The sequence below is a fragment of the Thalia democratica genome, chromosome 6, assembly GCF_965202585.1.
Source record: "Thalia democratica chromosome 6, ktThaDemo2.hap1.1, whole genome shotgun sequence".
Classification (NCBI taxonomy): Eukaryota; Metazoa; Chordata; class Thaliacea; order Salpida; family Salpidae; genus Thalia; species Thalia democratica.
Window position 1 is genome coordinate 22,318,922 of NC_139170.1, and position 121,790 is coordinate 22,440,711.

Below are 121,790 nucleotides of genomic sequence, written 5' to 3' on the forward strand. Positions count from 1 at the left end.
ATCTTTATCTAAGCTTATTATAAAACTATTTCGCAAATATTACAGCCAACAACTTAAAATCTTATAATAAATACAGGGTTTCCACTCTTATGGTTAAAAAATCTTCCCTGAGTGACTAGAAACTTCCCTGAGTAACCTTAAACTTCCCTGAGTAACCTTAAACTTCCCTGAGTTTTTTTTTTCAAATCCTTAATTTTTTTATTATTTATTAAAAAATTACAATGTTAATTCTAAGAATATTGAAGAACTAGCCGCAAGGCTTAAAAACTTCTAAATAAGCACTTTAAAATAAATAATATTAACTGTTTTGAACAAAATTTAGAAACTGGATTAACTAAATCTCATTCTAGATCTAGAAAAAAAATCCCTGAGATTTTTTTAAATCTTAAAGTTTCCCTGAAATTTCAAAAAAAATCAAAACTGCCCTGAGTTTTCCTGAAACTCCCTGAGATTTTTTAGAACTTGAAAATTCCCTGAATTCCTTGAGTGTGTGGCAACTCTATAAACAGTTGTTTTAAGAGTTATTAGATCAAAATTTAAATGTACACTAATTTGCAAAATAAATTTTAACTTAAAATCTTATTATAAACAGTTGTTTTAAGAGTTATTAGATCTAAATTTAAGTGTACACTTAAATACAATACGGATGTACCCTCTGATATACCAATTAAATTATCTTATAAAAACTTTTAAAGTTTCCTTTAGAATTTGGTTACAAAAGTGTAAAAAAGGATTAAAAGTTATTAAGAAAATAACAACTAAAACACGATTTAAATATAATTTATTTAGAATTTATTTATTTTTAAAAAAGTATGATTTAGTTTAAAATGTCCTGAGTTTTTATGATACAAGACACAACTTTCAACTATAAATAGTATGATTTACCACCTTTTTGACAAAGAAGGCAAAAATAAGAGGGGCAAAGTCTAAAATGAATTTTATTTATTATTAAATTTGGTAGTGCTTAAACTTAAAACACAAAAGTTAAGTAATAAAGACTACTTAAGATTATATTTCTTAAAAAGCAGTGTTTTTATGCTTATATTTTTGAACAAGGTTGCCACTACCTCAGACTTTTAAGAATAGTTTTTTTTTATTAAAACTGAATACATTATTTTCTAAGCTTGAATTGAAGGTAAAAACTTTGATAACGTTGTTTCTTTTTTTTTTGGAAAACAAAAATTCCAATTTTTTAAGTGTTGGGAGACTTTTTGTAGCTCTACCCATAAAGTCAGTTCAATTCAAGATAGTCTTATTTGTGATGACTCAAGCTAGTGTTATTTTTTGAAATAGTGGTAACCCTGTAAAAATTCTTTTTTTTTTTTAAAGACTTTAATCTTTAAAAATAAGGCATTGTAGCCTTTAAAAAATATTTAATATCAAGTAAAAAACTCATGCATAAAAAAAAACTATACTGAATTTTCACATTTGTACAAGTACATTATACCATATAATTTACACTTAAAAAAACTAATAAAACTTTTATGCTTCCTTTAAATTAATATATAAATTTAGCTATAAAGCATATTTTCAAATTCATATTTAATTTTAGCTACAAAGCTCTACTAACAGTTGAAAAATATGTTGCTTTCAGTTTAGTAATAATAATTTATAATTGTACTAAACAACGGAAATTTAATTATCTTTTTCCCTACTGATAAATATGACTTCGTCTTCTTTTCGTCTGTAAATTTCCTCCTGTAACAAATGTATAACGCAATACAGTTTTGATGATAAATCCTTTAGCATGTTTGAGACAAAATCATAAACAAACAAGAGCAGTATTTTTTTACTTTATACTGGCCACTGGTTTTTGAGAAATTTCTTCCAGGTTTTTGAAAGTACACGTCTTAAAACTATTTTTAGTTAAAATTAAGTTTAAAGTAAAAAATTATGTTAAATAGTATGACAACATGGGAAAGATACTGTAGAGCTGGTTGGTATACATGTTTTTAATAATAATTTTTTTTTTGATGCCAATTATTTTTCTTTATTAGAAATTTTTTGTCAAATTAAAATTTTACTACTTTTAATATGTTAAAATTGCTTAAAATTCCAAGTTTTTTAGTGATTTTTGTTAAAATTTCAATTTTTTTCAAATTTCTAAAACTCCAGGTTTTTCCAGGATTTCAGGTTTAGCAGTCACCCTATATGTAATTTAGGTATATGATAAGTTAACACTATATTTATTAAGAACATACGTATTGTAATACTTTTAAACTTACATTTAGGATATTTTTACAATTTACAAAGCGACTTTCATCTTTTTCCTTGACATTCTGTATTAGTAATTCTTCAAGCGACTGCAATATACATTTCTAATTAAAAAAATTAACAACTTAAATAAAATATATTTTATCCCTAATATGCTCTTGTTAAAATATTTCAGAGGTATTTTTAAAATGTTTCACTGTGAAAAATATCAGTTGAAACAATTTTAGAAAAACAACAAGACACAATTTGTTAATAGTGAGAAAAATTAAAAATTAAAAAGAAAACACAAATGAACCTATAATGTTATGACAAATGCGCTACATACTGATATGTATTGCTATTGTAGTCTTTTTTCGATTTTAACAAACAATTTTTAATGTGCAACTTTAACTTATTTTATTCCTGTTAAAGTGATTACTTACAAACAAATGCATTTGTAGCTTTTCTAAAAAATACTCATTAAAATAGTCATTGTTTTGAAAACGATTATTTTATAAGAGTTATCTATATTATGTACTGTTTACGCATCTGGTTTAAAGACTGTACAGTGTACGTACATACCTCAATTTACGTGTGTATTTATTTTGCTATTGATCAAACATTTAACTTACATATAAATATTTAATGTTATCGCAAGTGAACAGTAGGATATTTACTGAAGGATATAAGTTATTTTTATTTAACACTAAATAGTTTGTTATGGTTGTAAATTTTCATTCTTTCTAACAAATTATATCTTATAGTTTAAAGCCTATAAGTTTTTTTTCTAAATAAAGGTTTAATATGAGTATCTAAAAGTTTTTATTTTATTGACATATTTCTTCTTCTTAAATACCAATTACTTTTTAAATACTTCATATTTTTGAAGTAACTAATAAAACGTAACATAATTTTTTAAAACAGTTTTTATCGAATAACTAAATCATATACAGTGGTTATTCACTTATCCGGACTTGTTAGGCAAGATTTTTCTGTAAACAAGTCCGGATAAGCATTTTTCCGGATAAGTATAAAAAATTGTTTTCTTCATAAAATAGTAAAACTGCTGTATATTATGCAATGCATAATAAATTATAAAAGCGTTATAGTAAAAATAAAAAGTAATTATGAGTAAAAGATAACAAAACTATACAAAGTAAAAGCTAAATTTTAGGTTGAACTATTTTTTTTATCTAAGGAAGAAAAACATTAGACTTACTAACCCTCTGAAACGATATACGTTTTTTGAGGGTCAATCAAAACACAGAAACATATGTTGGTACAATAAAGGAAGATTGCTGTTTAATTTGTTTTTACTTATATATATAAGTTTTTAATGATTTTTTTTAATTTTCGAGAAAATTTGTCATGAAAGTTACTTATTCCATACGTTTGTATAGGAAGCTTTTTACAAAACTGGTTATAGCTTTTTTTTATACAATATTCTATAGAAACTAATCTATAGTATACATTTTTATGTTTAAATTAAGAGCCAAAGTCATTTTTGTAAAAAATGTTGGACACCCCCCTTATTTTGTGCCTGACCCCAAAATATCATTTAAATATTATTTTATTTTAGAATTAACTTTCTAAAAAGAGTTTTGTAACCTATAAAAAGCATTGAAGTACATGAATTTATATTAAAGTATATCTATCTAATTTCCTTTGTTATTTTCTAACTTTTTAGCTTCTATAATGCAATATATAATTAAATTTACAAATTAAAAACACACTTGATAAAAAATTGTAAGTTGAAGTGTTGCAATTTAATTATCAAAAAGCTATTGTATTTTAAATAAAACCTATAACTATTCTGAAAATAAGTAAACTCGACGTAAAAGTTTAAAATATAACTTACGCTAGCAACTAAGTTTTCATTCAGCTGCAAATTTTCCTCATTCTTTTCAACTTGTATAATTAATTGTGGTCTTGAAGGAAATATCTTGAACAAAGTTTTGTTTAGATTGTTTAGCATTTAGTTATCATAAATAACAACTTTACTTGATAATTAGGTACTAGGCTGGAAAAGGAACTTTAAAAAATAAAGCTACAACAATAACCAGTTTACGAAAACATGGTATACAGTAAAAATATACAACTATATCAAAACTCTTTAATCGATAGTTCAAAATACTTAAAGCATATAAGAAACTAAATTATTTTTGTTACATGCTAAAAAACTTAAAAACTAGTTACTTGACTCATAATCATTGTGTCAAAATCAATTTTATTTTAGACGGATACTTCTCAGGTACACAACTTCTGTTGAGTACTCATTTGAATGCTATAAGTGCGTATCATGAAGAAGATTACTGTACATACATAAAATATTTCCATACTCAACTCTCAGTTTATAATATTTTTACTTGACTACCTCTTCTTTAAAAGTTAAAAAAAAAACGTTTTAACTTCTTTTTTATTGGTCAGTAGCTCATGTTTTTTAAACTTTTTTTGTATGATTTACTCAATATTGTAAAATAAAAACTAAAACTGTTATTAGCTGTATGTAGTACTACTGCATGGTATCTTGGTTATATTAGAGAAAGATAACAATAAAAAAGTTTAACCTTTTAATTCCTTAATAGATTGCTTCTATTTATTTCAGTCTAACAAAATCAAATGTTTTTCAAATACTTAATTTGTTGATAATAATAAAAAAAAATGTTTGTTTTTTAAAGAAGCTAGTTGTAACTAAGTACAATTTAAATTACTATTAATGTTATAAATTTAAAATCAACCCTTATGTTAAACTTGAGTTTATCTCACGGCACACAAAAGTCCAGGCTTCTGCTCTGCTGACTTTGATTGTTTTAAAATTAAGTATTATCTTAGCTTAAATGTAAACTATATCATGTAAAAGTATTTTGCTTTGAAATAAAGATAATTTTTTGATAAATAAGCATTTTAAGCTGTTTAACTAGCAATTCGAATTATTTTATTTTAAGTTAAACTTTGTAGTTCAGTTATATATGAAAAATAAAAGCTTACTTAATATTGAAACTTGTTCTGAATATTATCTTAGCAATATTCTTTAGAAAACATTGAATGTCATACATTGTCTGTATTTTACAAATCTCAAACCAGTTAATCATTATTTGATCATTTGTTTTAGCATTGTTTTCTTATAACTTTTTCAAAACTAAAATTAACACCTAATCGAAACATTTCGTTTCATACTTTAGTTGTTGAGAATAGTCGAAAAAATTAAAGTTTTAATTAATTGTACGTTTAATTTAAACGACTAATGGCTGTTTTGGTTACACAAATCTAACAACTATTGAACGCTTTTCGAAACCAACTGACTGATTACTTTTCACCTATTTTTTTAGGAATGTTTTGTTTATAAATAAATATTCAGATCTTTTTTAAATTACGGCATTTTTTAAATGTAAGTGTAAACAAAAGGGGTGAAGAGTAACTAAGGCTACTCACAATAAAAAGACAAAAACCACACAAATCTTTGACTATATTTTATATAAGTAAAAGAAATCCAAATTACTTACTATAGCTAAAATAATTATTTTGCTGAGGAGTGCCTGCAAAAGTTTAAAAGTTTCAAGAAATCATTATTTATAAAGCTTTTTAGACACTTTTTGCGAAGTTAAAATTTATTTAAAATATCATACATAGTTCACTAAAAAATATTTTAAGTTTATAAAAATAGAAACCTCATTAAAAGCAGCAATCAAGTTCAGCGGAATACGAAAATTGAATTCCTTTTCATTTCCTTCCTCCGATAAGCGAGCGTATACTTTCCGTGTCACACAGTCCGCAATATTACTTTCCACGTCAACTACATTTTCTGACGACATTAAACTATCCCTGTGTTGCTCGTTTCTTTTTGGTATGTTGTTATGTTCCAAGCTGTAAAAGTCGTACTTAAATCATAAGGGCTGGAATACTGAAAGTATTAAAAGTTGTTAAACTTATGGATATCGAGTTGTAAAAACTAGGTTGTGATGAAATTAAAAATTATTAAATTTTTATTTTAATATCATGAAAAAAAATGCGGGAAGATTTAAACTATAAATAGTGCTAATGTTAAGTTCACTGTTCTGTTTTAAAAATTAGAAGATAAATACATAAATTCTAATTTTTATCACAACGCTTTTTGCGTAAAAAGTGTGTTTTCAAAAGAAATGTTACTGTATATTAGAAACTAATAACATGTCGTGATATAGATAACCTTTTAATATATATTTTTAATTTTTTATGTTCATAACATTACTACTTTGGTTTTTACCTTTTATTTGTACACATTTTAATTTTTTTAAACTATTAGTTAACCTTATAGTTGATTTATTTCATAAACTTTTTTCATTTTAGCTTAGAAATACTTAAAAGAACTTTAAGACTACATTATAACCTGATCATTACGTAGAAATAAAAAAACAACTTAACTATACAATCCTATGTATTAAAAGGTTAGTTTTATAAAAGGTAAAAAACATTAAAAGTTTACATGGACTTATCAAAGTAAAATATAATAAATAAACTGGATACATAACTGTATTGATAAAACGTTAAATATAAAACTCCTTCTATTTTAAGAAATCATACATTTTTGCAGCTAATATAACACGTAATTTTTAATATGGTCTATGGTAATATTAAATTATACTGTGAATATAATTAGCGGCTAACACTTCAGGAAAGTGGTGTTATAAAATCAAATTAAAATAAATTTCTATAAATTCAACAACAATAAAATAACACTTACTGTAAAGTTGAAACAGCTGGTTGGTTAAGTAAAGTTAAGTTTTTTCGAGCTGCTGTTAATAATAAACCTTTTTTGTTTGAATCTTTAGTTTTATCAGTTTTTGAATGACTTGTTTGAAGAGGAATAGGCAGGCAAACAGAAGCTGATTGATGTCCACCCTATTAGATTTATTAAATCTGATTTTAATTTATAAAATAAAAATTTAACCTTATCAAAAATAAATGTTATATTTAATCGAATTTTACTTCTTTACACATATTCAGAGTTGCCACAGATTAAGCTGGGAAAAATTTACCGAGTTCTGAATTGAATTATTAATACAAATCAGTTGAAAAATACAGAACCTTATGTGAAACCTAGACTTGAAATTATGTTAAGTTTTCAATCTTATTTTTATACAGGTTAAAACAACCGTTATTTTGAGTGAGCGCCTTTCTTCAAATATTGGTCAGGGACAAAGTACATGAGTGCATTTAAAATTATTTCTATCTTAACTTTTAAAGAGCCATTCAGAAAATATTTTTCAGAAAGCCAAGAATTCTTAAAAAATGTTGGTTTTGACTCTAACAAAACTAAAATTTAATACATAAATAACAAATTTACCTAATTTTAAAAACTGAAATGAAAAGTAAAACAACAATGACTAGTCTGAGTTTTAAAACCTTATACATAAAGTATTAGTTTTCTGTACAATTATTTCTAATTTGACACAATGAAATAAAAAACAAACTCACTCTCTACCACATAGTAAAAACACACATGAGATAATAAAATATTTTAAGGGCATAGGGACAATTTAAAAAAAAAAAAAAAAAAAATTTTAACTAAAAAAAACTGTTTTTTTGTTTATTTTTTATATAAAATTTTTAATTTTTAAAAAATCATTTTCCACCGAATTTTTTAAATATATCAAGGAACATTTCCTGATAATTTGAGGTAGTTATCTCAAAAAACGTAGGAGAAGACAGATTTTTAGTGATTTCTAGTTATTTGCCGTTTTAGTTTGCGCCTCCCATAAGGATCGGATTGTTGCCTCCGACTTTGACCGGCTATATCTCAAAAAATATTTTGAATTATTTTAATCTGTAAAAATCATTTTGTAGCTTAGTAAAAACTATATAAAATAAGATCAAAAACCAAAAAAGGGTGTTTACCCTCCCCTATGCCTTTAATTCATTCCAAAAACTCAATTAAACCCTGAAAAATATGAAATCCAAAAGCAAAGGGTTTGAGAAAATAATATTTGTAAAATGGATTATTAGTAATGATAAACTTTTTTATTTCAAATTTCCTGACTTTTTTTTTGAAAACCCTCATTTTTTTCTGAATATGTCTTTTTATGTTCGTTTTTTTATTTTTACTATCACAGTTACCCCTAACCCTTACCCATAACTTTTTATTCTTCTTTTTTTTTTTTTTCTTAATCTTTATCAGTAATTTTTATTATTTTTTATTTTTACTGTCACTGTTACCCCTTACCCTTGGTAAATATATATTTTTTCTTTTTTTAAGTGTTTTTTATATTTTACGTTTTACTCTCGTGCAAAAATGACCCTTTGTGCAAAAGTTTCCTTTCGTGCATATTTGACCGTTCCTCTGTTCAATACATTTATAGAAAATACTTGCAGTTTTATAAGGATATTTTACTCATTTTTAAGAGATTAAGGCATTAAGAAAAGTTGTAATTTTGTAAATTTTTAGAAAATTTTTTCAATTTTAGTCTGACTTTCGAGGATTTTTAATTTGAAGGCTTTAAAAAATAAGGAATTTTGTAAGTTTTTTTTTAAAGACAAAATCTGACGTTTTTTTTTTTTAACTTTTCTAAATTAATTATTCTATATGTAAAAGTTGTTTTAAAGTCCAAATTTATATATTGATTTTTGTTGAAAACTCCACTTTTTATTTTAATTCATCAGACTACAGTTTTTTTTTTTGTACCTTAATTGTCAAATTCTAGGCCCTCCAGGATTTCAGACAATGTTGCTTTTTTCTATACAGTGCAGATCGCAAGCATTTTTTACGAAAACTTTTTTTTCTTATAAAAAGCTGCCGAACCCTGAGCTATTATGTTATTTATTTTTAAGGTTAAAATATACATTAGTTACATTTTATTTTACTAAGATATTGTAGTGACGAGCGCTGTTTAAAGGTTTTTTTATAAAAAATTATTAGACATACAATGTGTTGTGTTAAAATGTTCTCTTAAATTCTTTTAAACAGAATTAAACTAAAACCTTTTTTGCTTTAAACACCTAGTTTACAAAAAGATTATTAAGTGCTGTTAGTATAAAAAAAATTAAAATACCGCTAAAAGTTTTAAAAACTGACTTTTAGTTTTTGTTGAAAGGTTGAAACTGTTAGTTAGTTTTGTTTTACTTAGAAAAAAACACTACATTCATTTTTATGAAATTTTTTTAAATCTCAAACTATATTTAGAATAACTAAAGTTTAAACTAACGACGTTTAAAAAACTAAACTATATTTTAGATGCGTTTAGAGTGCATGTGACAACTACAATTGGTACTTTTGAAACAAAAATTAGCTACTACAGAATAACAAGTCTAAGGTACGGTTTTAACTTCCAATAAGAAAGTTAACGTAAGGTTTGATCATACCGATTCGATCATTTCGGTAGACTGATACCGGTTTTGCCCTGATTAGGACTCGTCAGTCAGTCACAACCTGTAAACTTGCGAACAAAAATCTACAAACGGATTATACATGCAAGCATGAAGCAACCGTTTGCTCGTATTGATCAGCGACGTCAGCATTGTCTTTTGCCGTGCATGGTATGATGAAAACTTATGTTAACTTAAGCTTAAGTCTCACGACATACGAAAGTCCAAGCTTCGGCTCTGTAGGATTTCGCCAATGTTTTCGTTCATCGATTCCAACAAAAAAAAAAAAAATTAAAAACTTTTATAAAAGGCTAGTAGTCTCTAAGTCTAAGATAAACTCTACTTCGAAGTCTTCAAAAATGGAATCATTTATACTAAAATAAATGACGATTATTCGCCTTTCAAAATAACTAAACCGAACGCGCTTTTTTGAACTCCTTCTAACATAAAACTTTTTATTCTAAAGGTTGTCTATTGATGATATAAAAGACTAGATATTGTCTAACACAATACATAAAAATAAGTTCTAATAAAATTTAAACAAAGTATGGATAAAATGTATATCATTTAATTTCTGATAATACAAAATTATTTGTACTTGAAAATTAATTTATAAAACTTTTTAAAGTACAAATAACTTTTGACATCTAATTTTTTCATTTTAATCTTGAAAATTAATTTATAAAACTGTTTAAAGATTAAAATGAAAAAATTAGATGTCAAAAGTAAATACTTTACATAAGAATAATTATATAGCAATACCTTCCGCTGTATAATTCCTGAATTAAAAAGTTCTTCAATAGGGAGGGTTAAATTAACTTTTGGCATAGTACTGTCACTAGGCTTTAACTCTTTACTATTTTTATTGCTTTCTTTGTTTTCCAACGAACTTTTCTCTATTCTTATTGATTGCATATCATTACCAATAACATTTGTACTTGTATGCTGAGTGGTCTGCAGATTTTTGTGCTTTTGTTTGACATGAGACTGCCTTGCGGCAGGGGTGCGAAACATTTGTGTGCAATGTGAGCATTTGTACGGCTTTGCTCCTGTATGTAGCCTCATGTGTACCTAAAGAATTAAAGTTTTGCTGTTTACTTTAATATATATATATATATATAAAAGTAGTTTGTTTATTAGAAAAATACGATTTTAAAATACTATTCCATATGTTTAATACAGCTAAACGTTTTAATCATCAGCTAGTTCAATTTAAAACAACAAGCACTTTACTAAACAAAGATGCAAAAGTTATATAAAAAACCAAAAAACAGTATGACGTAATACTGTGCATTACAAAAATTCAGTACAAAAATTGATCTTTCCATCTAACTAATCAAACAACTAAAAATTCACAAAAACCACATTGTTACCAAAAAAACACCTTTACGTTTTTTAGAGTAAAATATAATAATTGCAATTATATGTATTATATTAACTAAATCATTAAATTTATTAAATCAATTTCATTACTAAATGTTATCATACATATTAATGAGAGATAACATTTAGTAATGAAATTGATTTAACAAAGTTAATTTGTATTGTTAATAGTGTAATTAACATTATAATTATTAACATAATTACGATATTAGTAAATAATATAATACATATAATTGCAATTATTATATTTTACTCTAAAAAACGTAAAGGTGTTTTTTTTTTGAAGCCTATAAACTGAAAGGAAACTGGAGTTTAACAAATTATTATGTAATTTCATTGGCAGCGAAACGCTGTCAGTCTTATAAAATATTTACGTAAAAATATTGTTTTGATTTTACTGCGAGCTTTCTTATTTAGATGTCTAAGACTTAATGCTTTATTACGTTTATCTGATGAAAAAAGCAAAACTGCTTTGCAGATAAAAATCAAATAAATTAGCCTACTTTTAGAGTATTGAGTGTAGCATATTCACATGAGCAAATGTGGCACAAAAACTTTTTTTCTTTTGAATGTGATCGTTCATGAGATTTTAAAGTAGACTTTAATCGAAACCTAAAATGAAAACAGTTGTAAACAATAAGTAGAAACAACTTTCAACTTTATAAAAATATAAAATAAACTTTATAATATACTAATATATTTTTTTACTAGAAGTATTGTTTTGTCATAAAAACATAAGACTATTTTAAATGTTTAAAGTGCACCAATATTTGATAAATCTAAATATCATTTGAAACTAAGATACGGTAATTATTTAGTATAAAATTTTTTGGTACTAAGTTTTGTTAGAACAGTTAAATTTCAAGCTGGACTGCATCAACTTTATAAATATTGTTAGATTTAAAGAGTATGAAAAAATAAGAATAAAACCTTAACTGAGCTTCTCATCACATTAAAAAAAATTATTTGCTAGATGCAATTTAAATAAAAAATAAAAAAAAATACGACTTTTTGGTAAATACATTTAAAGTTAAGTTAATAGATAGACTTTAAAACGTTCTCTTTTATTTACTCTTAAAACACTACATAACTCATATAACTGACTTTAAATTAGTGATCTACCTCATAAGTATTTTTCAATAGGAATTATTTTTTCTATTGTTTATGATATGATTAAAGCTTGTTTCTTTTCAGGGAAATGTTTGTCATAAAAAACTGTGATTACTTTTTTAAATCACAGACATCTTTTTCTCAAAAAACATTGATTCCATGCTCTTTTCAATTAATTGTTTTAGACCTTTTTTAAACTAAGATACAACGATAGGCCCGCAACAGGAAATTTGATAATAAAAATTGGATTTTTTATTTAAAAACTTGTTGCAAGACAGCAAAGATTCTAGCGCATTTAGAGCTTCAAACTAAACTATAATTTCTGCCTACAACAAAAGTTATGTCAGTTGGCGCAAGGCGATTTAAATAGTTTTAGCCTAGTTCAAATTTTATTGACTTTGAAATATAAAATTAACCGTCAAACAAAAAAAATACGTTGACATATTTTTTTTTCATATTTTAAAAAAGGTAGATTGAGGTTTTGTTTAATAAATCGTATTAATATCAATCTTAATAAAAATAAAAGGGAATTGTATTTTTTGCATACTTTTGTTGATTTTTTACTAAAATTTCATAGTTTAAGATACTTGAGCACGAGCTATGTATATTTATGTATGAATTGTAAAATTCACTGATTCAGTGATTCAAAGAAAGTAAATATATCATTTTCTTTTATTGCAAAAAATTATTTTAATTTTTTTTTACAGCTTTAGCTGAGTTATTCTTCGAAAACACCCTATAGTACTTATGTTTTAAATTTTCTTTTAATAGTTTCAGTAGAATGTGTTTTCTTTTTGGTCATCTAATAAACATTTTCATACTGTTACAAAAAGAAAATAATCAATATATAAGTTCAATTCGCTGAACTTGAATTTTTAATAAAACTATTATCTTAATATAAAAATCTTAGAGCAAAAACATATCAGAGAGATACTACTTGAAATCTGAAACATATTGTTCTATTAAGAATTTCTCTTTTTTATTTAAAGTATGAAGTAGATATAACATTGATATATTAAAATCTAGTATTCATAAATATTTACAATATTGACTTTCTACAAATGTTCATTCCTTATTTCAACTTAAAAGGGATTTGGGTCCACTGTGGATCCGATAGGTCACTAAACAAAATATAAAACTATACTTAATTGAAGTATTTTCAAGCATTTTTATCTTGAATATCAGACTAAAAATGATTTGTGTACCCTCTTGACTATCTAAAATTTTATTATTTAGTTTTATTTGTCTATAATGCAGGGTTTCCCAAACTCATTTTTTAAATCGCCCACCCGCCAGAAATTAAAAAATATACATTGCCGTTTTTTATGAGATACATCCCCTTTACTAGTAAATTACCAATATACTTTGTAGTATACTTACTAGTTATTGTCCCTGAAAGCTAAAATATTTTCAAAGGACCGCCCACTATCAAAAACTTGCTATAATGTATAAAAAAGAGGTAGCTCGAGAATTGTGCAAATCATTAGCATATGTAGCAAATCATATTTGCTAAGTCAGCAAAAAAAAATCTTTTTTCATGTTAGTTTTAATTAGGTATATGTACAAAAGTTCTCGACAAAACTTATTTCGCAGACAATATTAATATTGTTTTTATTTATGTAAAGGCAACGTCGTTTCATGATTAATATTGTCTCCGAAATAATTTTGTCGAGACCTTATGTGCTAAAGGAATACTCTTCACATATATTTATAAAGCTCTTCACTGGCGAATTGAGCACTTTTTATTCTAATGGCACCGGCGATGGATGACTTAGAAAAGGTAACACTTGACTATAGTTTAAAGGGCATACCACTTTCACATAAAACGTTATAAACAAAATCGTATAAAGTTGTACGACGCTGCATCAAAATTCATAAATAGAATAAGATGGAAACTGTTTTTCACAATAAAGATAATTCATCTTAAGCCCTACACTAATTCTGAAATACCTGTATTTAAAAGTTCTAAATCAGCCCCATTTTGCAACGAATTAAAATAATTTGAAAAAGAACTCTTTGACATGATTAGCAACATTAATTTTAATAGATTCTTGCCCAAATTTCAACAAAATTTAAGAAAAGATCTAAAAGCTTATTTAGAAGAGATAGACTGATAATATTTGAGACAAAAGTAGAAACATGTATAGCACAAGCGCAAAATCCTACAACTAGCTAATGAAGGATTGCCTGACTTACTACATAAATAAACCACGAATCCCAAAAAGTTAATCTCTTCAAAACATTTCAACCTTAAAAAAAAATACCTAAGTTCTCTAAGGTAGACAGACGCGTTCTTTACAGGCAAAGATAATAAAAAAGACTTCCCACTCAACATTGAATGCAGAACAATGAATCCAAGCAAAAATTCACTGGGTAAAATAAGCAAGAACATACTTTAAAATATTGTGACTCAAATAAAGAAGAAAACAACAATAATCCAATGGAGAAACACATATGAAGTAACAAAATGGTTTGATCAAATAGATGAAAAATCGAGCAAATGTTTTGTCAACTTTGACATTCAAAAATTCTATCCAAGTATCAAACTGATACACCTTAAAAATGCAAAAGAATTTGCAAGAAAATTTACAGATATAAGTGAAGAGGATACAAACATTATAATCTACACATGTAATTCAGTGCTTACTTACAATGGAAAAATATGGACCAAGAAAGACCAAGACTCAACTTTTGATGTCCCTATGAGGTCATATTTCGGTGCTGACTTATGCGACCTAGTCGGCCTATACATACTTGAAAGATTGGGAAAACATAAATATCAAACCAAATAGGCCTAGATAGGGATGATGGTTTAGTAATCATCAAAAACAAAATCAGCCAGGATCTTGAGAATATAAAAAAGTAAACGATAAAGATCTTTAAATACATTGGTTTCAGCAATCACAATAGATATTGGAATGACAAGATGCAACTTCTTGGACATTACCATAGACCTAGCTAACAGTTATTTTATGCCATACAGAAAAGAAAACTCTTCAATCAAATACATCAAGAATAACTCTAACCACCCGACGATAATCAGGAAAAGCCTACTTAAAATGATAGAGAAAAGATTAAACAGGCTGTCCACAGACCCAAAAAACTTCGATAATGCAAAGCATAGCTACCAAGTTGCTCTACGCCAATCTAACTTCAAACACGAATTGAATATGTAAACAAAACCAAACCTGTAGACAAAAAAGAAACGAAAACGAACAAGAAATATTATGTTCTTTAATCCCCATACTGCAAATCAATTAAAACTTACAATGGGAAAAAGTTCTTGGATCTAATTGATAAACATTTTTAAAACGAGAGCATGAAAAAGATTTTTAACAGTAATAACTGCAAAGTATCGTACTGTTGTATGGAAAATATTAAATCATTAATAATTCGTCACAATAAGAAGGTACAAGTAGAACTAACAATAAGAAAGATCAAGAGAATAGTATGTGCAACTGCCGCAACAAAGATTCCTGCCCGTTAAATAGTAAGTGTTTGCAGGAGAATGTAGCATACCAGGCAACAATCACTACTCAGAACGAAATCGAGGAGTACATAGGATCTACTGGAAGTTTTTTCGAAAATAGATGGTACGCGCATATTAGTAACATTAGAATTGAAAAAAAACAAAAGAAAAAAACAAAGGAACAGAACTTTCCAAGTACATTTGGAAATTAAAAAAACAATAACACATGCTACGAACTTAAATGGAACATTATGAATAAGATTGGAGAATTAAAGAATGTAAGTAAGATTTGTAAAACCTGCAACCTAGAAAAAATTAAGATAGCACTTGCTGACAAAAAAACGAAATTTAGATAAAAAACAAGAATTTTTTTACACCTGTCCGCACTTGAAAAAAAAATCTACTTTAAAACTTAACGTTTTTATAGCTGGTATTTTTGTTTTTGCTTGTTAATTTTTACGGTACTTTTATTTGTTAATTGCCATTTTTGATTTGTGTTGTTATAAGCTTTAACTAATGTTCTAAAACTGTATAAAACATATCAATACTTGTAAGTATATATAAAAACAAATTATACAGTAATCTTCCTTTATTCTACCAACATATGTTTCTGTGTGTCAACGAATCAACACACTTCAACTGGGTTTAGGAAAGATACTTGTAAGTATAAATATTGTTATTTAAAAATTTTATTTTTGTTAATTTAATAATTTTTTGATCACTATAACAATAACTTTATAAATTTGATTTTAGTAATTGTTTTGCAATATTTATTAAGTTATCCATCGTCTTATTTTTTATTTTGCAGGCATAAAGATCCCTGTTGAGTTTAACAACGTTGCCTTTGTATAAAAAATATTATTATTATTTCAATCTTAATCATTAAAACTTCTTTTTTTTTTATATGTTTGGGTAAGGTGGATTAGAGATAAGGGTAAAAAAAAGCTTTAAAAAATAGCTGACTCATCAGATATGCAAATCACATGGTTGCCACTGATCAAGCTGAGAAAAATTTCCTGACTATTTACCAAAATTTTCCTGACTTTTCTAAATCAAAATCTTTAATAAAACTTATTCTAAAATACATAATCTAACACTTGAAACTATATAAAGCTTTCAATCTAATTTTAATACAGGTTAAAAACAACAGTTTTTTGCTGAATTCTGTCATCAAACTTCCAGTACGTCACTTGAACCACCTGTGTATGATTGATGTTTGTAATAAACAGCTCTATCAGCAAAATACTTGTATTATTACCTTATAAACAAAGCTTGTCTGAAAAATGACACAACTTTTTTAGCATTTCCTAGCATAAATGTATCTAGATAAACAAACTACATATAAGTAACTGCTTAGTTATAAAGAACTCAATTATTTACTTAAACAAAAAACACTTTGATTCTAAAATTATGCTAGATAAACTTTTGTGTATATATCACAGTTTCACTATGGAAGTGTCCTTGCTACAGATCATCAATACTAAAAAGCTTACAAAATCTTCTTGTTCAAGTAGGGTACTTGTTCAATATGTTAATAGAAAATTTTTGCAGTTTTATAAAGGATATTTTACTAGTTTATACCAGATGAAGGCATTTAAAATAAAATTAAATATTTTTGTAAATTTCTAGGAAAATTTTGGATTTCTTTCTGACTTTAAAAGACTGTTTATTAACTTTTACCATTTGAAGGCTTTGGGAAACAAGGAATTTTGTAAATTTAAACTGACAAATCTGACTTTTTTTTAATTTTATCAAATTTCCTGACTTTTTTCACTTTTTTAAATTTTTCCTGACTTTTCCTGATTTCCTGACTTTTCCTGAATTCCTGACTTTTCCTGACCGAGTGGCAACCCTGAAATCATTTGCTACATTATGCTAATAATTTGCACATTTCTCAAGCTACGCTAAAAAGTAGTTTTCTTTTATATTTTTACATTTTTCACACAAAATTTTAATGTAGAAGGTAAAAACCTTTAGACAAGAAAATTAAATATAAAAATTACAAGCTAATGGTTTGTTAATCAGGGTGGCCATTGGTTTTTCCTAAATTTTTTCAGGGTTTTTTAAAGTACACGCTTTTTAGGCCATTTTTAGTTAAAGGTAAAAAACTGTGTTAAACAGTATAACATAAAAAGATACTTTAAAGCTACTTTAAATGTGTTTGTAATAAAAAAACTTGATGGTGACAAAAATTTTATATCGATATGATAGCTTTTTTTGTGTCAAATCTAAACTTTACAACTTAACATGTAAAAATTGTTTAAAATTCCAGTTTTTTTAGCCTAAATTGACAAATTCCAGGTTTTTCCAGAATTCCAGGCTTAGTGGCCACCTTGGTTAATACAGATCTAAGCGAAGCAAGTTCGCTGGAATACAAAAAAGAAACAACTTGCACAGTACTTTTACTTATTAAACTAACTGACACATTTAAAATTGTATTATCTTTTTTATATAATATATACTTACAAAATATACAATAGTATATATGGAGGGACAGCGAAGTGTTTTAAAAGCCTAGAATTCATAACTGTTAAATGATGTTAGCATATTAAAAACATCAAAACAGGTAACAAACTTTTTCCCGCAAATTTTACAAGCAAAAGGTTTTTCGCCAGTGTGAGTCCTTATATGGCGTTTTAAATCGCATGGTTTTTGAAAGCTCTTGTTGCAGTAAGGACAAGCGTTTTTGTGAATGGGAAAACTGCTTGGTTCTTCTAAATCTTTCTGCTTACCTCTAGTACCTGGTTTCATAGCGTGGGAGACCTAAGAACAAATGCTATCTATCAAAACAAAATATACTTACAAAAAAAGCGAATTACTTAATTTATTAGATGTTAATAAAATATTTACAGTATTGCTTTCAGCTACAGCAGACAGTAAAGCCTTTTCTGAAACAGACATTGTTTTAGTAGGGCGTGTCTTGCTCAAAAGTTCGTGTTGATATTCAGAAATTACGTAAAACCCAGACCTGTTAAAAATAAAAAAGACATTAGTTTTTTTTTTCTATTTTCAAGATAAAATTATGAGTTATTTTAATCAATGTAATCAAATACATTGTTTAAAAATACGTATGTGGGTTTTATTAATATCCACAAGCCATCTTTTTTTTAATTCTAGATATTTTTCAGATAATTTAAAATTACTTAAATTACTATATTCTTAAAGTAGCTTATAATAGACATATATCAAAAGTAAAATAAATAACTTTTTTAATCATCCGAGTTTAAACTGCTTACTTTAAAGCTACGCCGGAAAATCATACAACAATAAACTTTACATGTTTACCACGATAGCATAATTTAATCTATAAATTAGAAAGATGAATAAAAACAAAATTTAGTGGCGGAAAGTGTAAAAAAAATTGTAATTTATTAAAAGACGATAATAATTTGTTTTGTCAACGCTTTTTCTTGCGTCTTTTTAGTTTAGTAAACGGGTACAAGTTATTACTAAAATAGTAAATAAGTCTGCAGGTACAAAAAAATTCTTTGCTATCAATATAAAATATAGAATTTTTTACATGCAACTCTTTTATACTCATATCTATTTACGCAAAAGTAAACTAGTTGCTTTTCAAGGACACAACGCCGGGTTTAGTCCTTTTCTCGCGTGCTAAAGTTAAAAAAATATTATTGCCATAAATCTAAAAATACGTAGTTTATCTCTTTAGTTGTACACAATATTTATTAATAGCTTATGTAGACATTGAAAATCTTATTGTATTTACTTTACTGAGTCTATAAAACAATTGGCATGTGCAATAGTACTTTGTAGAGCATCAAAAAAAGCACCTTAGTGTACATATCTCAACTAAACTTGAGCTTATTACTGAGCCTTTCTTTTATCAAAACTTTAGCTAGGTTTAAAAGTTACAATCAGAACCATTTTAAAAATTAAGAGACTATGTTTAAAGTATATAAGCCACCTTTTGCGTTTGAAATGCTTAGCTTGAACATCTTTCTCAGTTGTGCTACATGAACTGCTGAGCTCATCTGATTTTTCCTTGTTGCTTATCATTTTATTGATTGTATTAGAATTTACAACTGTTTTATCTAATGATTCTTCCATGCCTTCATTGCTATACAGATTTTTAAATTAATTATTCAGGTTATTAGCTACGGTTATTGTTACAAACCAAAACATATATTTATAAACTAAAATTAAATTGCTAAGTTTATGAAGTTGAAAGCTAAATATTTTTTAGTTATTTTGTAACTTTAGAAACAAGAAAAACACATTTTTTAAGAGATATAAGTTAGTTTTAGTTTAAAAAATAAGCTAAATAAATCAGTTAAAACTTAAATACTATATTTTTGACAAAACATAAGTAATTAAACAGATTATTTTTAATTTGAAAAACTTAAGTAGCGACAATTTTTTTATAAATTAGAACCTTGGTTTACTTTGATGGACAACGCTGTGCTCCATCACAGCTTTAAGACTATCAAAATACACAGTACAATAGGAGCATGAGTAAACTTTGTCGACACTTGCCTCGCTATCTATCAACTGATGGGAATTAAGGTGGGAATCCAGTGATTTAGCGGACTCAAGCACATGGCAACATTCAGTACATGGGAATTTTTCTTCGAGATTGCTTGCAACCAACGCTTCGTTGTTTTTGTGCAAATCTAAAGCTGAAGAATCCTGATATTTGAACTCACATCCCTAAATAATACGACAATTTAGATGTTAAAAATGTTTAAAAAAAATTAGGTTGTCCTTTTAGCATTATATTAACAAATAAAAGTACTCAATAAAGTTTTAGCCCAAAAACTTGAAGTCTTTTTTTTTTGTAAATACTCCATGTTTTTAAAATGTCTACATAAATGTTATTAAAATCCATTTGACAGGGTTACCATATGTTTTGGCAAATTTTCTCCAGGTTTTTAAAAGTTCTTCAAGGTTTTTAAAATTATATATTTTTGGGTCTATATTCAGTTTTAAGCTAAGTTTAAGGTATGATGTATAAGGTATGGATAAGGTATGTGTTAGGTAGTATAAAAACTTTGAAAAGAAACTCTAAAGCTACTTTAAATGTGTTTTTTAACAAAAAAATTAGATGATGACAGAACTTTTTTATCTATATGATACAATTTTTGAGGCAAATCGAACATTTACTATTTAACATGTTAAAATTGTTTAAAATTTCAGGTTTTTTTTTGTGATTTTTTGTTTAAAATTTCAGGTTTTTATTCAAAATTTCTCAAATTCCAGGTTTCAAGGTTTTTTGGCAACCCTGATTTTATTTTATTGAAGAGAAAATGATACAATAAGAAACAACCTTGCATTTCAAGCACTCGTATGATGTATTTTCTTCAGAACTGTTGATAGAATAAAATATATTAAAATTCTATTTGTCATAAAACAACTTTTTTACTAAATTAATTTTGCTTGATCAAAAACAAAAAATTGATTTGGTAATTTAAATTTAAAAGCAAACAAGGTTGCTTACAAGGTTAATAAGGAGGTCGATAAAGGGTGGAAACAGTTAAAAAGGGATGTTGTGATATGCGCACACTTAGTTTAAGTTATCGTTTTTCATTCTTAAATAATTAAACGACTAAAACACAATTAACATTAAATAAAATAAACACTACAACAAATAAATGCTAGACTAAAACTACAAGTGATAACAAAGCAATTAAACTTAAATGAACGATAAGATAACTAGTAAGCATAATTGTTTCTAACAACTAATTCTAAATTTTATCATTTTTCAACGAACCGACTTTTGTAAACAGAACTAAAATTGTCACACACGCAACAACTCGGCTCAACCGCAACTGATGTGAAATCAAAAGTAAATTACTGTTTTATAAGCGTTCTAAAGAATGCAACCCCTTAAAATAAAATGCATATTTATATTTAAAATAATTTTTTTACGAAAACTTCAAAGCGTTTTTTTTTTTTATATTTTAGCTAAATTGTACAACTTTAAAACCTGTAAAAATAAAATATGCAATACCAACACAAAATAAGCCACTGAATGCAACAAAAACAAACTAATTTAAATACCAACGATATAAATGTCAGTATCATAGACTACCATCTCAGTATGATAGTTTTATACCAAACATTAAGCGCTAATTTTTTGTAACATTTTAAAATGCATCTTGGTAGGGGTTTGTGCTTAAGGGAGTAAATGTATATTCTGGATTTGTACGTAAACGTAATTTTGCAATTTTAGACCAACATACCTTAATTTAGAGTGACATTCTTTTAACCTTTGTCGATCGGCGCCTAGTTGGAACCAGATGAAGCTACTTAGCTTATTAGTTTGGTTTTAATGGTGTAGTCTAATTATAATAAGATTTTTTTTAAATTTTTTTTTATATGACATAGCCCCCAAAATCTATCATAAAAATTTGAGTTGTCTGAACTTGAATTTTTATGTTACAGCTACAGACCGGACATTTTTAAGACTTTATTTTTAAAGTGCTAGCTGACAGAGTCCTGGGCTAAAAAAAAAACACTTATTTAGTTATAACTTCACAACGTATTAAAAATGAACTAAACTGATTATAAATTTATTTTAGAAATTTAGAAATTGTTTAGCATTTGTACTGAAATACCCTGACATTTTGTCAATATTGCTTTAATTTTAGTTAAACTAAGGCTACAAAAATCAAATGGTTGTCTATAAAGAGGAACACAATTTAATAATCTTTTCAACATATAAATTGGTTCTCAAATTTATTTTAGAATCTCAGAAATTTTCAATAGTTTGTACCAGGGATGTAGCATGTTCAAATATATTACGAAGATGCGAAGTTAAAAAAAACAAATACAACTATAAATAATGTAAAATTCTACTGTATAAGTGCGTTTATTCATATGGGTTTTTGATTTATCTTTAAAATCAACCTGTAAGCGCTTCCTCGACTCTTAAAGAACTACTGATCTTTGACGCAAGTAATTTTACGTTTGTTAAGGTAAATTGACTGTAATCTCGAATCTAAACACTGAATTCAGAACGAGTTATCGAGATAGCTTTATGTTTAATTAAAATACTAAAAAAAAACATAGTGTCGGGTGTTGAACAACTGAAATATAGTTCAGCCTGTTTTAGGATGTTTAAAAGATTCTTATCAGTGCTAAAACAAATATTGATGAATACTTAAATTGACAAAGTAGAGTCTTAATAAGTAAATAAATTGAAAAAATGCAGGTTATTTCGCAAAAAAAATGTTGGTGCAGATTTGCAAACATGTACCAAGCTATGTCCTTGATATGTACAGACTAATGAAAGGCAAAAAAAAATAGTTCAACACGGATTTCACTGCTTATAAATAGCACATCAGTTCTTAAAAAATATTAAAGAATTAGAAGGAGCAAGAATGCACTGACAAGGCACCGTATTACAAACTAAACGTTAGCTTATTCCTTTTATATAGTCAAATCTCACATACCTTTTCATATATGTTATAAAAGTTAATTATGTCTTAAAAGGTGCTGAGGCATGAAATAAAACTAAGATTTAAATGTTTCTAAAAAAATTAATAGACTTTTCTACCCTTCGAGGTACATTATTTAGACCAGGGTTTCCAAAGTAGGGCCATATGGTCCCCTAGGTGCTATCAGCAGCAAAGGGGCAACACGGGAGCCATAAGACCACAGTTTGAAACTTACACTAGATATTCTGGAGTTAATAAAAAAGAGTGAAAATAAAGGTCTTAAGCCTATTAAAGTGTAGTTTTGAAACTTATACTAGATATTAGGGAAAAATTTAAGAAATTCAGGGGACCGCATAAGCTGTAATAGGGGGAGCCAAACGACTATAACTTGAAACTTACACTACATATTATGTAGTTGATGATAAACAACAACAACAAAAAAGGGTCTTAGGCGTATTAAATAATAGTTTTCTAAGAAATTTTGTCGGAGGGGGCCATAGTTTTTATTATTTTATTTAAAGAGGCCTTATGAAAAAAAGTTTAGGAAACCCTGATATAGAAAGTCGCTTTAAAAAGAATAACATTTTCCTTTAAATTAAAATTAAGTTTACTTATAACTCTCAGAAAAAAGTATCATTTATAATAGACATTTTTATTAATGGAGTTACTAATAGTTTCCATATGTATTGATTGAGATTTTGTTGATTCGTATTTAAAAATTAAAACTTAAAAAAATGTTTCGAATGCTGTATCTTAGGGAAATTAAACTATGTAGTAGCGTAATAGCAATTTACAATTTAATAAAAAATATAAACATAAATTTAAATTATATGTGCAATTGAAGAAATTATTTATTATATTTCATTGATTTAACACATGTTACTTATAATTAGAAACAAACAAAACACTTTAATTAACACCAAAAACCTTAAGAAGTAGTAAATTATATAAAAGTTATTACTGTATCTACTTCTGAGAGCTGACAAAGCATAATTATAAACAGCAAATGACTAATATAATCATTTTAAATTGAAAAATATATATCACCTTTTGTTTTTAATGTAATCTGTTGATTTTGTAGTACTTGATGCATTTTTAATATGAAGTGAAGAAGTGTTGTTATTTAGTAGTACACTCTCATCTTCTTCAACATACTCTAATAATTAAAATATAGTTAACTTTTATCACAAACAAAGCTTATACAAAAAGACCTTATAAATACAACAAAATACAGAAAATTTTTTACCATAATAAGATAGTGGTTCAGTCATATTGGTATTCTCTAAACCTTCATCTGAATTTATGTCGATCTGTAAAAACTTTCTGTTTCAGCTTAAAATTATACTGGGACTTGTACACCAGGGTTTACAAAGATAGTCCCCTTGGTTGTCATTACAGAAATTTAGAGGGTCATAGCATCAAAAAGAAACAAAAGGTTGGTTTTTATCTTGTTGGAGAGGGCCATAGCTTTTTTAATTTCTTTAAACAACCTTTTGAAAAAAAGTTTGGGAAACCCTGTTGTACACTGTATAGATATTAAGGTTGCAAACAAACATTGTTATTTAGATTTAAAACTTACAAATTAAAAGAAAAAAGTTACTAAAGAAGTTAAAAAAAAATGTTTTAGCCTGTATTGGTTGGAACAGCTCAAAAGTTATTACTTTTTTTCTTTATATGCTTTAATATATTATAAAATAATTTAATGATGGTTGTGTTATCTTCTAGCAACTGTAAAAATCTAAACATTTATTCTTTTTATATCAAACTTTTATTTTTTCAATTCAAGCATTTTTTTAATTTCTAATTTAATTTTGAAATTAAATTTTTCTCACCAAAATTTAATTGTTGACTAGATCCTACACACAGGTGGTATGTTGAATATACTTATTCAATGATAAATTTAATCGAGTTTAAAATTATAATGTCAGATTTTTTTTAATTTAATCTAATTAGTAAATACAGTAACCTCTCGCTTATTTACGCACATTGTGTCCACAGAAAAAGTGCGTAAAGATATGAGAGATCGTAAATATACGAGAGGTACCAAATATACTTACTATAATGGCTGTTTTTTGATATTGCTTAAAGTTAAAAGCAGACTGTGAACTTTCCCACTTTTAACAATTTGTTTACTTTATTTATAAATATGAAAATAAAATAGGAGTTGAAAAAACTGGAGTTTGACAATTTAGGATTAAAGATCATCTTAAAAGATTTCATTCAGAACATGTAAATAAAAATGTAAAGTTTTAAGAAAACGTCGAGATTAGAAAACAAAACAGTGTAAAATCAAAAACATGATCAAGAAATCTACACAAAGTGTTGAAGGTGGACAGTTAGCTTCTTACTATTTATTACAATAAGATATACAAGACACACACTTTCAAAAATACTAAAAATATTTCGATCAATTCTCTTCAGTAGAGTACAATGATAACAAATGATAAGATTTTACACACTTATATAATAACCAAGTAATCAAGTAATCAAGAGATTAATAAAAGACAAAAGCAATCAGTAAAAGTTAAAACCAAATAAGTCCATTTTCGTTATAATTGATCTACAGTAAAACTAGAAGCCATTTGTATTTTGTTAAGGAAACCTGTTTTATGTAAGCAAAAAGATTTTGACTATACTGTTTCTTTATTTTCGTAACATTTTATAAGAATTGTTTTCATTTTATTTATGTTTAGTTTTACTGTAGATCAATTATAACGAAAATGGTCTTATTTGGTTTTACAAAGTCGTCTTGTTTGAACAGCTGTGCAATGACAATGATGAGGTTTTTAATAATTATAATGCATAAAATTTATCAATGGTTATCAAAAGGAAACTGTCTATAAAGGTTTTTGGCTGTTTTAATTCAGTTATTGATTTTTTTCAGAAAAGGATAAGACCAACGATCTGAACAAAACTTAACAAGGTAAAAACTTGAACCTTGTGAAAGTTAAAAGTAAGATAAATAGTTTCAGAAACCAACTTGAACTGTATGGAAGACTTTTCAAAAATAATCTTTTTTCACAGTTTGCAAGTTTGGAAAACTTAAAACTTAAAATAAGTGAAGGTGAAGTATAAGTATTTTCATCTCATCTGGAACAGCTTTTAGGTGATATTGATAAACGTTTTACTGACGTTTTTCAATAAAACGTCCTGAAGTGGATTATGGATTCCTTCGAAGCAGATCTTTTTGAAGTAAACGTTGCTTTACAGGAAACCTACTTAGACTTACAAACTGAACTTGAACTTATAGTAAATTTTTCCAAATAACGATATGAAAGCTTTTGGACTCAACAAAAACTAAGGCAAAAGCATCCAATCATTTGGGAGGAAGTTATATTGTTGTTATAGCTTTGGCTGAACTTCTAGCTATGTTGTTAAAAAAGCTTTCAGTTTAGTTATCAACATCTAGAGCAAAAAATTTATTCTATATATTTTTAAAGAAGGTGACTTTAGGCTTTACTTGACTTATTTAGAAAAACTTGCAAGCAGTCATGAAGCTCATCTTTCACATTAGATTAGACTTCAGTAGCAGACATTATCTTCTGTAAGTTTTTTTATTTTACTTTATTTTTAAAAATATTTATTATTTAACCTGGTTTGCATTGTATTTCAGTAGTATTTTTATAACAACAAATTTATTAAGTTATTTTTTCTACAAAAGGTTTGCTTAATGCTAATGAATAAAAAATACGGTAGTTCGAACCTCTTGAGTTTACCCAAATAAACATGCAAATTTATATTTTCCTAAAGTTAATTTAAATAAAGTCGATTTCTAATTAAGTATTAATAAAACAAAAAAAAATGATACTAATAGCTTATATAGATCTATTTTTTTGATAAATGTTTATTTTATGTTTTAGTGGATTTTATGTTAATTCATAAAATTTTTGCATTATAACATATTGAAACTTACCATTTTGTAAAAAAAATTATAATGATTTTATGAGTTCAAACTTTTTGATTTCGTTCAAAATGCGAACTCAATCGGAAGTCTACTGTATTTGTTAAGTGGTTTATGTTTTAAAGTTGTTAATAGTTTTGTTTTGACTTGGTTAATTTTGTAGTTTAAATTTGTCGGTCATATTACAATAAAAGTTTTTGTAGCATAGTGATTAAAATATGTGTTTGAAAAATATTTATTTGACAGTTTTTTGTTATTACTTGTTAAATCTGTACAATTTAAAAAATCTTGATAACAATTAAAGTTTTTATTTCAAAAAATATCTTTGACTTTAAAAGAGTATAGATTTGAGGTCTCTATTTGAAATGACTTCAAATTTTTCACTTTAAAGAATCTTTAAGGCAATTATATTTTCTAGCTTGATTTATTATTGTTAAGAAATCTATATATTAAGGAATTTTAAATTATTAGTACAACAGTTTTTTGTTTTATCTTACTTCAAAATATTTTGACAATTAAAATGTGCTGTTTATTTTATTAGTTCAACCCTAGCTTTTAATTTTTCATTATTTTCCTTTATTAAATTATTATAGGCTGATAGCTAGAAAAAACAGAATTAAATAAGCCATCAAAAAGACTGCTACAGTTACAAAACAAAATTTTAACCTAATTAAAAGTTTTTTTAATTGATTACTTTCTGTTTACAGAACTAACTGTAAAACTTTTAAGTTTTATTTCTTTGAATTTAAATAAAGAAAAAAATTACTGTTAGAATTAAGGTTTAGTTTTTTAAAATTTATTCCAAGTCAAGTCAATTTTTTTAGTAAATATGGCTTGCTGAATACAAAAGTTGTCCACCACTGACCTAAAGGTTTTATTAGTTTCAAAACATTTCATATTTAAACAGAATTGATTACAGATTACACAAGGCTGATTAATTAAGTATTTTAATAGACTTTACTGGGATTATAAGAAAATAACTGTAAATATTTTTCTCAAGCCCTGTAAATTACTTTAAACACAGCACAAAAGTGCGTGCATAAGTACCAGACTAAATTACAATTCGAACACAATTTTTTAGGCTAAAAAGTGCGTACTCAAGAGAAAAATTACTTTATAAAATCATGGGGAGGGGGGGGCGGTTTTTTTTTTCAAATTTCTGAAAAGGGGGCGATTTAGTATATGAATTTGGGAAACCCTGCACTAGAGCTTATTAAATGACTATTGCAGAACAATTTCAAGTTTAAAGATTTTAAAATGTTTTAGTATGATTTGAAACTTTACAAAGCTTTCTATCTTATATTTACTCTTATCATTTAGTATAAAAATTGTAACAAATAAATCTATTCTTATTCATTTTAATAACTTCAGTTATTCTACAAAAAATTAAAAATAAGTAAATTTAATCATGGCATAATACCTCTCTTATATAATTAATTTTTCAAATTAAAACAGTTTAGAGAAAACTATAAAGAGGTAAAGTGTACACATAAACTTGTTACATTAAGTACTAAACATAGTGCTTAATTACAAAGAACTAAATTATTTACTTAAACAAAAAACATTTGATTCTAAAACTCTGCAGGAAAACTTCTGTGTATATATCACGATTTCACTATGGAAGTGTCCTTGCCACAGATCATCAATACTAAAAAGCATACAAAAACTGCTTGTTCAAGTAGGGTATCTGTTCGATGGGTAGGTGTCTAATTTGCACGAGCGGACAAAATTGCCTGGAGGACTAAATTGCACGAAGATACTTTAGCACGAAGGGTCACTTTTGCACAAGGGGACATTTTTGCACGGGTTAAATTTTTTATTTATTTTTATTATTAATTCTAATTTATTTTTGTAATCAATTTAGTTTTATTTAACAATTTTTCTTGATTTTTAATATTAACTTTTATTATTCTATTTATTTCTGTTTTTACTATCACTGTTACCCTTAACCCTTACCCTCAGTCAGTAACTTATTTTTGATTTTATATTTTTATTAATTTATCTTTTAGTTTTTTTTTTCTGTTTTTTTTTTACTCTCGTGCAAAAATGACCCTCCAAGCAAAATTTTAATTCGTGCAAAATTGACCCTAGGTGCAAAATGGTCTTCGTGCAATTTTGTGCCCTCGTGCAATTTTCTTTGGCAATTTTGACCCGTTCCCCTATTAATATATTAGTAGAAAAACTTTGCAGATTTATAAAGGTTATTTTACTAATTTTTACTAATATTTAAAGGCATTGGAAATTATGGTTGCCACTGATCAAGCTGAGAAAAAATTCCTGACTTTTCCTGACTTTTTCCTGACTTCTTACCAAAATTTTCCTGACTTTTCTAAATCAAACTCTTAAATTAAACTAATTCTAAAATACATAATCTAACATTTTAAACTATATAATGCTTTCAATTTAATTTAATACAGGTTAAAAACAACAGTTGTTTGCTGAATTCTATAATCAAACTTCCAGTACATCACTTAAACCATCTGTGTATGATTGATGTTTGTAATAAACAGCTCTATCAGCAAAATAATTGTATTATTACCTTATATACACAGCTTTTCTGAAAAAAGACACAATTTGTTAGCATTTCCTAGCATAAATGTATCTAGATAAACAAACGACATATAAGGAAATTTTACAACTAAAACCTTGAACTAATAACGAACTTTCACAACTAAAATCTTAAAACAATAACAAATTTTTACAGTTGAAACCTTAAAACAATAAAGAACACAATTTTTTAGAATTTCCTAGCTTTAATGTATCTAAATAAACGAAACGACATATAAGGAACTATTACAATTAAAACCTTAAATTAATAGGGAACTTTCACAACTCAAACCTTAAAACAATAACTAACTTTTACAGTTAAAACATTAAAACAATAAAGAACTTAATCAAATACTGTTTTTTAAATGTATGTACTAAAATTTATTTTCTAAGATTTTTTTATTAGCACTTCAACCTCTTCATCTAATGAAGATATGGTTTCCTTCATCTGAGCTGCATTCCACTTTATTTTATTGGCAATTAAAATCATTTGCCTCATTTTATTTAAATCTCTCTCATCTGCTGCCCCTACACTTGTTGAAGAGAATCTTTTCTCTAAATCAAGCCACAACTTGTGGGCTTCATTTCTAATCTTTTGACACTCATTTATTTTCACTTTCATTTAGAAAGTATTTCCTCTTATCATTTAGTATAAAATTTGTAACAAATAAATATACTCTTATTTACTTTAAAAACCTAAGTTACTCTACAAAAAATACAAATAATAAGTAAACTTAATCTTGGAATATACCTCTGTTATAACTTATTATATAAATTTAAACAACTTTGAAAAGATTATAAAGAGGTAAAGTATACACATTAACTTGTTACATAAAATACTAAACTTACTGCTTAGTTATAAAGAACTCAATTATTTACTTAAACTAAAAACACTTTGATTCTAAAACTACGCTAGATAAAATTTTGTGTATATATCACCGTTTCACTATGGAAGTGTCCTTGCTGCAGATCATCAATACTAAAAAGCTTACAAAATCTGCTTGTTCAAGTAGGGTACTTGTTCAATATGTTGATAGAAAATTTTTGCAGTTTTGAAAAGGATATTTTACTAATTTATACCAAATGAAGGCATTGGAAATAAAATTAAATATTTTTGTAAATTTCTAGGAAAATTTTGAAATTTTATCTGACTTTAAAGGACTTTTAATTAATTTTTACCTTTTGAAGGCTTTGGGAAACAAGGAATTTTGTAAATTTAAAATGACAAAATCTTACTTTTTTTTTAATTTTATCAAATTTCCTGACTTTTCCTGACTTTTGTCATTTTTTTAAATTTTTCCTGACTTTTCCTGATTTCCTGACTTTTCCTGACTGAGTGGCAACCCTGGGTTTACTTTCAAAGGTTCAACAAAAATATGCATAACTGAGTGACAAGTATGAGTATTGAAATTAAAAATATGTAACAAACTAAATATCACAACAAAATAAGCTTAATAAAACATAGTTAAATACAAATGTTTTAATAAGAGTTTTTAAATTAGTTTTGAAACTAGAATTTTACCCTATATGATTATGTCACTTTTAAACTTTAACAGAATAAAAAAATAGAAACCATAGTGTAGACAAAAAACTACAAAACTTCTCTAAAAAAAACTCATACTACTGCTAAGCTGGCGAAAAGTATTAACTTTACCTGAGTTAGCGTTGAAGAGTCATTGTTAATATGATAGAGCACATTATTTTCATCTGATGTTTGAACCAGTGACGCATAGTTATGTGAACACGGAAGTTTGTCTGTGACTAGTAATACTCTCGAGCTGTTGTTAATACTAGTAAAATTGCAATTGTGGTAATTATGATCATCGTTTATGCTTGTAACATTCGTTAAGTCAGTCATGTCATTGGTAACTAATGAAATTTTGGTGGAACTTGTAGAATTAATTTCAGAACTTTGCGTGCTAGGTTGGTTTTCAACGCTACTGACAAAACTATCTGAAAAAATGTTATTGAAAGCGATAATATAAACTAATAATGGAATTGCATAATATATGACGTAAATTTCAATACTTTAATTATGCACTCCTAAAAAAATGAAATTATTCAACTCATAAAATAATGAAAATTATTTACTTATTTTACAGCTTACTTTTATTTAAAAATTATAATATTAAACTCTTTTTCAAATTTAAAACTATACAAGTTATTTAGATCGGGGTGGGCAACGAACGGCCTGTGGATAGGATCCTGCTCGCTAAGCAAAAATCTATGGCCACGATCTACTTTTTAATTTGAAAATAATAAGCGAAAATTAATCAAAATTTATCTTTTAATAACATAATAATTAAATTCTCTTTTTATTGTATTTTCAGTACTCGGTTTTGCTGAATATATGATTATTTAATTGCAATTGTTTTTAAAGAATTTTTAATAAAGTTTATTCTACAATTTTTCAAATTAAGTTTTTTTAAACAAGTTCGGTCCGTGAAATGCTTTCACCGAGAATTCTGGCCCACCAACTACAAAATTTGCCCTTCCCCACTTTGTTAATTAATTTTACTTCATGCTAAGAATAAAAAAGTAGAGCACATCATATTTAAATTGTTACCAAGTTTTAAGAAATTTTTATACAAATACAAAATTAGTTCAAAAATATAAACTGTAAAACACTGCTAAAAACCTTCAGCTAGTTCATTTAAACTTTCATATTGTTGAAGTAAAGATTCTGCGCTTTCACCGAATATACCTCCACTGGAAAGCTCATCTCTAGCAATGTTATTATTATCCACCAACTTTGAATTTTTTCCATTTATTAATAATGTGCTATTTTTATCACTTTGAAGTTTTCCTTCATTCCCTTGAATTACATATATAACTTAACAAAAACTACTTTACTCGTCAGTAGTTTTTTTATTACAACAATATCAATAACTAACATACTAAAATACAGGGTTACCACTCGTTTTTGCAAGATTTTTCCAGGTTTTCCAAACTTCTTCCAGGTTTTTAAAAGTACACATTTTTGGGTCTATTTTTATTTTAAAGTCAAGATTAAGGTAAGAAACTATGTTAAATAGTATAAAAACATTGAAAAGACAGTGTAAAGCTACTTTAAATATGTATAATTGATAATGACAATTTTTTTTTATTTATATGATAACTTTTTTTGAGTCAAATCGCAATTTTACTACTGAACATCTGAAAATTGTAAAAACTCCAGGTTTTTTTAGTGATTTTTGTTCAAAATTTTAGGTTTTTCCAGGTTTCCAGGTAAAGTGGCAACTCTGTAAATACCTTAATCGAAACTTTGTTTTGCTTCAGTAAATTTTATTGTTATTAAAATGTACTGCTAGTTTTATAAAACAAACATAAGCTTTTTACTAATAACGTAAAAAAAGCTACAAATGTTTAAATTCACTTTACTATAAAAGTTTAAGGAAGATATTTCCACTTTAATTTTTTCAACAAAACTATTTTTATTAACCTAATAGTATATACGAGCATTATGGTGTGTACACCGGGTGTACAGGCTTCGAAAGAATAATAAAATAGCTTCATTGAAATAAAAGTTTGTTAACTTCTTCTACTATATGACTAATAAAAAGGAGTATAAGGGGTTTTTCGTAACTAAAAAAATATCATTGCAAAAAAAACACATAAAACACCTAGAAGGAATTAACCAAACAAGTGTTAATTAATGTGATATTAGCAGCAAACTGTGTAACATTGAGGTGAAAATTAACTTTACTGTTTTTTACCTGTTTATTACTTTTTGCTAGCTGAAGACAAAAACTAAAAGTATTTCAAGGAAAAGTAATGAGTCAAGAAAAAACTTAAAATTTTGTATAATTTTCTACATATTATTAACGAATATTGTTTTTCCTTTAGTTTGCAATAAATATAGAACTATCATAGTATTAAAAATTACTTATTTAGAAAGGTTAAAAAGATTGAAAATTTATTTAAAAAAAACATATGTTTTTTGTAATTATGATCCCTTTAAATGAAATCCGTTTTTTAAATAAAATATGAATGAAAAATTTAACATTTTATCTTCAAAAACTTTAACTGAGAATTACAAGTATTATATTTAAAACCATAGGTATACAAACATAGAATAATGTTAGGTAAATAAAGCTGAAGTTTAACTTAAGTTAAATAAGGTCTGCGTTAACTTTTCATTAAAAAAAAAATATTTTAACTAACTATCAACTTGATGGTTTGTTCTTCTTACACGTTGTGTACCTCGTTTGTGACTTTGTTCATGCGATGACCGATTACTTATAGTGCGGAAAGACAAGTGACAAAAGCGACATTTGTAAGGTCGCTCGTTTGTATGAATACGCATATGAACTTTTAAGCTTGAAGCCCGAGTCATCACCTTATCACAAATCTATATAAACGAATAGATACTTAATAAACTAATTTAATCAAAACTGCTCAGATGTTTTATAAAATTCAATATTTTTTTATTTAATTATCACAAAACGTTAAACTTTAATTAAGTAAAAAACGTAAAAAAAAAATTATAAATGTAATTATGAAAAAAAATTTAACTTATATTTAAATAATATAAATTAAAATAAAGTGAAAATTTAGTTTTAACTTCTTAGTATAGCTGTAACCTTTTCAATGTACTTTAAACATAACAAAATAAAAAGTTTTTACATGACACTTGTATCCTTCACCAGTGTGTACTTTCATATGGTTTTTCAACCCAGTTTTTACTGCAAAACTTTTGTCGCAATGATGACAGTTAAACGGCTTTTCATTGGTATGCGTCCTCATGTGCCTAATAAGATCTGAAGGCTTTTTAAACTGTTTAAGACAGAACCGACAAGAAAAAAACTTGGTGCCACCTATTTTCTTAACTTTACTGAGAAAGCCACTTGATGTTTGCTGGTATAACCCAGGTGACACTGTAAATAATTTAATTAACTGATTCATGTTTCATTTTAGTAAAAACAAATAATTTAACTTTCATTAATATTAGAATTTTAACATTAGTTAACATGTGAATCTTTTTTCTACTTGTATATAATAAATAATAGCCAAAAAAAAAAAGTATTGAATATTAGTGTCCTGTGCAAAATAACTAGTTTAAAATACGTTTATTTCAAACATAGTTTACAAAATTTTGAATTCTTTATAATATAATTAAAAATATTGTAGAAATTAGAGAAGTAAAAAACTGTACAAAAACACAACCATAACTCAAATATACTTTCTATCCTAGTTATATACAAGTTGTTTTCATCGATAATTATTAATCTGCACAGAATATATTGTAAATATATGTATAATATAAAATAATATAAATAGAATATATGTTATTTAGTGGTAAATAAATAGGTAGTTTAAATGATTATTTATTTTAAATTTCTTATATATTTTTAAACTGATCTTTATTAAATACTAATAATAACATAAACAGATAATAGATGAGTTTTAAAGTGAATAGCATTTGAAAGAAAGATTACTGTATTGTAATTTATAGTATTATTATTTAGTATTTATTATAATTGCTTTTTCAAACTTGTTTTACATACTATTTCCTTAACAAGGTATATGTAGTATTAATAGCAAATACTTTTAGTTTTTTAATATTTGTAATTGGCTTGTGTCAAAATTTCTGGTCTAATAAAAAGTAAGAATTTGGAACTTAATAAAATATTTAAAGTTAAAAAAGGATCGATTTCTGTTTACTGATAGATGTTACATATCAATTTATTGTAGTTATACTTCATTTTAAAATTCCCATTAAACAACTAAAAAAGTTTATAAAAATATTTTAGACAAAAAATTGTTTCAGGGTTGCCACTCGTTTTTTCAAAAATGTTTCCAGGTTTTCCGAATTTCTTCCAGGTTTTTAAAAGTACACATTTTTGGGTCTGATTTTTATTTAAAGTTAACTTTAAGGTGAAAACTGTGTAAAATAGTATAAAAACATTGAAAATATACTGTAAAGCTACTTCAAATGTGTTTTTTTAATAAAAAAACTTTTTGATAATGGCAAAAACTTTATATCTATATGATAGAGTTTTTGTGTCAAATCGAAATTTTACTACTGATCATGTTAAAATTGTTAAAAATTCCAGGTTTTTCCAGGTTTTTTTTTTTGCCTAAATTGTCAAATTCCAGGTTTTTCCAGGATTCCAGGTAAAGTGGCAACCCTGATTGTTTATACTGAAGTCAGATATTCAATGATTTTCTATTAAAATTGTTCAATACTCCAGAATACTCAGGGTTCACACTAATTTTTGTTAATCCAAATTTTTTTTTTAATTTTATCCGCTAGAAGACTATTTCAGGGTTCATGCGCGAATTTTTTTTCATTTAGCCTGACTGAGACCAATTTAGCCTGACATCTTTTCTAAGTGAAAAAAACACCCTTTAGAAGTCGTTTTAGGTATTGGTGGGTCTTGATTAGTACTATTGAAGTCTCCGACTTCAACCAGCTTTAAAAATCTTTAAAAAGCAACTCATAGCTTAGTTACAACTCAATAAAATTGACACTAAATTGTCAAAAAGGTGATTGACCCTTCCCCTATGCCCTTAACATAACAAATTCAGTGATAAGTTTTAAAATAAGTGTTATATCTAATCTATCACTAGTGTAAAAATTTAATACATATTACTAAACACAAGTGTTCAATTTAATTAAGCACTAAGTAAAAACATTATAACCAGAAGATTTATAATAAAACGACGTGCATTGTCGTGTTTTATTAAAGTTTAAAATGAAACGCTTACACGAGTATTAATATAAGTAAAAAATGTTTATTATAGTATTTTGACTAATACTTAAAATTGATACATAATTATAAATTCTAAACTCTAAATAAATACAGTGATTGTTTATGTCATATCAGATTTAAAAATCTTACACTTAAATTGAAAAAAAACCTTTAATTTTTGTTCTAGTAAAGAAAAATTAATTGTACCTAAAATTTGTACACCCACAAAACTTAATACTTATATCTTAAAGCTAGGTTTTAGTCTTATAAATATCTCTAATAACTTTAAACAAACAGTAAAATATATGAATAAACTGCTAAGAGTTTTAATCTAAAAAGTATTTGGTATAAAGCCTTTAAATTAGAAGTTAAAACAGTTCAACCAACTAAGTTATGAAATACATAGCTGATGTAAACGAATTCAAACAAAGATCTAAGTTGTTAAACTAAACTGTAATGTTTAAACTGTATTTTTTTATGAATCTTCAATTTATCACGTATAAAATCTATAAAATTAAGATTCTTAGAAATTTTTTAGAGATTCAACAAAAGGTTTTAACCATTTATTTTTAAAAATACTGACTGATTTTGTCTTTAATAACTAAATTTTATTTAGAAATAAATTCACATCTCAATTTGATCTTTAAAAATTTCTCTTTGTTTTTTATCAAAATTTTGAAGGACTTGAACTGAGAAATACTGAGATTCTCAAATTTTTAATAAAAAAACTGATTTAGCCTGACGTTTTTCAACTTTTTTCAAAAAAACTGATTTAGCCTGACGCGCACGAACCCTGCTATTTCTTTTAAAAGATGTTTTTTTTATTCTCATTATTCTTCATCAATAGAATTTAAATATTTGTGTAACTTCGCAAACTTATTAATAAAAATAATACTTTTATACCAAATGTATCTACATAAAATTCTGGTGTACACAGGACTTTTCCTTCGATTATCTACTGTACATAGCATTTTTGAGCCAGAAAACTACTGTTTATATTTCTCTTTCACTTACATTTATTAGCAGGTTAATAGTTGATACCATTATGGTTTCATCATCATAAAAGTTAACTTATATTTCATAAACTAAATTTTGCTTAAAAGTTTTGTTGTGGACATTTTATACAGTTTTTAGTGTTTATAATAAGACACTGAAAAAACTGATTGCAGGAGCAGTGTTCAAGTAGATCAACAATATAGAATATAGTAAATACTTTTCAAAGGCTTAATTTTATTTTTTGTCTCTCAAAATTTTGTAAAAAAACATCACATCATATTATATTCTAGAAATTAATCTAGCACTAGACAAAAAATAAATCTAGGGAAACCCAATGTCTTTTAGTAATTTTTAAACTTATCCAGGGAAATCCAGTGTTTTTTTCGTAATATTGCAGTTATCTAGGGAAACCAAGAAAAAACTGGAGAAGTGTGAATCCTGGATTTTTTTTTTTGGTTTGTAAACTACAGGATTTTTAATTATTTTTCGTTTTTGTTTTCAAATTTCATGATTTTACAGTATCCATAATTTTCTGCTAGTTTGAAAATTTATTTAACTCAGTGAAGTCAATAAATTAGGTTTAAGTTAGTTAACAATAGTTTATATTGGTAGAACACAAACATTTGATGAGGAATCTAGCACAAGCAACCGAAAAAAAAATCGACTTTAAAATACTTAATGCTGTAACACAATTTTTAAACTGATGTATAAGTCAGAATATTTACCATGTAATCTTTGAGTCCTAACAACATCTTTAAATGTATTTTGTCTTAATGAGTTAAGAGGTTCAACTTGTTCATCAACAATTATTTCATAACTTTGATGTTCTGGTTGCTGAACAGCGTCAAGTACAACAATAGAAGAATTTTCTTCATCCCCTTTTTTATTTAATTCCGAAAAAACACCCTATTTTAAAAAACATATTTAAAATAACTAACTACCATTTTATTTCACTAATTTATTATTACAAAAAAAATAAAATATTGATGTTAAATAAGTATTAAAAAAATTAATTATGGTCTTTAGAATTAGAATGGATTAGAAATGCAGGGTGTAACTTTTGCAAGAGTGACATTTTTTTCACAAATGTATTTATATTAATATTGTTCTTAGTTATTCATTTTATTTTTGCTCAAACCTAAACGACACTATTGAAAAAAGTTAGACTAAGTTGTATTTAAACTTGTATAAAGATAAACAGTTCTGTTGATGATTAAAATTTAAATTGTGACTTAAATATTATTTTTCAATAGTATAACAACTAGGATTAAAATTATTTTGTTTGATTATCTTTATACAAGTTTAAATACCACTTAGTCTAACTTTTTTCAATAGTGTCGTTTAGGTTTGAGCAAAAATAAAATTAAAATTTATTACTTATTATCTTTACTTGTTTAAAATATATTTCTTAAAATTTCTACTTAAGAATTTAAATAATCATAAAACTTAAAAGATCATAGTGGGGTCTAACACTTGTTTTTTTTTTGTTTACAAAATCAACATTGGCACTTATTTCAAAGCTTAAACTATATATATTATGATACTTTTTATAGAACATTAAAATTTCAATTAACTTTTAAGACATAATAAATTTTGTAAAATATTCAGATACAACTGTATGGAATCAAATATTATCAAGGCCGATTTTTACAGAATTTTAAAAATTTACTTAAACTCTATCTCCTCCTTCATTTTATAAGCAATTTAATTCAAATTTTCAGGAAATGTACTTTTCAATATTACAAATGATTTGTATGTAAGAAGCGATTTTTGAAAAAAAGTCATGAAAAATTTTATGAAAAATATTTTTTTTCTTTTTTTTGTTCATTCTTTCTATTTTTTTACAAAAATTAAAAAATCTGTTTCCTACAAGATGTTTAAAACTTATTAAAGATTATTCTGAAAAAGTTTTTTTTTTAATTGCTCGAAAACTCAAGGACGAGAAAGATTTTTAGTGAAATAGTATATTTTTGCCTTTTTAGTTTGCGCCTCCCATAAAGAACATATTGAAGGCTTAACTTTGATCGCTTATATCTCAATAGTTGCTTTGAATTTAACAAGCGGTAAAAAGTAAGAAGAAGTTTATCTAATTATGTAAAAAATAAAGACTAAATTTGAAAAAAAAAGTGAAGCTTCGTGCGAATCTGACATATAGAATACCTATACCTGATGTTAGACCTACAAGAAAGCAATTCGATATTTAAACTTATTGAAATAAATTAGAACATCATATGTACTTCAACATCCATTAGCTTCACATTTTCTTCTAATGATAGTTTTTCCAAATCCTGCTCTTTTGAAACCGTGTTGTTTAATTGAGATGTCAAATCATTCTTAATACCATTATTATGTAAAGCCTGACTCAATATATCATTTTCATGCAGTATATCTTTATTTGTAGGATTCAATTCTAGTTCAACAGGCTGTAGGATATTTATTTTGAAAATATTAGTTTAAATTAACATAAAAAATGGTCTAGTGAACTTTGAAAAAGTTATGATAAAATATCTTTAACAAATTCACTACTTTTTACCAAAGAATATCAAAATAAGAAGAAAAAATTTTAAAAAAATTAACAATAATTACTAGTATTTAGTAACTAATAACTAACTACTTCGGAACTTTAAACTGTAAAACAGTTTCACTCACATTTTACAAAACTATTTAAATTACTTACATAGCTATAAAAACAATTATCGATGCTAAAAATTAGTTATAACTATCATGAATATAGTTTTTTTTAACACAATCTATTGTTTTTACATTATATAATCAAAACGTACGTAAACCTGAAAATTACTGAGCAAGTTGTCAAAATCAGTAGCGTGTGAGCTTTCTGGTAAGTCAAGAAAAGTGCTAGAAATAGATTCCTCTTGGTAGTCAGAATGACGAAATCTTACTGGTCGTAATATTACTTCATCATGGCCGTTTGTCTGCGCTGCTTTTTTTGAGGAAGTTGAAACAAAAAATTTGTCGGTGTCATCTGAATTCATAATATAAAAATCGGGAGAAACACACCTTTGTTTGTTAATTTCATCAGAATAATTTTTGTTTATTGGATCAGTAGCTAGCAAAGATGTGAAACATGTCTTTTTAGTTTTCTCGTTACTATAATTAACTTTATTAAACGTGTTCATCACATTTTCTGAATGATGTGAGCCTTTGCTATTCTAGAAATAAAATATATTGTAAAAGCTTTTAAATAAATATATGCTCACAATAAATTATTTGCTGTACTGCTTTAATTAAGTCTTCCTACTAAATTAAAAAGTAATTTTTGCTAGAACTTTATAAAAACAAGTATTTCATGTGGTACTAACTGTATCGACTATTGTACAAGGAAAATGAGAAGACGTAATAAAAGTTGTTTGAGATATTTGGTTATTGTCAGTACTATTTTCTACAATCGTCACTGGTGGTGCATGTGGTGTTTGACTACAGTCATTATCATTGTACTGCTGATTTAAAGTAAATGAGTTGCTATCTTGTAAGAATTTTGACTTACTTTTGTCATATACCATTGCTGCTTGATACCTAATAAAATATGTGTAACAAAATTAATGAGTTTTCAAAAAATAAATTTATGTTTTTAAATTATTTCAAAAAAAATAATTTATTCAGCTAATATACGCTATACTGTAATTTTTATTTTTCTAATGTCAAAAAATCCAAAAGATAATATCAAATTTGTAGATTATAAGATAAATTAACTTTTTTTGCATCAAATAACATTTTAGTTATGGACAAGTTAAATTTAACTCAAGTAAGCTCAAATTTTAATCAATTACGTTAATTTGAAACTTTAACAGCTTTAGTATTTTAACAATTTAACAAAAAAAAATTAGTTAAAATAATGATAATATTAACAAACTTTCTAAATATAACTGTTTTTTTAAATTATTAAATTTAAAGTATAAGAAAGCAATCTAGTTTTTATGTTTCTAATTTAGTCACAAAAAATACAACATCATAGAATATAATAACTTTTATACTTAATCTACTAAAAGTAAATTTTTAACTTATTAAGTTCTCTTGTAATAACTCTTACCAAATTTAAAACTTTTAGTACAATATTTTATTTTATGTTTTTACTTAACAAAAAATTCAAAATTAGTAAAATTGTAAGAATTCGCCTTACATAAAGAATCAATTTAATCTTATATCACTATTTTGATCACTTATTCTCAAAATTTGTTTGTCGTTTTAAACTTTGTTGCGGTAAGTAGTATCTAATAGCTAAGATATAACTCTGAAAAATAGGATAACTTTTCAAAATTAAACTTGACCCCTTATGTCCTTAACTAAATGAATAAATTGCAGAACATGTGTGTAAAACTGCGCAGAAAGTTAGAAGTAAAAATTAAATAAAAATATTTATAGAAATAGTCATCCAACATTTGTACAACTTTTTGTTTAGACTTGGTCAAACTAAAAGGTGTTAATGGTTCAATCTAAAACTAGCATTAATTTATCAAATTAAATTATTTTTTTCTAAATCAGCCTATATTTCCTAAAGAGCACAGAGTGTAAACGATACAAAAAACTTTAAATGGGTGTACAGTAAAAAATATAAATGTTAGTATTTACTTTCTTTTAATATATGACTTTTTAGCTTGCAGAGAAACTACTTTTTTAAACTAAAAAAAATAAAAGTTAAACAAAAAACACATACTTAACAAAGTTCCAATCAACGCTAGGATGGAATTTTGTCATGTGGGCATTCAAGCTACCAATTTTTTTGAAAGAGCAGCTACAATGCTGACACTGGTAATTAGAATGGTCAACTTCCATATGAACTCGTCTCATATGAGTAATTAAATTACCGCGTTGCGAATAAGTCTGTTCATTATTTTTGCAATTTATATAATTTTTTAGAATTGTTTATTTGTCAATTAAATTAATGTATACATGAGACTCTTATCAAACCTTTTATAGACGATTTATTTACAATAGTAAAAATTATTTAAAGTGTACAATGAAATTAAACGTGCATACAATACTTACTACAAATAAATATATGTTTATTTGTTATTTTATTGATCAAGCATTAATGTCATGATCATTTATATCCAAACAAAATAAATTAACTCAATACATATGATTTGTTTTAAAACATAAACTAATTTTAAAGATGTTTAACAAGATGTTTACTACATAATAAAATAGTTTTAAAACTGAACTTTTATATTTATAAATTTTTATCATAACCTATTCAGAATTAGTTTTTTATACTATAAAGTTTAAAACTAATGTATGAATACAGGAAAATAAAATTGTTCGTAGTTTTTTCAATTACCTGTGGACAAAAATCGCATTTAAATGGACGCTCATTTCTATGCTTGCTTTTTTTGTGGGTTTCCAAAGCACTTTTTTGATTAAAAGCTTTATTACAAACTTCACAGATAAACGGTTTTTCACCTGTCGTATAAAAATCTCATTTAGAAATCACTAAAATATATAATAATAATTTTATGCTGAACAAAAATAGACTTTTTGATAATTCTATAAGTCTAGTTACGGTAGTCTTCCTTTTGAGTACGCAATTTGAACACAGCGTATCCAAGAATACTGGTCTAAATTAAAAATATATTTTGAACAGATTTTTGTGATAAAAGAGCATACTCAAAAGGAAGGTTTCTGTACTAAGCTGAAATATTAATAGTGAAGATACTTATGAACTTGAATAAATAGTTATTAGATTGAAGTTAGATGTTGATTCTTTAAACCAGAGTTTCCATAACTCGTCGATAAAGTTATACTTTTTGTGTTGTAAAAAAAATTGCAACCTGATAGAATGTATTTTTAGTTGAGTATTTAAACAATATCTCATTAATTTATTAAAATTATAAAACTATAATGATATTAAAACTAATATAATAAATAAGTAATTTTATACAAAGGTTTAAAAAGCTGTTCAAATTTATCGAAAAAGGGTCATCAAAATAGAATTTAAAATAATTTACAATAGAAAACTAATCTATCTTTATTTTACTTTTTTTTTGTACATAGGAAAATGGTTTTTATGCACTAGGCATGAAAAGCAAGAATAAAAGACAAACTCTATATCAAAAAAGAGCGTTCAACAATAAAAAAGTAACTACTACAGACAGATTAAAACAACCAAAAAAAAACATGGATTTTTATTTAATCTATTCCAACAAGTTTAAAAACAAACCTGAAGCATTTTATACGACATTTAGCTGATATACATTTTATGATGAAAAAAAAATTAAGTATTAAGAAATTTGCTTGAAAATATTTTTAAAATATTTTGTTTAAACTTTTTTTTATCGAGAAAATACATTTAAGTATTTTTTATTTTAGAAAAATTTAACTATTCTTCTTTAATTACAATAAAACTCAATTAACCTCATAAAACAAAATTCAAATAACAAGCTTAAGTTTTGATGAAATAAAAGAAAATGGAAGTAGATTTAACAAGGCTCTTTTTTGCCCACTTAGATATTAAAACCACCCAAGTGAGGCGTTATTGTCAATTTTTGGAAACCCTACTTTAAACTTATTCTTCTTTTAACGTTAAAAAATTGAAACTAACTTTTTTTTTATTGCATAATAAATCTTGTGATTTTCATCTTATAATTTAAACCTAATATATGTTTTCTTAAGTATTTATTAAGGGCATTGGAGGGTCAATCACCTTTTTCACAATTTAGTCTTGTTTTTTTAAGCTTAAATTAAGCTACAGGTTGCTTTTCTAAAATTTCTAAAATTCAAAATAAGTTTTAAATACAGCCGGGCTAAGTCAGAGACTTCAATAGGTTCCTTATGGGAGCCGCAAACTAAAATGACAAATAACTAGAATTCACTAAAAAAAAAATTTCTCCTACATTTTTTGATATAACAATCTTAAACTTTCAGAAAGTGTTCTTCGCATTATTTAGAAATTTCTGACAGAAGTGATTTTTTTTATAATTTAAAATTAAATTAAATAAAAAATAAACAAAAAAAAAACTACTTTGTACCTATTGTAGTCTCCAACTTTGACCAGCTATATCTTAAAATGTATTTTGATTTTAAAGTCTTTAAAAAGCAACTTGTGGCTTAGTTGAAACTCAACAAAATAAGATCAAATTAAGAAAAAAGTTATTTACCCTCCCCCCTTTGCCCTTAACTAATACATAGGTTATAAATTAACTATTTGGATTACAAATATTCAAGTTAATGATATAAAATTAAATAGTTTTATCAAAATATTAATAAGTGTTTCAATAATATTAAACTATAGAAATTGAGTACAGTTCACTTTATACAAACTTATAATTTAAATAATTCGAGTCATTTTGTTAAACATTTTACGTCAAAAATTTATTTTAAACTTTTTAAATATTTCGAAATAAAAAATATTTCTGAGCAAATGAAGTATTATTCTATTCTTAACTTTGTGATAAATTGTATCTACGTCATCCATAAACACTGTAAATTGTTTTAAATTTAAAATTTTTTTTATAAATAATTAGTACGAATTTGAGCAAAAAACTATAGCTGTTAATTAGTAAGATAATGTGACAATTCGGTTTATTTTAAATTTATCTTATTTTATATATTTTTATTTGCTATAACATAGAATTATGACTTAAGATTATAAGATTTAGGTGTTTAAAGATTGAAAGTTTAATAGGTTTTTGAAGGTGCAAAACTGATAAACAAAAACATAAAACTTAAAAAAAATTCTACTGTGCTCTATCAATGTTCTTCAAATTTTTACAGCTCTATATAGAAGAAAGCTATTTTCATTTTAATATAATTTTTTTATGGGAAACATAACTTAACTATAATTTTTTTATTTTGATAAAATAAGAGAAAAAAATATTTACCAAAATTTTAAAAATCAAAAATTAAATAACTATAATTATACATTATACTTTTAGTTTTCATATAAAAGTTATAGTTATTTTGTAAAAAAAATGTTTGAATCCCATTTAAAATGAATTATATATGTATTAAGTTACCAGTATGTATACGCAAATGACGTTGATACTGGCTTTCTTTTTGAAACTGTTTGTGGCAGAAAGTACAAGTAAAAGGTCCAGCCTTTTTACGTTTTCTTACTTGCGTTCTACTACTTTTGCGACTCAAAATAAGTGAATTTGATTGATCTTTTGCTAGATTGCTATCTTTTAGCGTTGAAACTGGAAATAAAAAAAGTGGTTTACTGTAACTTTAAATTAATCAATTTTATCGTTTTTATTTGAAAATACTCATTTTTTAATAAATTTAAGTCTTAAAAAGTAATTTCTTATTAACATCAGGGTTCGTACGCAAAACTTTGCAAAGTTAAATACTCGAATTAGATTGGAATTTTCGAAACCCTTGTTGGTCAGCACCAAACTAGGCTAATGACTAAATGAAACCAAGTAGCCTATTAGTTTGGTTTAAACAGTGTAGCTTATTAATAGAAGGAGTTTCTAGCACATATTTACTTTAACAGTTATAATTTTTTTATTAGATCTAGTCCCTAAAAATATCATAAGAAATTGAGTTGTCTGAACTTAGATTGTCATGCAATTGCTATTGGCATATTTAACATTCTACTTACAGAGTGCTAGTTCACAGAGTGCTTGGTTGCAAATGCTTAATCAAAAAGAACTTCATAATTTAATAATCTATTCAAAATAAAACAAACTGATTCTCAAACTTCTCTAAAATCTTGCATTTTTTCAATATTGACTTAAGGCCATAGGGGCATTATGGACTAAAATCGCGTTTGACTGGAGATAGGGAGTATTTTTTATAAAAAACCAATACTTATAAATATTAACAAGGACTTAACTTAATATGGTCTCTACTACTGAGTCTAATAAAAGTAGCTCTTATAAAATGATTTTGCTCATACCATTGTTTTATATTTCAAATGTTTTTGCATTAAAAAAAAAAATAAGAAAATCAAAGTCGTATGTTAATTTACTTATAAAACAGCTTGTAGATGTATAGTATATACTAAATTAAAAGTTTTAATAACAAAAAAAAAATTCTACTAGAATTATTTAATCAAAATTTAGAATATAGGTTCTATAGTGTGTTTTCGAAAAACAAGTCGGCCTATTCTTTCTAAAATGCTTCTCTCTTATGAAAAAATCGCGTACTCAAGAAGGTTTTTATAGTTTTTTTTAACTGCTAAATCTGAGGATTTTCAAAATATAATGCTAATTTTTTCTAGGCGCTCAAATTTCTTAATTTTAGAAGTTTACTAGGATGTCGATAAAACAACATTCGAAAAATACATATTTCATTTATATTTATCTTTTAACTCGAGAAAAAAAATTTAAAATTATTTAAAATATTAAATGAATTTTTCAAACAAATCTTAAAAACACCTTTTTCAAACTATGAAAACAGCAATAAAACAAATTTATGTTAAAGTAGTTTTTTTAAAGTTTTTTATTTAACCGCCGAATTTCGATTTTTAAAGGCATCGAAAAATTAACTAACCAAAAAATTCGAATCGTCTTACGAAAACTTGCATAACTTTTGTTATAGATGGATTTTTTTAGATTAGTTTGAAGTATTTGGTGCGCTAAATAATCTTGGCTTTCTACCAAAAAATTTTAAAAGAGAAATTCAAAAAAAATGTTGCTATTTCAAGTTGCGGGTCCACTGTGAGGGGTCAAGATTTTATAAGTTGATTTTATTTTGTAGAGTTTTATCTCAGCTATCAAAAATTTTTGACCGCTTAACAAAATCCAAATTAACCTTTGAGGTATAAGCGCTCAAATTCGGTGCGCTAAATAGATTCTTTGTAGAAGGCATGAACCAAAACTGAGAGAAAAGACTATTTTACTAAAAAAATATCTTCTTCATTTTTTAACCAACCATTTTCAAATTTTCCAGTAATTTTACATTACTAAGATTTAAGACTTTTTGTGCAAGATTTTTTTTTTTAATAAAATTTTATTTAAAAAAATCTAATATTTTTACTTTGTTATCAAAAATTTTTATGTGTTTAATATTTTTTAAATTCCTATCTTTAAGTCTTCAAAATAACTATAAAAAGAATGTTATCTGAAAATTTGAGGTTTTTAGCTAGAAGAAGATAGACTTTTATCAATGTTTTCAAATTCTGAGAAAATCCAAACTTAAAAGTTTGAGGTCCATACGATTTTCTCGGAAACTTTTTAAAATAATCACAATATCTCAAAAGCTAAAGCTTTTTTTTAATTGTATAAAAACTGGTTAATATTTTGCGTTGACAGTACTCTTTTTCAATGTCGGGCCCCTTAGTTTTAATGGAATAAAGCTTATAATTCTTTTTGTAATAAATTGATTCACTTTTTTCTAGCATTTGAAGAGAAAAAAACTGAAATTTTGCCAATAGTTCCAAAAAAAACTGATTTAGTCGAACGTGTATGAACCCTGTATTAACCAAATATTACAGGTGTATATACAAAATTTAAAATAACATAAGTTTTAAAAAAGTAAGAAAAATATTATCAACATCAAACTTAATACTATCAAAAATGTCAGTATAGAAATTACAAGCATTTTTTCTTAATTAATTCTTGACTGAATTTTAAATCCTTTAAGTTAATCTACTAAAAAAAAACTAGTACAAACAATTAAAAGTGTTCATAATTTCGCCATAAGATTGATTTAGATGAGTTTGTTGTAGTGCAAGTAGTTCCTTTTTATGGTGATTCATATGTTCTATCAACTGAGATCTCTTAGTGAACTCATCACCACATTCAGTGCAAATCATTGTCTATAAAAACAATGGTCAAACTGCATAAAACTTTTAAAATTATAAAGTATACTTAAATTGCATAAGTGTAAATTGAAAAAATACAATAAAAACAAATATGAAACATTGTTTGAAGAAATTTTTAGATAAAAATGCTAAGTGCTTACTAATCTTCGAGAAGAAACTGCATGTGTCTTAAAGAAACTGTATCAAAATACCTATACTTTTTATACTTCTATAAATTTATGTATTTAATAACTTTGACATTAAGTTAAAACAACAACTAACATTGAAGAAGAGTATTTGTTTAAGCTAAGATTTTTTTTATGATGTGCCAAAAAGACAAACTATATATATTTTTAATTATATTAATTTATTACTTCTTTATGCAATTTGAAAAGGTTTGTTTTAAAAGTGTGATATGGTAAAAACCTCATCTTTCATGTGAACTTGAAGGTGAGATCTAAAACTAGCTCCTCTTGTGAATTTTCTATCACAAACCGGACATTTATATCCCTTATCATTTGTATTTTCCCAATGAAAAGCTTTATGAATTTTGAAATTTTCTTCCAAATCAAAAGATTCAGAGCACTTTTCACATTTATACATCTACAAAAAGTTTTATATTATAAAAGTTTTAAATAACTACACATAATTATTTCAAACAAATATTAAATTTAAAGGCTGTTATTGACTCTTTTTAAATTTATAAAATAACTATTCACAGGGTTGCCAAATGTTTTTGGCAAATTTTCTCCAGGTTTTCAAAGTTTCTTTCAGGTTTTTAAAATTACAAGTTTTAGGGTTTCTATTTTTAGTTAAGAATTAAGTTTAAGGTAAACTGTGTTAAATAGCATAACGACATTGAAAAGATATCTTAATACTTCTTCAAATATGTTTTTAGTAAAAAAAATTGATGATAAAAAAAAATATTTGTTTCAAATCGAAGTTTTGCTACTTAACATGTAAAAGTTGTTTAAAATTTAAAGTGTTTAGTAATTTTTATTCAAAATTCTTGGTATTTTCAAAATTTCACTAATTCTAAGTTTTTTCAGGATTCCATGTTTTTTGGCAACCCTTTGTTCATAGTTTTCTAACATTACTAATAAAAGACTTAGTTTAGTTATATATTTGCTACAAACAATTTAACTTTATTTACATCAAAAACTTTAAAATTCTTAAGTTAACTAAATTAATTCTTTAAAACATCACAAACTTTTTCATTTTCATGGGCCTTCATGTGTTTTTTGTAAATAGATATCATAGAAAACTTTTCTTGGCAGATTGGACAAGTAAACGGGCCCTTTTCCTGTCCTGTATTTCTGTAAGTTTAATATAATAAACTTATTTAAACTAAGGTTTAAATTATAAACAAATATTAAAGATCGTACGATTTTAATGCCCATTTTTGCTTCTTTTTTATTGATTGCTTTCTCCTTATAGCATTTGACTTTCTTACTTTTCCAAGTTTTAACAATTCACTGCATTAAATATATAATGTGCTTTCTTTATTTTATTAGCTACATGTTTATTCTAATAGTATACAATTTAAAAGCATTGGCTAAAATTAAGTTAAGCTTAAAAAAGACTAGTTATATTTTGTATAAGTTTCAAAATTAAAACTTGGTTTTGATAGAAAATAGTGATTTTCAATAATATTTTTGTTTATAATTACTACTTTAGTTTAAAGCTCAGATTATATTAAAAAACTTGCTGATAAAAGTTAGGGTATGGGGTAGGGTATGGTAGTTATTGTTATTAAACTTTTAAGCAAATTTTTATCAAATATGCTTTTCTTTTGCTGGAATTAATTTCAAATATTGTAAAAAAAAAATGTTAATTAACACTAACTGCATAAAATTTTCTTTTTGAAACATTAAAATAAACATATTGTTAACATATTTTAGATTATAAACTGTAAAATAAATTTGATAGCAATGAAGAAGATAAAGGACAAAACAAATATACTCATCAAACGTTTTAAGGGCATAAGGGGGCGACATATTTTTTTCTTTAAATAACATTGGATCTTATATGAAAGTTTGAAGTACAAACTACAAGCAAGTTTTTATAGAATTAAAAAACCAAAAAAAAAAAGATTGTCTTTTTTTTTTTCAAAATTAAAGAAAATCCTGCATTCAATCTTTTTATAATTTAATAATACACTTTCTGTGCAAATTTTAAGAAGATTGCTTGAAAAAAGAAGAAGGAGATAGATTTTTAGTGAAATGTTCTTTGTTTGCGTTTATAGTTTGCGCCTTTTATTAGGAACCTATTGAGGTCACCAACTTTGATCGCTCATATCTCAAAAATTACTTTGACTTTTTCAAGCCGTTAAAAATGTCTGACAGCTCAGATAAAACTCTATAAAATGACATTAACTTGTAAAAATCAAGGTGGACCCCCCCCCCCTATGCCCTTAACATACTCTTTAAAATTATTCTCTTATAGTCTTTAAGAAATAATTTCATATGCAATAGACAAAAATATTTTTTATTTGAGAAAAATCGAATAATCATATTACATTAAGTACAGGGTTGCCAAATGTTTTTGGCAAATTTTTTCCAGGTTTTCTAAATTTTCTCCAGGTTTTTTTTAAATACTCATTTTTGGATCTATCTTTAGTTTTAAGTTAATTTTAAGGTAAGAAACTGTGTTAAATAGTATAAAAACATTGAAAAGATACTGTAAAGTCACTTTACATAAGTTTTTTAATATAAAAAAAAAAATTGATGATGACAAAAAAAATTATCTATATAGAATAGATTTTTTGAGTCAAATTGAAATTATATTACTTAACATGTTAAAATTGTTAAAAACTCAAGGTTTTTCCAGGTTTTTTAGCACTCATGTAAGTATTATAAGTTTTTCACCAAAAAAAATTGAACAACAACAACTTTTTGTTACAGTAATGACGTTATAACTAATTATCAAGCTTTAAACTTATAGTTAAAACTAGTAGCCATTTACTTACTTTTTTTTATTTTTCTTTAATTTTTTATATACTTTAATAAGATTATACCACAGATTTTTTTGTGTCAAAACTTTATTCCGACTAACAGCGTTTCACTGCTCTCAAATAAATTTAAAAAAAGATCTACGAAGTTTAATACTACATGTTTTATTTAAACATGTAGTATTAAACTTCGTAGAACTGTTTTTGAATTTATTTCAGAGCAATGAAACGCCGCTAGTCGGAATAAAGTTTTGACACAAAAACATATGTTGTATTATTCCAATAAGCTTAGCTTATCAGGATCTCTAGGATTTAACGCTTTTTAACGTTACATCTTAGTAAGATTATATATATTCTATAACCTATGTTTTAGGCTGACATGAGCCTCAAATCCTTCTTCATCACTTTTGCTTGTAGTAAATACACATTTCTTGTGTTTAGCTTTACTTTCAACAAATGTCTTAAAAACTGATGGAATAATGTTGCTTAAATGTAAGTCCTCTTCATCATCTTCTATATCATTTTTTCCTTTGTATAACAAAAACTCCGAGTTAAACATCAAAAATGTTTTTATATACTATTGCTATTAACAGGGATGCCAAATGTTTTAGGAAAATATTCTCCAGGTTTTCAAAAGTTCTTCCAGGTTTTTAAAACTACACCTTTTAGGATCTATATTTAGTTTAAAATTAAGTTAAAGGTAAAAAATGTGTTAAATAGTATAAATACATTGAAAAGATATCTTAAAGCTATTTTAAAAGTGTTTTTTAATAAAAACAATTTTTAATTATGAAAAAACACTTTTATCTATATAATTGATTTTTTGTGCCAAATTGAAATTTTACTACTTAACATGAAAATTTGTTTTTAGTTCCTGGTTTTTAAATGATTTTTGTTCATAATTCAAGGTTTTTAGTGATTTTTGTTCAAAATTCCAGGTTCTTTTTTCAAAAATCTCAAATTTCAAGTTTTCCAGGTTTTTTTAGCCTAAATTGTCAAGTTCCAGGTTTTTTGGCAACCCTGTATTAAACATACTATAAATACTATACTATCAAAGAAAACATTGGTAAAAGTCTACAGAGCCTAAGCCTGGACTTTTTTGCCGTGAGACATGCTTAAGTTAACATAAGGTTGGTCATCAGACCACAAGTCTTTAGACCAGGTAATCTCAAACTGGGCCAAGTTGCCTCCTCGGGGGCCATTACAGAAATTTAGGGGGTCATAGGCAGCAAAGGGGGCCATGATCAGTAGCAAACTGCCACAGAGGGGCCATGAGGTCATAATTTAAAACTTGCAAGAAAAAAAGGTCTTAAGCCTTTTCAATGGTAGTTTTGAAACTTATACTAGATATTATGAAACAATTTAGGAAACTTAGGGGGCCACAAGCCGTAAAAGGGGAGCCACAAGGCCATAGTTTAATACTTTTTCTAGAAGTAGTTAACGGTGAAGAGCAAAAATTTAAAAGAAGGTTTTAATGGCAGTTTTTTTTTTGAGAAATCTTTTTGAAGGGGGTCATAGCTTTTTTTACTTCTTCAAAGGGGACCCTTTTGAAAAAAAGTTTGGTTACCCTGCTAAAACCAAGGTTTCCTAAACCTTTTTTCATAAGGCCCCCTTTAAAGAAATAAAAAACTATAGCCTCCTCAGACAAGATTTCTCAAAAAACTGCCATTAAAAACGCCTAAGACCTTTTTTTAGCTCTTCATCATCAACTCAAGACTTGTAAACAAGCGCGTGAAAAAAAATAAGACTGAAGTATTTTTTATATCCCTTAAAGCATAACAAAACACCAATTACAACCACTACAAATATTAACATAAGAATCAAAGTTACTAATTTCATATTGAAATACAGCTTTTTACGAAAGCTTAAATACACTTAAATGTTATCTAGAAATTTTATAAACTAAAATCATTAGCATAAATTCAACTCGCTAAACATTAAAACAAGATTTATTAATAAATTCGACATTTTATAAAAATCTAAGCCAATAAAAAACCAAAAACAACTATCCATAAAAGCTTTTAACTTACCCAAGTTAATAGATCTTTGTTTTTCATGGATACCAACACCTTTTTTTTTATTAAAACAAGATTGGTTAATTCTGCTACTATTGATAATGTTACAAGCTTTTTTTAGCTTTTTATTTTTATAAATACTTTTTGGTGACTTTGAAAACGAATTCAATACTGATGTTGTAGAAAGAGATTTCGTAGACATAAAACTAGAAGAATTATAAGTACTGCACTCTTCTGTTGTTTTACTCGAAGTAGCAATATTTTCAGTGTTGTTAGTTGTACTATAAGAGTCTTTCATTATTTTATATCCATTTAAAGGAGAGTTTATGACATTGTTGTATACATAAAACTGAGTAGGAGATTGGTTTGTTATTTGATATTCATCGATTGGGTTAACGTCAGCAACAACTTCAACTGTTTGTATAGTAGAAGATGGTTCCATACTAAAAAATAGTTATTCATTTTTACAAGAACTTTTACTTTACAACTAATGCTCAAATTTAGTAGTTTGCAGAAATGGCTGAAATAGTAGTACAGCTAATATTTTTTTTTAATTAAAATATCTACAATTAAGCAAAAATAGTAGTTGTAGCATGTTAATAATAACACTAAAAGTTACCATACTCAATTTATTTCACAATATAAACTAAATCAAAAATATTTTTAACAAACACATATAATGGCTCATACAATTACAAAATGAGCAATTGTAAAAACAACCTGAAGTTAGCTAGTATTGAAAATGAATGAATTGAAAAACTGTTTTTTTATTAATGAGTTTTTATTAACTGGATCAGTTTGAGTATACTTACTTGCAAACTACACATTCTCACTAAAGTACATAAAACCCTTCCCATACTGTGAAAAACTATTTATTCATAAAAAATTGACTGGTGCATTATAAAATATCCCAGATCAGCTTGAGTATATGTCTTCACAGACTATACTTTTTCAAGTCAAATAAAAACATGAATTTATAAAAGAAGCTTGTAAATAAAATTATAAAAATCAGCAATTTCTTGTTGTGTTCGTAAAAGTGTTCAAGTGTCACCTTTTTACAACAACTGCTTTTACATATGTTACTGCAGATTACTTAAAATTTTTAACAAATTAGGGTTGCCAATAATTTGAATTTTTTTTAGGATTTCAAAATTTCTCACAAATTATAGAAGTACTTAACTAGCCTTAGAAAATAATTATTAAAATTACATAAACCAAATTACCTACAGTCTAAACTTTGTAAGTTGCTTTAAAAAAAAGTTATTTAACCAATCTTTTCCATTTGGATCAGTTACTATTTAAATATAAAACAATTTCAGCATGACATTAAAAACGTTATTCGGTAGAACTTAATCAATTAAATATATGGTATAAAGATTAAATTTTAATCAAATAAAAAACTAATCTAAATTTTGCTCAATCTTATTAGTTTTAGATACTAGAGTTAGCCTTAGTAAGCCTGAAACTTTTTATTTAAAATTAAGCTAAGATAGCCTGACTAGTTGGGGGAGTAGCAAAACTGTATAAAACTCAACAACTGTACAAAGTTTAGACAAACTAGGTTTTAATTATCTTTAACTTAACTTTTTTCAGATGTTTTTTATTGAAATTCAGTAGGTAATTTTGATCAAAATTCTAACGTTGTTTTTTTGTTTTAGTAAAATATAAATGTGCATTTTTGATAAAAGTTATGTTCTATTGACAGAACTTTCAACTTGTTCTTATTCAAAAGTAACCTTATTAGTATTTATTTTCCTATTTATACTTACCTAATGTACTGAGTATCGTTTTGGTTTACAACACCCTCCTCATTCTGTGAAAAATTATCAACTTGTAATCTACTTTCAAAGCTAGTATGATTATTGAAGTTTTTTATGTTTAGGTTCGAATTTTCTTGCATTTCTGAAACATACTGATGAGAAGAAACACCCTCATAACTGCTATCAACGTATATAATGTCTGAATCATTATTTGTATTTTCTTGAACTAATTCATTACTTTTGCTAATATTTTTTGAGTACGTAGAACTGTTGTTTTCTTCAACAACTTCATTAAAATAGTTTTCTACGGAATTCTAAAATTTACAATATGAATTGTTGTAAGAAAGTTTCTATAAAATTAAAGTAATAAAACTACCAATGTGCAAAAATGTTTATTTTAATTATAAAAATATAAGCTATTGCTTTGAAAGATTGCTTATAATTGTTAAATATATCCACAGAACTTTTAAAAAAAAATCTTGGTTAAATGACAATTCAAATTTGGACAATTCAATTTCAAACAATTTAATTTCTTCAAAGTATTATATGTTTTGGTTTCACGAAAACAAATAGAGAGATCTCAACTGCTGGAGGATAGTATATAAAGTATATAAAAAAATATATCTCAAAAAGTATGGGAAAAATACTGGGAAAAAATGTGTGTAGGTATCAATGATATCTACAAGTCATTTTTTTGTGCTAAGTTTTAATCTTTTTTAAGATAATGGAAAATCACTGAAAATGATTATATTCAAAATTTGATGTAGTCATAAACTTTGACATTTTTCGAAAAATAAAAATTGATTGCAGATATTAATAAGACCTTCAAACGTTTTTTTTTTCAAATATATGTAACTTTTTGAGAAATGGTCCTTCATTTTTTTCTAATAATTTGAATTGCCAAAATTTGAGTTGCCTGAATTTGAATAGTTGTGCACTCAAAAAACTCTGCTTAAAATAAAACATAACATAAAGGTATACACTGATATTTTATTCAAAATAAAACTCGTAGCATTAAATTAAAAGTGTCAAAATTTGAAGTTAAGTCTTTAGTGATGTTTTAACTATCTTTTCGAATACGCTGTTAACTGCTGGGCAATCAAATTTTTTTTCCAGCCAGTTGGGTTTACCTGCTTAAGCCAGTGTTTCTTTAAGTGAGCACATTAGGGTGCTTATATAAAATCTGATCTTAGAGTTTTCAGCTCAGAAAAATTTTACATTTGGGAAATGTTACAAAAACACCTTTTGTAAAATTTTAGTTGATTTGAAGAAATTTTGATGATACATTATTAGATTTATTACAATTTTTCTTGATAAGTATTTAAAAAGATAACAATAGCTTAAATCTTCAATAAGTTTGTTTAAATTTCTATATAAAATAATTTTTTAATAAAATTAAACTACTTTAAGCTATTAAAAACATTATGTTAAGTACAACAGAGTGTGCTTTTTTCATAGATTGTGTTTAAACATTGAAAAACTAAACTTAAACAGTGCATCCTTGCTAATCCCCCCATGATAGACAAAGTTTTTGGTAATTATTGCAATATTAGCCTTTGGCAGGACAGGAATAAAAATTAGTTTTTTATTACAATCTACTTCTTTTATAATATGCAATGCATATAATAAAATGGGCATAAAATTTTCTGCTAATTTAATTTATTTTTGATTTTTTCAGCAAACCAAAAACTTAAAACAGACAAAAAATCTCAAAACAGACAATAGCAGACAATCTACTTCTTTTATAATATGCAATGCATATAATAAAATTCGCATAAAATTTTCTGTTAATTTAATTTATTTGTGATTTTTTCAGCTAACTAAAAACTTTAGGGTTGCCACTCGTTTTTTCAAAAATTTTTCCAGGTTTTCTAAATTTCTTCCAGGTTTTTAAAAGTACACATTTTTGGGTCTATTTTTAGTTTTAAGCTAATTTCTATATAAGAAACTGTGTTAAAAGTATAAAAACATTGAAAAGATACTGTAAAGTTACTTTAAATGTGTTTTTTAATAAAAAATTTTTTGATGATGAAAAAAAAATCTTATTTTTATGATAGATTTGTTGTGTAATATCAAAATTTTACTATTAAAAATGTTAAAATTATTAAAAATTCCAGGATTTTCCAGGTTTTTTGATCAAAATTCCAGGGTTTTTTCAAAATTTCTCAAATTCCAGGTTTTTCCAGGTTATTTTTGCCTTAATTGTCGAATTCAGTAAAGTGGCAACCCTGAAACTTAAAACAGACAAAAATATAGAAAATTAAACTTTGATTAAATTTAAAATGAGATTAAGAAAAACAAATTACACTGTAATAATTTTAATTTTATTGGAAATCTTGCTCAAAAAGGAAAGAATGGAGGTTTGTTTAACAGTTTTTTCTCATTCCTTAGCAGGAAATTTACGGAATTGGACAAGTTGTGACATATTTTGGTGTGGCTTCTGGTTGATGACAACAGTATTTATTTAATCATCTGTTTTCTGATTGGCTTCACAATGAGAGAATGGACTTTTTGATGATTATTAAACCCCATTTTTATCTTCAATCTGCTTAGCTGCCTCTTTTTTGTTGTCTACAGAATATAGTGCAACAACTCCTTGCACGTCCATGTGCTCATACCCAGGACTGTTGCAACTTATCCAGTTTTGGATATGATCAAAAGTAAATCTGATACTTTTCTTTCAAAACTTCTAGATAAGTTTGCTGTTTGAAGCTTTCTTCAATTTTTTCATAACATAATTTAAAGTTTCAAATTTAAAACATCGATTTAGCTGAATTAAATAAATGTTCTTTTTAACTGAAACCAGTTGAATTAGCAAGGATGCACTGCAATATTTTTTAAATTAAGTAAATTTCAGTTGTAGACTTTTTCCTTATGTTTTACAAGCTAACAAAGTTTAAGATACATTATAATATCATTTTTTAATCATTTAAACTAACTATATCACCAATTTCAATACTAATATCACTTTGATCAACATTCAATTGAGAATTAAATTGATTTCCATTAACTTCATGATTTATCTTATTATGAGAAGTATTTTGGTAATGATCAGCATCTAATTGAAAAAAATTTGTGCCATGTAGAAGTTGACCACTTGAATGCTGTTTATATTTTAAAGATAAAATTGTTCTTTATATTTACATAATTATTTAATTAACTCAATAGAATTATTACATGTTTATAAACATTTAAACATTTAAATTGTTGTAATATAAAATTATCGGACTGGTGTATTTTAAATTTAACTTTATAATAAAAATAAAATAACTATTTCCGTATATTAGTAATAAATATTTATTTAAACAAAAAATAAAAAAACTATTTCAGACATTGGCATAAGGGATCAAGGCCGCTTTTTTTTCCAAAAATTAAAACTAGCTTTTATATGAAAAGTTAAAATACTAACTATGATTAACAATACATTGCATTTAAACATTTCTACTTAAACTTAGTTATAGACAGTTTTGTTAATTTTTCTAATACAAACATAAGGACTGCAACTTTTTTATTGCAATTTAAAATATTCATTTTATAACTAGAGACTAAAAGTTTTCAGAAAACATACAATAAATAGTTTAGAGACTTTTTGTGTTACAGTTATAAAGATACTAAAAGGTTAAATTAATAATAAAGAATCAACAAGATTTTTTTTTATTATTAAAAGAATTTATTCTTGTAACTGATTTAGATATTAGCAATTTAGTGTAAAAATTTAAAAACATGGTTAAGAATTGAAGAATAATAAAGATTTTTAATTAAATAGTTCTTTTTTTTCCTTTTTATTATTGATTACCAAAAGGAACATATTGTGCAAACTTAATTTGAATTTTGAATTTGAAAGTTTGTTATATCTAAGATAAAACTTAGCTAAAAAATGTAAATGCTAAAAAACTAGCTTGATCCTCTATGACCTTAAAAGGCATAGGAGGGTTAATTAATTTTTTACAAAAACTAACATTGGCTCTTATTTTTAAGTTTAGAGTATATATTATACTATTACATTTTATAGAACAAAAATAAAATTAAATAACTTTTATAAAAAAATCCGATACAACTGTACAGAAGCAAAAATTTTCAAGGCTGATTTTCTTGGAATTTTGAAAAATTTACTAAAAAATTATTTTCTCCTTCATTTTTTAAACTATTTAATTTAATTTTTAAGGATATGTATTTATCAATATTACAAACAACTTGTAGGAAGCGTATTTTTAAAATAGAAGCAATAAAAACAAATTTATGACTTTTATTTTTTTTAATTGTTTATAAAAAACAATTTTTACAAAATTTAAAAAACTGTTTCCTACAAATTCTTTAAAATTTATCAAAGATTACTCTGAAAAAGTTTCAAAACAATTGCTTAAAAACTTAAGGAGAAGATACATTTTTAGTGAAATAGTCTATTTTTGCCCTTTAAGTTTCTGCCTTCCATAAAGAACCTATTTAATGCTCTTACTAAGTTACTTTGAATTTTAACAAGCCGTAAAAAGTAACAAGTAGCTTATCTAATTATATAAAAATAAAAATAAATACTAAATTTTAAAATAAGTATTTTACCCCCTCCCCCCCTATGCCCATAATAAATGAAAAAACACATGATAAATAATTTAAAAAATAAGTTATACAAATACTGAGGTTAGTAAAATAATATAAACTTTAAAAAGGTAAAAATAAACAGAGTTACCATTCTTTGGAGGCAAAAATGTCTGTCTGAGTTACATCAAGCTAGCCTGAGTCGGAGTGAGTTTATGACATAGCCAATATACTGAATAAGAATTTACTTTCAATCAAGCTTATATATTTGAAATTACTAAAACAATAACATAAGGACTTGAAATATAAACATAGTTTTTAAGAAAAAAGTATTTGAAGTCATAAAAACTAGCTCAAATTCTAAAATAGCACCCAAATATCCTACTTTGTCCTGAATAGCCTGAGTGTGTGGTACTTATGAATACATTATTTAATTTTTTTCTATTTAGTTAAAATCTACTAATAATTTTTCAAAATAAAACAATGAAAAAAAGTTATTAAAAAAATTTTTTTTTAATTCTGGATAATTTTTTGAAAATAAATTTAAAACCTTTAATTAATTTTCATTTTACATATTTATCTAGTAAATATATCAACAAACTAAGAACTTTTTTTATACCATCTAAAAGTATACTATAAAATACAGAAGAATTAATTAAAAATTTAACTGTAAAAATTAATTTACATTATCAAGTTGATTCCATAACTGATGATCTCCAGAGGCAACAAAAACTTTTCTATCAATATCAGTTTTATTTAGTGTTCCTTCATTTGACATTTTCATACAAAAGATTCATTTATTAATAACTACTTTTTTTCAATTAAAAATTTCTGTAAATTAGATTTTTGTTTAAAAACTTTTTATTATTTATGCAACTCTACTTGTCGTAAAAAATAAATATTAAGATAGTATAAACATGATTATATATCTTAACTAACAAAAAGAGTTTTGCAAAAAAAATCAAACAACCCAAGTTTTTCAAAAAAGTTAAAACTAGCTTGAGTTAGCTTGAGTTTTTCAATAATTTTAAATAAGCCTGAGATATCCTGAGTAGCACTAGTGTGCAGCTCTTTTTTTTAGATTCTTTTTAATGAAGCAAATACACATCTGAATCATATGGACTTATAAGTCAAGCTAACATAACCCAAGTACTCCCTACCCCTAATGGAATAAGGGGAAAATTGCATAAACTTTTAGAACAATCTCACTGAAAGAAAACAGTTTGTAGATTTTGCAGGGTGTACATCAACTTGTGAAAGTAAAGAAGCAGGAGTACCACAAGGCTTGGTTTAAGGGCCCTTGTTGTTTCTGGTGTACATCAATAACTTACAAAATAATACAATACTAAAAGTCATAATTTTTCTGATGGCAAACTATTATATACAACATTTAAGAAAAACACCTATAAAAAAGATAAACATACCTAAACTCCTAATTAGAAAATGTATCAAGATGGCTAATGGACAACAGGCTTAAAATTTAAATAAAACAAGATACATGCTATTCTACTCTGGCAAAATTGATATTTGGAAAAACACAAATTTAGATACAAAAATTGGTAATTCAACTATATCAAAGGTAAATAATTATAAATGTTTGGGTGTTAAAATTGACAGTACAGTAACCTCTTGCATCTTTACGCACTTGTGACGTGGCGTTACGCACTCTCGTTTAGTTACGCATTTTAGAATTCTAACAATTTCAAAAAATAAAAACTTTAATTTTTTTAATATTGATCAAATTAGGTTTATTATACATTTCTAGCATAAAATATGTTTTTAAATGTTAACTCATATCTCTAGACTTTGTAAACTTTTGTTCCTTGACTAATTGATAAACATTTATACCTCAGTTTATCAGAAATTTTGATAACAATAAGAGGTTATATTAAAAAAAAAGTTGTAGTAACATAAACATTTTTTATTAAACATTTTTCATATATTTTATATTTTTTTGTTCAAAAGAAGAAATCCATTACAGCACCAAACGTATATTTTTGTAAAAGGCTGTAGAAACTAATTTTAATATAGACACCACACTATTTCTTAATTGTAAACATATGCTTAAGGGTATAGGGGGGTAAACACCCTTTTTTGGTTTTTGATCTTATTTTATATAGTTTTTACTAAGCTACAAGATGTTTTTTACAGATTTAAAAAATTCAAAATAGTTTTTGACATATAGACGGTCAAAGTCGGAGCCAACAATAGGTTTCTTATGGGAGGCGCAAACTAAAACGGCAAAAATAGACAATTTTACTAAAAATCTATCTTCTCCTACGTATTTTGAGTTAAACTACCTCAAACTTTTAGGAAATGTTCCTTGATAAGTTTAGAAAATTCTGTCGGAAGGAATTTTGAAAAAAACAAAAAATAAAAAATTTATATAAAAGATAACCAAAAAAAAAGTTTTTTTTTTTTGTTTTTTTGTTATAAAATTTTTATTTTTTAATTTTTATAAATTCTGTTCCGACAGAATTTTCTAAATACTGCTAGGAACATTTCCTGAAAATTTGAGGTAGTTATCTCAAAAAACGTAGGAGAAGATAGATTTTTAGTGATTTCTAGTTATTTGCCGTTTTAATTTGCGCCTCCCATAAGGATTCTATTGTTGCCTCCGACTTTGACCGGCTATATCTCAAAAAATATTTTGAATTTTTTAAATCTGTTAAAAGCATCTTGTAGCTTAGTAAAAACAATATAAAATAAGATCAAAAACCAAAAAAGGGTGTTTACCCCCCCCCCCCTATAGCCCTTAATTATAAATTGAATTTTCTAAATAGAATAGAATATAAATGTAAAGTATGAAATAAGTCACATATAAATAAAGATAAAGATAAAATCTATTTATTAAAATTAGTAAAAATTTTCTACAAGTATTATTATTTTATATAAATTTAAATCTTTTTTATGTATAGTTTTATTTTATGTTTTCATGTTTATAAATAAAGTAAACAATTGTTAAAAGTGGGAAAGTCTTCAGTCTGCTTTTAACTAGAAGCAGTATCAAAAAACAGCCATTAAAGTAGATAAATTTGGTACCTCTTGTATCTTTACGATTTCTTATATCTTTACGCACTTTTTCTGTGGACACAATATGCGTAAATAAACGAGAGGTTACTGTAATTTTAACTTGTCTAACCATATTGAAACATTAAAACAAAATTGTTGAATATAATGGGTATTTTATACAAAATACTGTACTATTTAAATCAAAATTCTTTGTATTACATTTTATTTATGTATTATTTTTTATTCACTTCCGACGACTCATGTTAGATATGGATTACTTTGTTGGGGTAGGGTAAGTAGAACTAAAATTACTAAGATCAATAAACTTATAAATAGGGCAATAAGATGCAAGCATTTTAAAAGTTGGAATGAAATTGTTAGTGGTACAAATATATTTTAAAAAATTTAGATGTCGAAAACATGTTTCAGTATGATTAAGAGTCTTTATTTACAAATTCAAAAAAGGTATATTGCCAGTTGATTTCAAGCCTTACTTTACAATTATAAACAAAATTCACAATCATTCAACAATTTTTTTTCAGTTTTTTTTTGCACAAACTGTCAAATTCCAGGTTTTTCAAGGTTTTTAGGTAAAGTGGCAACCCTGTATCTTGGATGTAAAGTCTGGGAGGAAATTCCAAAAAGGTTAAAATTATAAAAATATCTTCTAGCATTTCAATATGGACTAAAAAATGTATTACTCAAAAATCAATCCGACAAAAGTCAAATTTAACTTCCTGTTTTATATAATAGCACATAAAATGATTTCTTGGTTAATTACGCTTTTGCTCTCTGTTTTTCTTTTTAAGACTAATCAATGGCAGTTGTGTTGGCTGAGTGTGAGCAGAATTAGTTTGGTCTTGGTTTTTTTTTTTGAACATGCAGTTTTGGTTTACTAGCTTATTTTATTTTTTTACTTTTTAATGTAAGTTTTTAATTAAGTAAGATTATTGTTTTTACTTATTTTTATTTTTTTAATAACTGTCAAATTTTTTTTATATATACAAAAGTTTTGAACATGTATAGTTAAAATTTGTTTAGATTTTTTTTCTTTTAAGTGAGATATATTAATTAACTTATTTATTTTTTACTTAAGTAGTTCTTAAGTATTTTTTCTTCTTTTTTCTTTTTATTTTTAAAACATTTAGTTGTACATTTATAAGTGTGTTTTATTTATTTATATTTTCTTACATGTATCTGGTATTTATTAGTGTGAGAACTAATTATTGTAACTGTGTAATTAACATATTAAAAAAGTATAAGAAAATACTGAATATTTTTGCTTTTTTGTACTTAGAAGCATATAGATCTGTAGATATTATTAGAAGGTTATGCTCTACAGTTAATGCTAATACTCATATTTGTTTTTACATATATAAAAAGAAAAATATGTCAGTTATAGCAATTTTACCACTTCTCCCTTTTGTTTTATTATTGATCTTTTAATTGCATTTTTCAGAGTTGCTCTTGTAGAGGGCTTAAAATCTTTGGAAGGAGACGGTGTGGTGCCCATGGTAGACTATGGTTTTTATAGTTAAAATTGGCAGCAATGGGCTTAAAAACGAGTGCATACCATTTTTTTTTAGGAATTAGTTTTTTTATTTAATTTAAGTAAAAAATAAAATTTATTTATATTGAAATTAAAATTAAACTTTATTAAAGTTTTAATTAAAACTTATCAAAGTTATTTACAAAATATATGGTGTGACGCTTAATTATTAAAAGGTCTTTCTCCACACCAATCTATTGAACATAGTTGTGAGCATTAACATTTTTCTTTTTTGATTTATTTACTTCCTCCCTATGCCCCAAACATGACAAATTCAGTAATAAGTTTTCAATTAAGTGTTATATCTAATCTATTACTAGTGTAAAAATTTACTATATATTACTAAATATAAATGTTCAATTTAAGTAACCATTAAGGGCATAGAGGGGCCAACATTTTTTTTTTACTAAAAATAACATTGGATCTTATATGAAAGCTTAAAGTACAAACTACAAGCCAGTTTTTATAGAATTAAAAAATACTAAATAATTTTAAGATAAAGTAATTTTTATAAAAAGTTTCTGATACAAACATATGAACCACAAATATTTTAGCGTCAACTTTCTCGGAAATTTAAAAAATAACTAAAAATATATTTTCTCCTTCATTATTTGAGCTAGAGACCTCAAACGTTCAGAAAACGTTCATTTAATAGTGTAAAAGACTTTGAAAGTTCGAATTTCAAAAATATATAAAATAAAATAAAAATTTGATAAAATAACAAAAAAAAAAGGTCTTTTTTTTTTTAAAACTTTTATTTATCTTAATTCTTAAAAATCCTGCATTCAATCTATTGAAATTTAATAATACACTGTTTGTAAAAATTTGAAGATAATTGCTAAAAAAATGAAGGAGGGGATAGATTTTTAGTGAAATAGTATTTTTTTGCGTTTTTAGTTTGTACCTTCCATTAGAAACCCATCAACTGACATATAAAACAAGATCAACTCTAAAAACCAAGGTGAACCACCCCCGTATGATGCCCTTAGGTAAAAACATTATAACCAGAAAATTTATAATAAAACAAGTGTTTTGTTGTGTTTTATTACAACTAATTATTGTTTATGTGGGTAGGACTCAATAACCAAAAGGTTCCATTGTACACTAGGTCCTTAAACCAAACTTTTTGAGCACTTTTTTTATCGTTTAATAAACCATATATTAACATTTAAAATGAAAGGCTTACTTGAGTATTAAAATAAGTAAAAAATGTTTATTATAGTATTTTGACTAATACTTAAAATTTATACATAATTATAAATCTAAAACTCTGAATCTAAATAAATCAGGGTTGCCACTCATTTTTTCAATTTTTTTTTTTGGTTTTATAAATTTCTTCCAGGTTTTTAAAAGTACACATTTTTGGGTCTATTTTTAGTTTTAAGTTGAGTTTAATGTAAGAAACTGTGTTAAATCGTATAAAAACATTGAAAAGATACTGAAAGTTACTTTAAATGTGTTTTTTAATAGAAAAAAATGTTTGATGATGACAAAAAATCTTATTATTATGATAGATTTTTTGTATCAAAGTGAAAAATTACTACTGAAACTGTTAAAAATGTTAAAAATTCCAGGTTTTTTGTTCAAAATTCCAGGTTTTTCCAGGTTTTTTTAGGTTATTTTAGCCTAAATTGTCAAATAGTTTTTTCCATGTTTCCAGGTAAAGTGGCAACCCTGATAAATACAGTGATTGTTGATGTCATATTTAATTTTAAAAGTTAGCACTTAAATTAAAAAACTTAAACATAATCACTCATTTTAGAAAGTTTATTAATTTATTTCATTTAGTGCATCATCAGAATGATCTTGCTAAAAACTGATAAAAATATAGTGTAAAATTATTCGTTTTATTTTTAGCTTTTTAGAGACATGAAAAGTTTATTTTTAATGACGATGTTATTGAGTCAACAATCATATATCCATGAACACCTCTTCAAAAAACCCTAGTTGTGCTGAGAACTACCTTGATAGTCTTGTTGAAAAAATGAATTACAGTAACCTCTCGCCTATTTACGCACATTGTGTCCACAGAAAAAGTGCATAAAGATATGAGAGATCGTAAAGAAACGAGAGGTACCAAATATACTCACTAAAATGGCTGTTTTATAATATTGCTTCTAGTTAAAAGCAGACTGGGCACTTTCCCACTTTTAACAATTTGTTTACTTTATTTATAAATATGAAAACAACAGATATAACTATACATATATTAAAAAAAAGAATTTGAATTTCTATAAAAATAATGATACGAGTAGAAATAATTTTACTATTTTAATAATAAGTAGAAATTATCTTTTTTTATATGTGACTTTTATATTATATTCTACTTAGCAAATTCAATTTATAATTAAGAATTTCTTTACAACTATAAAATGGTGTTTATTAATATATAATGCAAAACTGCTGTATTACTTTTTGTGTTTTAAACTCATTATTTCGTTATACTTTCATTATCAAAAACAGTCATGTTTATTTCAGAATTTTGATTTAATCTCTTATTGTTTACAAAATTTCTGATATACTGAGGTATAACCAAATGTTTATCAATTAGTCAAGGAACATAAATTTACAAAGTCTAAAGATATAGAGAGGTGTGTTAGCATTCAAAAACATATTTTGAATTAAAAATATACATTAAACCTAATTTGTGCAATATTAAAAAAAAAAAAATTTTTATTTTCTGAATTTTATAGAGTTTTGAAATGCGTAACCAAACGAGAGTGCGTAACGTCATGAGGAGTGCGTAAAGATCCGAGAGGTTACTGTATACCTAAAATGTGTACTCCCATAAGAATTAGTACTTATATTTCAAAGCCAAGTTTTAGTCTTGTGAATATCTTTAATAACTTTGAATAAACAAACAGTAAAACAGATGAGTAAACTAAGAGTTCTAATCTAAAAAATATTTGGTTTTAAGTTTCTATTCTAATAATTAAAACAGCTAAACAAAATAAGCACTGAAAAACATAGCTGATGTAAACAAATTAAAACAAACAGATCAGTTGTTGTATTGAACTGTTATGTTTAAACAGTATTTTTTATAAATTATCATAATTATGAGATTTATAGTCTAGTCAAAACTAAATATCAAAGACTCTTAAATTCTTTTAGAGAATCAACATAAGGCTTTAATCAATAATTTTTACAAATACTGACTGATTTTGCCAATAATAACTTAATTTATATTTGAAATAAATTCACACCTTTATAAGATTTACTCAAGAAAAAATAAATTATTCTCAATTATTTTTTCAGAAGATATTTTGCCATTTTTTAACAAAAATAAATTAATTGGCCTGATGCACATGAACCCTATGTTGCCCAAACAGTTCTGGACTAAAGGTTAAATGGTATCCATGGTGTGGACTTCATAATCAAAAGGTTGTTTGTTCATCAGGTCCCAATACCCAACCTTTAGAGCTTTCTTTTTTGTAACTCATTCATAATATATTTATACCTTTTTAGGTTATTCAGAACAAAACATCCACTTGCATTTTATTTTGATATTCAAAACTTATTACCAGGGCCAAATAAATGGGCTTTATTACTACCTGTAAAGGTTAGTGTCTTTATTACAAAACTACATGAATAAATTTTAATTTTTAATGAGATTTTTACAACAAACGTCTAACTTATTAGATTTTTTATTAAAACGACTATAATTCTAACTGCTTCAATGATAAAATAAGCTAGTAAAAATAAAAACAAATATTTTCACTCTAAAAAATCTAAAAAATAGTTGTCAGTTAAAAACTGAACATGCACTTGAAAACCTTTTTAAATACTTTGCAACTAAATCACTTTGAACTTGTGATTTTTAATACTCTTACGTCACACCAAGATTAATATTTAAACATTTATTACTAATTTTTTTTTAATAATCTTGAAGCAACAATGTATTAATTTAAGTATAATCTTTAAGTAATAATCTTATTTTGTATATATTTTAGTTTTCTGTAACAAAGCAAAGTTATTTAGCTTAGCTACTAATTTTACCTGGTTTGATGATAATAACTATTAATACTTATGTACCCTGCTTGCTCAGTCGGTATATCGTTGGACTTTTTTTCCACAATCGTAGGTTTCGAGTTCCACGTTAGAAAGTCCTGGACAATGACGTTATACTGTATTTAAATGGTGTACAAAGTATTAACCGAGAAATTCCTTTGTACACCAGGTCACCAGGTCTTTGGACCAACTATTTAGAGTCCTTTTTTTTATTTAATAAAGAAAATTATTCTTGCTATTCACGAGCGTGATCTTGGCTTGAATGGTTTTTTTTTGTTTTTTTTTTTAACTAAACTTTAAACCAACTATATTCAAATTCTTTAATGCTAACTTGAAATTTTTTTTTTAATTCTAAAGAACGTTCCTTTGCTCTGCTTTTCACAATAATTTCCATCGAATTGTAGTTGGGTTTGACTTTTGTAGTGGAGCTCCTTTAAAAGTTTTGATTTTTTTTTATTTTTTTAATTTTACAAGTTTTTCTCCAAAAAATTTTTTTTTTCAACATACTTATTAATCTAAGTTTAAAATTGCAATTAACTTTTTTTTTCCAATTTTCCCAATTTTCCTGAACACTGAATACTTAACACACTTTTGTTTATTTTAATTAAAAATGTTTCGCTCGATTAACTTATCTTTTAATTAAGAAATTCGTTTTAACATGTACTAACCTCATAGAAAACATTAAAAATATGGTTTAGGTTCATTAAAATTTGATAAATTTCTTTTGGTTTTAGTTATATTTTTTGTCATTTTCTTGTATAGTAAAACTAAATTTTTACTAATAGTAAAAACTAAAGTTTTGTTTGTGTAATACATTTTAAAAATATAGCTTGGTTTAAATTTGTTTTTACTTTAAGTAGTTTTAGTATAACTGTAACTTAATATTTTTTGAGATTGGTTGCAACAGACTCGGGAATCAAAAGGACACTTATTATGATATACTAATGTCAGAATTCGTGACACTCAGGATCACACTTGATAAAAGGTAGTGTGATTTATGTTTAAAAATTCCCGGCAGTTGGACATAATTTCATTAAGATAACAATTAAAATCCTACTGCCAGGCATTGTAAAATAAATCACACTGCCTTTTAAAAGTTTTCAGGACCGTACTTGTTAAAATGAATTGTGTGTTTTACTTAAGTGCAAAATATTATAGCGTATTTAACTTACACTTGTATTTAATTTACAAAATTAATACGCTACGGCTACAGTGCTCAATCCTCATAACACCATTATAATTTTGATAACTCGGCTTAGGACCAGGCAGAAAAAATTATTTCTCATAGAATCAGGATAGCTCATGCCAGTTTGATATTTTTTTAACTCAGGATACTTTTAGAACTTTTTAAAAATCTTAGTTCAATTTTTTTCTTATATAGAACGAGATTTAGTTGCAGTTTCAACATTTTGATATTTAGTTACCAATTTCATTAAGAAACTTAACTTTGGAAAGTTTATTTAATTATTTTAAAACTTGTTCAAGATTTTTAAAAGATTTAACACATTCAGTTTTACTCAAGGACAGTTTACGATCGGTCATAAAAGTTTTTGATAAACAATTTTATTAAATAAATAAGTACTGTTATAGGAAGGTTTTGAAACGTATTTATATACCATTTGCAACTTATTATTAATAGATTATTTATTTTGTTTTATATTTTACTACACAAAGCTTTGTGTAATAATATATAAAACTAAATGAATAATTTATTAATAATAAGTTGCAAATGGTATATAAATTTTTTATCAAATAGAATTTTTTTTTTTTAACTTTTGGAATGGATTTTGTTGTATTCGAATATTATTTGCAACTAAATATAACTATAAAACGATAAATAAGAAAACAATAACTATTAAACTATATAAAAACAAAAAATAAAAATGTCTAGTATGGTAAACGAAGTTTTTATGATTACATAAACTAATAACTTTAATTAGCATAGTATTTTTTGCAATGTGTGTTTCTTATAACTTTATTTCTTGTTTTATTGTTTTTCTGTACTTTTTAAAACTTAAAATTATAAAATGAAGATGTTGTACAGCCTTATTTAGTTTTATTTTTGGTCCTACAGCATTTAAAATCGTGTACATAGTTTGTTTTTACTTATAGAAACCGTAGTTTATTGTTTTAAATATATTTTAAATATAAATTACTTTTGACTTTGTTTTCCTTTATGTTCAAGAAACTTATTATTAATCATTGCTTGTGTTTTTTGTAATACAAAGCTAATTTTAAGCACTTTTTTGCAAGATATTAAAAAACATACAGGAAGATAATTTTAAACTGTTTAAATTATTCTATATATGTCGTTTTTTCACTTTAATTTAAATAAACTGTAATATTGTATAAGTTTTTACTTAAATAATCGGTAGTTATAAAAAAAAACACTAAAAGTTTTATTAATATATTAAAAAGATACATATTATATTTTATTCATAAAATATTACGAATCAAGGAAAATTCTTACAAAAATTAAATGACATCAAGTTACATCTTGTTTCATTGCTAAAAAGACACTGTCCTTCAAAAGTATTGTTGATGTACTCCGAACTACTTGGGTCTCTAGGTTTATGTGAAACCGCCTCTGTAACAGGTTCGGAAGCTTGACAGAAGCCAGATTGCCAGTAGCTTCGGGGCCATCTTTATCTTTAGTTGCTACCTCGGTCTGCGACCGAGTGCAAGAGAGTTTAAGAGCTAATATTCTATTCATTTTACTTATAGTATAAGTTTAAATTTAGACTAACAAGTATCTATATGCTTTATTATACAATAAAATCAAAGACACATTCAGAAAGGTTCGGAAAGTAGGGACTTATGCTTCCTCGTTCACACCGGATGTAGAGCGTGTGATATAAAAAGATACAATATTGAAATAAAGAAAATGAAAGATAAAAGTAATATGTTTATGCCACCGAATGCGTGGACTTATGCGTCAAGTTCAATGTTCAAATTGATCCAAACTGGAAGTTGTTGTTGGAGGAGAGCTTGTCGGCTACAGTATGCGTAGGTTTATGAGTATGGCACGTTATTAACTCAGATTGAGTTGTACGCCCCGTCGACTTTGCTAAAGTAGGTATACAAATTATATATAGAACAAGGTATAAAAACTACGAATTTATGAAGTTAAGTACAAAGTAAATGTTTCAGACAAACAAACACTTGAATAAGAAGGTTTTGCCAGAGATCATCTTGCTTTTTCTAAAATGGCGGCTGTCGCTTCGGACTGGAAACTGACGTAGTGATGCTTCTTGTTAACGTCGAAGTCCAAATGTTCTACTTTCTCGTTCGCTCGGCTGTTTATATACGTCTTTCTTACAAAACAATTTCGCCTGGTCAATGGTGGTTGATTTTTTTTGCGTTTAACACGATGCGTCAACTAGCGATTCTTTAATATTTTTAAACAAATTTATATTTATAGGAACGAATTTTATGATATAACAAAAATACGAATTTAAAAAAAAATAATCTTCACGCTGATGTCAAACATTGTCTTTAGCTTTCATACATTTTAATCAACGTTCACTGTAATCAAATTAAATAATTATATTGAAAAGTACTTATTTGGTTGCAAACTAGATAATTTGAATTCCGATTTTTTTTTAAATTATTGCGATTAATATAAGTTTTTATATTTATTTAATAAAAGTTGTTTCTTTATCGGGAGATTTTAGTTAATAGTAAAATTTTTTATACAAAAAAAATGTACTTTGTTTTTTGTTTACTTATTATTTAATTTATGTTTTTTTTCAAGACCAAGTAATAAATATATTTTTCTTTGAAATTAAGGTACAAATTTTAGTGTTGAAACGTTTTAAATAGTAAATTAAAACTTATTTAGTTTTTCAAACAAATTATTAGCAAACATCAATTTTTTGCCATGTCGAAAATGTAATAGTTTCATTTTAACATCGTTTAATAAATAAATTCCTTTTAATTATTTTGGTGTTGACATATAGCTAAATACTAGCATATAAAAGTTAAAGTAAGTTATTGTATGACAAAATATTTAGAAAAAATTGTATTAAATAAAATTAGGTAATTAGTTTAAAATGACAATGCTGAAGTTTTTAAATGCGATAAAATATTGTTGGATAACGTTTAAATGACAACTATTTAACAAAAATTTTATTAAACTTGTAAAAATTATAAAATAAGAACAAAACTACTTACGCCTTTTTAATTTAATATTGTTAATAATACCGATTTTTAAATATCTTAAAAACCTATCCTTGTCTATAATATTTTTAAATAAAAATTATTTGTTTTAAAAATCCACAAACATTTATAGTTTTGGTTCTAACGTTGTTTATTTTCAAGTACTTTTTGTGCAACAAGTTAAATATATCAAATAAAAATAGAGCAAAAAATTTTTTAAAGTATTTACATTATTCTATATAAAACCTTTTTTTACTACAACTCAAATATACTATAATACTGTTTAAGGTTATACTTGAAATAATTTACAATTAGAAAAAAAAAGCAATAAAATATTTATTAGATATATTAAATAAATATATTTTTATTGTTTATTCATAAAATATTACGAACAAAAAAAAGTTCTCAGATAAAATTTAATGACACCAAATTGCATTTTGTTTCATTGTTGAAACGACACTGTCCTTCATAAGTATTTTCTTTAGTTTTCCGATGTTAATATTATTGAAAAAACAGAAAAAAATTAATTTATCTAATACACACTGAAAAATATAATTTGAAATGACATTAAGTTGAAATGATACTATCGTTGGAGTTAAATAAAGCCAAACCAAAACCAGTTATTTTTTTTACTAAGATCACGCGATATGTAACATACATAAACTATAATACTAAATGAATACAATAAGTTGGAAAATTGCATTGTCGAAATGACACTGTTATATACAGTTGAAGAGTCACCTAAGGTGCCAGCTAAAATTACATTCAGTAATATTATAAGTACGTAAGCAGGGCGAGGTAAGCTAAGCCCTGCTTATGTACTTATTTTCAAAATAGAATTGAAAATCATTGAAAATAAATCTAAAAAATTCCTGTATATCGAACCAATACCAAAGCATGCTTACCTAAAGTTAAGTATAACCCTTATTTACATGCCAAAAAATGTTAAGAAGTTCAAAACTTATTCATTTTATTAAAACATTAACAAGAGAAAATTCAACAAGTAGTCGCTTACCTGTACTTACTTTGTACACTAAAGACCCTTGTCCCCTATGTGACATTGCTGTTGAAAAAATATTACATTTAGCAGACAAAGTAAGTGCTGTTAATGTTTTTTTTAATTTAAGGTAGAAAAACATTAGAAAATACTCACTCTCCCCTCTGCAACAATAAACGTTTTCTGAAGGTCAAGCAAGTGAGTTTGAGCTCATCACATGTTATTCCACCTGCCCTATCTTTAAATTTACTAAGAAAAGAAATTACCTTTTAACTAAAAACAAAACTAAAAATGTCTATGTAATAAAAAAAAAATTTAGCTAACTGAAATAAAATCTAATCCTAACCCTTTATTGAAAAAACCTCTGGTGACATGTCATTTGGCAAACACTCACAAGGTTAAAATCTCAACACTAAAAACCACAAAGTGTGGGAAAATCATGAAGCTCAAATCCCCAAGTAAGTATTTGCCAACAATACAACAAAAAACACACTAACAATCCAATCATGTGATCACTGCCACCAGTGTGATGTACTTGTTTAATGACCTAGCACTTAAATTATTAAAATAAAGTAGCACCTAAAATTATATTCCAATTGTTTTATTTAATTTTACAATCACACTTTTATATTTATAAAGTCCATAGTTGGTTACTACATTAAAAAATTTAACACTTTTATATAAAAACCTTTAATTGCAACAAACTACAAGTCAATTATATATGTGATATTAAAGAGGGGTAATTTCCTAGGATGATTTCGCACCAGTATCAAAGCAAAAATATTTTACACTTTCTAATTTTACATTTTGATAAGACAAGTATAAAAGTGAAATAAAGGGAACAAGATTACTCAAAATTGGACAATTAACATTTTTTAATAGTTTTTATCAGTTATTTTTTTTTTAAGTTAATTTTTTAATTTTCTTTTATATAATACTTTTTATTAGTTTATTACTTTACTATCACTGCTACCCTTAACCCTTATTCTCAATCGGTAGTTTTTTTTTTAATTGTTAATTAATTTACCTTTCAGTTTTATTTTATAAAATAATTTTATTAGTTATTTTTATCTTTACTATCACTGTTACCCCTAACCCTTACCCTCGATTGGTAGCTTTTTTTAATCAAAAATTCATTTTATTTACCTTGAGGTATCAATGATTAAGGTATAGTTTAGATTTAGAGCTTTTCAACTCTATACTTATCTTATCAGAATGTTTTATTAGAAAGTGTAAAATATTTTTGCTTTGATATTGGTGCGAAATCATCCTCGGAAATTACCTAAAGAGGTTTTTCAAATTACCTTGTAAGTTTAATTTGATCAATGATTTTTTTTTGTTTTATCTGTTGTCATTTGGATCTATGTTTTTTTTATTGTAACATCATAATTTTTTGATGGAATGACTTAAATTCAAGAAGTGAATTTGTATAGATATTGGTTATGGTTAACTTTAAGTGAGCACCAATATCAAGCTGAAATTATAATACATTAGATGTCTTATTTAATCACAAGTTTAAGCTAAAAAATTTTCTTTTACAAATACATCAATAAAATATAACTTATATATCATAAACTAACAAACTTAAATATTTAATTGCTTTTGTTTTACAATATAAAGTGATTATAGCAATACAATAATTTATATTGATTATGATATTGTGAAATAAAGCTGATTAAATATTTTATTTTACAATGTATTAACTTAGTTCTTTCTATTTATTTATATAGCTTGTTTAAAACAAAGTATAGACTTTTAGCCTAAAATTATGGTTAAATTGGACATCAAATGTATTACATTTTCATTTGATATTGATGCTCATCTAAATTTAATCACAACCTAGATATCTAATACTAAGTATACAATTTTATATTGCTAAAACCTGACAAAAGTATAGTATACATTTTAGTTTAGTATAAGGATTTTTAAATATCTAGCTATAAATAGTTGCATCATAAGTAGTCAAATCTTAAAGTATGTGAAGAGGTTTAAGTTAGTATTAAGTCATTTTTCTATCCTTACTGTATCTAAATTACAGTTAAAACTTTCTTCTTCTTTTAATTTTAGAAAGTTAACAAAATATTTTTTTGGTTTTTTTTTACTCTAAAATAAATTATCTCAATTTAATTTCAATTAGTCCAAATTATAAATTTGTAAACAATGATTTTTTTTTTGAACTTCTAATTTAAATAATATTTTTTTTATCAGTTCGAATTCAATAAAGTTGATATAACTTGCCCAACTAATAGACACTATTGGAAAAAATTCAAGTTTGAAATACCTGTTTTCTACTTTGAAGGTAAATTTCTTATGAAACATAAAGCTGACGTCATATTGTTAGAAAGAAAAATAGAAGAATTCAACAACTCCTTTAATAAAAGTTGTAATGTCGAACACTGTTAGTATTATTTGTAATAATTGCTTTCTTACTTAGTTCAGTAAAATATATGCTATAATATTGGTTTTGAACAATATTTTATAATTTAAAATTACACACAAAAGCAATAATATAGCATATTATGGTGCAAGCAGGCTGTTTATAAGAATAATTCTAAAATTTTATGAGATTAAACTTTTTTAATCCCTTCTAAATAACAGGGTTGCTACACACTCAGGGAACTCAGGGAATCTCAGGGAATTTTCAAACTGTAAAAAATCTCAGGGAAACTCAGGGAATTTTGGCATTTTTCTTTTAACTCAGGGAAACTCAGGGAAGTTTTGATTTTTTCTCTAAATTTCAGGGAAGTTTTTGAAAATCTCAGGGAAATTTTTTTCTAGATCTAGAATGAGGTTTAGTTAATCCAGTTTCAATATTTTGTTCAAAAGTAGTAATTTTTTTTATTTAAGTGGTTATTTAGAATTTTTTTAGCCTTGCGGCTAGTTCTTCAATATTCTTAGTATTAACATTGTAGTTTTTTTAAGTTTTAAATTTGTATTTTTAAGATCATCTATATGCAAACAGTCTAGAACCAAGCACAGTTGAACTAAGTTCTGAATTGTTAAAATTTGTAAAATCTTCCAGGGCCCAATATTTGGCATATCTTGAGCAGCAGCGCTTTGCTAAAAATGTTCCAAATAAAGGTGATGCTTTGAGCAAGTTAGGAGAACAAAAAAGTAAACTTACAAAGCAACTCAAATGTTTGAATGAAGACTATGACAAATATACTGCAGATGCAAACAAACAGTCTGATTTAGAATCAATGAAAGAATTATTAGCAAGAGGAATAGCTGCTAAGGACAACGCAAATAAACTTGAAAATAAAATTAAAACTATTGATTTAGAAATTGCATACTTTTAAAAACAGTATTAAGATTTTTTTATTAGGTAATGTGAGATTGTTTTAAAATAAAAATTATGTTTTCAGTTATTTAAAATAGATTGTGTATGAACATCTAAATGACATAAAAAAAATGTAATTTTAGATTATTTTGTATCAGTTGTTAGGTATTAAGTTGTACTTTGATATGAGATATTTCCTTAGCTATTTCTTTAAACTTTCTTTTTGCAGGTTTTTTGACAATAATGTTAAGCTTTTAAGTTTTATTTACTGCATTCAGAACAGTTGCTAGGAAAGACATACAAGTCATAATGAAGTTATTATGTATGCATTTAAGTGAGTTCTTCATGTAAAATTATTATTATAGTATAATTAAATTTTGTCAATTAAAATTTCAAACAAATTAAACTTTATTCTTTTATGTAGAAAGTTAACTAACAAGTTTACACAAAGTTGTGCAAAAATTTAGTTTTTAATTTTTAATTGGTTTAAACCTTTTAAGATTGAGTTTTTGAAAACAGTTTTTTTCATAAATTTAATGCAGAAGGATACACATACAACCTTCCTATTATTATTAAAGAAGATAAATGAGAATGAGGTATTAATAATTTGTGTTAGAAGAGAAATTTTTTTTTTAAGATTTGAAAAATACTCAGGGAAACTCAGGGAAATTTAAGGTTACTCAGGGAAATTTTTGGTCACTCAGGGAAGATTTTTTGGCTCAAAGAGTGGCAACCCTGAAATAATCTGTTATCGTTAGATATATTTCAGTTTTTTATAAACTCAAATTTAAGCTTTATTAATTAATTATTATGTTAATCGTGTAACATAAAGGTAAAACCAGATTAAACTTGAATAGTTGTAGCTCTAACTTACTTTAAGTTTTCTGTTTGAGTTAAAACAATAATAAAACTTTCAAACAGTTTTTCTCTTATTTTTAAGAAAGTGTTGTTTACAGCAAAAAAAAAAAATATTTGAATTTAGAACCAAAAATTTCAAAAAAGATTATGGAAAATTTCTCAATCAAACAATGAGTTTTTAAAAATTCAATGTTTTCGTGAAGAAATAGGAGATGAGTGTTTTGAACAAATTTTGTTTTCTGTTCACAAAGCTTCAGGAGACACAATCAGTCACTTGCTTTCACGTCTCAATAAAATAAAAACTCTGCATAGTTTATACAATGAATTTAAGGTTAGTATTATCAGTAGATTGCATTTTTGATTTTTACCCTATGTATGATTCTGCTAATGATTATTTTTTATCATCAGTCTTAAATCAAAGTATATATGTTTGAACAGGGGCATATGTAGCATCCAGTCAATCTTATACTTTACAATTTAATACTATTTTGCAGAGTTTTATCTTTGCTATAAAATTTTATCAAATGCAAGTGATGAAAGTTGGTGACTTTCAATGTTTTTTATATTGAAGGCAAAAAAATCTTTCACAGAATGTTTGTCTTCTCCTTCATTTTTTAACTAATGCAGGGTTGACACATGGTCAGGAAAAGTCAGGAAAAAAAAAATGACAAAAGTAAGGAAAGGTCTGGAAATTTGACAAAATAAAAAAAAAAGGTCAGTTTTTGTCATTTTAAATTTACATAATTCCTTGTTCTCCAAAGCCTTCAAATGGTAAAAATTAATTTAAAATCCTTTAAAGTCAGATTAAAATTGCAAAATTTTCCTAGAAATTTCCAAAATCACCTGATTTTCCAATGCTTTCATTTGGTATAATTAATACAATATCCTTTATAAAACTGCAAAATTTTTCTGTTAACATATTGAACCCTGCTTGAACAAGCAGTTTTTATAAGCATTTTAGTATTAATGATCTGTAGCAAGGACATTTCCATAGTGAAACTCTTACTGTAACATATATACAAAAGTTTAACTGGCATAATTTTAGAAACAGAGTGTTTTTTGTTAAAGTAAAAAATTGAGGCAGCAAAATTGGAGGTAAAAATAAATGAGTGCAAAAAGAAAAGAAATGTAGCCCACAAATTGTGGCTAGATTATGGAAAAGATTCTCTTCAACAAGTGTAGGGGCAGCAGATGAGAACAATTTAAATAAAATGAGGCACATGGTTTTAATCGCCAAGAAAATAAAGCGGGAAGCCGACCAGATGAAGGAAACAATATCTTCATTAGATGAAGAGGTTGAAGTGCTAAGAAAGAAAAGGAAAAAATAAATTTTACTACATTAATAAAAATAAACAGTGTCTGAAGTTCTTCATTCTTTCAGGTATTTAATAGTAAAAGTTTGTGATTGTTTTAAGGTTTTAGCTGTGAAAGGTTGTTATTAATTTAAGGTTTAAATTGTTAAAGTTCCTTATATATCGTTTTGTTTATTTAGATACATTTATGTTATGAAATGCTAAAAAAGTGTGTCTTTTTTCAGACAATCTTTTAAGGTAATAATACAAGTATTTTGCTGGTCAAGCTGTTTATTGCAAAATCGTCAAGCTGTTTATTGCAAAATCGTCAATCATACACAGATGGTTTAAGTGATGTAATGGAAGTTAGATGATTAGGTTTAGCAAAAAAAACTGTTGTTTTAATCTGTATTAAAATTAGATTGAAAGCTTTATGTAGTTTTAAAAATTAGATTATGTATTTTATAATAAGTTTAAATTAAGAATTTGATTTAGAAAAGTCAGGAAAATTTTGGTAAAAAGTCTGGAAATTTTTCTCAGCTTGATCTGTGGCAACCCTGCTAATGTTCTAAAAATTTTGAGAATGGTCAGTTTCTAGTATTTAATTGATTTATCTAAAATTAATTGTTTAATTTTCAAAAAAAAAGTTGTTTTGAAAAAATTTTTTTTTGAACAATTTCTATTTTGAATAATTTGAAAGTTTCATCTTGTCTTGTCTACTAAACTATCTAAGGAATTTTTCCTAAGATTTAAGACCTCTAGCTGAAAAAAAAAAAAAAAAAAAAGATAGAGTGATAGTTAATGTTTAAGTTTCTTATAACATTGAAAATAAAAAGATTATGGTCTAAATGTGTGTATTGAAACCTTTTTACAAAAGTGACCAGACTTTTTCTCAGATTTTTTTTTTTCTGATAACTTAATTGTAATTTTTTTGGCATGAGTTTTTATTTTGATAAAAAAGTGTTTTTTTAAAGTATATGTTAAATAAAATCAGTTAAGTTTGAAATGAATTTGTAGTAAAACTTTTATTTGAAAGTTAATTTAATAAAACAGTTGAGTATACAAAGTATTTAAATAACTCCTAGTTTGTTGCCATGAAAAAATATTGTCTAAACTAAGTTATAAAATGAAAAAGTTAATGGCAAGCCACAAAAGAAAACAATTTTACTCTTACACAAATTATATATAAGGAAATATATAATAGAATTGGAGCAGTTTACTCACAAGCAAAAATAGCATATATATGTAAACTTTTATAATTAAAAGATTTAAATTACTTATATTGCATTTATTGTTTTCTAGCTAAAAGGCATGTCTGAGGCCACAGCTTGTCAACCTTTGCCTTAAGAAAACCTAAAGAAATGATGTTTTATTAATTGTTTTATTTTTCTAAGCTTAGAATTCCTTAAAAAATTTTAAACTCTGCAGACTTTCACCGATGTTTTTGTTAAAAAGGTTTAGGATACTTAACAAATAAATTGGTAATTATGTCCATAGGGGGAAGTAAAATGTAGTTAAAAAGTTTGAAAGCTTAAATAATTTACTATACAACACTTTAATTAAACATTTTTTTTTTGAGTTAAAGTCAGTTTAGTAAAAATTTTGTATACAAATGATTGAAAAAAATTAAAAATCAACAAATAAAACTAGTTTAACAATCATAAACATCAATTCATCAAATTATGTATGTAACAGATTCCACTTAATATATGCAACTTAGCATACAAGCAACCGCTGCATGAAGCTGCAGCCTCTAAGTCTAATGATGTTGTAATGTTTTTACTGAAACAAAATTTTATTAAAGTGGATCCTCTTAAAATTGCTGGATGGACTCCATTGATGATGGCTTGTACTAAAACAGAAAATTTTTCTATTGTAAAAATGCTGGTTGAACAAAAAGCTTCAACTGATTTATGTAATAAGGTTTGTTTGTAGATCATTTAAGATAATTTATTTAATTATTAAATGTTCTTATGGTAGAAATTTCTCAAAATCTCATGCTAAGAGGGTGCACGACTATTCAAAATGGACAATTCAAATTCTTAAAAAAAAATTGAAATAGCCACAAATAAACAAATAATGTATATTTGTCAAGTACAAAAAATATATATGTAGGTCATACTAATATCTACAAGTCGTTTTTTTCTTTTTGCAAAAAAATTAATTATATTTTTTGAGATATTGCTTGAATAAAACAAAAAACATAGTTATTTTTAGTAATTTTAAAATATCTTAAAAAGTATTTTAGATTTTGAAAAAAAAAGTGGCTTGTAGATATTATTAATACCATACATATTTTTAATTTTTTTCAAATTAATATTACTTATTGAGATATAGTCTTTTAAATATTTTTTGAAGAATTTGAATTGTCGGATTTTGAGTTGTCTGAATTTGAATTTTCATGTAACCAGCTAAGAGTGTTCTAAGTTTTTGTAATTATTATGTTAAAAAAATTGGTTTATATTTTTTGCTAATATCAAGTTTTTTTATTATTAAAAGACTGCAAAAGTAGTTGATAATGATATTAAAGCTTGAAAATTAAAAAAAAAATCTAGTTTTGATACTTTTACTTTAAATACTTTATTATGACCTCTATTTTAAAAGTACCTCACATAGAAAAAAATTAAACTATGATACCATATTTCCATGCATTATTTAGAGTTAGTATGTAATCATATTTTAGCATGTTTAACATCTTTGTTTACATTTTCAAAATTTAGTATGTAAATATTTTAGGTTAATTAAAAAAAAATTTTTTTGTTTATCTTTGTTTTTTTTTCGCATTTTATTTTAAACTTTGATTACATAGCATGTAAAGTAGTATAAAAAGGTTAAATAAGTTATTAATGAATTTTTTCTCAGTTTTAATTAATTTAATTTTGTAACTGTTAAAAATCAAAAATAATCAGGATGGTTGGAACGCGCTCCATTTAGCTTGTAGGTCGGGTGATCTTGAAACAGTAAAGTATTTGTACAACATTAATTGCTCAAGTGTCAAGGTAGCCAGCAACAATGGTAGGTCACCTTTACACACTGCAGCTCTTCACGGAAAAACGAGTGTTGTACAATTTCTGGTGGATGTTTGTAAAATTCCGTGAGTTTTATTTGTTTTACACGGTCTTGAAGTTTTCAAAAAATTTTAAAGGATATTCAAAATAAAAATAAAGCTTAAACTAAATATTTTGAAACTTTGATTTTATTTCTAGTTCTTTTGTCCGTTAAAAGTATGTGTTTACCCTAATAACATCTTGCAGAAAATATCAATTTTGTCAATAATGTTTAAAATATATTTAATTTTAAACTAAGAGTAAATTTATTTTAAATTATTTCTCACTTTAATTATTATTCTACTTAATTAATTTTTCAGCTTAACGATTAGTGATAGCTGTGGAAGTTGCCCACTTATAGATGCCTGTCGATCTGGTGACCCACAAACTATCCAAGCATGTCTTTTAAACTCGAGTTTTTCTGAAAGTGCTGTTGATAAAAGAGGATTCAATTGCTTGCACGCTGCTGCAGAGGCGGGTCAGCCAGATTCTATTAGTTTTTTGATTGAAAGTCTAAATTTTGATGTCAATAGAAAAGTCAGTTCTGTGGTTTAAAAATTTATATTTTAAACTAGTATTTATCTTTAGTAATAACTTATATACTTAATTTATTTTTGAACAATGTTTTTCGACTAATTGTTTTTAATTTATTTAAGTAAACAGTTAGTAGTGTAGCAAAATAATGAATTATTTCGGTCTCTACTTCTCTCTTCTCTTAACAAACCACGAGAGTATAAGCTATTTAAAACGGCTGTTTTCACACTTGTGTTAACAACAGCCATTGGTTTCATGTCCTCTTATTCATAACATTGTAAATAAAAGGTCGGCGATCATTAGAATTATCAATCTGAAATTGCTTAAAAAATATGTATTGTAAATACACATTTCAAAGAAAATTTGGAATATATGAATTGAAATTAAGTTTTGAATGTGGACCAACCCCTGTGGTAGATTTTTAGACATATTTGTTGTTTCTTCTAATTTTTTTACTGAAGCTTTGTTTAATACTTATTTAATTAAAAAAAATGATAATATAAAAATGCTTGCGCTATAGCAAAATCTACATTCTTAACATATCTTTAATTAAAATAAACATAAATGAAGATATTAAGTTTTAATTCAAACTTACGAACTTAACTTAATAGGTAGGTTACTTAAACATTAACAGTAAAAAACTGATAAAAACTTAGTGAAATCTTAACTTTAAAAGCTTGATTGTTTTGCTTTTTATTGAAAGCATACAAAAGCTTTTTTTAACACATAATAAGAATCAATTCGTGTGTCTATACAAAGGCAGCTTAACAATTAGTCGTAAAATATTTAGTATGTAAATGTTTTATAGTAATTCAAAATCACTGGGAGAAATAGCAACCAATTGAAGTTAGTAGGATCTATGTAGCATTAGATAGATAGAGGGTATACTTATAATTAGCTAATTAGCGTTGCACACACTAAATTCTTTACTTTAAAGATATAAAATTTTCTGTTGCTCACGCTGGATTATACATGAAATTAAAGTTTTAATAAATTAATTGAATAATTTTTTTAATGTTTGTTTTTTTTATTAATCAAAATATGTCAAGAAACACATATTTTATAATCGTTGTAGATCCTTAGAATGATAATAAAACAACAGAACGGACAGATAGAATTGAGCAAGTTTTTGATGAAAACACAAAGATAACTTTTTAACTTACTTTATTTTATATTTTCTTGTTAGTTACAATAGTAAAAGGTGTATTTTAGATAACTTTTACAAAAACATTTCAAAGTTTTTTTAGAAAATTAATGCGAAGTTGTTAATTCTGATCATAAAGATTTTGTTTTATTTAAAATAAAAACGATTGATATTATAAAATTTATTTTGAATTTTTGGAAGAATTACTAAAGATTGTTCATTTTTTACTTGTAGATAACTCTAATTTAATAGTTTATTTATTTTTGAATCAGAACGGTTAAAATATAGCTCATAAATAACTGTCGAGTGAAATATTAACCAAACTATCTTTTACAAAGCTTTCATCAATTTATTTGACATTTTCAATGCAATAACAGCTTTACAATATTATTACCATTATTATTGGAGTTTATTGTGCGAAGATGGACTCGGGCATTAAAACCTGAGCCGCTTAAACAATACACACGAAAAAAGAAACAAACAGGGTTGCCACTCGGTCAGGAAAAGTCATGAAAAATTTAAAAAAATTGACAAAAGTCAGGAAAAGTCAGGAAAAAATGGAGGGTTTAGAAAAAAAGTCAGGAAATTTGATAGAATTTAAAAAAAAGTCAGATTTTGTCAGTTTAGATTTACAAAATTCCTTGTTTTCCAAAGCCTTCAAATATTAAAAATTAATTTAAAGTCCTTTAAAGTCAGAAAAAAAATCCAAAATTTTCCTAGAAATTTACAAAAATATTTAATTTTATTTCCAATGCCTTCACCTGGTATAAATTAGTAAAATATACTTTATAAAACTGCAAAAATTTTCTATTAACATATTAAACAAGTACCCTATTTGAACAAGCAGATTTTGTAAGCTTTTTAGTATTGATGATCTGTAGCAAGGACACTTCCATAGTGAAACTGTGATATATACACAAAAGTTTATCTAGCATAATTTTAGAATCAAAGTGTTTTTTGTTTAAACAACTGAGTTCTTTATAACTAAGCAGTTAGTTTAGTATTTTATGTAACAAGTTAATGTGTATACTTTACCTCTTTATAATTTTTTCAAAGTTGTTTAAATTTGTAAATTAAGTTATAAGAGAGGTATATGCCAAGATTAAGTTTACTTATTGTTTGTATTTTTTGTAGAGTAACTTAAGTTTTTAAAGTAAATAAGAGTATATTTATTTGGTACAAATTTTATACTAAATGATAAGAGGAAATATTTTATACAACAGATATATAGTTTACTTTTTTATGTTTTTTTTTACAGTTACTCAAGTATATTCTTTTTTAATTGATTTTTAATTTAAGGATTTTATATTAAATAGTTTGGGTAGTATTTTATTAAACTAAGTGAACAATTTATATAAGTAAAACTGATTTGGAAAATTCAGGAAATTTTTGGTAAAAAGTCAGGAATTTTTTCTCAGCTTAATCAATGGTAACCATGAACAAACAAATTACATTCAATGAAAATTAAGACTAAACATAACATAGTAAAAAATTACAAACAAATAGTCCTGTATGATCAATTATAACTTAATTCGCGTGAATATTGTAAAGCCGCTATTGCATTGAAAATGTCAAATAAATTGATGAAAGCTTTGTAAAAGATAGTTTTGTTTATATTTCACTCGACGGTTATTAATGATATATATTATAGCCTTTTATTTGATATTCAAAACTGTACAACTGTCCGAAATAGTAGTAAATTAGCTTTTGTTCTGACCCCGGTTACGTCTTACTTGATATATTAATTAATTTATTTTTTGATTAACATTGATTTATTAAATGTTTTTTAAAGTAAAAAAAAAGTTATAACTGGAAATTATCTTTAAAAGTTTTTAGTGTATCAAGTGTAGTTGTCATAATTAAATTAATCAAAAAAGTTTGGTGTTTTAGTGTAAAGTATGTATCAAAACAATTGCAAATTGCTTTTTATTTTTAGGTTGAAGAAGTTAGGTCTTTATTCTACCAACAAACAGCTTTACATGTAGCTTATATGAACGGTCAACTCAAATGTGTTGAAACGTTGCTTCAGTTAGGAGCTCTATCAGATATAACTGATTGTAACGGACGATTGGCCAATGAACTAATGCCTAAACGAAGATTTTTACCTTAAAATTTATAATGTCTTAAGTATTAATATTTTAAGTGATTAACTCCGTGTCTTTTACAACTCTTGTTTGTTTTTATATCAATTTAAAAAAAATAACAAAAAAATCAGTTGCGTGTCAGATTTGTCTTTTAAACTTCTATTTTGAATTTATATTGTAAAATGTAAATTTAAAGAAATTTTTTTTATTACAGTAATCTTCCTCTTGAATAAGCACTTTGAACACAGACAAAAGGTACGAACAATAGAGGAACTGCGTACTTAAGTAGTACCAGTCAAAATAGAAATTTAAAGTTTAAACACAATATTTTTGGCTTGTTAATGTATAACAATACGAATATTACATGTAGTCCTAGTCTGGTGTGGGGAAAATTGTAGTCCTAATTTTAGTAAAATTTAGGCAATATTAGCAAAACGTCAGTTTATGTCATTTCAAATACTTGAAAACTTCTTATTACAAATTTAAAAGTATGTTTTTTTTGGGAGCCGATGATTTCTAACCCGATCACTTCTAGCCTGATCGTTTCTAACCCATTTTACTTGTTTTTTAGTTTTCAATCTCGATTTCATAAACAAACTAGTCTTAATTAAGTTATAATTTAATAATATAATAATAATAATAATAAATTTTTGTTACTTAAAAACATAATGATTTTAATGTGTCACGTAAAAAATATTTTTAGTATAAATTTTTATTTTATTATTAACCTAACATAATTCTAATTTATTTTTGTTACCTTATTTTTCATCCTACACATAATTTGGTTTTAAGTATTTAATATTTTTTGTTTTTTCAATCTACTTAAACGGACATTTTTCGTTAATCATATACAATTCTATAAATCGATTACTTTACAATATTTTGAACTTTTCTTTGTAGGATTTTAAAGTAAGCAGTTATAACTATATTTAAGTATTCTTATTGTAATTCACGTGACTATAATAAATTTAACATAAGCAAATTTTAAAAAGTATACCTTTACAATTGTAATATTCATAAACAAAAACCTCTATTTACGGTCTAAAAACTACATTGTAAGTCTGGCGTAAATGTTGTATTATTGCTGACTAATGTATAAACATTTTATAGTAGGTTAGTTTTAACTTGAAAAAAACCTGTAATATTGATCAAAAAACCTGGAATTTTTAATAATTTTAACATTTGCAGTAGTAACATTTCGATTTGACACAAAAAATCTATCATATGAATAAGATTTTTTTGTCATCAAAAAAAATTTTATTCAAAAATACATTTAAAGTAACTTTACAGTATCTTTTCCATGTTTTTATACTGTTTAACACTATTTCTAATATAGAAATTTACTTAAAACTAAAAATAGACCCAAAAATGTGTACTTTTAATAACCTGGCAGAAATTTGGAAAACCTGGAAAATTTTTTTAAAAAACGAGTGGCAACCCTGTTATACATAATGTTCTACAACTTGTATAGGCCTATTAAGATAATGGAATTCAAACAAACATTAGGAGAAATTAAATACTTTTGTTATATTAAGTGGAAAAGCATGGTTTTAAGATAAAACCTAGCTATTTAAACAGTTTTGTCATACAACAAACCGCAAAAGTTTGTTACGTCGATTGACCATCTCGAATTTACATCATTTATAAATTCCTACTTAGTCCTAGAACAAAAAAAGTCTATAATAACTAGTGATGTACCGGACTCACTATCCGAGTCCGGCCGGATATTGCCATTTTTGTCTGATATCCGGATTCTAATTTGAAAAAAAGTCCGGTTCCGGCCGGATTCTGATTTGAAAAAAAAAGTCCGGTTCAGGCCGGATTCTAATTTGAAAAAAAAGTCCGGGTCCGGCCGGATCCTAACAGAGATCCGGCCGGATCTAGTTAGTAAAAAAGAACATACTGAAAAGTATTTTTCAAAAACAAACCCTGTGTAAATTAATAAGAGTAGTTTTCGTCAGTTAAAATTTAACACCTACCGTGATTGGCTCATTTTGTACACGTGACTAGTTTACATTTGTTTAAATTTAAACTATGAAATAAACATTTCAGAAATGCAACTCTTTACATATGTTGTAAAATTGAAAACTTTGGAATGACTACTTGCATTATTTATTGTTTAAAGTTGAGCTCAGAGAATATTTAGAGTTAATACGGTTGAATGTACGAGCCAATGAGAATCAAATGACGAAATGTTTCAAACTAAATACTGATGCAACAAAACATCAGAACATGACGGGCAGTTTATATGTAAGCAGTTAGTTAGTTTGGTGTGCAGCTTGAAGCAACAAAATATCTTGAACTTTTTTGTGAATGCTTATTGTAAGTAGTGTTTTGTTTTAAAAGTGAATATTTCAACTGGTGTTTAATTGTTTAAATATTTAAGCCAGGTTTATAGTTTAATAGTTTGTTAGAAATTTTAAAGTTTCATGTTTACTAAAACTTTTATTTAATTTTTAGTTTATTGTTTTAAGTCTTTTGATATAGATTTAAATAGCTTCCAGTTTTTAAAGTGTTACCAAAGTAATTAATAATTTTGTATATGATAGTATTTCTTGTTGTGTTTTATATAAAAGATTCATCACTCAAAACTGTCGTGTCTGATTATAGAAAGTAGTCTCAGTTAAAATTTAGTATTTGTTAGATATTAATTAAATAAGGTAGGATTTAATTATGATGGGTAGTACTAATGAGTTAAGTGTACCACAATCAGTCCACAACTTTACTACCAAATTGTCAACCTTTACTAGCTGTTCTACTGATTATTAGATTAAAGTAGTTTTTTCAGTTTTTAAAAACCTCATTCTGACTCAGGCTTGTTTATACTCACTCTAGCTAGTTTTATTGACTTAAACAGTGTCAACCTTGCTAGTTTGGAAATTTTTGGGAATTTTAGAAAATCTTCGACTGCCTCAGGCTAGTTTAGTTTTTAATAAAAACTCAGGCTAGTTTTCTTTTAGATTTTGAATGAGTTTGAGCTGATCCAGTTTTCAATATTTTGTAATTTTCTAGTGTATTTTGTTCAAGAATTTGATTTCAGATTTTTAATTGTAAATAACACCTAAATTTGTAAACCTTGTGGCTAGCTGTTCTGCTTATTATTAGATTAAAGTTCTTTTTTTTAGTTTTTAAAAACCTCATTCTGACTCAGGCTAATTTATACTAGTGATGTACCGGACTCACTATCCGGGTCCGGCCGGATATTGCAATTTTTGTCTGATATCCGGATCCGGCCGGACTCTAATTTAAAAAAAAGTCCGGTTCCGGCCGGATTCTATTTTGAAAAAAAAAGTCCGGGTCCGGCCGGATTCTAATTTGAAAAAAAAGTCCGGGTCCGGTACATCACTACTAATAACTAAGCAGATATGTTTATTTGTATAACACGTCCAAGGGTAACTAAATCTCGCTTGGTAATCTTTTTTAAAACCTTTACCTAAAGTTGACATTGTAAAAACGAAATAAGTAGTAAAAAAAAATGAAATATAATAATAAATTAGTTACAGTTAAATTAAGTATAACTTCGAGCTCTTTGTTTCTTTTAATCAACTACTTTTCCAGACGATTATTACACGCAACATATTTACTTTTTATTCATTACAGTAACGCAAGCTTGTAGTCTATTGACTTTAATATCGGTGGTTTTTGCAACGCTAAATTACTGTGTATGTCATATATAAGTTTTTTCATCATTAAAAATTTAAACCTATATAATAGGTTTTACAATACAAACTTTTTTTTATTATAAGTTTTTAAGTTATATAGATTAATGAAATAACTTATATTTAATGATCTTTAAATAATCTTTTAGTAAATAATCTAAAATAAAGTTTTTGTGTTTTTGGAAACCTGTAAAACAATAACTTTTAAAAGATACCAACAAAATTATTAAAGAAGCTTCTACTATTGATTGTGAGAAATGGTTTTTAAAATTTGAAAACTTAAATTTTTTAGAAAAATGTAAATTTATTTTGCTTTATATGCATCATATTTTAAAAGAAAAAAACAAAGTAATAAGATTTAGACACTTAACTTTTATAGTTAAGTTTATTATACAATATTTATTATTTAATCTAAGAAATAATTTACCATCGGCTTAAAAAAAAGTTCTAGTTAATGACAGGTTCTAAATACTAATAAAACGTCTACCTTTACTTTTGACTTTGTATTAAACAGTATACACTTTTGTTTTAAAAACTTAAAATTTAATGATGATACTTTTAAACGAAACCATACTAATTACGATTACTAAATTTTATTAACTTTAATTTTTAAGTTTCATATATACTGATATTAATATTCTTAAAAAATTGTATTATTTATAAATTCGCCCTAAATTTTAATGCAACTAGCTAATCTAGTCCCTAAACTTAAAAAATACATATTAACCATATATAATCTCTACAAAGAAAAATTACAGAATAGTCTTTAACCGCTGCAATACTTATTACATTGACGACTATCAAAACTTAATATTTAATCTTTAGAATACAGAAGACTTATACTTTTGCTAATGATTTTTAAAACTAGTTAACTCCAGTTAATTTATTTTTGAACCTTATAAAATAACTATTTACCACGAAAATAAATCGAAAAATGCATGCAGACATAATTATCTTTCAGTTTAAATGTGGAATTAGCTTTCAAACAAAACTAATCTTTGCAAAAAAATTGAACAACTTTGATTTAAGTTTAATTGATTAAGATACTTCATATCGGTAATTTAACAAGTTTTAAACTTATAAACCATTGATTTGATATTTAGGATTTTGTTCATTTTATAGTTTGATTTTATCAGCAGCGCCTTTCCTCTGTAAATAATAAATCATTTTTTTATATTTTTGATAGATATTTATTTGACATGTATTCTTAATGTGCTTTGGACTTTAGATTTTAAATTTAGTGTTTAGTCAATGCACTTAAATTTTAGATATTTTTTTTAATTGTCTGTATTTCAACTTCAATAATTTTATTTTAATTGTATTGATTATGCTTTGGCAAAGCGACAAAAATAATTTATAAAAAAAACAATGAAGTACCAAACGGGTTCACACATGTACAGAACCTAACTCAAAAGTCAGGTTGTGTTTATCTGGTTGATTTTTGAACAAGAAGAAAGTTTATTCATGAGTTTTTGTAGTTTGCTTCAATTCTGACATTCTAGTATGTTCTAAATGAACTTTTTAAAAGTAACCCTTAACCTTATTTTAATGCAAAAGTGCGTGATTCAGACTATTTTGCTGATTGCTGCACTAAAATAATTGAAATAATTTACCAAATTGTTTCAATATGTGTTGCTGAACTTTGCAGAGAAGATTTTTTTGTTGAAAATAAACTAGAAGTTAATTCTAAAATAAAAGATTGTTCAGCTATGTTTGGTTTTATTGGAACTCACTGATCGGTGAAAAGTTTATGTTAAAATTGCTTATTAAGTTAAAATCAAGTTGTTAAAAACCTTCTCCTTCAAATCATAAATGAGTTAAGTTGTATTATACTAAAGTGCTGTTTTCTTTTGGTGAAATTCTATAAAAAATTGATAAAACTGTAGTTTTTGATTTTAAGGTATATAAATTTTCGTCTCTTTGTTATGAGTAATTAAGTGGCCAGACTTTGATGCCTGGGTCTAGCGTATGATAACAATTTTCCAAAAGCAATAAATATCAAAAAATAAACTTTAACAAAAACTATCTGAACATTAAGTTTTTTTCACCAAAATAAAGTAAATTTCATTAAAAAACATTTTTGTTGCGATTAGTTTGTTTTTAAAACAAATTCTTATTTTGAAACAATAATAAATAAACATACTAATACAGATCGGGTTAATAACTGTCGGGTTAGATCGGGTTAGAAACGATCGGATTAGAAATAATTGTCGGGTTAGATATGATCGGGTTAGAAATAATAGGGTTAAGTTAGGTTAGAAATGATCTTGTCTGAAATGATCAGGTTTGAAGTGGTCGGGCTAGAAGTAATCGAATTAGAAGTGATCGGGTTAGAAGTGGTCGAGTTAGAAGTGATCGGGTCAGAAATGATCGGGTTAGAAATGATCGGGTTAGAAGTTATCGGTTAGAAGTAATTGGGTCAGAAATGATCGGGTCAGAAATGATCGGATCAGAAATGATCGGGTTAGAAGTGATTGGGTTTGAAATGATCGGGTTAAAAATTATAGCGAGTTAAAAATGGTAGTAAACCGTTTTGTTTTTTATTAGGTTATTAATTTTTTTTATGAATTAACATAAGGTTTTTGTAAGCAGTTGTCAGTATTTTTCAATTAAAAGCTTTTAATTTTTGTACTTAAAAAAATACATTTTTTGCAGAGGAGTTTGTATATTTATCAGTGAAAGGGGAGTATCATAAAGCAATTTTATCAGTGTTGCTGTTATTGAAGATATTTTTAAAATAAGAACAGGTGAGCTAGCAATCTAAAAATGAAATAATAGACATGTTTGTAGCAGTTTAAAAAAAAAATCTTAAAAGCTAAGTTTTTATGATAGTTTTTAAAAGCCGTATCTATTCAAATATTTTCAAATAAAAGTTTTGTTGGTAAAGCTAAGATTTATAAGTAGTCTTATAGATTATATCATTTCATCAGGTTTTAAGCTCAACTGGGTGCACACACACAAATGTTAAGAAAAATGTCAGTCTAAATTGTGAATGTCACTTTTAAATGGAAAATTTTGTGTTCAAACCCTAATTAACGGCTACAGTACTATTGTTATTTATTAAATGGGTTTGGTTACTACTCATGGGTAGGGTAATATCCGACCTACCTGCTTCTCGCATTTCAGTCGTGTGTTTGAAGTTGGATGTAATAACTAATTAACTTAGTATTAGCTTACCTTGATCTGAATTTCCCTGACTTTTCTCAGGCGATACAAAAAATTTAACCAACCTAACAAACATTTTCAAATTTCTATAGATAAGGTTTACCATTCGCTTTAAAATAGAAAATTCAGTCTCAAATGTAGTAAATTTCATGCTCTTAATATTAATAAATATCATATTTGACCTCAACTAAAAACATTATTTTTTTTTTTATTTTTCATTGCTGAAGGTTTATATTGAACCAGAAATCAAAATAGATATATAACCACTCTTATAAAATCATAGATGATTCATATTTGCCCTCAATTTGAATACAGCATGCCATTCTAGTCTCTATTACTGAAAAATAATATTAATTATCGTGAATCAATAAAAAAATCGAATAGACTTTAACCGATCCAATATTTCTTATACGTCTTACCTGATGAATACTGTTCAAGTATGAAAATGTATATAATTCTTATAAAAAAAATTATGTTTAGTAAAGTTTATAGTAAAAAATAATTTGAAAGTATTTTAAATTGAGTGTATTACTGTTTTGTTACATTAAATAAAAAAGATCTCATAAAAAACTTAAGCTTATACAATTTCTTTATAACTAACCATGACTTAAAGGTGAATTCTATGATAAAAGATTGTTCAAACAAAAATTGATTTTTATAATGTTACCTTATACAAAAATTAAATTTGTTTTTAAAACTACAGAAAATTAGAAAGAAGTTTATTTTGTTTACCAGTTACGACTTTTTGAGAGAGTTCTCTAATAAAAAAAATGAAATTATTATTAGTAGTCTACAGAATCCAAGATCCGGTTGTGTCTGTTTTTTTGCTTGATTCTGGATGCTAATTAAAAAAAAAAGGTCTTTATCGTAAATTTATAAAAAGATTAGGATCTTTGCTGAGATTTGGCTGGATCCAGTTTATTAGAAAGACTTAGCTTTCCGCGATTAGGCTCTTTCCGTTTTATACTTAAATTAATGTTTTTTTGCTTAAATTTTTTTTTATAGAAATATTTACTGCCTTTTAAATTTCTAACAAATAGATTAAGATTGTTGTTTTCAACAGTATAAGTGCAATTTATTTATAAGCATTTATTTTGGAGAAGAATGCGTATATGAAATGAAGTTTCAAATATTTGTGTAAATAAAAAAAGAACGTATAGTATTATAAATATTATCAAAATTAAGAACAGTGAAGTTTTGTAAAAGTATAAAAATTAAAATCAAGTTCATAATTTTAAAACTTAGTTTTAGCTGAAATTTTGACTTTGAAAATACTAAAAAAAGAATTCCAATACTACGTGAAATAAAATAAATTAGATTTTAATTATATTGTTACAGCTGAAGAATGTAAACTTGTTAGTTACATTATTGACCTGCTTAAACCATTTTTTTTCATATAGCTTGAACTTTTTAAAAGCAGCAGTGTGGTAGAAACAACGCATTGCTGTTAAGAGTATATAGGCATGCAGGATTACTGATTTTTTAATTTTAAAGGATACCAGGTCAAAGTGGTTTATAACTTTAGCAACCTTAGCAAAAAGTACAGAAGATGCTTCCGAAAAAATGTTGTGTACGACAAATAACATATCACACTTAAATTTTCATGATAACAGCTGTTTATCCACTGTACTAACTTCACTTTTTCCCTCCAAATTTCAAAGAGGAGGTTGAAAGGCTGTTGAAATTAGAAGTAAAATAGCATTGTGTCTTGAGACAAATCAAAGTAAACACTTTCCTTCTAGTACCGCCTAATAATCCTATAACTGAACTATCTATAAACGATGTTCCCAATTTTTTGTTTTACTCCACGTTTGAAACATAAACAAGTACAGCAACTCACGAAAGCGAGCAACCAGATTCAGTTGATCAAGAGATTGAGACAGAAATTAAGATTTTTTTTGGCTGAAGAATTTACTTTTATTAATATAAGAAGGTGAAATCTTTTCTTGGTGGAAGTCGAAAATATACCCGCATCTCGCCAGGTTTGTTAAGAGGTATATTTCGGTATATCCATATTCTGAATAACTATTTCTTGAGGCCTTGTACAAGCAAAACCGATTGATTTTAAAGACCGGCTAAAAACTTTAATTTTTTCATCACATCTTTAAAAAGCTAGAACAGATTTCTTTTTAGCTTAATAGCGTGGATATGAGTAAATGTTATTTACTAAATCACTTATTTTTATATAGTTAGTAAAGTTAATTTTTATACTTTTCTTTTAACTTTTGTATATATAAACATTTTGAACGACAAATAATACAATCAAAATATCCTAGCACGTCCTAGCACGTAGAACCTTTCGGTTATAGAGTCGTACACCATGGATACTTTTTAATATCTTGTCCAGAACATTAAAAAAGCATATGAAAGTTTAATTTAAGCTTATAACAAAAAATAATTAAAGCCCGTTTATTTTTAAGCATTGTAACATTTAATTTCTTTTACATCGTACAAAGTTCAACCGTATAAATAGCTCTAAATCATATATTAAATCTAAACTGAGGTTTGGTATATATACATTTTTTTGTTTTGTATGTTAGACGTTTAATTCTTTATTTCTACTGTTCAAAAAAAAACATTGTGTTTCGTGTTTAACAAAATGCCTTATTAAACATTCTTTACTAAACTAGTTGTATAGTAATAACTATTTTGTTCTCTACTAATATTACATAAAGCTTAAAATAATTAGGATTCTAATTAGTGAATCCGGTAGATCACTAACTGTTATTGCACTAAATACCAAAACTTAGGTATTTTTTAAATAAACTTTTTCAGTAAACACAAAATGATCATATTTATACATTTTGTAATGGTATGCTTAATAATATATAAATGTTAAATGAAACAATGTTTAGTTTAATCAGCTTACTCATAGTTTAAGTTCCTGAGAATACTAATTTTAAGAGAAAGATAACAACCCAAAATAGGACAATTTTAGAATATTAACAAACAATAATTTTATGCAGATCGTTTTAATAGGTCAAGTTTTAAAGTTCAATTTCTTCTGTGTTAAGAACTAGAAATGAATTAAGTATTAATTATAGACAACAAGAAACAAGTTTAATGACTTAAACGTTTAGCACCTAAGGGTAAAAATGCATTATAATTAACAACAAAAGGTTTATATTTAGATAAAACAAACAGAGTTATAGCACTATAGCGTCAAGTTTTCAATGTCAACTTCCTAAACTAAACAATAAAAACTTTAATGTAAACATAAAAGTCTGGACCAGCTGTTCTTAACCTTTTTTATATGTTTTACCCCTTTTTAAAAATTTAGCTCTAGAACAGGGGTCGGCAAAATGCGGCCCTCAAAGTCAAAACCTGCAGCCCGCGAGCTTTTCAGTCAGAAATATATTTTTTAAAACAATAAAAAATTAAAGTTTTGTAATAAAAACTTACAGTTAGGCTCTTAATTTAATACATACTCCTTATAAGTGCTCTAATATTGCTCAATTTATCATATATTTGATTTTGAATAATATTTTTATACTAGTTACTAGAACTTGTTTTAAATTAATGCGGCCCTCGAAGGTTTTTTTCTAAATAGTGGGCCAGCAAGCAATTTTTTTTTCAGGAAAATTGGCCCGCGAGTTACAGGGCTGCCGACCTCTGCTCTAGAACAATGTTTGACAAATTGAGTTATATCGTCCCCGTGGGAACGATTTCAGCTATCAGGGGGCGATGACTAGGTAATGAAACGAAAAAAAATAAAATTAGTAAAGGAAAATTATCTAAAAAGAGGGCGACTATTTTCAAAAATTTCTACCATGTAGTTGAATATGAAAATGAATTGCCCAGAAGGTCATACGTAAAATAAAAATTAACCTCGTAAAAATGACAGCTCCTGAAAACTTATCCATATTAATAGCTTATCTTAAAACTTTATCTTAATATTTATCTATACTTTAACCTAAAACGTTTTATAATTTAAAGTTGGTAATGATAGTAAGAGTTTATTACAACAATTGAAAACAGGAAATAAAAATATTACTATGCCATTAAACAGCTATAAGTTTTTACACAGCATTAGCACATTATAGTTTTATAACTAAATTGCAGTCTTTTTAGCATTACCATCAAATACACTTCTTATATTTCAGCTACTATGAAATTAAGTTTTTTTTAGATTAGCAGTATTCTTATAAAAGAAATTCGTTTAATACTTTTTGAAGAAAATATGTACAGATTTAACTAATAAGGCTTACCGCGTTTTTTCTCGATAACTATTATCATTTCTATCGTCTTTAAATAAAATTTTTACCTAAATAACGAAAATCAATCTTAAGTTTTGATTTTAGTACTTACATTTCATTAATTAAAAACTTTGTTTTAATCAAATCTTCATATCTACTCTGCATTTTTAATTAATTTTATTGAAATGTTACTAAAAGAAAAACTTTACAATTTTTATTGTGAAGATAACATATATTTATTGCTCAATTTTTTACCAATTTATAACAATAGTAAAGAAAAATATTAACTATAAACAATTACATTTTGCAAAAACAACTAGCGAAAGTAAAAATGTATTTCTAACTAACATATATACTACAACATACTAGAAATTTTTTCTTAATTTTAGTCTATACCTTGTTTCTTATTTAACATTTAAATTGTACTTTCAAGTTTTTATTTAAACTTTTAGAATGACTAAAAACTTAGTAGAATCTAACAAACATAATTAGTTAACTATTTTAAAATAAATACAACAGCTTGATATTTTTGCTTAAAATGATAAAAGTCATTGCTTATAAACTTGTTCAATAATTTAAGCAAATTTATATATACAAACTTACATTTAAATTCTTTTAATCTAAGCAAGTTTATAGTTTTTGTACTTTAGCAGAATAATTTTCAGCAAAATTGTAAGAACAGAGTAAGACTTTCATGATCAAAAACATAAACATAAACGTACAAAATTTTTGTTGTAAATTAAATTTATTTTAAAACTAACACAAATTTCCTAAGGAAGCAGTGATCTTTTAAAATCATGCAGATCATTTAAACTTAAAAAAAATGTTTTTCGATAAAATTATGATTTCCAATTATAATCATAAATTATATATAAAAATAAAAACTTAAAATTCTACACACGTTCTACCATAATCTCCTGAAGTTTTATAAAAAATTGAGCTCCTTCATTTTTAGTAAACAGTTTATAAATTTGTTGGTTTTCATCTGCTATTACATGAACAAGTTTAAAAATTTCAGAAGCTTTACTTGGAGTTTCTTTAAAAACTGTCAAAAGCAAACTACAAAGCATGGGAATACAAAGTTTTCTCAATAGATCAAGTTGATGACTGCGGAAGTCAGTATCCTCATTTTCTTCTACTTTTATATCGTCAACTAACCATCCACCAGGAAACAATAAAACTGCAAAAATTTTCTCTGAAACTATTTTACAGCTACCTTCTAAACGTCTATTCCATTCCAATTGCATTTCCTTTGTATTACTGTCATTAATTTCACTTGCATATAATGTTTTAAGAGAAACTTTACCTGGCAAATGGTTTACATTTGTTGATCTTGCAGAATTAGATTTTGTTTTTTTTGAATGTAAATGTTCAAACCAATTACTAAAAGCAACATGTGCTTCAATGTAACTATGAATGCACAACCTTTCCTTAATTGAGTTACCAATTATGTACGGCAGAGGCTGAGACTTTGAACCTGAATTATATTCCCATTGAGTGTAGATAGTATCTACTGAGTCTGAAGGCAGCTTATTGTAAGCTTGTAAAGCTGCTTTAAACTTCCCAGCTGCAATAAAGTTCCTCATTATAGTATTACATTGATATATAGCTTCATGTCTTTGAGTTGGATCTATAATTAACCATTCAATACTTTGTATTAGTTTCAAATCTAAACTAGTTGTGCTTTGCTTCAGAAAAACTTCTAAATTGTCTTCTTTATTAGAATTCACAGGAAAATCATAATCATTTGAATTCAACTGCTTAATTTTCTTAACTACTTTAGTAGTGATATCTTGAATTTGAAGACCAGCTTCTTCGCCTAAACAAAAATATTCTTTTCTTAAATGAAAATCTTCTATTGGCACTAGAAGTTTAACATAAGCATCCACTTGTAAATTTTTTGGTAATAAAGAACAGTATTCTGCTACGAGGCAGCTGGTTTTGAAATCTGAAGAAAGAAAAGAAACATATTTGTAAAGAATATCATTAAACTTTTCAGTTTCAACATCTTCACCAATATCTTTTAAAAACATAATAAGATGTGTTGCAAATCGAAGTAGTTGAGGATCAAAGTTAGTGTTTTGTATCCAAGACAAAATTTCATCAACAAGTTTACCAACAGAATTAAGTATTATACATTCATGAGAAACACTAAAAGGAAGTTTAGACTGCAACCTAATTTCCACATTGCTTGTTGCTGATATAGCTTGAAAAATATTTTCTTGACTGTTTAAGTCTAATTTTTGATTCCAAAACTTTTCTGGTAGATCAAATACAGACTTTGCATTTAAGTCTAATTGCTTTTGAATGGGTTTTCTAATAGTATGAGTTTCCTTTAACTTTTTTTCTACCATTATATCTAGCAAAGCCTTATAATTAGCCCAAACAACATCTTCCCAATTTTTACAGTTTTCTAGCATAGCAGATTGATTGCCACTTAAAGCACCAAAAACTGCTCTTTCTTTCAAAGAATAGTTGGAGTTTTCAGAAATATCCCAACAAGTAGATTTCCAAAACTGACGGGTTGGATTTCCATTTGTGAGGCTAAAGTTTTTAGATGTACAAACAAAATTAGGATCATGATACAACCTAAAGCCTTCTAAAGCAGCTGCTCTCCAAGCTTGGCCATGTTTGATACATATTTCTTGAGCTTCAACTATACGACCAGCTCTAATGTGTTCATAAATTACATTTAAAAGTTCATTTTCATCATTTTGATCCAAATCATTTAAGGAGCACTGTTGTCTTGTTGGTGCATCAGGATCCATTTCTGTTATAGATTTGCTACTTACAGTTTTACTTCTTTCTTTAAACTTTTTAAGTTTATGAAGACTGTTTTCCCACATTACCCCACTAAGATGCTGATCAAGATTTTCATACTTATTTTCTAAATCTTCAGATGCATTCTTTTCTAGCCAATCAACTACTATTTGGGCTTGACGCAATTTATAATCATTTTTCATATAGTCATTAATAAGCTCTACCTCACTTTTAAAAACATTGTCAAACTCATTAGTATCCATTTGACTTTCGTTATTAAAATTAAAAATTCTGTCATGATATATTGACAAGACTAGGCGCCATGTTCTTTTTTCAAACTTTAATAGTTTAAGTAAATGCAAAGCATTTTGTTTTCCTGGTCCATCTGGCATTTCAGAGAGCATGCTTCTGATATACACTTCAGTGTTTTCACAAACTTCTTCATACAATCCCAAAATTTTTATACAATCATTTACATCTGAACTTTTTAAAACTTTTTTAAAGTCAGCAAAAAGAGACATGTAGGCAGCTCGAATAGGCTCAGTATCTGACGATTCTTCAAATGCACTAGCATAACTGCTTTTAATGCAGCTATTATTTTTATAAAAATCATCATTTAACCCATTTAGTGATAGTGTATTTGTTTTGGATTGTAATTTCATTTCATTAAATTCAAAAGATGTAAACGGATAACTGTCAGTAGCTTTGTCTAATGACTTTTCATAAGTAGTTATTGAGTTCAAGATTTCAAACGCTTTTGCAGATCTTGATTGAACACTGTCATTCACCAATAGACTTGTTTTATTCATGCTTTATACTATAGCTTTTTAAAATTTATCACAGTTAGTTGGTTAGGTATTACTATGTAAAATTTTTTTTTTTTTTTACAAATATTCTTAATAATAGATTGAATACTTATTTATTACAAACTAAAGAAATAAAACTACTATCAATGATATACAACTTATTTTAAATTAAAAAACAATTCAGATTTCTTTCATTAGTTTTAAAACAATTATTTTTTCAAGTTTATAAGACAAAAACTGTCGCATGTTATCATACAAATATCAAGTATGTGGTTCCCACTAAAGTTTCAGAAAAAAAAAGGAAAATCTAAGAAAAATAACAAAATTTCTAGAAAAACTATTAAAAAAAATTTCTACCAGATGTTTAGAGAAAAACTAAATTAAGAGCAACTAAACTATCCTGAGCAACCTTAAACTGTCCTGAGTCATCTTGATATTTTTCAAATCTGTAAAAAAAATAGTTTATTTAAGTCAATAAAAATTAACTTCTTCAAATAATTGGTTAAAAAATAACAAAATATTGAAACCTAAATTCACTCAAAAACTAGAAAATTTATGTCCTGAGATAAAAAAAAACCAGAACTGTCAAGATTTTCATAAAAAAAAACCAAACTATGTCAGCCTGAGTTTAATAACTAAATTCAAAATATTGTAATATTTAAAAAAAACTTCAAAACATCTTGAGTATCCGATGTGTGTGGCAACCCTGCTATATGCTATGAACAGTAGCAAAATAAGTGTAGGAACAGCATTTTAGTAGATCAATAAAATAATTAAAATATTATGGACTATTTCGATAGTTTTTTAAGTATTTATTTCCTAATACTTAAAAATATGAATACTTTTTTTCAGCTACTAATTTAAAAATGTTAATAACTAAAATCACAAATAAGAAATTATACAGTATCCTTCTTTTACTACACTACGACATTTTTCTGTGTTATAACGGATTAACACACTTTAATGAGCCCTGTAAAAAAATAAATAATGTACGGAAAAAATAGAACCTAAAGTAGGTATATACATGTGTCAATTAAAAATAATTGCTATTGATTTTATTTTTTTACAGAGCTCCGTTGAAGTGTGTTAATCTGTTAACACACAGAAACATGTGTTAGTGTAATAAAAGAAGAATACTGTATAATTTGTTATTATTATACATTCCAGTGAACTTGTTTCGCTAGGATCTTTTGTTAACAAACGATTAAATTTATATTTAAATAGTTAACTAAAATGTAGTTTTATAGTTAGAAAATATTGTTTTAGTTAAAAAATCTTAAATAGTAGTGGATAAAACATAGTCTAAGTTTTCTAACAAACATTTACTTCACTTTTTCTTTACCTCAATTAAAATAAATGACAAAGAGCATGCTTTTTTATCAAAACAAAACCATTATTTAATTAATATTCTATGATAAGGTACTATTCACTGAGTATAAAAATTACTACTTTTTACATTTTCACAACTTTATCTTTTGTTCTTTTTTTTCACATAAAATAAAAACTAAGAAAAACATTAATAAAATATTGTGTAATATCCCTTTCAATTCGTTTTAGTTCAAAAATTCAACTTTACTTTCAAGTTAAAATTCTAAAGCTAGCATCAATATACAAAACACTAAATTAACGAAAAAAAACTTTATCTGATATATTCTAAAAATAATTTCCAGCACTAGCAAAAAATAAAATCCAGGGAAGTGCTTATAAAACGAAACATTTAGTGCATCTGTTAATTTTTTTAAAATAAGTAAAAAAAAAGTGAAATAAGTAAAAAATTGGTAAAAAAATACTTAGTTATTTTTAAGATAGAGTTTTTTGTTTTTAATCGAAATTTTACTGCGTAACATGTCAAAATTGTTTGAAACCTCAGTTTTTTTCAGATAATCTTTAAAAATTTCCCAAATTTTAGGTTTATTAGCATAAATTGTCAAATTACAGGTTTTGTCATGATTTCAAGTTTTGTGGCCACACTGTTTAAAGCATATAATAAAAACTATATGCTATGAACCAGTGGCCTCGCATGGTATTTTTGTAAAGGGATGTTGTAGGTTGACATTATCAAGTTAAAAATTACCCTAGTTTAAAACATTTAGATAAAAACCATAGAGGTAATATAAATATTTAAGCAAACTTGTAATACTTAAAAATACTAGTTAAAATATATATACCTTAATTAGAGTATAAAAAATAAATATATTTAAAACTTTTTAGAAAAAAAACTTTAAAATGCTAGTTAAAATACATCTCAAACCAATTATCAAAAAATATATATACTTAAAAATTATACTTAACACCTTTATATATCATTACTATTCTTTTACAACTATAGCAACTTTTTCTTAATTTAAAATCAATTTCTGTATTTGCACAACTATAAAAACACTAATTAAAAATCAACTTTTAACTAATAAATAATCAAAAACATTTAAAAAATATTTGAAAAAAGTTATTTAAAAAATTATAGTTAGGTTATTAAAATATAATAATAATAACAAAAAACATTTAAAATTAGCTTATTTTTGAGATACAAATAACAAAAAAAAAGTTAAGTTTATTCAGACTTAGCATAAAGGTTGTAAAACAACCTACAGGTAGTAATAAAAAATATTCATTTAAAAAATGTAATATCTATACAAAACATCTAAATATTAAAAAAAAATAAAACACAAAAAAACAAAGTTTAGTTAGACTTAACTTTTAATATAAGGAATTAACAAAGAAAGCAAAATTTATGTTAAAGTTCCTTGTTTTTAAACTAATAAAACTAAAGTTTGTAAAATTAATAATTATTAATGCATAATAACAAAAAATAATTGCCTAAAACATCAGTTATTTATCTAAAACATCTATTCTTTTAAACACAAAAGCAAAGTTTTAAAACAAGAAGTAACAAGTACAGCAAAAATTATTTTATAAGACACTAACTGCAAACCAAAAAAAATAAAAATTGTAAAATTACCTATAAACATTAACATCTAATATCAAGAAATATTCTATCTTTTTTCAATTGCAAAGAAAATTTAAGAAATGGTTTTGCTTCAAGAACATAGAAAAAGTTAAGTATGTTTAACTTATTTAAACACTTTAAAGATATTGCTAAAAAAGCATTGTTAGTCTTTTTTGTATTAGAAACTTTTTACATAGCTTTTTGTATTTTAAAAACTATTTCAACTTGTTTCAAACATAAACAAACACTTATACTTCACTAGGAATTTTAAACAAGATCCATTATTAAGGTCATATTGAGCAAATGTTTATCAAGTTTTTCAGCAAAACATATCAAGTAAAAATGATTTTGTAGGAATTAATTTTTAATTTTTGGAGTATTATTTTTAGAATTTGCCATAATATAATTTCTTGACATTTCAAATTATTTCAAGAAAAATTGTTTTAGATCATCCTAGGAAGGCTTCCTAAAACTTTTAATGTATTAGATTTTTTTCTTAACAACATAAGAGAAAATATGTTTTAGTGATGTTTTTAAATTTATTGTTTTGTTTTCATTTCAATAACATACAAATGGTAATTTCGTACTTTAAATGGTCATATCTAAAGGGTTAATTTAATTTTTTAGTTCAGTAAACTAATTGATAGCTTTGTTTAAGATTTACAAAAAAAAACTAAAATTCAACAACCTACAACCTTGATTATAAAAGATATAGATCTCACCTTAGTTTTAAATTTTTACTCTTATTTAAGGGCATAGGGGGGTAAACACCTTTTTTTGATATTTGATTTTATTCTATGTAGTTTTTACTAAGCTACAAGATGCTTTTTACAAATTTTAAAAATTCAAAATAATTATTGAGATATAGCCGGTCAAAGTCGGAGGCAACAATAGGATCCTTATGGGAGGAGCAAACTAAAATGGCAAAAATAGACTATTTCACTAAAAATCTATCTTTTCCTACATTTTTTGAGATAACTACCTTAAATTTTCAGGAAATGTTCCTTGATACATTTAGAAAATTCTGTTGGAACAGAATTAATAAAAAAATATAATAAAAATTTTATAACAAAAATTTGTTTATTGTCTATATATATTTTTTAATTCTTTACGATGGAATTTTCTAAATATATCAAGGAACATTTCCTGAAAACTTGAGGTAGTTATCTCAAAAAATGTAGGAGAAGATAGATTTTTAGTGAAATAGTCTATTTTTGCCATTTTAGTTTGCTCCTCCCATAAGGAACCTATTGTTGCCTCCGACTTTGACCGGCTATATATCAAAAATTATTTTGAACTTTTTAATTCTGTAAAAAGCATTTTGTAGCTTAGTAAAAACTATATGAAATATGATCAAATATCAAAAAAAGGTGTTTACCCCCCCCCCCCCCTATGCCCTTAAATGCATAAAATTTAACCTACTAAGTGAATGTAAAACTTATTTATAATGAATATTTTTTAAAAAATTTCACACAGTTTGTACTATCAATAGGATAAATAAATTAAAACTTGCAGATAACTTGTTGGCTATATATATTCTTATCTAAATAATAAAAATTCTAAAACACAAAATTAATTTATCTTTAGAAAAAGTTCAAATGTTATATGAAAGTAAGATAAGTGGCCTTTATTTTTTTTAAATACAATATTTATTATCATAATGATATGTGAAAAAAATAGTTAACTTTTTTATAAACAATTACTAAAATTTGTCAATGAAATGCATACAAAAATATAAAGTTTTGGGTTTTTAACAAAAGTGCCTTTTCTGAAGTTGTTATATATTTAGCTTAAATATATTTGTTTGGTATATGTGTTAACCACTTTTGATCTTTCAAGTATCAAGAAATAAAAAATAATAAAATGTGAAAAATATGATTAACTTTTTTAATGAACATATACAAAAATATAAAGTTTTATCATTTTTAACATCAATGCCTGTCCAGAACTTGTTATAACTTTAGACTTGAATAACTTTTTTATTTGACTATGTGTTGACCACTGGATTTTGATCTTGCAACATTAAATATATAGTAAATTTTACATTCAGTATATTCAGTTTGTTTACATTCAGTACATCATGTTTTAATGTACAATGTTCTAAAACTAATTTTTAAACCACTTGTTGCTGCACTTAATGCAGCTTCAAAGTTAAGCTTTTTAACAACTTTTGGTATGAAAAAATTGTAATGTTTAAAATGCAGCTGACACAGATTGAGCTTGCAGCTACACTTTACCAAATATTTGAAATTATTATTAAATTGTAAGATAAATAGCAAAAAGTCTGAAATTTTTTCTTCTGTTTTTTGACCTGGTGGGACAACAGCTCCAGTGTTCCAGCCCACAAGAGACGCCCCTGCTATGAACATTATTAAACTTAATGCAAAAGTAGCAGACCAATATTCCTTTTAGCAACTTTATTGAATGCTTTAAATTCACATACTTTAAAACATTTAAAAAAAAAAAAACAATTGAGGGTAAGGGGTAACAGTGATAAAAATACTTGATAAAAATTATAATAATAAAAAAACAGTAAATAAAAAAAGTAATTAAAACATACATTTATAAAAATGTAAAAAAAATTACCCACAGGGGTTAAGGGGTAATAGTGATAGTAAAAAGAAATAATAAAAAACTTAAGTTAATAAAAAAATAAAACTTTGAACCTGTGCAAAAGTGTCTTTGTGCAAGTTTATGTTTAAAAACATTGGAAATCGTAAGCATAAACGATTTTTGAAAAGAGGCTTATGCCCAATAGTAGAAGGTTTAATGAAAAAAGAAAGTCTAATTTTCAAGGAAAAAATAACTTTTCCTGACTTTTTTATTTGAAATAAAATTTTTATTCATAATCTACAAAGCAATCAAAACAGTTTACCATGTTTTTTGTATAAAAACATTAAAAATTTTAAGCTTAAAAATTTTGAAAAAAAAAGGAAGAATAGAAGAAGTTTATCAAAAAAGTCTAGTTTTATAGTAAAAAGAAATACTTTAATATAGGCGTAAAAGATTTTTGAAAACACACGTTTTTAGGATATTTTTTACATTTTTGAGGATGGATTTTTGAGGCTGAAAAGACCACAGTTTAAATAACAACTTACTTTAGACTTTAGAGAATGATTTATCCTCTTCTAAACAAAAACAATATTTCATTACAGTTTTAAGATAAAGAACTATTTAGTATGTAAAAAAATCAATACTCTTTACATCTTGTATGCTTAACAACACAGGGTTGCCACTCTTTGAATCAAAAAACCTGCCTTGAGTCATTTTTTTGAAATCCTTTAAAAAAAATCCCATCTGCCACATACTACAAACAAATACCTCATGTCCATTTGTATTCTTAAAAATCAAAAGGAAGGTTTTATGTGCAGAGTTGCCTAATATTTTTATAAATTTCTTCAGGAACTTAAAAAACACGTTTTTTGGTACATTATTAGTATAAAACTAAATAGGGTAAAAAAAAACTGTTCTAAACAGTATAACAACTTTAAAAAGATACTATAACACTACTTAAATTGTGGTTTTAAATAAAAAAAAATTCGATAATACAATTATTTTTTTGTATTAATAAAGCTTGTCTAAAACAAAGCGTCTTTTTAGACTAAGCATATTAGACTTTGATTTTTAGCCTAAGATTATGCTTAAAAAAGACATGTAGTATAATATAATTTCAGTTTGATATTGGTGCGACATCATGCTAGGACAGTAATTACCATATATTTTTACAATAGATTTTTTTTATCTTATTACAAATTTGTTACTTTACATGTAAAATAAGGTTTAAATTCCAGTTTTTTTTTTGTTTTTTGTTCAAACTTTCAAATTTATTTCAAAATTTCTCAAATTTAAGGTTTTTGGCAGCTATGTTTGTGTTTGCTTATGCATTACATGTTCACAAAACTGATGAGAAATACTGTTTCTGAAGCTTATAGAAAACATTATTTATACTAATTATTTGCTGAAAACAAGTAATAAGTTATAACTAACAACTACATCTATGAGTTAGGGTTGAATAAAATAATATAATTTGCTAAGCTATATAAATAACTAAAATTATATTAAATAACTAAAACTTTTTAATGCATCGTTAAACTTTTATATCTCTTAACTGTTCCTATATAATATACTATAAACTCAAATCATGATATATATTGATTTCAGATTAAAAAACTACAATGTTCTTTTTAAGAAAAGTAGAGAGCTAGCTACAAGGCTGAAAAAATTTCAAATAAGCATTTCAAAATCAATAAAAACCATTGTTGAACAAAATTGGGCAAATAAAAATAAGTTTAAAATAGACCAACTTAATATCATTTTAGATCAAAAAAATCTGTTCTGAGATTTTAAAAAAGTACTAAAATTATCTTTAGATTTTAATTAAAAATCAAAACTGCCCTTAGCCATCCTGACTTAAAAAAAGGTCAAAATATCATAAGTTATCCTGAGTATCCCTGAGATTTTCTATAACTTCAAAATATCCTGAGTTGTTCTGAGTACCCTGAGTGTGTGGCAACCCTGTTAACATTTTATATATTTTTTCTTGAAAAAATAAAAACAAAACTATCAAAAATAAAAGAACTGTGTAATATCTTGCAAAAAACTTATAGCTTGAAAACTGTAATTTTTTGTAGCTAAAATACAAATAAAATTTATAAAACAATTAGAAAACCATTGGTTTTTTTAACACAAAAAAAAGGAATTTTTTAATTTTTCTAGGGAAATCTGTTGATTTAAAAGAAAATTTGGAAAACCTAGGTAAGTGTGAAGCCAGTATTATGCATGAAATTTTATATTAAATTTTTTTATAAATGCTGATTGTAGGAAATTATATCTTTGTCCTCTAAATTTTTTACAGTTACCCACTCATAGTACAAAACAAATAAGTTGCCATATATACCACTATAATGTAAATGATTATAAAATATGTAGAACATGGTACATTTTGTTTCTTAGATTTCAGTAGTTCTTTTTTTATTTTCCTGGGTAAAGTTAGAAAAATGCATAATTTTCTTGTGTATATTAATGATATTTTTACCTCTACTGAGATAAATGTGAGATTGTTTGCTGATAATGCCTGCTTAAGCTACCAACATAGTGATCCTGAATATTTAAATAAAGTTATCTATAGTTGGTTAAAGTAGATAAATGGTTGCGTGCTTATAAACTTTTTATCAATTATTCAAAAACAAAACTTTTGCTTTTTAATAAAACTTCAAAAAATTGTGAATTTAATGTTAAGATTAATGGTTTCTTATTGAGCAGAGTGATAGTATAAAATACTTGGGTGTTGTTTTGGATGATAAGCTGAATTGGAAGAAACATTTGAGTTCTCTGATTGAAATTATCTAGGAGTTGTTATGTTTTGTCAAAATTGAGATACTATTTGGACACAATTACACTTAAAATGGTATATTATAGTTTGTTTTATCTGCACATCCAATATGGTGTATCTGCTTTGGGTAGTGCTGCTGACTGTTACTTAAAACCAATTGTTTGTGCAAAAAAGAGTAATCAGGTATGTTTGTTGTGTGCCTGCCTTGACCACAACAAACCCTTTGTTTAAAAAAAAATGGTGTGCTAAAATTAAATGATGTGAATAAATTGCAAATTTGTAAATTGATGTGTAATACTATAACAGGTTTCGATGTAGAGCACAATATATTCTAACTTGCTAGTTCTGTTAACTCACACAACAAAAGATTTTCAAAGAAAAATAATTTTATAACCTTAAGACATTGAACAAGACTTGGCCTAAACTGCTTTAGGTATTTGGGTCCCAAATTTTGGTCTAGTGTCCCTGAAACTTTTATCAGGGTTGCCACTCTTTGAGCCAAAAAATCTTCCCTGAGTGACCAAAAATTTCCCTGAGTAACCTTAAATTTCCCTGAGTTTCCCTGAGTATTTTTCAAATCTTAAAAAAAAAAAATTCTCTTCTAACACAAATTATTAATACCTCATTCTCATTTTTCTTCTTTAATAATAAAAGGAAGGTTGTATGTGTATGCTTCTGCATTAAATTTATGAAAAAAACTGTTTTCAAAAACTCAATCTTAAAAGGTTTAAACCAATTAAAAAATAAAAACTAAATTTTTGCACAACTTCTACATAAAAGAATAAAGTTTAATTTTTTTGACATTTTAATTGACAAAAATTAATTATACTAAAATAATAATTTCACATGAAGTGCTATACCAAAGTTTGTTATATATGAATATTTGGTTCTATTCATGCAGAACTTTTTTGCAATTTCACTATCAGGAAACATGGTAGTGAATAAAGTGTTATTATTATCGCAAGAGTTTCCTGACCAGTTTTTTGGTACACTTGAGAGCCCAATAAACTTCAGCAGCTGTTGAAGAAGTTGCAGCTGATATACTAGTTGAACTATTAGCCCCACCAAAATAAGAAGTAATTGCATTATTTTTACTCTTAGAGGCTTTCAATTTAAGAGGTTTTTTCGACATACTGTGCGATTTCAATGCCCGTATACCCATGTTGGATAAGGCCATTGGTGTATCATCACCACACCACTTACATTTAAACTTCTCTTTGTCTAAATCCTCAAGTAACCAATCTTTGAAGTCTTCATGGTTAAGCCAACTTTTTTTAAACAAGGTTTTAAACTGTACTTTACTCATAATACTTAAAAAAGCTTTTAAATTAAATCTGCAAAAAAAATGTAAAGTATATTAAAACATTCACACTATAAAATTAATTACCATTACTGCTACTACTTTTGAAATTATTATTTATAAACAAAAATTTAACCTCTATTTTTTAACAAAAGTAATACAACACTAATCTGTATTCATTTTAATTTTTTTTACTGAAAACAAGTAGTTGTAAACAAATAACAAATAACTTTATTATTTAAAAAATAAGAACTAATAGTACAACATAGTGTTTTTTAAACTACATAAGTAACTAAAAATAAAAAGTTTATTAGAACTTTTCAATGAATAGTTAACAACAACTTTCATTTCTCTAAAATGTTTGATTTTACTTAAGTAAATATGAATTTAAAACTTAAAAAACTACAATGTTAACACTAAGAATATTGAAGAACTAGCCGCAAGGCTAAAAAAATCTAAATAACCACTTAAATAATAAATATTACTACTTTTAAACAAAATATTGAAACTGGATTAACTAAACCTCATTCTAGATCTAGAAAAAAATTTCCCTGAGATTTTCAAAAACTTCCCTGAAATTTAGAGAAAAAATCAAAACTTCCCTGAGTTTCCCTGAGTTAAAAGAAAAATGCTGAAATTCCCTGAGATTTTCTACAGTTTGAAAATTCCCTGAGATTCCCTGAGTTCTCCGAGTGTGTGGCAACCCTGTTTTATAAACTTAAAAAAAGATTGTTTTTAATTTAGATATAAAAACTTTTTGTTAAATAACTACAAGGAATAATTCTAGAGTCTTTCTGCATGTATGTTTTGTTTGTGTTGAAATTTAAAGAATAGAAATAAAAATAAAGAAAAGTATACAGGGTTGCCACTCTTTGAGACAAAAAATCTTCCCTGAGTGACCAAAAATTTCCCTGAGTAACCTTAAATTTCCCTGAGTTTCCCTGAGTTTTTTTCAAATCTTAAAAAAAATTTTTCTCTTCTAACACAAATTATTAATACCTCATTCTCATTTTTCTTCTTTAATAATAAAAGGAAGGTTGTATGTGTATGCTTCTGCATTAAATTTATGAAAAAAACTGTTTTCAAAAACTCAATCTTAAAAGGTTTAAACCAATTAAAAATTAAAAACTAAATTTTTGCACAACTTTGTGTAAACTTGTTAGTTAACTTTCTACAAGGTGATCTTTGATCATTCTTCGGGACCTTATTGTCATCTCTCCCATATTAGTTGATATTACTTCCTTATTTAAGCTAAAGCCCCGTTCAACACTTGCCTGGTCATTGTGAAGCACAAAAACAGCCTCAAGGACTCTTGTTAAATCTTTATACTTGCTTGGGATATCAAGTGTGTCAAAATAAAAGGTGTCTAAACTGTGACTTTTTTCAAGAAAAATTTCAAAAAGTATTTGAGTGTTAGAAGAACTTAACAAATCAATGTATTGATTAATGCTGTCATCACCCTCTTTTGCTTTTAGTATCTTCATGCTGACAAGTTGTTGGACCAACCTTGTAAAGTTTCTGACACAACGGTCTTTACCCATTCCAATTAGACATGCCGGAATTAAAACAGCAGCCCTTCTTAAAAAGTTCAAACCAACAGTCATTCTTGTTTTAATTTTTTTTATTATAGCAAATTTAAAAAGTTTACATTCATTGTGAAATGACTTAAACAAAATATTAGAAACTTAACCTTGATTTAGCAAATCTTGAATTAAAGTAAAAGCAGCACATCTTAACTCTACATCTTTTTTGTGAAAACTTTTATTTTGAAAATGCTCATTATTTAGTTCAAGTAGCTTTTTTCCATTTGAATGGGCTTCCATGAAAGAAGTAGTAAAAACAATATTCATTAACTTGTATACTAACTTCTGTATATCATCATACATGAAAGGAATGCTTGGGCTGTTTTCCTGATACCTTGTTAAATATGGAACCAAAATTTAGGCAACAAAGCTAAAAAAATTCAATTTCACAACTATTAATACATCATCCTTTATAGCATTGCTTATAGTTATAAAATCTTGACCTGGTGGCTGTTTGTAACCAGGCAGTTTTTTCCAGTACTGTACCATTTTAACAACATTAGGCCAAATTAAAATGGCTCTGTCAGCTACCTGCTTTGACTCTAACCATCTTGTGGCGCAAAATGATAAAGGACTAATAGTACAACATAGTGTTTTTTAAACTACATAAGTAACTAAAAATAAAAAGTTTATTAGAACTTTTCAATGAATAGTTAACAACAACTTTCATTTCTCTAAACTGTTTGATTTTACTTAAGTAAATATAAATTTAAAACTTAAAAAAAACTACAATGTTAATACTAAGAATATTGAAGAACTAGCCGCAAGGCTAAAAAAATTCTAAATAACACTTAAATAATAAAAATTACTACTTTTGAACAAAATATTGAAACTGGATGAACTAAACCTCATTCTAGATCTAGAAAAAAATTTCCCTGAGATTTTCAAAAACTTCCCTGAAATTTAGAGAAAAAATCAAAACTTCCCTGAGTTTCCCTGAGTTAAAAGAAAAATGCCAAAATTCCCTGAGTTTCCCTGAGATTTTCTACAGTTTGAAAATTCCCTGAGATTCCCTGAGTTCCCTGAGTGTGTGGCAACCCTGAGTATACTGTGCTGGAAAAATTTAAGGAAATTTTAAAATTAATTTGTATTCTGTGTTGAAATTTTATTCATGTTATATGGATGGGCATCAGATTGTGATGTGTGGGTCTTTTATTTTATGAATGTCCTAGTAATGAAAGAGTGATTGTTATTATTTATTGAAATAAATTTTGTTTATTGTATATTAATTTTATTTCTTTTCTTTTGTTACTGTGTTAGATTTAAGATAGTGCATTTTATTTATTTAATTTTTTTTTAGAAATTAGAGGTAAAAGTTTAAATTTAATACAAATTTATTATATTTGAGTTTTATGTGAAATTAAGGCCATATGGGGGTTAGCCATGTTTTTTACAAATTGGTCTTATTTTATAAAAATTTTTTCAAGCTTCAAGATGTTTTTTATGGTTTTAAAAAATTTGAATTATTTTTTGAGATAAGTCCAGTCAAAGTCCGGCCACATAAGGTTCCTTTTGGGAAGGGAAAACTAAAACAGCAAAAAATGACTATTTTATTCAAAATCTATCTCCTCCTACATTTTTTAAGCAATCTTCTTCAAACTTTTTCAGTCCTATCTTTATACACTAAAAAAAATGTTACTTTGGAATTTGAAAAATTTTCAGTAAAAATATATTTTTTTTAAATAAAAAGACTCTTGTTTTTAATTTTTGTCATAAAATTTTTATTTTTTTAAATTCATAAGTAACATTTTTTTTCTTTTAATATAAGGAACATTTCCTAAAATTTTGAAGAAGATTGCTTGAATAATGAAGGAGATATACTTTTAGTAATTTTTTAAATTCTTTAGAAAATTGACCCCAAAAATTTTGCAGTCCATACGTTTCTATCAGAAACTTTTTCCAAAAAGTAAAATATCTCATAAGTTAAATGATATTTTTGAATTCTTTAAAAACTTAATTGTAGTTTGTACTTAAAGCTTTTATATAAAAGTTAAAGTTAATTTTTGTTAAAAAAAGTGTTTTTATAATTTTTTTCTTGACAAATTTAAACATAGGGCAGGTGGAATAACACTTGATGAGCTCAAACTCACTTGCTTGACCTCAGAAGACTTTTATTGTTGCAGAGGGGAGAAAGAGTTCTGATGTTTTTCTACCATAAAAAAAATTGTAACTAAAGTTATTATGTGTAATTCACTTTATTTCTTAAAATGTTATAATTGAAATAATTTTATTGAATTTTAAAAGATAGATAAATATCTCAGTTAAATTTTAAACAAATTGTCTATTGTAATTGTGAAAAAATTTATTAATAAAATAAATAAAAACTAATTACCTGTTAAATGAAAGAGATATTTTTTAAACAAATGCAGACAATTTAATAATTTGGAATAAAATTAGTTTATTTTGGCGGAAGTTGCATGAAGCACCAAAGATGAACTTTTGGAGAAATTGTAAGTAAGGGACGATTTTAGTTTACCTAAAATAAAAAAACTAATTTAGTTTAAAAAGAATTGAAATTTGGATAAAATAAATCCGTAAAAATCAAAAATATTTTTTAATATTAGGTCTAATTTTGTAAGTATGGTCTAACTAAGGTCTGTTCTGTTTGTTGCACAAACAAGTAATATACAGTTTTGTAAGGTTTAAAAGTCACCGTCAAATTACTTTTTTAATGAAAAAATAAAAGTTTTAAACTATTCAACTTAAAAAAGATTATTTTTTAATTACAAGACACTTTTAAATAATAATGTTATTATTATCTAAGTAGCTATAATTTTTTATAGTTTTTGATACTAAGAACGACTTTTAAAAAACCTCTTTATTTTAATTAACGGTGATTTGATAATGTAAATTGTTTTTTTGTTTAAAAACTAAATAAATAGTTTTAAAAATAGCGTTCAAAAATATAGTGCAATAAAAATTAATTACAAGAAAAAACTGGTTTAAACGCAATCTTAGTAGATATTTAAGAACAAATAGTTTTTTCAATATCAAATCCTACATAAAAATTATCTTGAAGGGTAATAATTTAGATATTAGCTATTAAAATAAGCATAAATATTGAAAACATTTTAAACGACACATTAAAGAAGTTATTTTACAATCTACAAAGCATAAATAGCCATTTTTTAAATTGAACTACACAGTTTAAAAACACATTGTTAGCAAAACCGTTTTATTTACAATATAATTATTCTAAGATAAATTCTAACAAAATAAACAGAGAGGGTAATTTTTTTATTTAAGTTTAAATCATTTTTATTTCAGATTGCAAAGCAGAAACTATAATTTTTTTTTCAAAATTAAGTTCTTCTCATTTAGTTTATAGATTTTTGTTTTAGTTTTTTCATAAAAATTTTATAAATAAAAGTTTTTTATGTTTCTAAACTGTAATTTTTTTTTTACTATCAGAACGACTGAGCTTAAAAACTTTAGTTTTCGAAAAAGTTTAATTTAAAAATATGGCTTATTTTTCTTCATTGCGAAATGTCTTTAGTTGTTACTGTTAGTACTTAATATTTTGGAAAGTTTTTTAATGAAGACTCAAAAGTTTAGAAACAAAGTTACAAATTTTTTGACTTACATAATAACAATGTAAATGGTTTATAATAATAAAAACAACAGTTGTTGCTGTAAAACTAAAAAAAAATCATTGTAATTTTTGTTATTTTCATATATTTAGTTAATTTGAATGACAAATGTTTTTTTTAAGTTTTTTACATGGTAATAAAACATCAGTCTCAAACTTTTATTACCTAATAGTTTCCTAGTTAGTTAAACAAATTATTGTATATCATATTTATGAAAAACAATTACTTACTTATTATGCAAAATAGTTTACCTGTAAAGAAATTTACAACAGTTAAATAACTTGAAGCTTTTAAAAAAATTAGTATTTTAAAACTAGTTGAATTTTTTTTTTCAATTTTTTATAAAACCTAATTATTTTTTTTCGCAAATTAAGTCAAATAAAAGTGAAATTTTCTAAAATAAAAATGACAGTCTTCTAATACTAAAAACTAACTGAAACCTTTCAATAAATCTAATAGCCCGAACACAAATATAATTATAAAAAATAATAAAGTGTTTTAACTTATGTATTGTACTTGTAAAGTAGGGAGCTGAAATAGTACGAATTAATGAATCAAAATTCTTTTTTATATAATCTAGCTTAATATTATTATTTATTGAAAGCGCTCAAAAAGTTTGGTTAGATGACTAAGTTTACGAAGGAACCTTTAGGTTATCGAAAAATCGAGTCATACACCATAAAAAAGCTAAACATATGCCAAAATCAATAGTCTATTAGTTTTGAAGCAACCTTTAATTTGAATTGAAAGCACGTATAGACAAACTATATTTATTTTATTTTAAATTACAGTACTTACGTAATATTAACTAAAATCTTAAGTTAATTTTTAATATCATCAAACTTAACATTAGTTAGACGTTAATATTAGTTTAATAGTATTAATTTTTAATGTTTTTACTATTTAATGCTGTGTTTTTAAAAGTAGGTATTATCGTCTGTAAGGGCTATTAGGGGCTATAAGGACTATTAGGGGGCAACAACTAGTAAGGGTGCATAAAAGTAAAGGGGTGATATCTAGTAAAAGTGGACAACTACTTTTTAAACTTCTCCCAAGGAGGTGATTAAGCTCATGAGTTTATAAACCTTTATATAAAATTAATAAAAAGAACAACTAAGTTTTGTTTTATTATTTTATTTAAAACTAAACTATAATTTGATTTAGAATTCAACTACAAAGCAACACGAAAACATTAAATCTTAGTTAGGTATTAAAATATTTTATTTAAAGTTACCTAGTTTATGCTTTTAGAGCAGATCTATAATATTTTATTGATTAAAAAGTAAGTATGTAAGTTTAACAAAGATTATTTTTATAAAATAATAGTTTTTAATTTATAGCTCTTGTTTAAAATTGAGGTTTGAATATTTATTTGTTCAACACTTGTTTTGATATAATAACTTATTTTATAGTTTGTTTCAATATTAACTAATTTCTTAATTAAAAGTATACTTTTTATATCTGTTACATGTTTTTTACAAAATTTTTTATTTAACAAACTTAAAAAACTGATTAAGCAAAACTTATTTTATCTGAATAATTTTTTGAGAAACTAACTATGATGGCTAAAACATCTTAGCTTTGCTTGCGATAGCCAAATATTTCTTTCAAAAAAGGCAAGTGAAGTAAGCAACGTTTTTGTTAGTTACGAATCATACTTCTATTAAAATTACTGTTCAAGATTAAACAGTTTTAAAATAAAGTTGAAAAACTCACATTTTGATTTAACTTAAATAACATTTCCTTAAAAATATCTAACAAATCTAAATATTAGTATGGAGTTATACTAAAATTAGTTTTTAACTTGATTTTATATATAAGTAAACAAATTATAAAAACATATTGTTTTGTTTAACTGTTGAACTATAATATTTTATCTGTATAAAAACTATTAAGTATATTTTTTTAGGTTTGCTTTATTATCAATAAATAGACATAATGTATCAAACTATTAATGGGCCACAGCACCACTCATACTAACCCAATACAAAAAAAATCGGAAACTAGATATATTAAACTAAAGCAGGGTTTCCCAAAGTGGGCGATATCGCCCCCCTGGGGGCGATTTTAGTAATTCGGGGGGCGATTATTAGTAAGGGGGCGAAAGGGTGGGCGATAACTAGTAAGGGGGCGAAAAGGGGGCGATTTTAAAATTTTGGGCTGTCATAAGATTTTTACTTTTTTTCTTGCTATTTTACTAATTTTAGCTTGCTATTAATTATTTGACCCCGAGGTAAAACTTAAACAAAAAAGTTCATTTTATTTATGTAAAAAATAGAAAAAGAACAAGTGCTTATGACTCCTACTTTCGAGTAAATACTATATTTTCATTCATATATTTCCTTATTTAACAATTACATAGATCATAGACGATTGGAATCCCTCTCACTATTTTATAACCTGACATATATGTTATTTGGGATCATAAATATTTTGTAAAAATATTCGTTATTTATTATTAACTATCACCACATGATATTTCCAGTTGTTTTTTAAAAAGTCACTGAGTTAGAATAAGAAATAAAACTATACAGGGATGCCAAGAAACCTGGAAAAACCTCGAATTTGACAATTTAGGCAAAAAAAAACCTGGAAAAAATCTGGAATTTTTAACAATTTAAAAATATTAAGTAGTAAAATTTAGATTTGACACAAAAAAGCTATCCTATAGATAAAAAAATGGATTCCTTCGAGGCAGATACTTCTGAAGTAAACGACTTACAGGAAACTTTCTCAGACTTACAAACTGACCTTGAACTTAAAGTAAACTCTTCCAAGGAACGATATGAAAGCTTTTGGACACAACAAAAACTAAGGCAAAAATATCTAATCATTTGAGAGAAATTTAGATTGTTGTTTATAGCTTTTCCTTATAGCTATGTTGTTGAGAAGGCTTTCAGTTCAGTTATCAACATCTTGAGCAAAAGATCTAATCTAGATATTTATAAAGGAGGTCACTTAAGGCTCTCTTTACTGTATAAGAACCAGATTAGAAAAACTTGCAAGCAGTCATGAACCTCATCCTTCACATTATATTAGACTTCAGTCGCAGACATTATTTTATGAAAGTTTTTTAACTTTATTTGATCTTTTGAAATATTTCTTGTTTAACCTGGTTTGTATTGTATTTGAGTAGTCTTTTTATAATAACAACTTTATTAAGCTATTTATTCTACAACAGGTTTGCATAATGCCTAATAAGTATTAATTACGGTAGACTTCCTCTTGAGTTCGCACTTTTTACCCAAAAAAAGTGCAAATTTATATTTTCCTAAATTGAACTAAAGTAAAGTCTATTACTGACTATATACCAATAAAACAAAATATATATAATATTTAATAGCTTATATAGATCTATATTTTTTAATAAAAGTTTGTTTTTTGTTTTAGTGGATTTCATGTTTATTCATAACATTATTGCATATAACATATTGAAATTTGTCATTTTGTAAAAAAAATATGGTTATTATTTTTTGAGATCGCACTTTTTGATTTTTTTCAAATTGCGAGCTCAAACGGAAGTCTACTATATTTATTAAACGGTTTATGTTTTAAAGTTTTTAATAGTTTTTGTTTGACCTGGTTAATTTTGTAGTTCATATTCGTCGTTTTATATTACACTTAAAGTTTTTTTAGCATAATGATTAAAATATTTGTTTGAAAGACCTTTATTTGATAGGTTTTTGTTATTACTTGTTTTATCTGTATATAACTTATATCACTATATAACTATTATCTGATTGTAAAATTTTGATAATCATTAAAGTTTTTAATTCTAAAATAATTTTTTGGTTTTAAAAGAGTATAAATCTGAGGTCTCTTTTTAAAATGACTTCTACTTTTTCATTTAAAAGTTTCTTAAACTCAATTTCATTTTCTAACTTGATTTATTGCTGTTAAAAAATTTATTATTATATAAGGAGTTTCAACTATTAATACAACTGATTTTTGTTTTATCTTAATTCAATATATATAGGCAATTAGAATATACTTAGTTTATTTTAATACTTCAACACTAGCTTTTAGTTTTTCACTATTTTCCTCTGTTAAATTATTATAGGCTAATAGCTAGAAAAAAAAAACTTTTTAAACAGAATTAAATAAGCCATCAAATACACTGCTACAGTTACAAAACAAAATTTTAACATAGTTAAATTTTTTTTTTAATTGATTACTTTCTATTCACAGAATAAACTGTAAAACATTGGATTTTTTTTTGAATTTAAATGAAGAAAAAAAATTGTTAGAATTCTGGTTTAGTTCCCTAAAGATTATTCCAAGTCAAATAATATTTCATGGTATTCTACTACGAAACAAATAGTTTAAAAAGTTTAAAATTAAATTTTTAACTTTACAACTAACTTGCTTACAATATATTTTAGCATTGAAAATTATAAGTTTACTCCATTGACCGAAGCTGTTGATGAAACCACTTTTCATTTGAGATAATCAACCAGTCGGTCAAACTTCCTCAAACTAAATCAGAAATTATTTTTTAATTTTTATTTTATTATGTGTAAAATAAACTGTTCATTTTTTTATAGTTTTTTAATCTCTGGTATAGTTATTTTAGAATATGCCTATTTATAAAACAATTTAAGTATTTTGTTCGGCTTAAATAAGTTACTTAGTATTAACTTCTAAATGTCCGAAATTTGTTATATGAGATATTATTATTATTATGTCAGGTTTCAGTTAAGATTTCAGATGGGTAAGTACAGCTCAGATCAAGTCGCAGATCCAGTCGAATTCTGACCCGCTAAGTAAATTGAAAACTACTTGTGGAAAAAAAAAAAAAAATAGTATTTTGATACTTAATATTTTGAAATACGCTTTCAAATCGTTTTCAGTTCACAATAGTATTTCCTAGATCACAATAATACTAAATCATTTTATTACAATTTTGCTCGAGTTTTTTTTATTTTCTTTTTTTTTTTTAAATCATGCAGCCCGCAATTACATTTTTTAACGAGTTGAAACTAGAAAAGATTTTTTAGTAAATATGAATTGCTGACTACAAAAGTTGTCCACCACTGACCTAAAAGTTTCAAAACAGTTCATATTTAAACAGGATTGATAACAGATTACACAAGGCTTTTTAATTACTAAGTATTTTAATACACTTTACTGGGCTTCTAAGAAAATAACTGTAAATTATTTTCTCAAGCCCTGTAAACTACTTTGAACACAAAAGTGCGTGCATTAGAAGTACCAGACTAAATTACATTTCGAACACAACTTTTTTTAGCTCAAAAGTTTGTACTCAAAAGAAAAATTACTTGTAAAATTGTGGGGGCGATTTTTTTTTTAAATTACGAAAAGGGGACGATTTAGTAAATGAGTTTGGGAAACCCTGAACTAAAGGATGCTTCATAAAACATATTGTAAAACCTAAACTTAAAGCTAATGCTTATTAAAACTAAGAAATTTTATCAAAACCGTAAAAGCTGTATTTTACACTTACAGTCATCAATAAATAAAAGCTACAAGATTATAGATTAAAAACAATTTATATACTACGTAATAATTTTAGTACAACTATTCTATTTGTAAAACGTGTACTTTTTGTTTTGTTTTGATATAGTTTTAGTTTTTATGCTATGAAATATATCATTTAAAAGTAGATCAAATTATTATTTTTTCCTTAAAGGCATCTAAGAAAGTATCTTAAAAACAAACCATTTTCATTCGTTTTGTTACTCAAAGACAAGTAACTTAAAATTATGAAAAACAAAGAAAATTTCAATGGGCAATGTTTCGAAAAATAAATAGTTAAAAAAAATCTGAGCACAGGCATAATTCAGTTGATTTAGTTTTATCTGAATTATTGTTAGTGATCTATCGGATCTACAAAAGGAGGATCCGGCCGGAACCGGACCTACATCAGTTGAAAAATTTTAAATCCGGCGGAGTTTGGATCCATTAAAAAAATTAGTATCTGGCCGAATAGGGCTAGTAAAAAAAAAGTCGGATCCATCCCAATAACTATACATAGTGAATAAATAAATGATCATGAATAAGATTTTGCTTTAATCAATTATCCTATAAGTTAAGTAGTTTTGTCTACTTTGTTTTGTACACTTATTTATTTTAAACAATTTCTCATACTAAACATTGTGTTTTAATAAAATGTGAGTGTAAAATTAAATTTTGTTTTCTATTGCATCTTATAAGAAGACTTTCTCTGGACATAACTTACTTATAAAGTAAAACGTAATCTATTTTTAAAATTGGGATCCAGCCGGATTCGGATAGTAGTAAAAAAACACAATATCTGACCGGATCCGAATAATGTATTTGGTAGATCACAAACTATTATACTATAGTTTTTATTCTTCAATATTTATTGAGATATGCTATAATATCTCAATAAAATATATAAAACATTTCTAATTAAACACATAATTTAGTTAACTTTCGTTTAAATTTTATTTCTATTCGTCCATTTTATTGATTGCTTTATTTCTTTTAGATTTAAAAATTTATAATTTTTATTTTTTAGTTCGTAAGAAATTGTTTAAGCATGTGGTGTATGACTCGATAACCGAAAGGTTTTTTAGTACACCAGGTCCTTAGACAAAACTTTTTGAGTGCTATTTTTTATCGTTCAATAAACAATATACTAAAAACAATAAATCAAAGATTTCCAAAAACATATATTGTTTTATAAAAAATTGAGCTGAAAAAATATGTAAAATTTTGTTTAATATGAACATGAAAAATATTAAGTATAAACTGTTTGTTTATCGTCAGAATTGCTTAAAATACTGAAAAAAAGTTATAATGCACCACTTTTTCTATAGACTAAACCAACACCATCCGTACTAACCATATGTAGAAAAAAAATCAAAAAACTAGATACATTAAACTCAATGGTGCTGTTTAAAAAATTAGTATAAAGTACAACTAAAATCAATAAGCTATTGCATTAAGGAAACTAAAGAACTTTGGTAAAAATCAGTTATACCGTAAATACAAAACCGCTTTTTATTTTATTATTTTAAATTGTTTTTTTTACTGCGATTTTTAAATATTGTTTATTGCATTATATACCGTGTGTTTTGATAAACAAAAAGTGTTAAACTTTACTTTGATATCTGTTGTAAAACTGTTTTGAAACAACGTTTTTAATTTGTTTTTGCACCAAACTCAGACAACATAACAATGAAATTTATACCATAAGTTACTCCCAAATCTCAAGTAGAATTCTACCTGCTGTTTGTATGTTGTCCATCTCTATTTTATAACAAAGCTTATTCAAAAAAAAAAAACCTAAACCAGAAATTATTTATCTAAATTAATTCAGTTATCAGGTAGAACATAACCATAGATTAAGAATAGCTAAACACAGACCTAGGGCTATACCTTGCCCGCTATTTAAAAACCTCTGGCGTGATACGATATTTTATCTTGACGAGAAAATGAGGAAAACACCTAACATTGAGCTTCTATATGATAAAAGTACTATCAATTTAATTTTTTGGGCTTGGAAAATCATAA

At 25.6% G+C, this 121,790-nt stretch overlaps 3 protein-coding genes across 6 annotated transcripts; 1 reads left to right on the top strand and 2 right to left on the bottom strand.

Moving 5' to 3' along the window:
* Positions 1 to 764: 764 nt before the first annotated feature.
* Positions 765 to 59,814, bottom strand: LOC145837789 (uncharacterized). Of its 2 annotated transcripts, none has more exons than XM_082945234.1 (34): positions 59,675 to 59,814; positions 57,396 to 57,560; positions 54,466 to 54,636; positions 52,712 to 53,139; positions 51,044 to 51,209; positions 49,117 to 49,206; positions 48,942 to 49,047; positions 48,158 to 48,334; positions 47,602 to 47,746; positions 45,000 to 45,179; positions 42,326 to 42,447; positions 41,702 to 41,868; positions 40,350 to 40,563; positions 39,819 to 40,199; positions 39,267 to 39,452; positions 37,755 to 37,935; positions 33,965 to 34,215; positions 33,503 to 33,689; positions 31,977 to 32,153; positions 30,993 to 31,291; positions 24,137 to 24,200; positions 23,938 to 24,046; positions 20,778 to 20,817; positions 19,887 to 20,161; positions 19,419 to 19,571; positions 18,344 to 18,461; positions 18,069 to 18,256; positions 11,418 to 11,526; positions 10,294 to 10,602; positions 6,914 to 7,071; positions 5,862 to 6,057; positions 4,052 to 4,135; positions 2,226 to 2,303; positions 765 to 1,698 (listed from the first exon to the last, which is right to left on the bottom strand). In XM_082945234.1, exons 2-34 carry the CDS (start codon positions 57,434 to 57,436, stop codon positions 1,636 to 1,638), a joined length of 5,613 nt encoding a protein of 1,870 aa, XP_082801360.1. In that variant the 5' UTR covers positions 57,437 to 57,560; positions 59,675 to 59,814; the 3' UTR covers positions 765 to 1,635. The 2 variants fall into 2 exon arrangements, with proteins under 2 accessions (XP_082801360.1, XP_082801359.1); XM_082945233.1 differs by having other exon boundaries at positions 31,977 to 32,171.
* Positions 59,815 to 72,656: 12,842 nt separating this feature from the next.
* LOC145837987 (ankyrin repeat domain-containing protein 16-like) lies at positions 72,657 to 85,082 on the top strand. 3 transcript variants are annotated; one of them, XM_082945496.1, is made up of 6 exons: positions 72,657 to 72,811; positions 74,922 to 75,111; positions 79,948 to 80,066; positions 81,053 to 81,237; positions 81,511 to 81,727; positions 84,805 to 85,082. In XM_082945496.1, exons 1-6 carry the CDS (start codon positions 72,659 to 72,661, stop codon positions 84,976 to 84,978), a joined length of 1,038 nt encoding a protein of 345 aa, XP_082801622.1. In that variant the 5' UTR covers positions 72,657 to 72,658; the 3' UTR covers positions 84,979 to 85,082. The 3 variants fall into 3 exon arrangements, with proteins under 3 accessions (XP_082801622.1, XP_082801624.1, XP_082801623.1); XM_082945498.1 differs by having other exon boundaries at positions 81,511 to 81,668; positions 84,805 to 84,942; XM_082945497.1 differs by lacking the exon at positions 72,657 to 72,811 and adding an exon at positions 76,976 to 77,182 and having other exon boundaries at positions 74,964 to 75,111; positions 79,839 to 80,066.
* An 11,627-nt stretch (positions 85,083 to 96,709) lies between these two features.
* LOC145837881 (nuclear pore complex protein Nup107-like) lies at positions 96,710 to 99,543 on the bottom strand. Its single transcript, XM_082945364.1, has one exon. The coding sequence runs from the start codon at positions 99,539 to 99,541 to the stop codon at positions 96,866 to 96,868; it is 2,676 nt and encodes an 891-aa protein (XP_082801490.1). The 5' UTR covers positions 99,542 to 99,543; the 3' UTR covers positions 96,710 to 96,865.
* Positions 99,544 to 121,790: the final 22,247 nt, after the last annotated feature.

Bases quoted from the DNA above. Each gene is read 5' to 3' on its own strand.
- LOC145837789 (XM_082945233.1), bottom strand. From the start codon at position 57,436: ATGTTGATCAAAGTGATATTAGTATTGAAATTGGTGATATA. The intron at 48,335-48,941 runs GTTTGTGATGTT...AACTTTTTGTAG, and splicing joins AGGCCCATGAAAATGAAAAA to ATGTATAAATGTGAAAAGTG. The intron at 31,292-31,976 runs GTTTTTAGCAGT...ACATTTTTTCAG, and splicing joins TTTAAATGAACTAGCTGAAG to ATAGTTTTGTCAGTAGCGTT.
- LOC145837987 (XM_082945496.1), top strand. From the start codon at position 72,659: ATGTTAAGAAGTTCAAAACTTATTCATTTTATTAAAACATTAACAAGA. The intron at 72,812-74,921 runs GTAAGTGCTGTT...TTTTTTTATCAG, and splicing joins TATTACATTTAGCAGACAAA to TTCGAATTCAATAAAGTTGA. The intron at 81,238-81,510 runs GTGAGTTTTATT...TTAATTTTTCAG, and splicing joins GTGGATGTTTGTAAAATTCC to CTTAACGATTAGTGATAGCT.
- LOC145837881 (XM_082945364.1), bottom strand. From the start codon at position 99,541: ATGAATAAAACAAGTCTATTGGTGAATGACAGTGTTCAATCAAGATCT.